Source organism: Cupressus sempervirens, chromosome 7 (assembly GCF_028749045.1).
Source record: "Cupressus sempervirens isolate cs-2001-9-10 chromosome 7, ASM2874904v1, whole genome shotgun sequence".
In the NCBI taxonomy this organism is placed as follows: domain Eukaryota; kingdom Viridiplantae; phylum Streptophyta; class Pinopsida; order Cupressales; family Cupressaceae; genus Cupressus; species Cupressus sempervirens.
This window is the reverse complement of record NC_143124.1, coordinates 246281471-246425649: the sequence shown is the minus strand read 5'-3', so window position 1 is coordinate 246425649 and position 144179 is coordinate 246281471. Positions and strand designations below refer to the sequence as shown.

Sequence of the window (144179 nt, the reverse complement as noted above, 5' to 3'; positions counted from 1 at the left end):
CCAAGACAAGTGACAAACAAAATGTCCAAAACCACTTAAGAACACACATGCCCAAAACAACATAAGACATGGAATGAAAGGTAATTCACACACTAAAAACCATCATTACTTATCTTTCATAATATCATTACTTAAACATAGCATGAGCACTAAAGCACAATGAAACTTAAAGGTTTTCAAAGGAAGGGTTCAAGAGTCACCATAAAACATGTACACATCTTTCAATTTCTTTCAAGAATAACATTATGTTTACTCATCTTTTAAACCATGCAATTACATTAACAAATTTAAATCTATCAAGGACACACTATCATGTTATCCATGATATTATCCCTTATACATACTACCAAAGGTTTAAGATGAACATGATAGAGTCATAGCACACAACTAGGTAGCAATTAAAACACATTCAAAATAGTCATCATGAACCAAAACAAAAATCCCAAATGGGGAATTGTGAATTCCAATAGTAAATATCAAAAAGTGCACATTTCAACAATAAGGAAAATGTGACAACTGTCACAAAGAGAGCGATGCATAAAATTTGATGACCATTCCAAGAGAGGAAAAATACTGAAAACCAATGCTAGCCCAACAACATGAGGAAAGCACCTCTAGCCAAATAAAATAAGGCATCAATCAAATCATCATACAAGAGGGTTAAATCACCACATAATGCTAAGGAATACATCATCCTAGCAGTATTAGAGAACACATTCACACACAAAAGGCAATATACCTTCAATAATCTCATGCATATGCAAACAACAATAATTTCCTAATTTTTTATTTTATTTTTTAATGGAATTCAATATTTAAATATTCATCAATTTGATGCAAATTCCCATAAGCCCAAGAAGTAATCATATTGGGGGCTTAAGTCATTAACCCAAAGGATCTAATAAAACACTTATTTGCAATGATTCACAATAAACACTCATTTTTCAATGAATGCAACTATTTCATTACTATAATGACAAAATACAAAATCACAAATAAGATTCATTTATTTACTTGCAATTAGGAGAAAACAAGGAAACAATGCACCTTTCTACACAAGGAGAAACAAGAAGAGGCCCACAAAACCAACACATGGAAACCAATCAATGGCTCCATCCAAAAAGGTCACACATGCAACCAACCAAAGAAAGGCACATCGATTCCATCCACAAAACAAGGGAAGACACACTTCCTTCTCCTCACACTGATCTAGTTGCATCTACTAAATAAGAAAGTCTATCCTTAGTAGACACTAAAGCAATAGAAGATCATGAGCTTTTCTCAAAGATACTTGAACTCAACCAACACAACAAAAACCATAAGGGCAACATATACATAGAGATCCCAATGTTTGAACATGGGCTCTAATACCAGATGTAATGCTCTGCCCAAAGATCCTTGGAACAAGGATTCAATTCAAGCCAAGATTTTTTTTTTTTTGCAAGTATGAATGCACATGACAACATTATACATGGATCACAAAGATCGCAATGAAAGACTTCACCATAATCTCTGCAGCTAATGAATCTTTGAACGTCACTAAAAAACTAACATGCACAAACATAGGCCAACAATGACCACACACATGATGAGGGCTCGAAGAATCCACTACTCATCAACAAAACACCAAGCTAGGGTATAAATGTAGAACCCTAAAATTTTTCCAAGTCTAAAATCCTAAAGCCCTAAAATTTGGCTAAGTCTAAATTTTTGAAGCCCTAAAATTTCCTAGAATCTTTATCTTATCTCGAAGAGGTCTGAAGCCTATCTCAAAAGATTAATCACATATATTAAAATATAACTTAAGTATAAGGAATTACTTAAATGATATATTTTAAATCCCTTAGAAAGACTATTTTGAATTGGAAAGGTGTGAAATCCAATAAGGTGTCCAAAACCAACTTTCAAAACTTCCTCAGCCAAGCCTAACTACCCCCTATTTCTCGCATGAGGAAGTGCACTGGTCTTGAGTTTTATGCAAGACTTTGCATCAATTTTCACAAGAAAGTGCATGGCTCTATGTGAGGATTCACTACACACCACACGAGGATTTTCATCCCTACATGAGAAAATACATTCTCATGCAAGGAACTACCTTTCCATGCAAGAAAACACATCAGTACGACAACAAAACAAGAATAAAAAGCATAAAAAATGAAAACCTCCACACTGGGGAGTACTAAATCTAGGTAAATTGAGGAATGAACACTCGAGTGCATAAACAACATGGAAAGAGGAACATCTCCATCTAAACCCAAGTAGTAAAGAACATACTAAAAGAAACATTGCAGCAAACATAAGCACATCACAATCTACAAAACAACTAACTAAGTACGCAATTCCTCCCAACCATCAATAGCATCATAAGACCATCATGGATCCTAGCCATTCCCCATGCGTAACATCCCAAGACACTATTTAGATTGTTGGTACTATTGTAATAGGGATGTCACTACTAAAACATGTTACAATATAAGCATAAGGAAATCTAACATGGTAGTAGTAAAGCATAAGATAGTCCTTCAAGTACATAACATCACCTATCACATGTTGAACATCATAATAAGCAATAGATAATCCAATACAACAATTCAAATCATCTAGTCATATGTTAAACATCATAATATGGGAATGCATCAAATAAACTATCATCTAAACATGATATCCAAGCATACCAATGAAAGCATAAATCACAAGAAAGCATACTTCAAAACTCGAAGCATCAAGTGAAAATATTTAGCAACAGTCACACTAGGATTAAAGACTATCTCTATACATCGGTCCTTAGTAGTGGTATAGGTAGCTATGCCCCCCAACCACATGGCACTCATAGGTCCACACCTACTATGTTGATGGAGATAATGATCCAACCAAAAATACACAAAAAAAACTTTCATGGCTGACACTCATGCCAAATAGTATTATGGCTATAACCAAGAACCTAAGACAATGCAAGGAGTACATGTCCTAGTTTGACACTCAATGGCTACAAAGTAGGGGCTGACATCATGGAGAGTCACTTGGCATTGACAAGCCCAAGCTTGAATTGCGTGTCCTCAAACTTATTAGTATCTTGAGTTTTATTGTCATTCACACATTTTATTTAGTTATCACTTATATAAAGATCCCTCTACCAAGCCATGGCACCATGATTGTTAGGCTGCAAGATAGAAGCCCCCTCCATATGCTACCCTACCCTACCCATTCTCATCCAATGGTGAGTACCCATAGGCATGCAAATTCTCAACCCAACCCCAATGATCATAACTTTTGAAAGTACCACAGAAGGTCGAGACCTGCATGTCCTCTGACTGATGTATGCATAGATACTTGTGTGTGGTACACCACCATCATGAAGATCATAAAACAAGGACTAGATGAGAACACAATGGAAACAATAACACCCAACTAAGAGCAATTCAAGAGGATAGATTCTACATGAATCCAAAGCCAATAAAACCATACATCATGAAATCACTCAACTAGCCTCAATCCAGGAGCATGCATTCTACATGAATCCCAATGATGCAACAAGACCAAACATCATTAACTCACTCAATCTAGGAGCATGGATTCTACATGAATCCTAGTGTCCACGAAACAAAACAAATCTCTAAAAGAAACCATAAGATCAGGTACAAAATCATTCAACTAAACACAAAGTTAGGAGTATGGACATGACATGCATCCCAATGCAATCACAAAAGTACAAAAAAGTTTTAACTAATATCCAAATAGATAATCTAAGTCCATGACCCAACTCATGCCAAGAAAACTTGATAAAACAGGGTGGCACACAAAATGAGGTAAAAATCCCAAATTTTGGAAAACTTCAAAATTAAAACCCATTTGGCTTTTGGATACAAAAACTCCAAAAATCCAAAAATAATTGAGTTCAGACACTATATGCAAAAATGGGCATCATAATGGCACAAAACCCCAAACCCTCATCTTGAAAAAATAAGGAAATGCTCATACTCGACCAATTGAGCAAAACCAACATACAGAATCAGAGGGGAACACTAGTTCTCTGCCTCCTAACAAATGACTACCAAAAATAGAAGCAAAAATGGAGCAAAAACAATAAAATGGGAGAGCCCTACCTTGCAACCAAAAGGGCAAAACAAAAATTTGAGTTGTAAAATAAAAAGCCCATAGAAGTGGCTAAAAATCACGGTAATCCAAGGTCTTCCTCAGCTGGATCCAATGAGCTCAACCTTATGATGATCCCACACTCATAGCTACCACAACGAAAAAAATAGTAAATCCTCATGAAGAGAATTTTGGATTTTACTCTCCAAATTTCTAATTCAAAAGTTAGCAGTGAGGAATTAAATTCCTTTTTGGATACTTATTTACTTTTCAAGTGAATAATTAATTACGGCAATTAACCAGCAAACCTAGTTAAACCCCGAATTGACCCAAATAAAAATAGGCTATTCCTATAAATAGGAATTCATCTATGGAAACGCTACTAGAATTTAAAATAAATCAATTAAAAAGACCAAAAACCCAAGAACATAGAAATCTCCTTAACAACTTTTGCAACAATGTGAACCTCTAGATGTATAGACATGCTCACTGGTCTAATCACATAATGAAATGAGTTCAGATTTAATAATCACAAAAAGGATTAATTTATCAATTAAAATAGGATACATCAACCATACAAGGAAGACATTGGTAAAATATGAATAGTTGAATCATTAACTCCATGTGCCACTACTAGGGATATAAATCCTGCACACTAAACAATACAATCAAGTAAAATTGCATGTAATGACATATTCAAAGAATAAATGCATTAAATCAAATAATTTAACCATTTATTTAATTATATTAAAATAATCTATTTACATCACTCATGTTTGCATAAAGCATAACAATGCAAGAATGAAGTAAATAACCATAGCATTAAATCCATCACATAACATAATCAGAGATTTGTCCAAATACTGAATAACTAGATATCATCATAAAACACACTATCATCTTGAAATGGTATCATCATGCAATATGATCAACTGAGTAGCATAGTAGTCTAAAATCTATGATACTGAAATCAAGGTAGGACATCCGACCCTCAGGTCATCTTAAAAGAAAAACATAACGTAAATAGATATCCACAATACATAACCAATGAATCCAACACAAAGAATCCATTTCTAACTATTTAAGCATTTAATAATGGTTTTTTAAACAACAAGAAAAGGCACTTAAAACACATACGCAAACACATTCATAAACATGACTAACCACTACTACAGGAACCTAGTCCAATGTAGCATGGTAATAGTACATAGTGAAATCTCTGTACACATCTCAGGGTAATCATAGAATAGCATCATGATACCACATCAATCCTAGTAACCACTGGCACAAACCTTAGTGAACCATAAATCACATATAGTCTCATAAATCAGCCATAAGCATAACCAAAGCAATTGATACATAAACATAAATCAAATCACCGCAATGGTGTAGACCACTGATGGTGAAAATCATGATCCATCACAAAAAAGATCAACAAGGTTGCATCCATCAGGATGACTTACAGAATTCAAATGGGAGAGGCACTACACATTCTCCTCTTTGGAGAAACCACCTTCACCCATTGTTTCAAGTTTCTAATGGTGAATCATTGTGTTAAACTTTGGAGGGGTTGTATATGTATTGTGATGTTATATTGTATGCAGTGTTAGCTACTTGAGTGTAACCGATTTGAGTCTTGATTCCCTAGCTCAGTGGGTGGTTTCTTAGAAGCCTACAATGGGAGGTGAGCCTCCATGGTTCTTGTGTTGTATACATATTAAAGGTTTTGTGCTCAATGGATCAATAGGAGCTGATTGGATTTGCTCATTATGGTTATGTAACATGGAATAGAAGCTTGTCTTTGTAGATTGACCTTGTAATAGAAGACATTCCATCATATTGACCTTGTTGTAATGTATGGTGATAGGTAGAAGTGAAGGATTTTGTGAGAATTTTATATATAGTGTCATTGCTATAAATTATATTTCATTTGTGTGCAAGTGAAATAAAATATTGATGTATCATTGATAGGTGTAGTTGCAATGCATCATATAATCACTCCAAGAGGATTTTTCCATTGTACTCATTTTTCATTTGAAGGCAAATAATTGGGTATTTAATGTTATTTCAATATAGATTCATGTAATGTCATGGAAAAATATATTCAAATATGCTTTACATTAAAGAAGATATTCATAATGTAATTCATTAAATATGTCCATAGTTACAAAGAACTTATAATGAAATGAGAAATTGGATTTCATATTTAGAACTGTTAATTGTCATAACATTGTAAAAGATCTCTTAACATTATATAGATCTAGAAATTTAAAAACACATCTCCTAAGCTAATTTTCTTTATATCAATGACCTCTCATAGCTAACTAAATAATATGTGTAACCACAACAACCTTAGTAGATGGTTAATTCTTATAACATTTAAAATCAAACCTCATTGTCCTAATAATTTACTAAAGGAAAATAACTAAGGTGATCCTACTTGAGAGAAACAATGGATGGGTCAAAGCATATAAACCTAAACAATGGGTTGGGAGAGTGCATCAAACTCTCTAGAAAATTAATGGGGAGTGAAAAGTATTCCACTTCCCAATTACAGAGCAATAAAAAACCTTCAAGTTTATTCCCTTTGATTTTCTCCACCAAATAGTAAATAAGTATATCATATAGATTTCCCCTATAGCCTAAGGCTATCATGAATTGTACAAGTTCAAAATGGTTCAACTCCATCTCCCATCGAAAATACTCTTATACTCCTTGAGAAAAAATAACATAATAAATAACAATTAAATAATAATAAATAGAAATTAAAAATTAAAGGTAGGAATTAATTAGCATATTAATATTTAAATCTTTTGGTAAAGTCTTTAAGAATTTCAAATGGCTTTGGGAGGGAGGGAGATCACGTGATCCTCACCTCCTCCTCCATGCACATATTTTTAGGCACCCATAAAGGTTACTCACCCTTGGTAAACCTTACATCCCTCATCTAGAAGCATGTGGTTCCCCCCACCTAGTACATTAGCAGATTTCCATGTGATTGGGATTGGAGTGCGTTGTGTATGGAGCAACATATATGTACCATTATTCAATGGAAGTACAGAAGACTTCCACTATTTAACACTTGTGAGGGGTGCATATATGTTGCCCCGTATCCACTGGTAGATTGGAGGACAAGCATAGTTCAAACCAGATAACATGAAAAGGGATTTTGGGTATTAAAGTAGCATGATAGTGATTGTACTTAGGAAAATTTTGAGGGATGTAAATAGGTAAGTTGGTAGTTAATGAGATTTTCTTGGGATTCAATGGTCTAAGTTAATTAGTAATTATATAATAGGTAGGCTTGGATATTTGATAGTTAATAGTAGAGTATGGGGCATATATGATATATAGTAGATATAAGTAGTTTACTATTAATAAGATGGAATAATAATATAATTCTATTGAAAGTTAGAGTAAGGGAAATTGTAAATAATTATTAGTAATTAAATTTCATAGGATTTTAGTATATAGGTTTGGCTATGTTATCTAGCAACAATATTGTTGGTAGATTAACTAGTTAGTTAATATAGTTTTGGTGGTAGTACAAGTAAGAGTGTATAAAGGATGCATATTGGATAAAGTAACATATATGATCAAAAGTAATGATATACATACATATATACACACCTATTACATTATTCCAATAGGTAATTTTATAAGATGTAGTACACAATAAAAGATAATCTATAATATAATATGAGTAGAACACATTAAAAATAATAGCAAGATGCAATGAATATCATTATATCATACAATATGTATAGAATGTATTACATAATTATGGTAAGAATGAGTGGGTAGATTTGAGTAAAGTGTAGAGCTTAATATTCTTTAAGAAAAATTAAAAAATAGAGGTAAGGGATAGTTAACACTTCATAGACTAAATATAATGTTGATTTAATTGAGTAAAATAATAACCTATTTGTGGTGCATAATTGTGAGACCACTTGTAGTGTTTACATAATTATGGCTAAAAAATTATTATGTGGTAAATGAGTTAAATTTAATGTTTAAAATAAAATATGTTTCAATGGCAATAGCAAAAACTACTTAGATGTAAGTTACAAAAAAGGAACAGTGTGTGGTGAGAGATTACAATTTGATAATATGCTTATGAGCTAATGTTAGATGTTATAACCATGAACACTAATCCTAATTCATAACATGAATTCATTTCATCTAAAAAAATAACCCTACCCTAATGGATAGTTCAAGCTCGTTCAAAGTTGGATGCCATGTTACAAGAACTAATAATCCTAATACATATTAACATAGAGGCCTTGAGGTTCAATTTTATTTTCACATAATTATGTTGCCAAACCAACCAAGCTACCACCCTAATTCCAATGATAAAGAAATGTGATGAAACCTCCACCACACTAATAAGGATCTATTAGATTAAAGAAATAAAAGTATGTTGCAACCCATAAAGAAACATAATCAATAGGTATCCCAAACTATTAGTTTTGCTATAACCTAGTATAGCAATGTATAGTTCCTTATGTAAAATTCTAATTGGTACTTAAAATTTTGAAGAAAAAAAAAATGTAGTTGTGTTTTTCCTTGGAATTTTGGGCATGACATTCTGGTATTAGAGATAGGTTTCACAACACTAGGCATTAATGGGTCCATGAACAAATGTACAATTTGGATATTACCTTAATAAAAGTGGAACTTCAATGAACCTATCTTTCAAGCTAGTGACCTCTATGAGTGATTTGAGTGAAAAACTAATATCCTTAGGTAAACAACTTAGGTCAAAGTGATCTTAAATGATTAATATAGAAAAAGACCTTGTAATAACAACACAAAAATATAATAATACAGTAAAGAAAAATAATATCTTAATGTAAAAAAGAGTATATTCTCCAAAGAGATTTGATCCATAATAGACATTGTTCTCTTGAAATGAGAATTGAGTTGTAGACCTTAATTGGGTAATATTATTCAATAATAATACTAAGTTTTGAAGGGTCAAAGTACAGAGTGAGAGAAGCATTAACGTAGAGTGTGTGGAACTACAATCCTTAAATAACATGAGAATGAGTAAATATGTATACACCCCTCAATAGCCATAGAATCTAAGTGGATCATGATCATGTCATGAATAAAGGAAGTTTTTAAAGATACCAAGATTTAGGAGGATTAGGTGAATTTATGACTTATTCCAATTATAGCATATCCTTATGTAAAATTGAGGAATCTTCATGAACTCGGTTTTGATTCCTTTGGAATGACACAATACTCTTAATTAAAATTCATAAGAATAAAAAATAGAAGATAATAATAAGTTTGTGGGTAGCTACCCTACTATGAAGTTTCTAGTGGAACAATGATTGAATATTATACATTAATGGTAACGTTTTATGATTTTACTATTATGACTTTGACTCTATATCTTAGTGTGATAATGGAAGCCACACCAAAAGATAGGGAGTAGGATATTTCCCTTAGAATGTGACATTTTAAAGGATGGTATCCCTAAAGTACCCCGTTATGTAATACCTATTACAAAATTGATTATGCAAACCCATGCCTTGAAGAATTCATCAATACACCTTGAGTGGTTCTTGTTAGGAAAGTGTGCTAGCTTAAAATAGAGGTACCTTGTGGGTCCTTCTATTTGTGACCCTTTAGTATCATATTCCAAGATGTGTGACACAAACCTTAATCCCTTTTGTATAGCCAAAGGGTTGTAAGTATAATTGGGGTAGAAGCTTTGCCTTTCGAAAACTCCTAGTAGTTCTTGATAATAATAGGTAGAAAGGTAAGAAACCATAGACAATTGAAGAATGAGCTCTTAGACTCAACAACCCCATTAACAATAAGAGTTTAGATACAATCCTATCTATTGCCAAGAAATATTGAAGGCCTAAGGGAGCTTTTGTTACAACTATAAGAAAACTTTGTTGGAATAATGATACATTTGTCATTAGTTACAACACTTATTTGATTTTGAATGCTTATCAAGTTTATCACTTAGTTTACAGTTCATACTGAGCATTCATTGGTTACCAAGTATGTTCAGCAGTGTTTACCGAGTCAGGAAGGTAAACGAAGGTTTTAGTGTTTACTGAGTCAGAAAGGTAAATGAAGGTTTTAGTGTTTACCGAGTCAAAAAGGTAAATGAAGGTTTTAATGTTTATCGAGTCAGAAAGGTAAACGAAGGTTTTAATGTTTACCAAGTCAGAAAGGTAAATGAAGGTTTTAATGTTTATTGAGTCAGGAAGGTAAACGAAGGATTTAGTGTTTACCGAGTCAGGAAGGTAAATGAAGGTTTTAGTGTTTACCGAGTCAGAAAGGTAAACGAAGGATTTAGTATTTATCGAGTCAGGAAGGTAAATGAAGGATTTAGTATTTACCGAGTCAGGAAGGTAAATGAAGGTTTCAGTAATTACCAAGACAGAAAGGTAAAAGAAGTATTCACTACTTACCAAGTGAATCGAAGGAGTTAGTTTCTACCAAGTGACACAATGTTTACTGAGTCACCAGTGGTTACCAAGTTCCAAGATACTCAGAGTGATTAGTATGGACCGAGCCCCTACCTCTACTGAGTGCATGATGATGCCGTGTAATGTAGTGGATGCTGAGTGTCAGAAGGTCCCCAAGTGAGTTTGAGGAACCTGAGTTTTCTACTATCTGGCTGACTCAGTAATGTTTTGTCCACTTGTGTTTGGCCGACCTTGTTGCTGAAAATATTGGAATGGTATATATGTAATGTGTTGTACCATTTTAAATAGAGCAATAATGAAGATAAGTAACAGTGAAGTAAGAGCGAATTGAAAGAGAATCAGCAGCGGAGTATTCAGCAAGGTTATCAAGGAGCAGCAAAGATATATCCATCACATCAAGTGATCAGTACATAAGATCTAATCAGCAAACCAGTTGCAAGTAGATCCACTGCTTCATCCTAACAGGTGAATCAATTTCGTAAATCCTTTAATAGGGTAGACTTAACAGTCTTTTGTAAATCTCCTAACAGAGTGCATACTTCATTGTATGTTTGTAAATCCTCTAACAAGGTGGATCTAGTAGTCCTACTTGCTCCTAACAGGGCAGATTACCAGAAGTGATCATTGTAAGCCTTAACCGGCCAACTTTATACTGCAGTATTGAAGTTTCGTGGGCATCATCCCCAACCCAATTTTACTTTCAAATTGAAAGGTTTCTGGGTCACCAAATTAGTGTGTTAATCTTTTCATGCATACAGTAAAGTAGATGAATGAATGGTGAATTTGTTATTATGCTGAATTGGTTTAAATTTTAAAGTTTACTGATTCACCCCTCCCCTCTCAGTAACCTTGTTAGTCCTAATATTTCCAACAAACTTTTCATCTTCTTTCCATTAGGAAAACCTTGGTACAACCACATCATTCTTGAAATCTCAATTTGATGTGAATTATTGTTGTTCTTGATTTTTGTATATTTTGCCAATCATGTGGAATATTTATTTCATTGATTTCTTATTATGGCCCCATTGCCTCAAGGAAATCCCTTGTTTTAAATTGAAGATTTACCATTGTGGCCACACTTGTCTTTGTTTTCCTTAATTGGTTATTTTTATCTTGGATTTAAGTTATTTATGAGGCATTTTCTTGTGAATAGTGTTGATAAGTGTGTTGTATTGTGCTTTATGAAATGGCCATACCAAGAGGTATTCTTGATGATATATGTAGGAAATTAGGACAAGATAAGAGTGTCTTGTTATAAGATACAAAGATTTTAGATAGGGTCACTAGAACACCACTCCTTCTTATATCGTAAATATGAACTCATTCAAACCACAAATAACATAGAAATAAATTGTCTTTTGACTTTTTATTGTGTGAATAGACACCATGTTAAGGGCCTTAAGTAAGGGTATTAAAAGTCATAAATTTATTTAATGAACACTTGAACAATTAGACCTAGGTAAGGTTTTTTACTCACTATAATAATAATAAAGAAGACAATTGTAATGGAAACTAGTAGAAACAATCAAAATAAGAATAAGGAACTTGGAGTAGAAGTTATGTGATGCCAATATTGACAAATATCTAATAAATATGTCAAAAAAAATAGTACATAGTGACCATGTTGTCTAACTATGAATCAATAAAAAAATAAATGAAATGACAACCAAGTGTTTGCAATTGAAAACCTATAAGTAAATCTTGATATTAAGCTAAAACAATTGAATTCTTGAAGTTCTGATAGAAAGGAAACAACCTTATCAAGGAAATATCATCGATAATTTAATTTTTGAACTGTAATCATAAAAATTTAGTTAGTACCAAGGAAAGTAAATAACTTAGGTCAGTAAAGAATAAAGTTAGTCGATGAGCACAGAAAAAAAGAATATGATAAAATTGGGAATGAATAATTATCAAGCATAGGAAAATGTATATAGAAATTAGAGTACCAATAAAATTAACTTTCAACATAAGTATATCTAAGAAAGAGGAAGAATTTTGAGTAAATGATACCATAGGTGAAATAAGTAGATTGGTCGTACTACTCCATAAATGAAAATGACATCAATTAAACAAAAATGGGGAAGCTAATAATAAGAATTAACAAACGTGAATGACTTGACCTAACAATATGGGACTGCATTATGTTAGATTGAACTTCAAATTCATTGTTAGCATTATTGTATTTGTAAACCCCAAGAGATCGGGTATATATTAGCAACCATTAAAGACTTTAAGAAATTCTTGCCCCAAGTATCAAATAATGTAAGAGATACTTATGTTAGATAGTTGAGGATTATGGTAAGTACACCAATGGTTGGATGATACCTAATCAATGGAATTGTGTAGTAAACAGTCTTAAAAAATTTATCCATACCATGAGTTGTGGCTCAAAGTTTATAGCCTCTTAAATTAAATCATGTATACACATAAAGTTGTATGAATTTTATGAGAAAGCCTCTAAAATTGACCATATATGCTATGACTAGGTAGTTCATATATACAAAGGCTATGTCCCTAATTCTAGATGACTTCCAAGATGAAGTCAAAATCAAGGGGGGAAAGATGTAAACCCCTTCCCTAATACCTTATTATAAATCTTAATAACACAAATATGGTCAGAGCTAGGAAGCATAAGGAGATGAGATGTCATGTTTCTATCTTTAGTGTATTAGAATATAAATTATATATTGTTACCATATATCTGATGATAGAATGATGGTAAGAAGGTTTTGAGATCTAAGTATATGATGGTTGACATTTTCCTTATACGTAATAAACCTGAGGTCTTATTGAGACTGATATATATTCTAGTTATTGTCATGCCAAGTATTTTATTTGAAATCACATTAGGTTGATAAGCTAAGACCTTATGAAATTAAGGCTCGATTGATGGTAACTTAGAAACTATGTCGATGGGTTCATGATATTTTGTGGCCTATTAGGATAATTGAATTAGATGGTTACTATAGAAAGTGTAATGCCTACCCCTACTTGACTTTTCTAATTTGTTTTGACTAGATTCTTTTAGTTCTGTTCTATCATTATGTTTTATGATTAGTGGTGTTGGATTACTGAAATTGATTAGTTGTATTTCATTTTCAGTTTATATATATATATATATACATATATATATATACATATATATATATACATACATATATATATATATATACATACATACATATGTATATATATATACATACATATGTATATATATACATATATATATGTATATATACATATGTATGTATATATATACATATGTATGTATATATATACATATGTATGTATATATATACATATGTATGTATATATATATGTATGTATATATATATATGTATATATATACATATATATGTATATATGTATGTATGTATGTATATATGTATGTATGTATGTATGTATGTATGTATGTATGTATGTATGTATGTATGTTGAGATACTTAGTGCTAGTTATTTTAGTTATTGAATGATGTTAGTTAGATAAATGATTTATATGTAGTTTCTAGGGATACTTACCTCATACTTGCATGTGTATGGTGTGCGTGTATGTTTTCTTTATGTTTGACATTTCAATGTGGTTGAGGAAGGGAGTCGTAGTCACCTACTACTCATGATCTACATGATGAACCACTTCCTACCATTACCTATTTAGTTTAGAATATTGTGTTTGTAGATGCATGGATTTTATGCAAATTACAAGTACTAGGTATCGACTTCCTTGAATTGCCAGTATTAGCATACCCTATCATAGTATTTCAATGATATAAGTGGGGAGATAACTGTTGAGTCCAAATCCTAAACCCTAAACCAATTTTTCTAGAAAATAAGAAAAGTATCTAAGTTAGTTTACCCATCCAAATTCATCAAGTGACGTGAATTCGTGATTTTGATCCTGGAGTTTGATTATTTTCTTTGCCTTCAGTTGAGTTCTCATTTTTGGTTTTGTGGGTATGTGATGACTTTCTATTATAATTAAATCACATTAAAAGATAATATAATGATTTAATTTAATGGAAATTTTATTTAAAAAATTGATATTTAATTATATTTAATTAATTGAGAAATTAATTAAATAAAAGAATTAAATTTAAATTTTTTATTAAAGTTCTATTTTTGACGTATTTATATTTAATGATAATTATTTAAGGAGTTTTATTTTAATAATAAACTCTAAATAATGTTATTAATTAAGTTAGTAAATATATTATTAAAAATAACTTGTGAATTACTTAAATAAATGAATAAAATTTAAAGATAAAGTTATAGCTCTAATTTTGGCATATTTATAATTATTTAATTTAATAATAATTTATTTAGAAGTTTTATTTTAACTAATAAACTCTAAATAATATTATTAGTTAAACTAATAAAATTGATATTAAAAACTTTTCATGATTAATTAAAGTGAGAAAGAAAATTAATTTAATAAAAATATTTTAATTTAAATTGCATAAAGTTGTTCCATAAAAATTTTATATAGAAAATTTGATATTTAATTATATTTAATTAATTGAAAAAAAATAGATAAAAGAATTAAATTTAAAAGATTAATTTTAAGTTCTAATTTTAGCATATTTATATTTATTTAATTTAATGATAATTATTGAAGAATTTTATTTTAATAATAAACTCTAAATAATATTATTAGTTGAGTAATAAATATTATTTGATTAAAAAGAAAATATTATAATATGTGAATATTTGATTATTTAAAACCTAATTAAATTTATGCTTTAAATAAAAAGCTCTAAATTTTAAAAAAAAATCTTAAAGAAAGATTAGAATATGATGTTATTTAATTAATTAGAAATTAATTAAATATGTAATTAAAATTAAAATATTTATTTTTAAAGTCTAATTTAAGAAATTGGATAAAAATAGAATTAAAAGATTAAAGATTTAATATTGTTTGATTATGATTATTTAAATTAGATTTGCATCTAAATAATGAGCTTTAATTATTCTTATTAAATTAAATAATAAACTATGCTTTAAATAGTGCTTACACTAATTAATAAGTGGATTAAAAGAAAATATAAAAGAATATTTTAATTAACAAGTTCTTTCAATGTGCCTGAAAGAACTAAATTTAAAAGGTTTGATTAAAGTTCTAGTTTAGGCATATTTATATTTATTTAATTTAATAATAATTTATATAGGAGTTTTATTTTTTATAAACTCTAAATAATATTATTATTTAAATTAATAAATATTATATTAAAAACATTGCATGATTTAATAATGGAGAGAACACTTTAATTTAATAAAGTTTATTTTAATTAAATTGCATAAAGTGTGTGCATGAAAAATAAAATATAATGATTAAAGACAAAGAGTTTTCGCATGATTGCATCATCAAAGCCTTGATTTTGGGGAAAAAAACTCTTTATTAAGGAAATTAGAGCTCATTCTATTTACATAGTTTTGGAGGAGCCAATTTTTGAAAAGAGGATTTTCAAAGGAAAAGGAAGATTCTTGCATGTTTGTGCATTCATTGATTTAGCATCAGATCTAGGTAGGATCTTGTGGGTTTGTACAATAGTTGCTCGTTCTTCAAATTCTCATCTTCTTCATGTCTATTGTGTTTTTGTTTTCAGAAGTTCTTTGGGTTGAAACTCTTGTTTGAGAAAATTGATTTCCATTATAGAATTTCCCATGATTTAATCTGAGAACTTTTAGTAAATATTGAATTTTAGGGTTTTCAAAACCTAATGAATTATGAAATTCACTGTTGTATGCACTTTATGTAACATGTAATTTACTAGTGTTGGGGTTTTCAGGTTTGACTTAGCTTTGGTCGGTCAAGTTGTTTACGAGAGGCTCAGGAGTTATTTTTAATGATGTCATGATGATGTTTTGATCTAGATCTTTTATACTCAACCATGATAATGTGTCTAGTATGCTCTATGAGATTTTTTGATTCATTGATTGTTATTGCTTTCCAATGTTCTTATGTGAAACTGAAGTGAATGGTGTGACTTATCTGATATAACCTTTGAGTCTTCAATCAGTTGTATTTAGATTGCTTACCAACCGCTTTTATAGGACTAATTTGTTTGTATGATTTGTTCTTAGTGATGTCATGTTATGACATGGATTGGTTTATGCATACTTGATTTTGGGATCATTCCTATTAGGATGATCATATTGGTGAAATCCATGATTTTGATCTTTTCTTTTTCAATACTTGTTAGTTCCTTTGCTATGAACTAATGTATGGTATGTAGTCTTTTGTGATCTTTTGATTTTATTGAGCTTAGTGTAGGTTATCTATATGTCATGTTGGGAAGTGGCTTGCAATGGAGGCTGGGGCCCAAAGTGGCTACCAACATAACCCATTGTAAGTTGTTTAATAAGTGAAAACATGTACACTAAATGGGAATAAAATGAACCTAATAAGAGTCTTTGTATTTCCTTGCCCATTTCTTGAGTGCTAGTACATATTAGGATGGGAGTAGAGAGGACACTTGGTTGTGACCATGCATCATTAGTATGCATTGTTAGTATGAAAGGATACTAGTGTTGTATAGAGTCACTAGTGGGCCAGGGTCAAGTTAGATTGCCAAGGTAACTCTAGCATTGATTCATGTGATGACACTTGCCTACTTGCATAGTAGATTTCCTACATGTTTGTGTTGCCTCTGGGGTTAGTTGATAGTTGTATCTTGGTACCTTTGAGTTAGATTGCTTTCAGGTGATTCCTTGAACCTAGATGTTGGATTTGATTATTGAGTTTTTTTTGGGACTTGAGACTATCTCCTTAGCATAGCGGGAGTGGGCCTTTTTGTCTTCATGAGGTCGGGTGGTAATGCTTTTTTTTATACCATTTAGATCTAACTGTCAGATGTCATTGTTGGATTTGTTTGTGCAAATGTTCCTTTCTATCTGTTCTTGTATTTCTATGATGGATGGTTGTACTATTGTATTGTATTTGATTTCATAATATCTTAAGAGATGATGGAATTTATTTCATGATGCATATTATTTCAGCCTTTCATACTCTGTGACCTATACAGTGGATGAGTGTGCATTTTGTTTATTGCCAAGTGACATCATATGTAATTTTATATTATTTAAATGGATTCATACTGGTATATTATCATTTGATGTGGATTTATTATATATTATGTTTATTATTAATTAAAATTAAATGTGATTCAACCTCATGGGAACCTTAAGAATTGTAATCTATTTTGCGGTATGTGTTTATGTGAATGCTAGTTGCTTCTAATATGTTATAACTATTGTTGTTAAGTTATTATCTTTAACTTTAAAAAAAAAATTTGACAAACTTAGTAAAACTTTAGGTTAACTTCTTTTGGGTCACATGGAAGGGCATTATAGAAAGATGAATCAACATCCACCCTTATGATATTACTAATTGTAATAGTTAAATATTTTATCAAAATTGGATAAAGGTCTACATAGTAGAACTTGATAAGATGTAATGTAATGAGTTAATTATTGTGCAAGTTGTATTAGGTAGATATGTTGATATTCACAAGGATAGATTTTATGGTCCAATAAAATATAATGAATTTTTTCCATGATTAATTTTGAAATATATGACTATGCAAACATTCTAGTTACATGACATAATTATACACCATATAATGTATTATCCCATTATGATAATGGGATGCTATTAGAAATTAAATAATATTTAATTAAATCAAAGGATACTAGTGGTGATGTTTACATCTTGGTGACTTTCACCTAAGATATGTATTCGGAACTAATTTTTATGTTGGCTGATTTAATAGTATAGATTTAGCATTTCATCATTATAATAAGAAATGGATTATGATGTATTTTAGAATGTTAGTTGGATCATTTAATTAGATATTAATGTTGATATGCAGATTCTGATATTTTAATGTTTTAAATAATTTCTATGAAAATTATTAGAAAATAAAAATTCATTATAATGTTAGGGTGAATTATTTAAAAATAAATTGTCATGCACCTTTGTACATGCATTTTATATGATTTTTCATTTGACTATTGATGTTTGAGTTTAGTGTGTAGGCAATTAAACCATGGAATTTAATTGGGGAAACAAGGCCCAAAGTTATGTGGACACAGTATAGCCAAGGTGAATCTTTGGAAGATTAAAAACCTCATTGTAATGTACCTAGTTTGTAAACGTGAGTTTGTATCTATGCATGTGTGTAATAAATTTAAATTCATGAGTAGAGACATGACATTGTGATGTCTAGTGTGTTTTAAAGTGTCACTTGACACTTGTAAATTTTTATGTGTTGATGACATGTCACCTAGGGTTTTGGTCATGGTTGCAGTTAACCTTAAACTAATCACCTTTCATAAGATTAAGTAAATCAACTTGGAAAAAGGATAGGATGGGTCACCATCAAGGGAAAATCAAATTTAAACTTGAAAAGGATTTTTAAGGGTCAATAAGTGGTCCGAGTATGTCATTAGCCACCCATATGTTAGCATAACATGTTAGGGGCCTAAATCTAACCATTCTAGTGCTTAGGTATCTTAGGGGACCTCTTAACTAATGCACTCCACCAATTTAAAATTTTGGGTTTTCCCATGACTACACCCTCACACTTTTACTTGATCAAAGTTTCATTTTTAGAAGGGACAACAATGTAAAGAAAAGTGGTCTTGATGTTTGTACCAAAAATGGGATATTAGAGAGTATTTTTAGGGGATTTGTGGCAAACTAGTGGGGTGTGTTAGAAATAGGAATTACTGAGAGGGAGCATGAATTAGTAATTTACAAACTTTAGTCACCAATTGAATATTATTTATTGCTTTGAACCACACATAAGAAAGTAAACAAGTAATGCAAAATAGTAATAGTAACCATGCACAAAGATAACTCATAACACCATATTTTTTTAACTAGGGAAACCCTTGCCAAGGAAAACCCTGGTGGGGATGATACCCTCTAGACAACATACTAATATATATGTTCCTTATTAGATGATGGACCTTGTTATGAGTCAATTAGAAAACCATTACAGAGAGTCCATGCTAGGAGACTTTGAATCCCTATTAAAATATTCCACCCCTGCTAGGAGTTGTAGTACACTAGATGCAAGAAGAGCTCACTACCCAAACATGCACTACCAATTACAAGAAGAGCTCACTACCCAAAAAAGTAATTAGACTTCTGGTATATAGGTGTTGTAACTTCTTTATTGACTAATCTATGATATTTAGCTTGATCTTGAATCACAAATATAGCTTCTCAATACTTTGCATATATCACTTTCACAAAAGTTTGCATACAATACAAAATATACACTACACCATATTTGAATTCACAAGATGTCCTTTGCATAAATACCATGCCTTTCACAAATTGTTGCTAGGTTGGCTAAGACCATAATTGCAACTTAGATTAAACATCTAGGATGTTGGCCCTAATTGGTCAAGAATTTTGTTTTAAAACAAAATAATTCTTTCCTTTAATTATGTTGTTCTATTTCACTGGTAAAAAATGAATATCTCTTTTTCATATATTTCTTATAATTTTTGAGGTTGTACACATCATAATCAACATTTATACTATCATTCTAACTTTGCTAATCATAATATGATGTTAGTAACAAGTTACATATAAAAAAATATACTGTTGTAAACTGATTTCATACTTAGACAATTTTTTGACTACCAAACGATAAGTATCTTTATTTGCAAGGTTCTCTATAACATGTACATCATGTGTTTCCATAAATGACAACAATTACATATCTACATTATCCAATTGTCAACAATCTCTCCCTTTGGCATTGATGGAAAAAAAATAGGGAGACTTTGCTAAGTAACAAAAACTTTTCCAAAATATTATAGTATCAATACATTAATTATCTTTTACAACTTATCCATCTTACATATCTACCCCTTTCAATATGATTATATACCTTACCTTATTTTCATCTTCTCCCTTACCTTATTTACAATTTTTTAGAACATATCCATCTTACATATGCTCCCCCTTGCAATATGATTATATACGTTACTTTATTTGCATCTTCTCCCTTACTTTATTTACAATTTTCCTATGCATCATCTCCCCCTTTTACATTAATGAAAAAAGTTAGAATGTTAAAATGTCTTCATCTGGTATAAAAAACTATAATCATATACCTTAAGCTAATAATATCTTCATGCAATCATCAAAACTTGCTTTGAGACTATTTAAACCTTTTACCCATGCATCCTTGGATGTTTTAGCAGAGGTAAGAATTGCAAATAGGGCATACAATAGAATCTCAATAGCACTCATATCATAGTATAAAAAGTTTGTATAGGTGTCCTTGGCTTTGACACACCCCTCCAACTATCTCTCAATAGAAGATTTCTTTAGAGCAATAGATTCTCTGAATTCTGATACTCTCTTCAAAATTTCTTCTTTCTAAAATTCTAGTTCACTGATATCACTGTGAACATTGGCCACTTGTCATTCAGAGTCATCAACTTTTCTTGAAGGTTGTTGTATCTAGCTTGATAGAGCTTCTAGCTTACTCAGCTTTCCTTCAATCTTACTATAAAAATCCTTGTTCAACTTAAGAGATAAGGTACACTTAATGTACAATAAAGAGATAAGGTACACTTAATGTACAATATCTTTCCATCTTGTTGACATTTCCAAAGTTCCTTGATACAAGTATCAAGACTTAGCAAATTATTCTTGATATTCTAACAAATGGTGCTAAATAAATTAGCATCATGTTAAATCTAGGCCTTAGATTATGCAACATTGAAAAAATTCATAAGTTCTTCATCAAAAGATTTTAATATTGCTTGTGCCCTCTATTTAGGATCTACCTATGTATTCTAAACTACCAGAGTACTATGTAATCTGTCAGTTACCTCCATTAAGATTCTTTTTAGGCTCTTTACTTTCCTATTCTTCTCAATAAGTTTAGTCAAAGATGAGATCAAATCACTCTGATCATCATCATCACTTGTTAGGCTAGCAAGTGAAAATGGAGTAGATGAACTAGATGGTTTAGATTCATCTTCCCTATGCTTCTTCTCTGCTACCTCTTTAACTCTTCTCTCTTCTCTCTCTTTCTCTTCCTTTTCCTTTCTTTCTTTCTCTTTCTTTTCTTCCTCCTCTATTCTTTTCTTTTCTTCTCTTTCTCAACTCTCCTTTTCATCTCTTCTTCAAGCAATTTCTATTTGGCTTCTTCTATTTTTCTCTTTTCTACTTCTAATAGCCTCTTTTTCTCTTCAATTTGTTTCAATTGATCTTGAATAACCTTGGCATGAGTTTTAGGATTTTTAAAACTCTCAAAAGGGTTAGCATCATCAATGTTAATATTAATATTGGTCTGATCAATTTGCATGGTATCACCACTTACTAACACTTTCGAAGTTCCAAGTGTTGGTGAATGTGTTTCCTTAGACTTTGTCAACATATGACTAATAGTTGTGGTTGTTTCATTCCTTATTTTATCCTTCTCACCCACCATAAATAGAAATGGTCTCATCTTATTCCTCAATTAAGGTGCCAGAATGTTCAACAATTTCTTAACTTCTTCCTCATGATCTATCTTTCATATGGTTCTTATCATAGACTTCCAAAGTTCTATGTCCTCTGCTCAAGCTGGTGCTTTCTCCTCTATAAGCCTATCATAGACATTCTAATTTACTATACCTTCAATATCCTTAAGATTTAGATTTTTAGCAATTATATATCTCATAGTAGAGATATCAATCTAATCTTTCTCAATATCATTATATAAATCATAAAATTTGTTCATATAAACAAAGTTTCCTTCATTAGCAATGGTTGAGTTTATCTTCTCAATCTTCGACTTCCAAGGTTGCCTTGCTTTTCCTGTTGTCTATTTAGAAATAGTTACTTTCTCTACCTATCTTTCTTCTTCTTCTTCTTCACTGGATTCCACAATTGTCAACAATGTCTTTTGTCTTTTTCCTAGTTTAGTAGCCTGTTGCTTGACTCTTTTAGTCTTTATAGTGATAGATTCCACTAATCTTTCTAATTTTCTCTTTGGCTCACTTGGTTTTCTAGCTAATACTACAGCATATGGAATTATTTTTTCTAAAGGTATCTTTGCAATAGATACACCAGATGGTTGTCCAACAGATTGTGGTTGCACATACATTATTCCTTGCTTCGTGGTCTATCTAACTACTTGTGACTCACTTTCTATCATCCTGGCCTCAATTAGAGCTTTCTTAATTATATTCTTAATCTTCTTGTGAGATGCTTTCTCAAAAGATTCTTGATGAGTTGATTGAGTAATTTCTTCATATGTCCCAAATCTATGCTTAGCTTGGTCCTTCTCGGGGTTCAACAATAGATTAATATATCCAATTTCTATATCATCACTTAACTCATAACCTAATGGATCAAGGAATGTTTTCCAAGGTTCTACTACTTGAATATGAGTTAAATATGTATCAACAATAACACATATATCATCTCTGAATATTTCTACAATTGCAGGTGCAATTTTGAATCTTTATCTCATCTCATTCTGAAATGTCTTCATGATCAAGTTTATGTTATCCAAGATTTTATCTATTGGATGTTTTCTACATAGATCTATAATCTTCTCCATGGTACATCTCTAACTACTCATAATCTCTATGGCTAATAAGTAAGGAAATATCTTAAGTACATGAAAGAATATATGATTGATCAATGACTAAAATCTAATCACATTGTTCTTGGTCCTCTTGATCTTCTCTAAGTTTTCAAGGAGTTGCACTCTCATTATTTCACTTAGATTGACTTATTCTTTCTCAACACAAATCCTATATGTTGCATAGATAAATCTTGCTAAAAATTCATCAATCTTAGAACTTGCACATATAGAGTAGGCAATGATTCTTCTTAATAATCTTACATCATATTTTTAATGGTGCTTATCACCATGGCCTTTCCATTATAAACTACCTTTGTATAGCTCTCAACCTTCTCCTTAACTAGTTTCTCACCTATAGGTGCATTATTTTTTTTGCTAAGACTAGTTACCTCATGAATAAGGTTGACTAAGATGTCAACTACATTATCTTCCATCTACAATTTCCCATCATGAATTCTACTTAGTGTGATATTTGTCCATTCCTTAGTATCAAGTTCATGGTAGAAATGATATTTGAAAAGGTCTAGTTCTTTCAAATGTTCAAATCCAGGCTTTACTAACATATCAAGGTTAAAGACAACATCCATATCTTTTTTCATATACTCTCTCCCAATAGTTTCAAGCTTGCTATTAAGATAATGTCCTACATCTTCCAAATATGCTACACTATTCAAAGTAATGAATAATTTTAAATCATGGTTTACTTCTATGGGCTTTAATAAAACAATCTTCAATTTCAATTTTTCCTCATTCTCAACTTTATGAACAACTGACATATCCATGATTCTATCAAATATAAATTTTACCAAAAAAATTCTTTGGAGAAATGATAAAATACCTCTTTTGAAAATAGGGTTTAATTTGAAATCACCTTGTCAAGTTGCTTCTAAGTGCTCTATGCTTCTGATGTGATTGCAATGAAGTGGTAATCAAATATATACTCCATTTTATTCATTCGATTCAAAATTTCATTAATTTCATACTTTGAAAACTTGAAAAAACTATCAATTTCATTTTGAAATCAAATATATGCTCAAAATCTTTGTTCAATCTTCAAATGCTACCAAAAGTTTTCCATAGCTTCGTTGCATCATGAAAATGCTCCATGAAACTCTCTACAAAAACATAGTTTTCATCTTTTATTATAGTCTTAACTTTCTCTGTCATAACAGTAACTCTTAATTCCTTTGTAAAAAGTGTCAATAAGCTCCAAATTACAAGCAAGATTAGCTACAATCTAAACTTATCTCAATGCACCTTTTCCCAACTTTGCTACCTCTAGTTTGATCTCTAGATGAAATTTCAAATTCTAGTGTTGTGCACAAGCTTAATTCAAATTAGTTGAATCAAACTTGATTATTGACTTTGATCTTCCTATCTCCACATCATCTAACTTGTCTTTAGAAATATTAAATCCCTTCACAAATGCTTCATTAAGTTCTTCTTGAAGTTCACTAACTACATTCATTTGTTCCTTATTGTCCTTCTTATTTCCAAAGTTCCTTTCATGGTTACTTTTATCATTTGTGACATTTCTTCCATCATTCCTTTTGTTTTTGAAGTTTCTTCCATTGTTCCTTCTATCTTCAATGTTTTTGTCCATTCTACAATACTTTGTTGTATGTCCAAAGTTGTTGCATAACTAACATACATGAGTTCTACTTCTCGGATTTTGTTGATTAGTAGATGCATGAAAATTAAGAGCTATATGTCAAATTTTTTTATATTTATAACACATAATCTGCCTTCTTTCTTCATAAGGTCTTCCTTCTCTCGATGTCCTCTCATTAGATCTTCTTCTATTTGCAGGGTTGGTATTTCCAAAAAAATCTACTATTCCTTCTATCATTATCATATTTACGTTTCCTACAATCATTTTCTATATGATCCATACCATGACAATTATGACAATAAAAATCTGTAACATAACTTAATGACTTATTTGTGCAATTTCTTTTTATATGACCTATTTCATTACAAGAAAAAAACTTACCTCTTAATTCATACCTAGTTTCCTTCGGAGATTCAACTTGCTTTGGTTCACCCAAAATCTCAACATCCTTTTCTTAACCAACTTCTTTATATTTATCAAAAGATTGAGTAGATTCAATCTTATCATCAGGTTTATCTTTTCCTTTCAGATCTAATCTAATTTTACATCTCTGTATTGACATTGAATCATCAAGATTTTCTCTACTAGAATAAAGCTTTTCAAGTTGTTTCTTGCACTGAGTTAGTTCACCTTTCACAATAGTGTTGTACTTCTAAAGTACTTCATGATCTTCTTTCAATGTTTCAAACTCAGATGTCTTCTTTGCCAAACTTTCTCTAAGATCTGAATTTCCATTCTTCAAATTAGATTCATCTTTGCTAGGATCACTCTTTAAACTCAACTTTAGATTTGTAATATTCAATTCATGCTTCAAGATCTTGTACTGTGTTTTTGATTTTGAATAATCATCATCACTAGTTTCAGATTTAGTAGATTTAGGATAAGATTTGAGATGTTCAATCTTGTCCTTCAATTGTCCAATATATACTTTGGAGTTTTTATATCTATCCTTTGGAATATCTCTTTCTTTAGTAAGGATATATTTTTATCCAAGTTCCTCTTCAAGATTCTTCATCAACTATTCCATATCCATAGGGATCTTACTCAACTTGTTAAGCCTCTTTTGAGTAACTATGCCAATTGTTAGAAATAGGAATTACTAATATGGGGGGGTGAATCAGTAATTTACAAACTTTAGTGACAAACTAAATATTATTTATTGCTTTGAACCACACATAAGAAAGTGAACAAGTAATGCATAATAGTAAAACTAACCATGCACAAAGATAACTCATAACACCATATTTTTGTTAACTAGGGAAACTTTGGCCAACGGAAAACCTTAGTGGGGATGATATCCACTAGATAATATACTGATATATATGTTCCTTGTTAGAGGATGGACCCTAGTAGGAGTCAATGAGAAAATTCAGTACAAAGAGTCCCTATTAGGATTTGTAGTACACACTAGATACAAGAAGAGCTCACTACCCATATAAGTAATTAGACTTCTGGTATATAGGTGTTGTAACTTCTTTCTTAATTGATCTCTGATCTTCAGATTGATCTCAAATCACAAAAATAGCTTCTCAAAACTTCACATATATCGCATTCACATACAATAAAAAATGTACACTACTTCACCACATTTGAATTCACAAGATGTCCTTTGCATAAATACCATGTCTTTTCACAAATTTTTTCTACGTTTTCTAAGACCATAATATACTTTTCCAATTTAGAGTAAACATCTAGGATGTCGGCCCTAATTGGCCAAGTAATTATTTTGTAAACAAAATAATTCCTTCCTTAAATTCCACTATTTAGTTTCACTAGTAAAATGTGAATATCTCTTTTCCATATAGTCCATACTCATTTTTGAGGTACATGACATCATCAACATGTATACTATCTCCATCTAACTTCATTAATCATAATATGATGTCAGTAACAAGTTACATACAAAACAATACACTGTTGTAAACCAATTCCTGCTTAGACAATTTTTTGAGTACCAAAAGTTAAGTATCTTTATTTTTGAGGTTTTCTACAACATGTATATCATGTATTTCAATTCATTACAAAAATTACATATCTGCACTTTGCATTTAGATTTCAAGAGCCAAAATTATTTGAGCAAGTTGTGAAGCGATTCTAAACGTGATAGAAAACAAATTTGTTGGTGAAGTGTGATCAAGTGTTGCATTTTAGAAGTGCCAAGTTATACAAGAATCAAATCCTAAATGAACAAATGATATCTAGATCAACATAAATGGTAAAGAAATTTGATGGCACTATGGTAAGTGTGAATGGTGGTTGAGGAGGCTCTCAAAATTTGAATTATAAAAAGGGCAGGATACCTCTGGTTTTTTAGGATCAGATCCCTTGACTGGAGCACAGATCGCAGAAGGAGGATGGTCTAGGTTTGTGTATAGGGGATCCATCAAAAAATGTTGATGGGGACCCAGTTGCTCCCCCCAAGGAAGTAGACAAGGTTCCTTTTGGTCCCAAAGGTGGTCAACAAGCTAAATGGTCTCCCCTTTTTGAAATCAAGCCCTTAGGTAAGTCTTCTTTCATGTCTGTTAAGATTCTTCCAAAATTAGAGAAAGGTCCTTACACCATTGTCATCCCAGATGAAATCATGGATCATAGCATTCAATCCATGGCTTCTACATTGATCAAAAAAAATTTGGGGCCTAGGGCGAATATTGATGTTGTGAGGAACTTTATTAAGAAGAAATGGGCTCTTAAAGGTTAGGTCTCAATCACGGCCATGGCCAAGGGATTTTTTTCTTTTGAGTTCACCTGCATGGAAGATCTTTCTTCCATTCTTAGTGAAGGTCAATGGGCTATTGGTCACTCCACTTTGGTCCTCTAGAAGTGGTCCTCCAAGCTGAATCTGAATGACTCCTTTTTTGTTCAAGCCCCTATTTAGGTTAGATTGCCTAAATTGCCTTTAGAATACTGGAACAAAGATGTGTTTGTGGGGCTAGAAAAATCTTTTGGAGAGCTTCTATCCATTGATCCTATCACCACCTCCAAAAGACACCTCAACAATGCACACATTTGCATAGGGGTTAGAGAAGGAATAGATATGCTAGATACTATGTCTTTCCACTCAAAACTTGGGGTGCATGCTCAAAAATTGATCTATGAAACTGTGCCTTTTGCTTGCTTCCTTTATTTGAAGGTAGGCCATAAAGCTAATTAGTACCCAAAAGCTATGAAGTAGAATAGTCAAAAAAGTTAGGATCCTGCTAACTTGGTCAAAGCAAAGTAGAATTCCAAATCCACTGGAACCTCTATTAAGGGAAAGAAGAAACTGATTTGGAGATGTAAATATGCTAATAAGCCTAAGAACCAGGATGGCAAGGAGGCTAAGAGTATCTCGGCTAGAAAGGAAGGAGTCCAAGGTGATAAGAGTAGTAACTACCCTTCCCACCCTCTCTTAGAGTCTTAGGTTAGTCTCCATGTTAAGGCTACTAATGAGACTTTGAAGGACAACCCAATTGTTGTGGCCATAGTTTTGGCAAAAGATAATGTGATACCTAAGAAAGAGCAGATTGCTAGAAGGCAAGAGATTTGCCGTATGGAGAATCCAAGGACCTCTAACCCAAATCCCCCAAGGGAAGCTGTTAGTAAAGAGTTTGATCAGGTGGAAAGTATTGGGACTTTGACAAATAGGGTTGTATCCAAAGACCTAGGGACTAAGATCATAGATTTTATAAACAACTCTTCCCCAAAGAAGATCTCCCAATGGGAGGAGTCGATTGACATATGTTCTCAAGATAGAAACAATGACTAGAGTTTGGTTAAGAGAAAGAAGAAAAACTATGAACATCATCCTCTATCACCAACGATAACCAGAAGTAGGGTTAAGGCTGATTTTGGGAGTTCAATCAAATCACCAAGAAGGAAAAAAAATGAACCAATTACTACAAGAAGAGGCTAGAAGGAACTTGGTAGATGGGAGCCAGAGAACCATCAAGGAATACTCTAGTAAGAAATCAAGATCATTTGTTGGAATATAAGGGGCCTAAATGGGGCTCACAAATAGGAGCTAGTTAGGAATATGATCAAAGACCAAAGACCTGACTTTTTACTAATTCAAGAAACTAAAATGAGAAAAGAAGTGGTAGGAAAGATTTCTTTCAACAAAAACATGAGTTGTGAGGCCATAGACTCAGAGGGAGCTACTAGTGGGGTGTTGATCCTCTACAATAGAAAGGCTTATTAGGTTTCCACTATATATAATGGTAGTAATGCCCTCCTTTGTAGGATATCCCACTTACATAGTAATGAATCCTAGTTTATTTTCAACCTATATGCTCCCAATTCCAAAAGGGAGAGAAAGGCTTTCTGAGCTAAGCTCATAGAGGTTATCAACTCAAAAAACATAAATAAAGAAATTATAATGGGGGATTTCAACTCCCCCCAACTGATGGTGACAAAATTTAAGGGATTTCCCTAGATTAGGAGAGTAAGCTAGACTTTTCAAACTTCATTAATAATTTGGCCTTAATGGATGTTGATCTAATGGGGGGTAGATTCACTTGGTCCAACAGAAGAGTTGGGAGGGATTGTATCCAAGTTAATCTTGATAGAGCCCTTATTTTTCCTATTTGGTTGCAAACTCACTCTTGTAGGCTTTCTCTTCTCCCTAGATTGGGATCGGACCACTCCTCCATCTCTCTCTCAATTTGTCCCCTTTCTTTCAAATGGTCCTTCCCTTTCCATTTTGAGAAAATGTGGATTTCTCATCTAGCACTAGAAGCTAAGATTTCTTTATAGTGGAACATTGAGGTGGAGGGTAATGCAATGTTCAGGGTGGCCCAAAAATTGAAGAATGTGAAAAGAAATATTAAGATATGGAAAAAAATAGACTTTGGCCACATTTTCCAAGAAAAGGATGAGAGGACTGATCAACTTCGCACAATCCAGGAAGTGATGTAGCAAGATGGATGTAATGATTAGAACTAGTTGGAGGAAAGGACTATTCTCTTTGACCTTCATAACATCATTACCAAGGAAGAACACTTCTAGAAGTAGAGATCAAGAGTTAATTGGTTTAAAGAAGGAGATTGGAACACTAGGTTTTTCCACTTAACCACTTTAAAACATAGGGTTGTTAACAGGATTTCCAGTATCAGGAAAGGGTAGGCTTTGTTATCTAAGGACAATGAGATAGCAGATGAAGTAGAGTAGTTTTTCTCTTCCCTCCTTTCTAAGGATCACAATCTCTCAAGGCCCAATTAGGAGAATATTTTGTCTCTCATTCCTACTATTCTGCAAGCCCACCATAACTCTATGCTGAAATCTATTCCTACCCTAGAGGAAATTTTTCAAGCTGTCACTTCTCTACCAGGTGACAAGGCCCCTAGCCTGGATGGTTTCCCAACATTTTTCTTCCAAGTCTACTGGGAAGTGGTCAAAAGAGACATTGTGAAGGCTGTGCAAGAATTTTTTAGGGCCAAAAACCTTCTGAAAGAACTCAATGCTACATTTTTTGTCCTCATTCTAAAATCCTTGGGGGAAAATTTGATGGACAAGTTTAGGCCCATCAGCCTTTGTAACTCCTTCTACAAAATCATTTAAGGTTCTAACTACTAGGCTACTTAGAGCTCTTCACCTAATCATCTCCCCTTAGAAAACTAGTTTTGTTCTAGGGAGATAGATTTTAGACTCTATCATCATGGTGCATGAGGTGATTCATGCTCTTGAAGCTAGAAAGAGGGAAGGTTTCCTACTTAAGGTTGATATGTCCAAAGCTTATGACAGGGTGGATTGGAATTACTTATTGGTGGTCCATCAAACTTTTTGTTTTGACTCCCAAGTTTGTAAACTCATCTCTCAGCTCATGCCTTCCCCTTCCTTATCTGTTCTGATTAATCGCTCACCTTCAAATTTCTTTTTCCCTTGCAGAGGGTTGAGATAGGGTGATCCTCTTTCCCTTGTTCTCTTCATCATTTTGGTTGATTGTTTGGGAAGACTTATTTTAAGAAAAAGACAAGACTGGAGCTTGCAAGGTCTTAAGCCTTCATCTTGTCATCTTTCTTTCACCCACTAGCAATTTATGGATGATACTATTCTGGAGGCCGAGGCCACAGTCCAAGAAGCTAGAGAGTTCAAGTGCTTGCTCAATACTTATACTAGGGGATCTAGCTAGGCTATTAATTGGGACAAGAGTTTTGTTTACTTCATTAACACTCTATTGGAGACACAAAGGAAAACAGCTCGTATATTAGGAAGTGGTATTGGCACCCTTCCTACAAGTTATCTTGGCATGCCTCTAGGTTCCAAACCCCAAAGTCTTTTTAGAATAGCATCATAGATAGATTCAATAAGAAACTTGTAGGTTGGAAAGGTGCATCTCTCAGCCAGGTAGGAAAATGCACTTTGGTGAAATCTATTTTCCAAAACTTCCCCACTTATGCCTAAAGTCTCTTTTGGATCCCAGCTAAGCATGCTGATAGAATGGAGAAGATTCAAAGGGATTTTCTCTGGACAAGGGTTGAAGAGAATAAAAGATATCATGTAGTTTCCTAGGACCATTTTTTCCTTCCCAAATGTTATGGAGGCCTTGGTATTAGAAAAATTAGACAACTTAACTATGCCCTTCTAGCCAAACAAATCTAGCATATTTTTTAGAGTACAGGAGAATGGAAGGAAATCCTAACTAAAATGTATTTGAGTAGGCAATCACTTAGCCTTTTTCTTCATGAGGTTGATATCCCTCAATGATCTTACATATAGAATGGGGTCCTAAAGGCTATGACTTTGGCTAAGTCCAAGGTGAAATGGAAAGTTAGAAAAGGTGAGAAATTTTTGTTTTGGCAAGATGACTGGACTAGCTAGGGACCTGTCATTGATCACCCTAATTATGGTAGATGGGAAGAGCAATGCATAAGAAGATATGGTCCAAAAGTCAGTGATTATAGAACATGTAATGGATAGCTGTACTTCTCTTTGATATCCTCAAATCTTAATCCCTTGATGATTACTCTGAATGTTATTCCAATAAATAATAAGGAGGATGAAGTCATTTGGGGAGGTAACTTGAATGGCCACTCCTCTGTCACCTCTGGATACTTCTCTTTGTGGGATAGAATGGAGAAACCCATATGGGAAAAAGCTTGGATCCTAATCTTACCCCTAAAATAAATATATTTTGTTGGCTTCTGCTTCAAGACAAGATCCTTACTCTGGATAATCTTTCTAAGCATGGTCGGATTATCCCTAACAGATCTAGTTTATGTAAGAAGAGTCTGGAAACGGTCAATAATTTATTTATCCATTATTTCTATTCCTCTAAATTTTGGTACCTCCTTACCAAGAACATAATGGCTTAATCTCTTAGTTAATTTGCTCTTGGTCCCTCTCACATTTTTGTTGAGGCATTTGGAAAGAGAGGAATAACTAAATCTTTAGAGATAGGGAAGCCCCTAAGTTTGTGATTGCCAAGAAAATTAAAGGTCTAATGAAGGAGAACTTCAACACCACCAAGGATGGTAACATTAAGGAAGGAGGGAATCGTAGACAGAGGAAAATGGATAGGAATAGGAAAAGATAGGAGGCTAGGTGGTCTCTTCCCCCTAAAAATTGGTTCAAGGCCAATTTCGATGGGGCTACTAAAGGGAACCTAGGACTTGTGGGAAATGGAGGCATCATCAAGAATAATCATGGGGGAGGAGTTGTGGCCTTTTCCTGCTCGCTCAAACATCAGATGAATCATTTTGCTGAAGCCAGTGCTGTTGGTCACATTGTCAAGATGGCCCTAGCTTCTATGATTAAGAACCTATGGCTGGAGGGGGACTCATTAAACATCATCAATTGTCTCAATGGTCATGCTAAGCCCTTGTGGACCATTGTGAATATAATTGAGGAATTAAAGTCTGACCTAAGCAAGTTTAGCAAGACCTATATCACTCACATATATAGGGAGGCTAATTCAGCTACTGACTGGTTTGCTAATGAAGCGATCACCAAAAATGTGGAGAGGACGTGGCACATCGGCAACATCTTTCTGGAAGCAATAAATAATTTCCTATTGCAAGATTGCATCCAAGGAAGTACTAGAAATATCCAAAATAAATGATGGAAAGATTTGCAAGATTTCACATAGGAGGGGGAGTTATTAAAAATCATGTGAAACTATTTTATCATAATAGTGTGTACATATGGCACACTTTATGGGCTATTTTGAATACTACCATTAATACTGGTATTTTCAAAAACATTTTAGAGTTTCACAATCTAAAGAAGGCTGAGGTCTAGAAGAAATTTGTGAGTAGGTGGGGGCTCTTAGTTATAGGAAAAACCATGGTGGGAGAGAGAAATAGAAGGGAGTCATCATGAAAGGTGGGGAATTGGAAGGAGAAACTGAAGGTTTGGTACAAACTGGAAAAGGGTAGGATTTCTTGATTCTTGGAAAAGCTCCATGGTTTTGATGTAGGCATAACCAAGGTTATGGTGGATTCCTAGAAAAATGGGAGAGTCAAAATTGATGGAGTCTCCCATCAAGTCAATGTGGAGTTGATAGCCCAAGTTGCTGAAATTCCTCTGGAAGGGACTAATTTTTTTAGAGACAAGAAAATGTCGAAAAACATTGTCAAAGTTTTTGTGAAGGATGAAAAGGAGCTGAATAAGCTCGTCAAGGTGGAGATGTACTATGACATGGAGTCAATAAAAAGGCTATGTAGGTATGTTCTCAAGATCATCATTGAGTATGTTTCCCTATACACTAGATTTAATAGGATAAGAACACATCATTTTGTCTTGCTTAATCACTTTAGGCATAAAATCAAAATTTCTTTTTCCTTCTATCTTTTTACCTCCATGAGCAAGGGCATCGAGGGTTTTAAGATAAAACCCACTGCTAATCTAGTCCTTCATGAGGGATTACTCCTCTTGGTTTATGAGCATATAAAGGCTCAAACCAGGGGAAAATACCTTGGTGATGTTGGGGGTAAATCCAAGGAAACTAGGAGCTCAAACTCCAAGGAAGTGCAAAGCATAAAATTGGAGGAAGAGAAGTCCAAATCCAAAGAAGATAGGAAATCCTCTACTCGCATCCCCTATAGAAAGAGCCCAAAAGGTTTACCCCTCATTCCCCCTAAGCTTGAGCCTCAAGAGGTGGAGGAGGATAGTGAGGACGAAGAGGAGACTGACTTGAAGGAAGAGGAGAAGGAAGAGGGTGATGAGGAGGAGGAGAAGAAGGGGAGGGATAGTGAAAAGGAGGGGGAGGATTCTATCGACGTGTTGAGGAATCCTAAGAAAAGGAAAGCTGAAGAGGCCTTTGACACTAAACACCAGATTCTTGAAATTCTTGGCCCTGGCCCCACTTCTTCCCTGACTATAGACATTCTAGGAAAAGAGAGTGGGGAGGCGATTACAAAAAATAGGAGGTCTTGGAGGAATTTTAATTCAAATAAAGCCAAATTAGGGATTTTTAGGGAGCCTTTGAACATCCAAGTGATGGAGGATATTGATGGAAAAACCCATTATGAGGACCTCATTGATCCTGGTCTAGTTGTGATTTTAGAAAATGCTAGGGAAATTGGGCTTAACCTTTTGAACAATGCTAGGAACAGCATGATAGACAATTTTTGGTCCATCAAGTGGTTGTTCTATGAAATTGAAGAATTCAAGGGGAGAAAAATCCAAGAAGGTGACCAAAACAAAGGCAGTGATCAAGGGAACACTAAATAGAACAAAAGCCAAGATGAAACTCAACCGCATATGTACATCCAAGATCACAAGGTTGACTAGGAGGATAGAATCACAAAGGTTGAAAAAAGAGTCCACGGCATGGAATTCTTCCACTACAACCTTGTAAATTAGGTGATCACCACCTTGACTACCCTGAATAAAAATATTAATAGCTTGGGTGAATCACTAATTAATGCTAGTTTTGGCAGAGAAATTCTAGAGAAGGACAACCAGGACAATGGGCAGATTGAGGATTATCTGAAAGAGACCAAGGACTAGGTGGATGCTCATAACCAGGACCAAGAGGATGCTCAGAACAAGGACTAGGAAGACATGGACAATAGGAAGACTATTGAAGCTATAGAATCCCTATAGGTTCTTGACAAATAGAATTGATGGTTAGGTTTTTGTTCTTTCCTAATGTTGTTGGTTCTTTTTTGATCTAATTTTACTGGCTTTTGTTACTAGTTGTGGGCTGATTTTATGGTTTTCTTTTGTTACGGTGTTTCATTTTTGTTGGAATTTACTATAAACTTTTATTTTTAATATGTTGTAATACTTTCAAGTTTCAGGATCACTATAAAACCTATTTTACTTAATCAAAAATAATTACATACCTACATTAGCCAATTGTCAACAGGGTGTTCACCCACTTTGTAGGTTTGGAAAGAGAAAGACTAAGGAGAAGGGAGATTTTCTTCAACTATCCTTTGCCTTTATCTTGGATCAAGGTCAGTATCCTTTCCATGGCCTTCATTGAACTTGCTTAATGGTGTTGAATTCTTGTTCATATGGTGATGGAAACATGTAATGTGTGTGGTGTTGAGTGGATTGTTTTGTGTTATTGTTGTGATGGATTTCTCTTGAAATTTTTATTTGGTTGTGGGAGTGTGAATGTTAATGGGTGTGAAGGCTTCACCCACCCTTCGGATGATAGAGAGCCTTGGGTGAAGGGATTAGTTGGGCTCAATATTGAAGTTGAGAGATTTTCCTCTTGGAGAGGGTTTTGTTTTTCATGGAGTATGGGCTCCATTGAATCCATATGCCTTGTTTGGAATTATGGGAGGTATTTGCATATTGATGTGATGAGGAGGATGTATTTTAATAGCCCTAAAGAGGCATTTTGCAATTTTAGATGTATATGTGTATATGGATACATCATTCTCCTCTTTCGAGAACCAACCTTCACCTATTATTTCATGATTCCAATGGTGAATCATTGAGTTAAACCCTAGAGGGGTTGTATATGTATTGTGATGCTATGTTCTATGCATTTTTAGCTTCTTGACTATAACCCATTTTAGTCTTGTTTCCCCAGCTCCGCGGGTGGATTCTTAGGAGTCTAGGATGGGAAATGAGCCTCCATGGTTCTTGTGTTGTATGTATTGCAAGTTTTGTGCTCAATCGATCAATAAGAGTTATTGGAGTTACTCATTCTATTGATGTAACATGAAGAAGAAGCTTGTCTTTGTACATTGTCCCTGTAATGGAAAACTCTTCATCATATTCACCTTGTTGTAATGTATGTTGCAAGGCAGAAGTGAAGGATTTTTTGAGAAGTTAGTATATAGTGTGTCATTTTGATATTAGATTTCATTTATGTGCAAGTGAAATAAAATATTGATGTATCATTGATAGGTGTAGTTGCAATGCATCATGAGATCACTCCAAGAGGATTTTTCAATTGTACTCATTTTTCATTTAAAGACAAATAATTGGGTATTTAATATTTTTTCAATATAGATTCATGTAATGTCATGGGAAAGTATATTCTAGTATGTTTTGCATTGAAGAAGATATTCATAATGTATTTCATTCAATATGTCCATAGTTATAAAGAACTTGTGATGAAATGAGAATGAGATTCCATAGTTAGAACTATTAATTGTCATAACATTGTATAAGATATCTTAACTTTATATAGATAGAAATTTAAAAACACATCTCCTAAGCTAATTTTCTTTATCTAGGTGGACTCTCATAGCTAACTAAATAATACACATAACCATGGTGCAACAACCTTAGTAGATGGTTAATTCTAACATTTAAACTCAAGGCTCATGGTCTTAGTAATTTACTAAAGGAAAATAACTAAGGTGATCCTATTTGAGAGAATCAATGGAAGGGTCAAAGCATATGAGCCTAAGCAACACGTTAGGAGAGTGCATTAATCTCTCTAGAAAATCTAAGGGGAGTGAAGAGTAGTCCACTCCATAATTACAAAGTAATAAAATAATTTTCAAGTATATTCCCTTTGGTTTTCCCCATTAAAAAATAAATAAATATATCCTATAGTTTTACCCCTATAGCCTAAGGTTATCATGAATTATAATAGTTCAGAATGGGTCAACTTCATGTCCCATTAAAAATCCTCTTATATTCCTTGCAACAAATAACATAACAAATAACAAATAAATAACAATTAAATAATAATAATAATAATAAAATTGTTTAAAGGTAGGAAGTAATCACCATATTAATATTTAAATCTTTTGGTAAAGTCTTTAAGACTTTTGAATGGGTTAGGGAGGGAGGGAGATCATGTGATCCTCACCTCCTCCTTCATGTGCATGTTTCTAGGAGCCCATAAATTTTGCACATGCTTGATAAACCTCACATCCCTCACCTAGAAGCATGTGGTTCCCCCCACCTAGTACATTTATAGATTTCCATGTGATTGGGGTTGGAGGACAAGAATGGTTCAAACTAGCTAAAGAGAAAAGGGATTTTTGGTATTAAAGTAGCATGATGGTGATTGTACTTAGGAAATTTTTGGGGCATGTAAATAGTTAAGTTGCTAGTTAATGAGATTATCTTGGGATTTGATGGTCCAAATTGATTAGTAATTAGATAATAGGTAGGCTTGGATATTGGATAGTTAATAGCAAAGTATGGTACATATATGGTATATAGTAGAGATAAGTAGTTTATTATTAATAAGATGGAATAATAATATAATTCTATTTAAATTTAGAGTAAGAGAAATTTGAAATAATTATTAGTAATCAAATTTCATAGGATTTTAGTATAAAGGTTTGACTATATTGTTTAGCAACAATATTGTTGGTAGATTAACTAGTTAGTTATTACAGTTTAGGTGGCAGTGCAAGTAAGAGTATATAAAGGATGAATATTGGATAATGTAACATACATGATCAAAAGTAATGATATACATGTACATATATACACACCTAAATTACATTATTGAACAAGAAAATTTTCTAAGATGCGGTACGCAATAAAGGATAATCTATAATATAATATGAGTAGAACACATTAAAAATAATAGTAAGATGTAACAAATATTATTATATCATACAATATATCTATATAGAATACATTATAGAATTATGTTACGAATGAGTAGGTAGATTTGAGTAAAGTGTAGATCTTAGTATTCTAAAATTTCATTAATTAGAGATAAGGGATAGTTAACACTTAGTAAACTAAATTCAATGTCGATGTAATTGAGTAAAATAATAACCTATTTTTTGTGCGTAATTGTAAGACTACTTGTAGTGTTTTCATAATTATGGTTATGAAATTACTATGTTATAAATGAGTTAAATGTAATGTTTCAAATGAAATACATTTCGAGGATAATAGAAAAAACTACTCAAATATAAGTTACGAGAAAAGAATGGTCCATAGTCAAATATTACAATTTGATAATACTATTATGAGCTAATGTTTGATTTTCTAACCATGAACCCTAATTGTAATGCATAACACAAATTTATTTCATCTAAATAAATAAAAAACCCTACCCTAATGCAAAGTTCATGTTCATTCAGAGTTGGATGCCATGTTACAACAACTAATAACCCTAATATATATTAACATAGAGGGCTTGAGGGTTGATTTTATTTTCATATAATTATGATGCCAAACCAACCAAGCTACCACCCTAATTCTAATGATAAAGAAATGTGATGAAATCTCAAACACACTAATAAGGATTTATTAGTTAAAAGAAATAAAATTATTTTGTAACCCATAAAGAAACATAAATGATGGGTATAGCAAACTATTAGTTTTTCTATAACCTAGTATAGCAACGTATAGTTCCTTGTGTAAAATTCTAATTGTTACTTTTAAAATAAAATAAAAATATTGTATTTTTGTTTTGCCCTAGAATTTTGGACATGACACTAATTGGAGGAACTACGCAATTATTCAAATCTTGTAATATTTGATTTTTGAGAAGCTATATACTTTTTGTGGATCTTAATATATCTAACCATGATTATGTTTAATATGTAAGATTCAACAAATCTTTCTAGTCTTATTGTTATTTTTTTAAAGAGGGGTAAACGCTTTGACCTAGAGCTATGATTCTAGTCTTATTGTTATGTTTGCATGTGGAACCTCAATTAAGTCTATGATGAAGCCAAGTAGAAAAATTTGGAATACATGATAATGTTGGATGTGGGTATTTTGGCTTAGAATTTGTTAAAAATAATGGCTTTGTTCCTCCTTCCAAACCTAAATGCTTGAGCTATGAGGAAACTTATATTCCATGTACCATAAATGGAATAAGAAAAATATTATCCTATTAAATAGTTGAATATTTTAATAAAATAAGTCATTGAAGAAAGGTAGAAAATATAGAATGTTAATTTTTTAGATTTTATGGCAAAGAAGAGGTATAGTGCAATAGTGGTGAATAATTACTTGTACATTATGTTTTGTTGTGTTCTTTATTCACCACCCAACACATTATATATATATATATATATATATATATATATATATATATATATATATATATATATATATATATATATATATATATATATATATATATATATATATATATATATATATATATATATATACGTATATATATATATATACGTATATATATATATACGTATATATATATATATATATATACGTATATATATATATATATACGTATATATATATATATACGTATACATATGTATGTATATATATATATATATACATATATATATATGTATACATATATATATATATATGTATACACGTATATATATATATATATGTATATACGTATATATACATATATATGTATATACGTATATATATATATATACGTATATACGTATATATATATATACGTATATACATATATATATATATATATATGTATACATATATATATATATGTACATACGTATATACATATATATGTACATACGTATATACATATATATGTACATACGTATATACATATATACATACGTATATACATATATACATACGTATATACATATATACATACGTATATATATATATATATATATATATATATAGAATTTGTTAAAAATAATGGCTTTGTTCCTCCTTCCAAACCTAAATGCTTTAGCTATGAGGAAACTTATATTCCATGTACCATAAATGGAATAAGAAAAATATTATCCTATTAAATAGTTGAATATTTTAATAAAATAAGTCATTGAAGAAAGGTAGAAAATATAGAATGTTAATTTTTTAGATTTTATGGCAAAGAAGAGGTATAGTGCAATAGTGGTGAATAATTACTTGTACATTATGTTTTTTTGTGTTCTTTATTCACCACCCAACACATTATATATATATATATATATATATTGATATAGATATAAAGATGAAGAGGTACATCTTCCAAAAAACATGACACTTCAAATGGGGCCAATTAAGCTTTGCCACTTAATTGAATTATCATATAATAAAATAATAAATTTCATATTATTATTATTATAATATTTCCATTAAATATGTAGCCATTCTTGGCTTACTTTTTCATATTCAATTATTTGTTCATGATCTTTGTCATAAAGGCCACAAACATTAACACTCCCTCTTGGACTTGAGAAGAAGATCGACCAATAAATCTTAAGTCTATAAAAGACATCAACTTCTCTATCTTCACAATTGGTAGATGTACCAAAAACATAACTTCAATAGAATTTAATTCTATTATATATCCCATAAATCATCTCATGATGTAAAACTCAAACAAATCTCAAAAGATCTCAAAGTTTAACTGACTCAACCGATATCAAATCCATGATATCAAAAGCATTGACTAAATATCAAGTCCATGATATTCACTAAATGTTCCAAGTAATGGATTCCTGACATCAAGTCCATGATGTCACCATGTACTCAACCTATGGATCCAAGATCAATGAGTCACAAGGACTCAATTAACATCAAATCCATGATGTCACATGTACTAGTATCTAGAGATTAAGTCCACCAAGTACTAAATCTGACATCAAATCCATGATGTCAATTGTACTGGTATCTAGACATTAAGTCCACCACGTACTAAATCTGACATCAAATCCATGATGTCACCTACATTGGTATCTAAATATCAAATACATGTTATTCACCAAGTGCTCTGAGTACTAGTATCTGGACATTAAGTTTACCAAGTACTCAATTCTTGAGTTGAGAAGACTCAAACAGTGGATTGCCACTATCCACAAATCATTAAAAAAAAATCACATAGATGAAATCAGCCACATATGCATACAAAAAATATAGTCTATCTAGTCTATGCTATATTCACATATCAAACAAATGATCACGAAAAATATCCAAATATCTCAATTATAGACACAACTATATAAAAGAGGTTCACTTTGCTATAACATGGCCAATGATCATAACAAACACAACCAATAATGTAGTCTAGGCTAAATATAGTCTTGGCTAAATACATAGCCCATAAATATATATAAAAGAATTGCTTATACATATGAATCCCCAAAGGAGGAGTTTGTGATGTAAAAGTAGGCCCATATATGAAGTCCCTCTTAAGTTCAAACATCTCTAAGGTGGATTCAATCCATGTATGCAAGTTCTCAATTTACCATGACTATTTTAAGTCAAACCAAATTGAAGTTACTAGGGTCCATGGCACTTAATGTGATCTACTCCCTTAGTGAAGAGTTTACAAGTTTCATATCTAGTCCCTCTGAAGGTTACATTTAACTACTTTTGGTAGGACTCCCTCTCAATGTGTACACTGTAAGCTCCCCTCCCACTATCTATCCAAATTTTATAGATAACTTCTTAAGGGGTTATGAGTCAATACTAAACCATGATATAAAAAATTGTTAATGGCACTTATCTCAGAATTAATGGTTTAACCAGTTTTAATTCTTTAACTCATACTCAAAAATGAATATAATTTAATATCCCTATTGACATTCAAACTTAAACAAAATAATATTTTTTTATGCTTATAATGCACCTAGAAATGTTTGAATGCTCTTGGAAATGATTCCCTTTGACATTTGGTGGCTTCCTTTGTGCACTTTGATATCAATCCTCCTTTCCCTACAAGAACATTCTTGGAGGAAAAGATCAAGGGACATAGCTCTTATGTATAGAAATACAATAAATACAAAAGAGGCTTATTACATTAGGAATACAATACTTAGAATGTTGATGTTATTAATTTAATAAAAAATATATGTATTTTCTCATATATATATATATATATATATATATATATATATCATAAGAAAACTCTTCATTTTACATGTATTCAATAATTCTCCATCTTATATACATAAATGTAATAAATCAAAATAATAATTTTGAACTAACCTCATTATGTCTTACTTTGAGTATGTTCCCCAATCTTAATAAGATATTAATAAATAATTGTTCATACCTTCTACATAAAATTCACAAGCAACCATGGAACCTGTAACTCCAGCTATTAATTAAATTTCAATAGGTGATCATGATTCAATTCTAATAACTCTATTTGCAATCTTTGTGGGTCTTCTCTAATTTTGTTGAATAGACAATAACATCCATTGTTCCAACACTAGCTTCCAGAATCAAGTTTGTAGGCACCAATTCTTGATCACAGCCCCCAAATGTGACTGTAGACTTTCAAACTAATAAACACGAGCCACAATAAATTCAAATGTAGGCCTATAGCATGTAACCATAGAATTCCAATTTTAATACAAACCCCCTATCAATAATCGCAAGCCCTTACTGATGATCATTGGGCATGTAGAAAGCCACTAACATCAAATTGTAGGCCTAGGGTTTTGTTCAAAGGTCTTGTGATGTAGGCCATCCATGATCATCCACAACCTTTCATAAGGAAAAACTAACAATTTCTAAGTCAATTACTTCCTTGAGAGGTGACAATAGCCCTTATAAATGTGCAATGAACTCTCCAAACCAAATGTTGATACAATTAGATCATAGCAAGTTAAGTTTTGGAATCATGTGCACAATGGAATCAAAGACACTACCTTTCACAAGCATTCCTAGAATTTATTTGATGTTTCCTTTCAAAAGTTTAATATTTGGGGCCATAAGAATATTGGGTAGCCATAAGAGAATTACTAAAGGTAGGGGAAAGAGGGTGCCTAGACATAAAATATATTGCAATAGCTTAACCTTTATAGAATCCATGAGAGACTAGGCATTATAAAATCTTCTATTAGCATATGTACACCCCAAAGAGAGAAAAACCAACCCCAAAAGCACCCTCCCCCCCCCCCACACACACACACAGAGTAGGAAAAGAACTACACCAACAATGCACAAGATAGAGAAAGCCACAATGTACCCACATGTGTCGGTAGAACTAGGCCCAAAACATACCTAACATCTTCACTAAACAATCAAAGTGAATGATGCCCAGATACACCATGGAGCCAAGATGGACATAACACCCAAAAAGATAACCTAGCTAAAAATCAAAGCAACAAAAACTACCAAATCCCTCAATTTTGTTACATCTTCATCGTTAGCCTCATCAAGGTTGTCTCCTTCTCCTAACTCTAAAAACCCTCTCGTTGCCTTCACATGTGCTTGTTCTCCCCCTCATTTAAGTTATATCCAAAGGCTTGTGTTTATTTGGCCATTTTATGATCATGTTAAATAATGAATTTTAAGATGTGGGTATTCTAATGAGTTCCACTTATTCCATGTTATTTATGCTTTCAAAGAAGAAATTAGAATCAAATAAGAAATAAAATAAACTCTTTCTCAAACTCTTAATAAAATTAAAAATTAAAAAGGAAAATGACCATTTATATTGAATGATGTCAAGCTCACACACACAATACATTTGAATGCAAAAATTTACAAAAACTCTAAAGAAAATATCCAACATAATGATTCAATTAGTAAATTCATATATTGTATTCACAATTTTTTATCATTAGTTTATTTATTTATTTAGCTTAATTTTCTATCTTTTTATTTTTACTTTATTATTATTGTTTGTAACTCTTTTATTATGTTTAATTTTGTGTTTCTTCTTTTTCCTTTTTGTTTCCTCGTTTCTTTTGGCCACCCTTAAACATCACACACTAAGGAATAAATTAAGATTGGAAAAATAAGTCAACTTTCACTATTTAACACTTATAGTCTAGGAATCAAGCCTTAGTGTGTGATTAAAAGCCACCCCTTCCTATTTGTATCATTCACTTATTGACTCTTTTAACTCCATTTATTAGGTTTTGGTATGTAAAACATTCACTTCTTCCTTATCAAGCTCACTATGTTTTGATGATGAAGTATAGAATATAATTTGAAATGTTGATATGAATTTATCAACAAAATTAAATATAGAAACATATGAATTCAATCAACATGAACTACAATAATCTAATCTCAAAAATGTTGATACAAAGAAAATTCTACATAAACATTTTACCTATTATTAAATATAGGTTCTATAATTTTCTATAAATTAAAAACTTAGTCCAAATAACTAATAAAAGTTATCTCCATAAATCAAATGATTTTATTTTCAAAATGGTGTACATAATACTAATTTGCAATAATTCTATACGATTGCTACTAATTACGTGTTTCTAATTAACCTCAAAGAGTTTCCTTCTTCCAAAATTCTCTAACTATATGATTCTATACATTGGTCTCAAGAAGTCTAAGTAGTAGATATGTACAAAATTTATTAAACGCATCCAACCATTTGGAATAAGGTGAAGTGTCATCATTTAAAAGCTTCCATTGTATATAAATCTTAGTATATGAACCATTGATGCAACTGCATTGATTGTAATAATATTTTGGTTTGTAAGTTGAATGAAATATCATCTAATGGAAACCATCTTGCAAGCGTCGTTTCTTGGAATTTAAGAAATTTTGTTAGCCAGTTGCATGGTGTATGATCCTAATTAAAATAGAAAAATAAATAAATAAACAACTTACAAAGTAAGATTATTCTTCCATCCATTCGTTTTGGCTTTTGTGAACTTCATCTGAGGTTGACAATTTTTGAATTGTTTTACTTTGAGCATGGCCATCAAATAATCTACAGTAATGACAGTAAAGTGGATTAAGTAATTATAATCCTGAGTTTGAAATTAATTTTATAATTAACTTTGGTATAGAACAAAAGTAAGTATCTATATTAAATATTATTAAATGCTTTAAATGTTTTGTTTTAAATCTTTTTGAAATATATTTAATATAATATAAAGGTATTAATATAAAAATCAGTTAGCAAACAATTATGCAAAAGCATACCGATCCCAAAAAGAAAAATATTAATGCATAAATAATATAAAAATTTATAGTTTTTAATTAAATAATTTGATTATATTTTATAAATTAGGAAAAATAAAGAAATCGATTCATATACTTATTCAAAGAAAGATAGATAAAAAAAATATTACATATTATATGTTTGATGCTAAATATAATTTTTTTTGGAAAGTACAAGCACGTTTATAACTAATGGAGATGATCAAAAGTTATGATATTTGGAAAAAATAAAAATTAATTAATTTAGATGAATTTTTCCTAGTTCTATTATAAAATTAATGGAATTGAAATATTATGATAAAAGATATTTTAAAATAAATACGAAAAAAATTATATTTCTTTTGTTTGTCTTTTTCTTATAAAGTTGGATAAGATACATTACAATATCAAAATAGGGAGCATGGAATTGATTTATTACAACAAAGTTTTTTTATGACAGGGATAAGTAATATGGTATATTTAGATTGAGAGTTATTTGTGTACTTAAATGCTTGTTTAGGATAATATTTAATTCATAAATTGTGATTATATTTTAATAGTTTCATATTAAGATTATTGAGATAGAAATTGTGTAGTAAATTTAATATGTTCTACTATTCTAATAGTGTTATTTCAAGTCTGAAGGATAGTAGTACCTTCAATTTAGATAATCTATATAACATTAGAACTATATTATTATTCAGAAATATAAATGTTTGAATTTAAAAACAGATTTGAATCTAAAAATATTTTCTTGAGATGTCTAAGTGTAACTCTAATAATAGATTGCATATTTAATCAAAAAATATTTAATATCATTTTCCATGTTCATTTCTCCTCATAGATTATAATGTAGGAAATGTGTTTTCAACTTGACATTCTTTCATTTGGCTTTAGAGTATAATTAGATGAGGTTTGAAAACTTTGAATTATAAAGCGAAAATAGGTAGTTGTAGTAAGAAAGTGGGCAAAGGCCAAAAGAAAAGACTCATATGAAGGAGGATAAAAGAAAATGTTGCATAGACAAGCAAATAAGTATGGATTGAAAAAAAGAAAAGTAAAGGTTTTATAGTCTATATTAAAAGTAGGGACTACTTTCCATATTCTAATCTTTTGTGGAACTTGAACTTGTAACTCTCTTTCAAGAATACAACAATTTCTTCACCACTAAATCAATTGAATTTTCATTTATGAATGAAAACAATGAGAGAAATAGAAATCTCATAAAAATTGTCCACTTTTTATATATGCATAGTAGCACACAAATAACTTTTAATTTTCATTTTTGTAACTAAAATAGCAAGCCTTGTAAAAAATTGCAGTAAAACTTCTAAGTGCTAGTATATAGAAGATGGAACTTGTAGTAAGAGACGGAAGGATTATTGAAAAGGAGGCATGATATCATATGTGGGGGGCATATTCTATTTTTGTAACTAAAATAGCAAGCCTTGTAAAAAATTGCAGTAAAATTTCTAAGTGCTAGTATATAGAAGATGGAACTTGTAGTAAGAGAGGGATGGATTATTGCAAAGGAGGCATGAGATCATATGTGGGGGAAATATTCTGTTTTAAAGTCATCAAAAGGCTCCCATAAATTTGGGGAACGTCCATTGCTGGGAAAGGATGTAAAAGTTCTGGCTTGCATTTCTAGCCAAGTGAGATAAATCTTTTTTCAACCCTATTTTTAATCTTGATCTCCTCACTTTTAATTAGTGTTGATTAAGTTTAAATAGATTAATATTGTCAAACTTTACATTTATTAACTTCAATAATAGTTAAAATATAGTGTTGCTAGTGAAGTGTGAGCTAGATAGGGGTATGGATCCGGTTGATCTTGCTATATGCAATCGCCTCAATTTTCATCTTCAGGATGGGCCTATAGCTCAAAGGTTTCCTTCTATGACTAGGCAGCTTTAGCATCAGAGGAAAGGTCAAGTAAATCGGGATGGGCATTGGACTCCTCCTCCCTGTGGAGTTCTAAAAATTAACATTGATGGTTCTTCCCGAGGGAATCCAGGCCCTGCTGGTATTGAGGGAGTGGCTTGTTGTAGTTCTGGGGATGTTAAATTCTTTTTCTCAGTTCATAAGGGTGATTACACTAACAATCTCATGGAAGCTCAGGCTATTTTATATGCTATGGAACAGTGTTGCTTGCAGGGATAGAGTAAGATTATCTGTGAGTCTAATTCCCAAGTGGTGGTGAACTTGCTTTCCTCGCATGAGCTAGAGGATGTTAGTTGGCAGCTGGCCACTATTGTTAATCATATTATTCTCTTCTCTACCTCGTTTCAGTTCATTAAGTTCACTTATATTCCTCCTGAATGGAACAGAGCTACTGATTGTTTAGCCAAATGGGCTTCTAGTCATGACCCGGGTTGGAATATTATGGATAGGGGGCAACTTTCCTTTGAGATGGTGCAAGAATTTGATGATCTTGTTGCTCAGGATCGAGCTTCTTGTTGAGCTCTCCTTGTTGTATTCCTTTCTATCTTAATAAATTTTTACCCCTCTTTTTCCTAAAATATAGTGTTGCTCTTCTTTTCATTAATTTGAAGCTCCACTGAAATGATTAAATATAAGATGAAGTCTTTCAGACAAAAAAAAGTTTACTCCTGTTTTGAAAAAGCTGTAGACTATGTTCTTTTCAAAGATTTTGCTTGCAAAATTCATATGATAGGATTTTGTTCACTTTATAAAGAGTTGTTGGAAATGATCTACATTGTCTTGAGTTCCATCTTAGTTTGTATTGCTGCAAGTGTCTTGCAATATTATTCATCTGGAACTTCCTGAGGTAAAAGACGTTTACACTTCTGATTGCAACAAAACAAAATAGAAAAAGATTAAAATGAATAGGGTATTAAGAATTAAGTCATTACCCTAAATGCAATGATGTCTGTGAAGTTTCTGATTCCTCACTGCTAGAATTATGAGCTGCCAAGGGTCTAGCAAGGACCGGTGGTGGAGAATCTCTTGTTTGTAATGGACGAAACTCAAGATAATTTGTAGGCCGTTGTTCAATCATCAAAGGATTCTTGCGTGCCTCTTCTAACTGTTCTAATGCCCAAGTTTACAATGTAAGATTAGGAAATATATGCTTAGCACAATAACCAACAATATTCAAACATTTTAGATATAAAAGTGTTGTAAGGAAAAAGCCTTACTTGTCTGCGCAAATTTTGATTCTCCTGCTCCTGCTTTTTCTCCGAAAAATATTAAGGTCAGATGGTCAGTGAATTAATTTGACAAAACAAAATAGGTTAAATGTTCTGCTATGCACGTCAGCAGATACTGCATCCTCCTAATATTTAACTCCATATCAATGTCTATTTTGATTTGCAGATATGAAAGACTGGTGCGTTTAGTATAAAGGTAATGCATGTTTCAAGCTACAGGAAAAATTCTGGAGATTTCTGACCATACATTGTAGAAAAACAACAGAAGAGAATAATTACTGAAGATTCAAAGAAATCCAGATACCGTCATTTCAATTTCTTCCAAGTGCTTCATTTCAATTTCATCTATGCGCTCCAACAAAAGCTGATCCTGAAAGCAATATGTAATCTATTGTGAAGAAACAAATATTTTAATATGAAGAATGATTTGCACTTTAGGCTAAAAATTGGTTAGTAGTTCAGTTGTAAATCATCTTAGAAATGTTTTGATTTGTTTAGACGGTTCGATCTGAAATCACACTAATATGTGAGTTCTAATGAAAAAGCTACTGTGATTTCATAATAACTACTTAAATAAGTCAAAGCTTCGTGTATGTTGTTTAAACTTGCCTTCTTAGAAGTTCCAAGCAAATGATTATAGAATGACAAGACTGCCATTAAAACGGTTCATCACATTTCAAATTTGAAAAAGGAACAGTTTTGCATGTTCATATTTTGGAGCATTAGATTTGAACCCGAGTTAGTTCATTGAAAGTAACAAATGTGATATTAGTTTTGTATAATTAATAATAGCTATTGTTGTTGCATGTCGATTTAAATTGACAAATTTTCATCAACATTTGAATCAAACTTTATGATCTACCAAGATGTTAGAGAGTTCAGGAGTAGAAAATTATTTCTGCTCACAACCTTTCTAACATCATATGTTTTCTATTTTAAAAAATAAATATCTATTCACTCTTGAACTCTCTGAACTCTTGAACTCTATATTTATTTTCTAATTCTTCATACCTTTCTTGCCCTAATCCGACTCATTCCAACTTCGATTTGTCGTTCAAGTTGTTGCAGATCTTTCATAGCCAGATTTGAAATCTGCTCTCCCATCATGTTCCTGCACAGAATTTCGAACAAATCATTCATATTGATAATTGTGAACATTTCTGATAAAAGAAACTGGCATAAGCTTAAGTTCATTACACACTTTTGCCATAACTGTAACTGCTCGACTTGATGTTTCAGTCTTGCTAGCTCGTGGAATTGGTTCTGCCATGCAATTTGGTATGAGTTCAATGACCAAGAAATACAACAAAACTTTAATATGGGGAAAAACCAGCTCAAATATTAATAGCCAATTCATTGGATAAGTATGAAACGAAATGTCTCTTTAAAATATGTTAAAGCATTCAACACGTTTTCCCTACATTAAGATGTTGTAACTGTTGAATGCACAAACTTCACATGTATCTATCTTATGAGCACATTACACACGAGTATCCTTTAAGGTATTGAAAACAGTACAGAAGAAATGAAGAAAATGTACTATTTTGAAAAGGTATCACATAAATCATTCCAGATTCATTAGCTGGTCATAAAACTAATTTAGCAGAAAGAGCAAGATATGGTAAATATGTTGAAATATATGTCCAATATACATTCAGAATCTGTATCCATTTAAAATGCATCTATATACCTAATTCATCATACATTTTCGGAATGAATGTGTTTTTCAACTAAAGAGGAAAAAAATCTTAGGGTAGAACATAAAGAAGCTTAAAGCTTGCATGGCATGATCAAAAAAATCTTATGGTCTTGACTCCATGGGAGTCTTACAAGATAGGAATAATAAGATTTTGATTTTATGATGAGTTACATCAACTGAATAAAAATATTTAAATATATTAATAGGTATTGGGGATAGTAGATATAATATATGAAAAATTTATCATTCAACAAATAAGTTAATAAGAATCAATTTTTTGTTTATCAAGTTTAATTCAATGAGTAATCAATATGAAACTTTCATATGATATTGATTAATAGTAAATTTTATTATTATTCAAGTCAAAAGTTTATCATTTGCAATATGTCATTTTCATATGATTTATGATTCTTTTTAATGTTCAAGGACTATTTTCTATGTTATGCATCCAAACATTTTATTATGAGGTAATTGGTAAATACTTTCTTGTTATTAACAGAGAGCAAAAGGTCAATTTATACAAAAGAATGAGATGATGTTTCCTTAATAAACGATTTTAAAAAATAGAAATATTCTATTCTAGAGAAAGCAAAAAATGAAAGAAAAGTAAAGTTTAAGATATTTACAAGATAACCATTAACTAATAATAGATGACTTATCTATTATTGTAATACCCTCCTTAATGGTTAATCTATCGAACACACCAAGTTGTCTTCTAAATTTGACAAACTTATCAGGACCAAGAGGCTTGGTGAGAATATTTGTAGTTTGACCTATGGTAGGAACATACTATAGATCTATAGTCTCGTCTTCGACCAGCTATCGTATGTAATGACAATAAACATCCACATGCTTGGCTCATTCATGGAAGACTAGATTTTGTGCTAACTTGATAATGCCTTTGTTATCAACAAACAAAGTAGTCAGTCCTATTGGTGACATCTGCATATCCCCAAGCATCTAACAAAGTCAAACAACTTCATGTCCTACCTTTGCAGTCCCTCTATATTCAGCCTCTATAGAAGAGAGAGAGAAATTTCCTATTGCTTCTTGATGGTCCATGTGATTGCACCAAATTCCAAACTGAACACATATCCAAATGTTGACTTTTTATCATCAACAAAGCCCACCTAATCTAAATTTGTGAATCCACTGAGTTTAAGATTAGAACTCTGAGAGTACAAAAGTCCACAATCTGAAGTGCCCTTCACATAATGAAGCACACGCTTTGCTACCATCTAATGATCAACCTTAGGAGTTGTCATAAAATGTGAAATATAGCTGACTATGAAGCTGATATCAAGCCTAGTAGCAGAAAGGTAGATGAGGCTACCTACTAGTTGCCTATATTTAGTATCATCAATGGAAGGAGAATCTGACTTTACTGATAACTTGAGACCTTTCTCCATAGGTCTAGATGTAGGTTTGCAATCCTACATTCAAAATTTGTCTAATAGGGCCTTGGCATATTTGGACCAAGAGATGAATATACCAAAAGACTGTTGCCAAACTTCAACACTTAGGAAATAATGCATGAGGCCAAGGTCAATCATATCAAAAGACTAGCATAAGTTCTATTTGATTCCTTAAATCAAAGACGCCAAACTGCTAGTGATGATTAGATCATCCACATAGATAACTAGAAGGATGATGTTACTGTCAGTAGTTTTGATGTATAAATTTGAGTTTAAGGAACTCCTCTTCAAGCCTTGATTACTGAGGTACTTATCAATCTTGATGTACCATGCCCAAGGGGCCTACTTCAAGCAATAGAGAGATTTTACCAATCTGAGAACCTAGTGATCTTTACCTACAACCTTGATTAATAGTAAATTTTATCATTAATCAAGTCAAAAGTTTATCACTTGCAATACGTCATTTTCATATGATTTATGATTCTTTTTCATGTTCAAGGACTATTTTCTATGTTATGCATCCAAACGTTTTATTACAAGGTAATTGGTAAATACTTGTTTGTTATTAATAGAGAGAAAAAGGTCAATTTATACAAAAGAATGAGATGATATTTCCTTACAAAACAATCGTAAAAAATAGAAACATTCTCTTCTAGAGAAAGCAAAAAATGAAAGCAAACTAAAGCTTAAGATATTTACAAGATAACCATTAACTAATAATAGATGACTTATCTATTATTGTAATACCCTCCCTTGATGGTTAATCTATCGAACACACCAAGCTTTCCTCTAAATTTGACAAACTTATCAGGACCAAGAGGCTTGGTTAGAATGTCTGTAGTCTAACCTATGGTAGGAACATACTACAGATCTATAGTCTCATCTTCAACCAGTTGTCGTATGTAATGAAAATAAACATCCACATGCTTGGTTCATTCATGGAAGACTAGATTTTGTGCTAACTTGATAATGCCTTCATTGTTAACAAACAAAGTAGTCAGTCTTGTTGGTGACATATGCATATCCACAAGCATCTAACAAAGCCAAACAGCTTCATGTCCTACCTTTATAGTCCCTCGATATTTAGCCTCTATAGAAGAGAGAGAGAAACTTCCTACTGCTTCTTGCTAGTCCATGTGATTGCACCAAATCCCAAACTGAACACATATCCAGATGTTGACTTTTTATCATTAACAAAGCTTGCCCAATCTAAATCTATGAATCCACTGGGTTTAGGATTAGAACTCTAAGAGTACAAAAGTCCACAATCTGAAGTGCCCTTCACATAATGAAGCACACACTTTGCTACCATCCAATGATCAATCTTAGGAACTGTCATAGAGTGTGAAATATAGCTGACTGTGAAGCTAATATCAGGCCTAGTAGTAGAGAGGTAGATGAGGCTACCTACTAGTTTCCTATATGTAGTATCATCAATGGAAGGAGAATCAAAATTTACTGATAACTTGAGACCTTTCTCTATAGGTGTAGATGCAGGTTTGCAATCCTGCATTCAAAATTTGTCTAATAGGGCCCTGGCATATTTGGACCAAGAGATGAATATACCAAAAGACTATTGCCAAACTTCAACACCTAGGAAATAATGAATGAGGCCAAGGTCAATCATATCAAAAGACTAGCATAAGTTTTGTTTGTTTCCCTGAATCAAAGATGCCAAACTGCTAGTGATGATTAGATCATTCACATAGATAATCAGAGTGATGATGTCACTGTAAGTAGTTTTGATGTACAAATTTGAGTCTAAAGAGCTCCTCTTGAAGCCTTGATTACTGGAGTACTTATCAATCTTGATGTACCATTCCCAAGGGGCTTGCTTCAAGCCATAAAGAGATTTTACCAATCTAAGAACCTAGTGGTCTTTACCAACAACCTTGAAACCAAGAGGTTGCATCATGTAGACCTCTTCATGGAGATCACCATTCAGGAAAGCACTCTTTACATCCATCTGATGGACCTTCTAGCCAAATTGTACTACAATGGCTAGGACTAATCTAATGATGCTCATCTTTGTAGTATGAGAAAAGGTCTCCTCATAATCAATGCCCTAATGCTAAGAAAAGCTCTTCTCCACTCAACAAGCTTTGTACTTATCTAAAGTACCATCTAATTTGTATTTGATTTTGTAGAGCCATTTGTAGCCAATGGGTTTCTTCCCTAGTAGAAGATCAGAAAGGACCCAGGTGTTGTTCTTCAGCAAGCTTTGGTGTTTAGATGTCATGGCCTATTCCCACTCTGGAATTCCTTTAGCCTCGAAATATGTTTGAGGTTCAAACACACTATGAATGTTGGCCATAAGAGAAACGTTAACAGAATCTATAGTTTTGCTCTTTTTTTTGAGTAGTTCTCCCATCAATGAGCTTATCATTACAAAGATCAGCAAGTGTCTTAGCCCACCACTTAGGCCAGATAGTAGAATGACCAACAGTATTACCAAGAGATGCTTGATTAGTAGAATCCTTATTAGAAGATGTTGGATCAAACTTAGTTGAAGCATCTATAAAGCGAGGTGATCCTGCCAGAGAAGTCAAAGGAGTCTGTATAGGTATCATTGGAAGAACTAGACCTACAGGAGCTACTAGAGCCCTCCCATTAGGTGGACCTAATGGAAGTCAAACTCCCAAATCATAAGCCTGCATAGGATGGTCTGCTGGATCAGGAACAAGAGAAACAAACATGAATGGTCCTCACTACTCATAAAAGACTACATCATGGCTATATATGAGACGAGATGTCTCAACATCAATCAGGCGGTAGGCTTTGTGAAGATTGCTATATCCAACAATCATCAATTTCTGACTCTTAGCATCCAACTTGGTGCGTGAAGCATCAAGGATCCCAACAAAAGCAAGAGAGCCAAACCTTTAGGTGACTGATTCTGGGCTTGCAACCTGACTAGGCCTCTTCCAAAGTTTTACCTTTGACTACCGCTATGGGTAACTGGTTCAATAGATAAACTATAGTGTTAACTACTTCTACCCAAAATTTATTTGGAACATGTCTATGTTCGAGCATGGAATGAGTCATCTCAGTGATTGTCCTGTTCCAACATTCAACTACACTATTCTGTTGTGGTGTGTGGGGTGTGGTTAACTAGCATTTGATGCCTTATGTATCCAAGAAGTTGGAGAAAACATTAGAAAAAAAATTTCCCCCATTGTCTGATCTAACAGTAATAATAGATTTCCCATATTCCTTTTCAACTAAGGGTTTAAACTTCTAAAATATAGTAAATGCATCTGATTTATTTTAAAGGAAATACACCCACATTTTTCTACTGAAACCATCTACAAACAATAGAAAATACCTGTACCCAAGAACAAAAGGAGTGGCCATAGGGCTACAGATATCGGCATGAACAAGCTAAAGTACTTGAGAAGATTGCTAAGAATCACCACTGGTGAAAGGTGTGTGATGTTGCTTCCCAGCCTAACATGCATCACAAACTCCAAGGTGTTGAGTCTAAATCTCTAGCAAACCAAGAATAGCATCATGAGCAAGTTGTGATAGATAATGCACATTTAAGTGCTCATATCATTGATGCCAAAGTGTGCTGACAAAAGATTGCCAAATAGCCATAACTAAGTCCTGAGAATCACTAGAATCAGTAATTTTGAAAAGACCATGATCCTCAAAACCTACTGCAACAATAGACTTAGTCACCCGATCAGTAATGGTGCACTGATGTGAACTGAAGGTGATTGCCAAGTGTGGAGAATGTCACAGCAGCTAACTAATTGAGACTAGATTTAGTTCCATCCCTGGAATGTAGTACACATCAAGAAATATTGGATTCCTCCCAACAAATGGAATCTAAATGTTGCCTTTATCGATAACCATGTACTCTTCCCCACCACCAAAAATAATGAAATCTGAATAAGGTTGGTATTCAATAAACCAGTCTCTGCAGTGAGTGAAATGTCAAGAGGCACATGAATCAATGTACCATGCATAGGACTTCACATGATCCACAGATCTTTTAGCCATAAAGACATAAAAGGAAAATTTCACTTGCTTAGTGTCCTTTGCACTATTTTCTTTGGGTTGCAAACCTAATTGCTTAGACTGGACAGCCAAGCATTTTCGACATTCAACCTTCATGTGACCAAACTTGTGGTAGTAGTTGGATTGAATGTTCTTTTTTTTGGTACCATCAGATGCTAGAGTAGAAGGCTTCTACTAAGATGGTTTCTAAAACTTTCTCTTATCCTTTTGAAAGGATTTCACAACAAAGGCTTGTTCAATAGAGGTGGAACTAGAGTTGCTATCAAACTCTTGTTTCCACCTATCTTGCTAAAGTAGCAGGGTTCAGAGATTAGTGAACTTCATATCAACACTAGTAGATGTGATGTCGAGAGTCTTGATAAAATGCTCATAGGATTTTGGTAAACTTAGAAGAGTGATTACCACAATATCCTCTTCCTCCATCTTGCAACCGATGGCAAATAGCTGATCACAGATTTCCTAAATCTAATTCATGTGTGCCTGGAGCACAGTGCACTCATCCATGACAATAGAAAATAGAGCATTTTTTAGAAAGAAGGCTCTACTCTTGTTGAAATTCTCATGAAGACCTTTGAGATGTGTCCAAATTTTGGCGGCTATCTTGCCAGATAGAATCTAAGAAAGCTGATCATCAGCCATAGATAATTTTAGAAGCATTACTAGCTCTTGATTATTTAGATCCCATGTATCTTGATCAGGACCTGGAGAAGTTAGATGCTTTGTAACACCCAAAACAAGTTGATCCATGTTTTGATATTCAAAGATTGTGATGATACATTGCTTCCAGGTTCCATAGTTGTAACCATTGAATTTGGAGTTATGCTTGAGTAGAATATTTGTCAAAGATGCCATGGCACATTTTTCAATAAAATTGTGAAAAATTGTAAAGGTATATTCTTCAAGGTAAATATATAGAAGACCTAGAAGAATCAAAGATTGGCTTAGTAGAAAGCTCAAAAAACCCAAAAGGAATATGCTATTATTTTTTGGATTTGCTAGCTCAAAAATCAAGGCACAAAAATTGAGGCACCTAGAAAAAATGGACAACAACCCAATTGAGCTCTCAAAAAACCCACCAAGAATCTACAATCAAAAAAAAAATTGACCCCAAAAATTAAGGTTTCAGGAAAAACCCTAGTCAATAGCTTGGAAGGTCAAATTTGCAGAAAAAATTGCAAGTTTGGATAAATGAACACCCGAATGCTGGCAAAGATAGTCAAGAGGGCTAGATAGACAAAAATGACCCTTCAACAGACGAAAAAAACTTGTTTTGTGGCAGAAAAACCAGTTTTGTTTCAAACATTTTTTGGCTTCACAAATTTTGTTAGTTTTGTAAACTATTATTGACAAATCCAACCAAAAAACATAGAGTCAATAGTCACAAATCTATCTGTCAAAAAATGTTAGAAAAAAAATGTGACCTTTGAAGTTTTCTTAGTAAATCGTGGGTTTAGACAACAGTAACTTGAGAGTTTTCTCTACACAATCATGAGTATTTTCTTCAACAAATCACGATAGTAGCAAACCTATGTTTTTCATAAATGGGATGCCAAAACTAAAACCCTAGTTATGTGTATGAATAAAAACCCTAGCCAGGTTATTTGTAAAAAAATAAAAGTAATTTCAAAAAAACTTAACAAATAATTTCAATAGAAATTATAATTTTTTTTTTAAAATTTGAAATTCATGATCTGATATAATATTATGAGGTAATTGGTAAATACTTGTTTGTTATTAATAGAGACTAAAAGGTCAATTTATACAAAAGAATGAGAATGTTTCTTTAGGAAATGATTGTAAAGAATAGAAACATTCTATTCTAGAGAAAACAAAAAACAAAATAAAACTAAAGCTTAATATATTTACAAGATAACCATTAACTAATAATAGATTACTTATTTATTATTGTAATACATTTATCATATATTATTATTACAAACATATAAGAAATCTGAAACTGAAAATTATACATTACATTTGCAAACTTTATCACTATTCTTTTTTAAAAAACCATTGTTATGACTCATAATTTAAATTTTTTTATAAATATTACAAATATGTTTGACATGCCCAAATACCTCCATCCCTTAATTTGAAAAATATTACCTATATCCTAAGTACCCAAGTACATGTACCCTAAGAACCCAAGAATCCATGGAACCTTGATTTTTGTATTATATATAATTATTTTACCTAGTCTTCTTGTGATCTAAGGTTTTAGAAGATCTAAAGAGTTCAAAAGCATAATTCAAAACAAACATTTTATATGACCTAAAATGTGTACATTATCATTTGATTAAATTTTATATTTAATAGCATATTATTTGTATTGATGAATATGAATCTTTATAGCTCTTTTGATACCAAATAATCAATTTAAGGATTTTATAAGTATAATAATTAATATACAAAATGTGATTAAGAAAATGGGTAATTGCATGTATTATTATTCAAGAAGATATTTTTATTCTTATTCTAAATTAATATATAATTTTGGAATAATTAGTTAAGTGATTGAATTTAAATTAGGAATAGTGAGTTTAAACTTTATCCACTTAAGTGAATCCTTAATATTATTTACCTTTTTTATTGGTTATGATTGTGGGAAAATCCCATTACATAAATAACCAATAAACCAAGTATACATAATAAGTTTATTAGTGTCTCCCCTAGTAAAAATTGTAGAATATGTATTATATTCTTATTTAATTCCTTTTCTATATTAGATTTACCTTATAAAATGAAATAGTTATAGTTTAATTTCATCTCCTACATTTCTATATATCTTTCAAATGCATCTTAAGTATTTATTGAATTTCATTGTAGTGTAAGACATTAGACAACAACATCTAACATAAATGTAACTAGTATTGTGCTAATTGGTAAGGATATCACTCTTTATCATCACCTTGAAGTTTTCTATTGCTAAAGATTTATATGCTAAGGAAAACAAAGGGTTTATTACGCACTACATGGGATTTCATAACTTAGATAACCTAAGTGACACCTTGGAGGAATGTGATGGCAAGGTAAAAAAGGAAAGCATAGCCATAAGGAAAGAAAAAGAGAAACAATGGACAACTCTTCCTCAATAGGAGTGGAAAGAACTTTTGAATTCACAAGAAGTGAAAAAATTTGAGGCTCTATTTCTTCTTGGACTAGGCTCTAACTTGGAAACTAATCCTAATTGCATATGGAGATTAATTATTTTTCCTACAATGTTGGGGGTTTAGAAAACCTAGACAGTAAATATGTTGTTAGAAGGTTCCTCAATGAACAAAAGGTAGTAGATGTTGTTCTATTTCAAGAATTAAAAGGCATTTCACATTAGAGATTGGTCTTAGGTGAATTTGAAGGTATGTTAACATTTTTTACCACCAAAAATAGTAAATAGAAATGTGGAAAATCTATTTTACTATACCATAAATGAACTAAGCATATTGTAAGGTGGGGCTACTCCTATTGCAATAGGCTTGTATGGGTGGTCATTGTGTGTTAAAAAGGAGTGTGAGACATTTTCCTTATATTCCTCTAATGACTATAATGAAAGAATTCATCTATGGAACTAGTTCGCCCAACTGGAAAATATTCCTAGGATTATTTGGGTACATTCAATATAATTTCCATTCTAGAGGTTTGAATGGAGGATAGATAATACTTTCTAGTAGAATAGAATATTAAACAAGTTGAGACCCTTTAACCCCTTATCTAGAGATAAGAATGAATCTAAGCCCATATGGTGGTCATTGTCTAATTTTCAAAAAAGGTGGTAAGAGAGTTTGCAATAGACTTGATCAATTTAATATTTAAGAAAAACATTTTATTAAGGATTGTAAGAATAATTGTGTTAAATTTATCCTATATACTCTATCAAATAATCATTTGATACAAGTTATTTTTACATGTTATGACTCCTTCTTGGTGACAAGTGGTAAGAAAGATTCATTTATCTTGAATTCTATACATTTAATGTGTGGGGATCTAAAAGAAGTTATTAAGACTATTAGGACATTAAACATGGAAAACATGAACCTAAAAGATGAAAGGAGATGGAAGCTAATTGTTGACAGTTTGAGAGTGTTTCTTAAAATAGTAGGTGGGAAGAGAGTCAAAGTTATAGACTTTATTATATGATGATTTGTACATGCCTAAGTAAATCTTACGACAAGACCCTAATAATCTTGAATCTCAAGAATCTCTTGGACAAGTAAAACATGCTTTTAGGGAAGTGCATAATATAAAGATTATGGGTCTTGAAATTAGGGTTAGATTGAACTAGCTTAAACATGAGGATAAAGGATCTACAAGTTGTCATCTACAATAGTCAAAGATAAGGAGGAAAAGAATAAGATATAATGTATTTCAAAAGAAGATAGAAATATCAGTGGCCTAATCGACATAGTGAATGCATTTCAATAATTTATAGTTAATTTCTTTCATTAGAAGATGATGAATTTGACAACAAATGTGCTAGAGGCAATACTAAAATGTATGTACCCAAAAAAATCAAGGAGGACAATTATATTAAATGATAATTTACTATAAATGAGGAAATAAAAAACCTTAGCAATAAAGAGCCTCTAAGGCCTAATGTCTCCTAGTGGAATTTTATAAAAATGCCTAAACTAGGTAGGACAAGATTCTAGAGTTCTCAATTTATATTAAAGGCTACAAAAAATGGCTCATTGAGTAAAGACATCAATAGTGGTCTTATCAAGTTAATTCCAAAGAAGGGATATATTACCCTTATTAACAATCAAAGGCTTATAGCCCTTTGTGTTGTTTCATTCAATATCCTTGCCAAATTTTTGGCTATGCAATTAAGGGCTAGCCTTGCAAAGGTGGTCGATTTGACACAAACTAGGTCTTTGAAGAGAAGGCAGATATTGGAGAATGTTTTGACCTAATAGAAGGTCATGCAATGGGATACAAACTATAAGAAATGAGCCTTTATGTTTCCTTTTTACTTTAAAGAAACATGTGATAGAATTGAATGGAGCTTCATTTTCATGGTGCTTGAAAGATTGGTGTTCCCTGGAAATTTTTCAATATGGTTGGCCCTATGATACAAGATATTAGTTATTGAACAAAGGTAACTAGTAATAGATTAGGATATCTTGATCTATCTTAGATCCATTTGATATGGATGCCTAAATTCTCTAGCCATCTATTTCATTCTTGCTAATGCAATGTGTAACCTTTTGAGGGTAACCACTTGTCTCCTAGAGTTCATGGCATTGGTCTTCCTAATAAGGAGGATTTAGCTAATGTCCAATTTGTTAATAACACAAAAGTACTTGTTAAATTGATCCCTGATCCTCGATGGGTAAAATTTAATTTTAATGGTTGATTTTTTGGCAACCTAGGTCTAGTAAGTGGGTGTGGCCATATGAGTGGTATGACAGGCACAATGTTACTTTCTTATGCAATCAGTTTATGGATCTAAGTGGCCTAGAAGGTAGAAGTTTTGGCTTTACTGTGGTGTCATGATGGTGAGAAATATAAGATTTCAAAAGGTTATAATAGAGGGATATACAAAGAATTTTATTAACATTCTTAATAATAGGGAAAAGATGGGTTGGGAGATGGAGTACAACATCAAAAAAGTTAAAGGTGACCTTTCCATGGTGGAGGTTCATACATTCCAAAACATTCTATAAGAAGGAAATCATGTCACTAACATGTTGGCAATGGAGGGTCATTTTATGGCCAAATTAGAAGTTTAGATAGAGGGTTACTCTATCTTTATGATGTTTATGTCGAGATCAAGCATGATTTTGACACCTATGAAGATCATGGTGTACATATTTAATTTATTAATAAATAATAATTTCTTGTTCCTTGTATCAAAATAGGAGCCCTAGGCTTTTTTCTACTCTTAATATGGTAGGATTGCTAATTTTTAAAATCACTTGACATAATTTTCTATACAAGTATTTTCCTTCTTCCCTTTATTTGCATACCTCAACTTTGGTCTTAGGGATTTTATTCAAATTTGGCACTCATTTTTGTATCTTATATAGTTGGAATGGATGGGGGGCTACAATAGATAGAGACTAATAATTATGATGATTATAAGAATAATACTAAGTTCTAGGAAAACATTTCTCATGGTCACATGGAAAAGTATGTGAAGGGTATAGTGGATCATCACCTAGGTTTGTCTCATAAATTTTCTACATCATGGGATGACGGGAAGGTTAGCATTAGTAGTGTGGCCTTTGTGGTGATGATAGAAACTATTGTGATGCTTGGAAATTTCATAACAAAAAGGTCATGGATGCCCATAAACCCCAAGGCTTCTTGCAAAGAAGACCTTCACCCCCTCCTTGACCCTAGTGAAAGGATCCCTAGATTACAAAGTGGGTTCAAAAAAGAGCATCTCATGGGAGGCTAGAAGGTATTCGTGATAGTGCTAATAAACTTTCTAATTCTATAAGGAAGGTACAAATGGTATCATTCCTATTTATTCCTTATGTCAAATCACATTTGTAGGGATATTAAGTTCTATATTCCCTATTGGAATTTTTCTTCTTTTTCTCTATTGGAAGGTAAAGATTAAGTCAAAGGGGGGTCCCTTAAGGCCAAGGTTTAATCCTTGGGCTATAATTTTCATTTGAACCACACCTCATTTTTAAAATCTTCCCTTACTCTATATATCAAGTGAAATACTCCTACTTTCACCCCCATTTTTTCAAGTTCTAAGACTCGGGTAATTTACACTTCTAAACATTAGGTCATTTCATCTACCATAGGCTCCATTGGAGTTAGTAGGCCTACTAGGGAAAAAATTAAAAATTCCTTGAGGGCCCTATTGACTTGTTTGAGGACTTGGATTTTTCTTGGTCCATAGAATCTAGCTAAAGCATTGATAACCCTATTCCCAATTTTCCCTTCGCCCAAATTATCTTACATTTTTCTCCCAATTTTCCCTCCAACTCATTTATCTTTCCTTCTCCTAAAACCCATCTTAGTTACTTAGGAACTCCTTTACCCTCATAAAAGGGAATAATTTGGAGGCTTTGGCTGAAAAAGTGGAAGATTTGTGTATTTTCCATAGTAGGCTAAAAGTTGTATATCATCTTGAACTAGCAAAAACAAAACAAAAAGTAAGAAAGAGGTGATTATGGAAGTTGATCATAGAGGGGGAGACTTTATTAAGGATAAGGGGGATAACATCCTATGAAAGGTTGGTAAAGACTTCGGAAAAAATTTACACAATTGGGAGATTATTAAGGATAAAATTGTGGAGATAAAAATCTAAATGTCCTTTGAAGAGGATAAAATGGAGGTCATTAATGCCTTTGTGGCCATGATGGAGTCCCAAACTTTTTTGGGAGAGTACATAGATGATTAACACTCAAAATAGATATATTTAGGAGAAGACTAACAAGGCTATCATTGGTATCTAGATAGCATTGGAGGAATGGAGGCCAAAAAAGAAGAGAAGGGAGGAAAATGTCCATCCAATCATAAGGGAGGCAACTGCTATTAGTGAGGATAACATTGTGATGCCTTTAGATGCAAGAAATTTTTATCCTTGTTTATTATGTGTTGTAGACTAAATATTCTTGGAGATTTGACAAATGTTTTGTTGTATGGGGTGTGTTAGAGCTCCAAGTGAGGTAACTAGGAATTAAAAAATCTATTTTCTCTAATCTCCAAGAAATGTGGAATTAGGTCAAGAAATAACTTAACAAGTTTTTTTTTGAAGAAATGGAACATGCAATTTTTGTCCTTAGTTGGAAGAGTGAAAGTGTGTCAAAATATATATTCTTCATATAATGTCTATCATACATTTGCATGGATGTTTAATAATTTTTAGTTCATCCACATATATAAAAAATATTAGAACCTTTTTGTACTCAGGCTATAAGGGGAATAAAAATAAGTAAGTTGTCATTGGGCCTCAGTGTACCATGAGAAAACATAAAGGGGGATTAGCCTTAAAGATTTAATTGTACAAGCCTTATCTCTAATAGTAATGTGGATTTTTAAATTCTTACAACATAATGAGCCATAAAAAACCTTGATCAACCATAAGATTTCTAGGTCTATTCCTAAATGGAAATCCAACTAGAAGGTCTTTCCATATTTTAGAAACAAATCTTTTAGTGAATCCAATAGGTTATTTGGTGTCCAAGACCATATGAATGCATGAGAATGTGCACATGGAATATGAGTTTCCATAATTAGATTATCATCAATGACAGTATTCTATCTTGTGATAAATGCATCTATTGGAACCTAAAACATAGGCCTAAACTAGTAAAATAATGATATAAATTTTTTATTGAAATTATTGTTGAAGGACCTTTCATCTCATGGAGCGATATTTTTTCTAAGTATGTTGTTCCTCAATCTTAGTGGAGGACATTTTGTATGCTTAAGGATGAAATCATAGCCCTGTCTCTCCCCAAGACATGTACAATCTTTGTAGTTGTTGTTTCTCAAGTTCCTTACACATGCATTATTGATTAGTACCAACATCTATTATATCTCTATAACCTCAAATACTATCACACATGTTTTTATTTTCCTATTTCCAAGTAGGAATGAAAGATATTTGGAATCACTACTAATGACAACATTAGTTGTTGGAATATATCTTAAATGGTTTTGTCTTAGTGCTCAAAAAATATACTAATCTTTCTGGTCTATTATTTCTTATAAAATTTTTTTTTTATGGAACTTTGCAATAGTGACTTCTTTAGTGGTAGAAAAAGATTTCTTACTAATCTTCTAAGGAGGTTCATGACCTATGACATTTCTTTGCAAGTAATCATCTCAATGAGACTTACCAAGGATAAATTTTAAAGTCTTATAAAATATCATACCACTCAAGTGCGAAACATCTAATGGATACATCTACACAAAGAAAATAGAGGAATAGGCACCATTTTTAGTTGCAATGGCCAATTTTGTGATGATTTGGAGGAAAAATGAAATGAGTAAATAAAGAACAAAATAGTGAGTTGGTAAATGTATCAACAAGATAACACAATAAGGAGTAGGTACTTGTAGTTACACTTATACCTATTAATGTAGTCCCTTTAGGGGTGGATGTCTAATATTTCTTCAGAATAGTAGCACCCAATGAAAGGAGACATGTTTCAATGAAAGGAACCATATGGTGGACTAAGTAGATTGAGGGAGAAGTAGATAATACGTGATTTCCATAGTTGAATTAATACAATTACTTTAATCAAAGATGTGTAATAGTAATAATTAGTCTCCATAAAGAAATATACTTTAAATTATACTATTCTTCTATGTAATATTTGGTTTTTAGTACTATGGTAATTCACTTGTACCTCTTGGAAATCATATAATATATGTGTATATTTTTATAGTGCTTCACATGAATATATATCAAAACTTAATAATGTTTATTTAAAAAATTACAAATCAACACTAATAAAAATTAATAATTTGTTTGTCAAATGTTTCTTTCAAGATCTCTATTTGACGAGTCATATACTTATACAATAACACATGTTATATAAAAAATGTCATTGTAGAACAAGTGTTCAAAAATATTATTGCTAGACTCATCATTAATACTCAAACTAATTGGAGAAGTATGTCATTTATCTTCTAATTCTATTACATATGTAGATGTAATACATTCATTTCACTAAATAAAAATTATTGACTTTTATATAAGAGAGAAAGAAAACTTACTTCATTATCATACTCAATCAATCCTGATTGGGATCCTTCTGGGCATTTGTTGTACCGCTCCAATATATTTTTCATGCTGAAAGAGAAAAAAAATATTTGAAAATATAATTTTTAATAGGATTTATAACATTATAAGAAAAAATACATATATATCAAATTTATTGTTGTTTGATAAGACAATCTTCTAATGCAATATATTTCAAACATTTCATAAATCAAGCTCTCTAAACCTATTTGTATTAGAAGTAAAGTTAAATATAAATTTTACTTATGTGTACCAATTTTTTATAATGAGTGTAACCAATATCACAAATGTTATTTACTCTACCAAGAATAGTTGATAACTTTGAAGCCTATGTTCAATCTGCTACTAATATTACATGGGGAGATGTACCTCAAAATAAATAATTAGTTACCATGGAGTGGGATATAGGAAGAATAGATAGATATTGCTAACAATAGTGATAACCCAAAAAGCTCAAATAAGGAGATAGCTAAAAAATGAGACATGATTATAGTAATGAAATGTGTGTGTGTCTCAAGTTGACTATCCATTCTTCCTATATCCCACTCCTCTCCCTCCAAGTGAGATTACCATCAAGTACTCACCAAATCCAAAAATGTGCCTCACCATGCACGCCTAGTAGAATGATAAATAGGTCGGGGTACCTTGAACCTCGCCAAAGACCCTACCTATAATTATATGGGCTATGAACCCCTAACATGCCTAAAATTCTATGGGCACAATTGAACCAGTTCTTTGCAGGTAGGTTCACCACCAGAGAAAGAGACAAAGGCATAGGTTGGGACAACAAGTAGATTTAGTTGCTTAAGCCATGTCCTATTATTAGAGATCAAGATACAATTTTGACTTCCCTTCCTGACTTGAAGAGAAAGACCCATCTAAGGTGGTTAGAGATAAGTAGAGCATGCATTACTCATATAGACATAGGTGTAGATTGGGACAAAGGTAGTTATAGAGGATGAAAAAAGGGTAGGAGCCTAAAGAAACTATGGGCCTGTCCAAGATTTAGTTGTACCCATGCATGTCAAAGCAAGTATCACCAATAATTTCATTAGCCATTTATTCAATTCATAAATGAGAGACAATAAATGATTTCAACAAAGGACATTAAATACTTTGAGTCTGTAGTTACATTAAACTAGAAGAAATAGGAAAACCCTAGAAAAGAGGAAAGCTACAAAATGATAAAGCTTTTTCCTAAGAAAGGATAGCAAAATAGTGTATACTTTATTCTAGAAAATTAAGAAAAATGACTTTAGAGGCCATCTCTAGTTTAGGGTAGGAAAAATGATAATGTATAAGAAATATAAGAGCAAACTTTGTTAGGATTTTATTTTCAAATGGTATATCAAGATACCATTTTCAAAATTTCCACCATAGTTTGTGAGATCAAGTTCTAATTTTGTAAACCATGCTTGAAAAATGACATCAATTATGCTTTCAAATAATCCTAATTGGATTGATGAAAATTTTGCATGAATTTAGCTTAGGGTAACTTTTTTTGTAATGATCTTGGCAAGGCAAAGGAATACCATTTTGGTTGTAGGAGGAAATGTCTCCTTATAGTCTATGACTTCTATTTGTGCATATCCTTTGGAAACTAGATCTTTGAACATTTCGATGGGCCCAATCAATTTGTATTTCACCTTTCATGTACCTATTTGAAACCACTTTGCTTCTTTTAATGAGGTATTCACACAATTTCCATGTCTTGGTCTTTGTCAAACTAGAAATTTATGCTTTTATGGCATCTTCTCCTTATGGTTTACAAAGCCTCCTCAAATAATATCAATTCAAGCTTTGTGAGACCAAAGAAGACTTGACAACCCTATACTGTTGGCTTTCCATCTTATATCCTATCTCATTCAAATATTTTTCCATGCATCTTCTTTTACATCATTAATGGTCTTAAGAAACCATTTTGGATGAGATCTAGGTATCTATTGTTAATTTTAAAAAGTTGACTTTCAAAATTACTCACTAGATTCTAAAGGACATAATGCATCCACCAATGTGATCTATCTGCCTTGTCATTTTAGAATTTGAATGTCACCAAGTTGATGACCCATCTAGTGAACTTATAGTTTTATAACTCTTTCACATTAATAAATTAATAATTTGGATTTTACATTCATAACATTCTTGTTGTTGATAATGTATTATAGGAAGATGATAGATCATATCATTTTTGGTTTACTTACCTAGATAGTGATAGTTTAAATGACCATATTGCTTCTGTGAATATACATAAATAAGCTATTACTGTATCTTTAGTGGTCATCAGTATTGGTTTAGTGTTGCAAGCCTTCTTTTAATGATATGAGTGAAAACATTAGTTCATGCTCATCAAGGTCTACTATAGCACCACTAGCTAGTTTTCTAGGTCGATTATTGTGAAGATTTTACTGACAAACATCACCATGTGTCCATCTTTTCTTACAAATGTAACAAACAACACCAGACTTGGTTTAGATAATTTACCTATTGTATTTGAGGGTTTACAAGTGCCAGACTTTTAATGAAAATATTTGGTGAAATTTGGCCTCCTCTAGTAGTTCTTGGATTGTTTTCCCTTGGATTTTCTCGCAAAAGCACTTTCTTCCTTAATCTTCCTACATTTTTCTTCTCTTCTTTTTAAAAAAACAATGCAGACAATTTATCGACTCAAGAATTTGTGTTTCAATTATCAAGTACAAGGATTCCAAAAATCCTCTATAGGGGAGGGGTGAACCATGCAGCACCACATTGACCATGTAGCTTACTGATAGAGGCTAACTGGTCCCGCGAATCTTTAACTCGCATGAGGTAGTCTACAATTAAACTTCCTTCCTACAATTGATATTTATACAACTGATTCTTTAAGAATATGAAGCTTCTTTCCTCTGTAGTCGAGTTCTTGTTGTGTAACTTTGACCATAATTCTACACTAGATTCTTCATTGCAAACTTTGGGAATCAGTTTGTCTCCAACAAATAACTTCATTATTAACAAGACTTCAAAGCATCACCATGATATCTATCACAATTTGAGTAAAAATTTATTAATAACATTGTGACTCGAGTACTAGCATTTGAATGTTACTGATATAGTGAGTTACATTATTCCAATGCTTCTAATCAAAGCATCAAATCTACGAAATCACTCTAGGGGCATGTAATTGCACCATGAAAGAATCTATAAGAATGATAATTTCGTCTGGCTACTCTAAATCATACGATAATCTTTTGATCGCACTATTGTGAAACAATCTCTTTACAACATTTTTAATGGCATCGATGGAAACAGCAGTGTATTTCAGCTCCAGTAGAACACAGTGTCACAAAAAAAATGCCAAATCTACCTGTCAATGAGAAAACAGATCACACCGAAGACTTCAAAGAAAACATTGTCTACTTGAGAAAATTCAGAATTCTGATCGGCTTCAGGTTATGAAGACTTCATTTTCAATATGTGAGAAGCTAGATCTTGTTCCCAAAGAAGAACCAGAGTCTCTTGTTGAAGAAAGTTTTGATAACAGAGACAAAAGAAACCAGATGTTGCTCAGTTCAAAAGGGAAAAAATTGCAGAGTCAAGGCTTCAGGATAAAATAAAAAGGAAATAAATCACACTCAGCCAATGAAGAGAGTAATTGAGTTTGGCCAGCACAATGGTTTGATATGTAGAGATGACACAGCACAGTTTATGGTGCAACTTATATGCACCTCTTTTGAGTCTATTTCACTTGCATATAAAGGACTTAAGACTATTTAACACTAGTCTGGGTCCATAAATGTTGCATGGTAGTTTGATCTGAGATGACACACCCTACACCACTTTATTTCAAAGTTTAATAGTTAGAAATGTTAAATAGTAATAATTGATTAACTTATTATAAATTAAATTTATTTTTTTAATGTGTGCTGTTTAAGAGTTGTTGAGGTCAAATGATATAAAAGAAATCTGAGAATGTAGAAGAAAGATAAGGAAATTACATATTAAGGGAAAATTTTATGTTTTAAAAAAGTAAGTCAATTTTGACTATTTACAATTTTTAGTCTACAAAACTTTAATGTGTAATATTTAAGATGTTCCTAGTACTTATAAAAATAAGAGAATCCAACATTAAACCAATCAAATTCTCAATTTCCATATCAGTATACTCAAAACAAGTCATATTGGTTAGTAGAAATAGAGCAACTTGTTAGCAACCCATGCAAACACCACAATGACAAAAAGTGTTACAATGCAGTGATAAAGAACAAGTGAATAGTAATAGAGATAGTGCAATTCCATCCCTAACTCAGGTGGAGGAGGCCCTATGCCATCAAGAGATTAAAAAAATGTTGTACCAACACATCTAACCTCATATTTCAGAGGTTAAGTCAATGCCTGTGTGCACAACTTGTCTCAGCTAAACACACAAATTGAAAGTTGTCATGCAATAATAACTCATGCAACACAAAATAAAACATACATTCTAATTCACTCAATTGAATTATACATTTATAGGATCTTGAAGCACACCATAAAATGTATTTTACAGAGAAATTAGTTTTCTTTTTATTCTAATGAATTCCTTTTATCATGTGATTTCACCTATGTTACCCGAGGATGCATTTCCAGCCCTAAGCCAATTTCAAAAACTATCCTTGTTTTGGAGACTTGGGGACAGCCAAAAAAGTTTCCAAGTTGTCCCCACCCAACAAAGAAAATTGAAAACCCGTCCCTAAACCTTCAAATTGTCCCCACCCAAGCAAGAAAATTGAAAACCCATCCCTGAAACTTCAAAAATAGTCAACTCATTTCTAGATGGTGTTGACCGTCTCGAGGACTACATAACCATTTCCCATCTATCCTGGGGATTGGTTGAATTTTCTGATTTTTAAATAAAATTCAACTTTACAAAAACATTAATAAATGGTGATTGTCTGCCCATTCACTGGTCCTACTTTAAAATAATAAAATATGTTAACATAACCCATGTTGAAAGATTTTTTTTTGGAAGCCATTACAAACTTAGCATCCAACTATGATTGAAAATTAAAACTTCAACTTTTGTTCAACAAACCAAACCTAAAAATGATTGTAAATTAGAATTCTATTTGATATTCATATTGCAGACCTAGAAATAATTGGTATTGGGTTGAGGAATACTCAGATTGTTTTCAACTTTGATAATGCTCTAATAGCAGCAATAATTGCTCAGAAATAAATTGTTATAGCTAATTACTGCCCAAACAAGATGGTTGCTACTCGTCTAGGAAGATTTGGCACAAAAAATTTGGTTTTCCTCCAAAACCCACAAGAAAGGGCTCTAAACTCTAATCTATGGCAAATTGATTCTCTCGTGTGATTTCATCCTATGTTCCAATTCTTAGATGATGATTTGATTTGATGCTATGTTTTGTACTAATTTGATGAATGAAAATGAATTTTTTTTAACTATGTTGCTATGATGAATGTGACAATGTTATGTAATTCTAAAATTCATGAATATATATATATATATATACATACATATAGCCATCCCCTACCATCCCCTATTTTAGCCAAAAAAAACTATCTCAGAAACTCGTTTCCTCCTCCCCCCATCCCCCTATCCTAGAAACTTAGGGTAACATAGGATTTCACAGACACATATATTCGTATAATTGTTTTCTTTTAAACTAGTTTAAAGTGCATTTGAATCTTGACAATTTATCTCTATTCAAATACTTTAAACTTCTCAAATTAAGTCAATTATAATAATTTTTCCACATTTTTTAAAACAACTCTTTAAAATATTTTTGAACTCTTAGGTTTTATTCCTTTTAAAAATTTATATTTCATCATTTAAAAGGACTTCCATTTCATGTAGTTATTTTTCATTCATTTCAAATGTCACAATTAAAATTCACAGCATTAATTATTTATAGTGTAATTTCCATGTTTGTTTTCCTATTATGCAATTTATTGGGTTTGTTCTCCTTAGTCCTTGAAGAATGGTAGGCAAGTAACTGTTTTTCAACCACTATTTTTAATTTTTGTCTTGGATTTGTTTTCAGGTGTTCTTGTAGACCAGTGTTATTTATAGTCAATGTATGTTATGACATCAGCCATCATCTTTTGACATCAATTATTTTCTAGCACAACTAATTTGATTTCACCATTCTCCATAAGTTAGTCGATAAATTTTTGATATTTTCACTAAGTACTAAAGTGATGTTTTATTCACTCTGAATCAGTTTATTCCTTAATTGTTTAAATATTAAAAGAGTGACTTTTCTTCCCCAATTTTGCATGCCTAGGAGATGCGAGACTATCAATACTTGGGATAATGATTTTTAATCTAATTAGATTTTTCCCCAGTCAATTTTGTGTTGTTTCAATATATACATGTTTTTTGTGTTTTATTCCTCTTTCATAGTTGAAAAATATACTTAAATAATTGTCATATGATCATATTGCTAGTACGTACATTGTTGAGTGAATTGAATACAAGCAAATGATCTATTAGAAAAAAGGTACATATCACTAAATTTTAGTATTAACATATTTTAATGGAAATACCTATTATAGTTTTCAATGATCACATTAAGTATTGAATAGAATAGCACAATGATGAGAATTCAAAGTATTTTAACAGAAGTTGTTTGTATAGTTTTTCAACAATCACATGAAGTATTGAATATAATAGCACAATGATGAGAATTCAAAGGACTTTATGACTATATGAATATGCCAATTAGGTTAGTCTTAAAGGGATTACCCAATTTACTAACTAAAAGTGGCTGCCAAGTAGAGTAATGGGTGGAATGTGATATTTTACCACCACTACCTGCTTATGGAGTTTGGAAAGAAAATTTATCATGTGCACATAAGCGACCAAAAGTTTTAGTTGTTGAATTGACACATTTTCAAAAGGATTAAGAATAAACCTATCAATATTTTTCTTCAAACTTCTGTGTATTGGTTCTCAAGTAGGAGGTCATTTATCTTCACTTAAATTTGAAGAGAAGAGCACTATATATTTTCAACTCTAACAACTTACATAGCCTTTCTCGCAGATCGTGTGTCAACTTATTGAAGAAACACTTATCAAGAAATATATCAAGCCTTCTTATATAATGAAAAGCTAGATTTTCAAGCCTAGAGGATACAATAAATTGATATTTAAGCTTCAATAATGTTTGTAAATTCCTCCCACCAAAGTCAAACTTGTTGCTCAATTTTCTTGTAATAATAAACTCCCACTTCGATAATCTCTAGGATACCTTTATGCAAATGGCTAATAGAAAGACACCTAGCTTTAATTGATTTCCCATGTGAATAATAAAATAAATTTATATTTTCATGATCCTTGAACTCCTTTAAGTGAATAATAAATCCATTCACAACTTTTCTAGGCTAGCTTTGTTAGTAAGAATGGAGGCATTGAGTTTGTTCCTAGAGTTAGTAAACTAAAACTCATCATTAGATGGAAACCTATGAATCTATTGATGTCCAACATAATATTATTTCCAAGGATCTCTTTCTCCACAACTACATTATTTTTCTCCTCCATCTCCTAATGAGATCAATTTCATCATGACATTTTATTATTAACAATATCATTATTATCATAGTGAAGGGAAATATTGGACCTATTGAATGTGGGGGAATGGCTTGTAATCACAATGATAGGCTTGTCTCAGTGGTGGCCCTCTAATTGGGTACTCAGACAAACCACTATGCTTAAGCTTATGTCGCCTATATGTTGGGTGGGTAGTAGGAAAAATAACAAAAACATAGAAGAACACAATGTGTTGCTACACAATAAAATATATTATATTTCATTCAAAATATCTACAAACTTCTGAAAAATATTACAGCTAACTCAAACTTTTGGAAAATACTTTAACCAACACACCCTAAACTTAAACCTAATAATCTAGAAGCATCGGACAATTAGTATAAATTAATATTTCTAACACTCCCCTCTAATTTTTACTGTCAAAATTTGTAGCACACAAATTCGAATGTGCCATTTAATCTTCATATCTGTTACTGCATGAGCAGTGTCTTCCAAGGCTATGGCCTTTAATTTCTACAAACATTTTGTCAACAATTGGCTGCCAACAAATTCCTCTCTTCACTAAATCCACTAATAATCTTGCCTCTTTTTTCACAAATGTCGATAGCCTTTTGCCTCTTTGATACCTTGCTCTAATTCATCTCCCAATGCTATTGCATTCCTTCTTACACTTGAACATTTGTACCTAAATAAACCTTTGATCATTCTTGCAATTCTTTGCCAACTCAATCCATAGCTCCATCCACAATCCATTTTTATACAACCTACCATAGAATCATTTTTCCAATCTCTATTCCAACATGTCTTATAACAATGGTTTTTTAAGCCACAAATATTACAAGGATTTATATCCCAACATCTATCATTTGTATGCCCTTTCCTATTACAATGTGAACATTGCATAATCTTTATGCCTTAATTGATTCTCTTGAACTTTTATTCATCTTTCCACTACCTGCATCATATCCAAGACTTGCATATTTTGGCCTGACTATAGTCTCAATTGGATTCCTTAATTCCTATTCATCTTTTCCTAGACCTTTACCTTTGAAACCCATTCTTTCTATAATCTTCAAACCAATATTATTATTATCATAACAAACAAAATCTGCAAACTTCTTGTCAGTTACTTTCTTACACTTTTCATCACAAACACTTCCAACTTCAGCAAAATCACATTTCTCAATCCCATAATCACTTAAATCATTTGTGTCACAAGATACATTTCATACAAATGGTTTCACATTCAAGCATTTTTTCTCTTGTTTCAAAGTAGATTATTTCTTCTTTAACATATTTTTTTTCTCTTCCAATTTCTTCACATTTTCTTCTAAAACTTTGTTCTTTTTCTTAACATCATCAAACAAATTTAACTTTTCTTCTAATTCTTTATTTTCTTCTCTAAGCTTGCATATTTTCTTCCCGTGCCAATTATGTACTTCTTCCACAAATTTTAGCCTATCCTCTAGCTCTTCAATTGCCTCTACATGGACACTAATTCCATTTAACAAGTTAGACTTTTCTTCTCCCATTTCATTTCTTACTTTTTCCAATTCCTTTTGCAAAATATCTTTTTCACACAAAAATCTTGTATTTTCTTTCTTCGCCATCACTAATTCTTCTTCTAATTTATTTGTCTTCTCTTTTTGAACTCTACCAATTTTTTTCATTGAAATAAAAGAGATTAAACACAATTTATCCTTTTTCAACAACTCACTATTATATCCTTTCAAAATTTCTTTATGAACTTCTTCAAAGCTTTTGTCACAAATAAATATTTACCCCTTTCAGCAATTAGCACATGAAACTTCATTCATTCATTTTCTGCAAACTAGTATAATAACACATCTGAAACAAAATGAGTCACGCATTTTCCTCTTCATAAAATTATAATTTTAAACAACCATTCATTTCTAGCCTTATCTACATTTCCTTAACTTCTTAACACAAAATATTAACAAAGCTTCACACTAGCTCAAATCTTACTAGCATTTTTCAGTGATTGACTTTGTAGTCTTCAACTCTCTAGGATTTTGATCTTTGTGCTCTGAAATCTTTATCTTTCCATGATCTTTAACCTTGGGCTTTGATACCAATCAATTGGGTGGGTAGCAAGAAAAATAACAAAAACACAGAACAACACAATGTGCTGCTGCACAATAAAATATATTATATTTCATTCACTATGATCTCAAATGAGTACATAGTGCCTTTTTATAGGCAAGCATACAATATTCTAGAGAAATCTAGCATTAGCCGAGAAAACAAAATATCTACAAACTTCTAGAAAATACTTTAACCGACACACCCTATACCTAAACCTAATAATCTAGAAGCATCAGACAATTAGTAGAAATTAATATTTCTAACACTATATTGGTATCAAAATGTCTAGAGACAAGGAAATGAAAATTTGGCTATTAAGTGATTCTCCTTACATCGGTAATTGCCTAACTGGAGAGGACCCCCCATACTGGACTGATATATATATATATATATATATATATATATATATATATATATATATATATATATATATATATATATATATTACTCGGGATTGAAACTATGGGTCTAACAGGTAGGCTAATATTCTAGAGTTCTAGAAAAGAAATGAAGATGGCCTATCAAGGACCTCCTTGTGTTGCGGGTTGAGCACTAATCATGCTTAGACATTAGTATAAGCCTTACTATCTTTAGTCTCACAGACATTGAAACTAATGTCTTTCTTTGTTTCTTTGTAATTGTGATTAGGATACAATATACAATTCAGCCTAAGAGATCAGCCTGTACAATTAATTGGGTTTAGATTACATAAAAATTTAAAGATAGTCAAAGACTTGGAGGATGATTCTCTAGACTCGCATATCATTAGTTATGCTCTCCATGACTTCTAGTGTCTTAGATTTGTCTGACTGAATGGAATGTTTTTATGACTCTTCAGAGCTGTTGGCTTGTAAGTTCAGTGAAGAATTCATAACTTTACATACACGTGACTATTTGTGTGGGTATATACATATAAATAAGTGTGGCACTAACAGTAGGCTCACACTTACAAATGTACATTTTCAACATTCAAAAAAAAAGAGTACCCATGTTCAGGTCAGCGTACCGTCCCAGGGAGATTTATCCTTGAGCCCCTTTCGTTATTAATTGGATAACTCATTAAACCAGTTTATGCCAATAATTTTGAAACATGGAAGTGGTTTTAGTTTTGTTTGCACAACTTTGTGATATTTTTATGTAAATTCTTGGAAAGTGATTTCTTCAGTAAAGTGCTAGTTGGCAAGTTGAACATAGTATAATTGTGTGCAAAAATAACTAATTGCCAGTAAACTTCCACCCGAAAGTATTCAGAAAGGTCATTTCCTTTTCCTTAACGCCATTTTGGTTTTGTTTATTTTCTTGGGTTGTAATAAATTTCAAATTTGTTTTAACATGGTCGATTCTGAGCGTTGACCCTTTGTATTATCTGATTATTTGATTAGAAATTTTGCTCGGTAGCTTTAGACAGGATGCAGTGAATAGATAATATCATTAAGAGAAAATGACTAGAGAACTGGTCCCATAATTTGCCATCATCCCTGACTCGATATATATTCATTTCAGGCATTGTACTTTTTCTGAGTGAATTTCACTTGTTGGGGTTTCAAGAAGCCACTAAAGATGAAATGATTCTGTTAAAAATCAGTCCACATTCTGATGTAGTTCTTCTGTGTATACTCTTCTATTGTTTTCTCCAATGCTTACATATCAATCACATAATAGTATTATGGTGGTCATTGTTATTGTTGTTGTTCATAGTTCAGACAGTATTATTGAGAAAGTTGGTTGTCACTTAAAAAAAGTTTCATAGCAACTTTATAATCTTAATGTTTCCTTTGACAAACATTCTTCTATCACATACGAGCTAGCTGGCATGTCCCTATGAATAGATATTTTTTTCCTTAATCACCCAAAACTTGTTCAAGTCATTACACACTAACAAAAATATACCCATCTTAAAATATAGATCTGAAACGCATTAATAGGTGCAGTGATCATGTTTTTGTGTTTAGAGTGAGTTGTATTGTGTTGGATTGGTGGACAAGAGCATTGGCGATGTACCTGTTGGTGAATTTCAGACCTCTGTAAATATCAGTCCGAGTTTTTCTCGTCTCTTGGCAGTTGAATTTAAAGGAGCATTTGCAAGATAATAAATTGCTTACTGAACTGTAATCCTCAGCATTTACATTGCAATCTATAAAGGTTTGTTCGATAACTGGGTACAAAATGATGATTGGATATTCTTTCTTGGAAATCAGAGATTAGATATTCTTTCTTGGAATGGGCTTTATTTTGCTTCCATCCATGTGTTTAAGTCAAGGCTATGGTTCATGATAACAAGGTACAAAACAATGATTCCAGTGACGACCGGCCATTTCAATTGATGTTACACTCAAACTTATTTATCGCTACCCAAAGTTGAATTGATACAGATACGGTATTGGGTACGTATACAGCTGATTTTTAACACCCCCAATATGGATACAGCTAGACATGACATTAATAAATAAAACATACACATATATTTAACACAGTTTTCGAAGTTATTATAGGAGATTTTCATTATTTCAAAAACAATATTGACACATAAATGCCACACAAGTTAATATAACACATAAGAATACATAAACATACTAGAGTTGCATTAAAAGATAACCCCAAAATGGGTCATTGAAATAGAAAAACATTTTATTTGTCTTTCTCATTAGGTGCAGGTTTTGTTTGTATCTTTTTTTTTTAATTCACTTAAATAAAGTTTTTTTTAAATTATATTTGGAAAGATTTATGTCAAATTTTTTAGAAAAACAAATCCAATAGTATTTGGCATAGTTGGAAAATCAAGTTTTTTTAGATGGACATGAATACAATAACTTGATTTTCCATATTGGATATGTTTCCAAATTGGATACATGGATACATGCGCCCAAAGAGGGACAAAGGAGTTTCTAGAAACTCTGTTGCTACCTAATGCTTCATGCAATGCAGTAATTTGTTACAGATATTTGATTCTATTTCATTTAACAAACTTTACGAGGACTTATAGAAAGCAAAAAAAGAAGGTTAACAAAATTATAGATTAGGTTAGAGAAAATCTTCTTTCTAAGAACACAAAAGTTGATGATGAGATGTTGGCAGGATAAAGGTTAATAGCTATAACTGGTCTCACAATGAAGTCTAGTAGTAAGTTCAATAGAACGTCAATGTAGTCATGGATGTCGATGGGTATTTTCTATTCATATCATTCTATCTACTATATTTCTAGGTTATTGAGTTTGGACCATGTTGGTTGGGTTCGGGTCTAGGTCCTTCTCAGGTCTAGATCCATGTTGGGTGCATAGTGGGTCTAAGTATGGTCCACATCACAGATTGTGGGTCCTCCTGTAGACCCACAAGGACCCATAGCATGTAACATGGACTTTGGGTGGACCAACCATGGACACGTAGGGATTTGGGAGGACAATTAAGGACCCCACATGGACCCTCAAGGACTCATGAGGACCCATGGCCCACAAGGCCTAAAAGTTTATTAGAAACACAAAAAACCTATATTTTATTATTATTTTATGATGGTACAACTCATACAAACTCAAACACACATATATCTCTACAAGTTGTAATGTTTAATTTTAAAAAATATAAAAAATGCAGTTTACTAATGGTCCTATTATGTAATGCCTACCCCTACTTGACTTTTCTAATTGTATTGTCGAATTCTTTTAGGTCAGTTTTTTTATTTTGTTTTATGATTATCAGTGCTTAGTTACTGAATTTGATTAAATGTTATTTTATACTCAATTGGCTTATGTGATGAGTTGTTCAGTTATTTCATGTGTTTATGTTTATCCTTTCAATGGTGATATATGTATGTTTAGTTAGTGATTTCAGATATCCCTTGATGGTTAGATAGATGAATGATTTTTATGTGGTTTCTATGTATACTTACCCCATACTTGCATGTGTATGGTGTACGTGTATGTTTTCTTTATGTTTGACATTTTTGATGTGGTTGAGGAATAAAGTCATAGTCACCTACTAGTCATGATCTACAAGATGCACCACTTCCAGTCATTTCCTATTTAGTTTAGAATATATGTGTTTGTACATACATAAATTTTATGTAGATTGTACATACTGAGTATTGACTTTCCTGAATTGTCAGGATGAGCGTACCCTATCGCAATGTTTTAATGGTATAAGTGGAGAGATAACTCTTGATTCCAAATCCTAAACCCTAAGCCAATTATCCTAGAAAGTAGGACAAGTATCTGAGTTAGTTCACCTTTCTGAATTCATTAAATGACATGAATTCATGACTTTTACCTTGGAGTTTGACTTTGTTCTTTGATTTTCAGTTGGGTTGTCATATTTGGTTTTGTGAGTTTGTGATGATTTTTTGTTTTAATTAAATCAAATTAAAAGATAATTTAATAAAAAAATTATAAAGAAATTTGATATTTAATTTTATCTAATTAATTAAGAAACTAATTAAATAAAAGAACTAAATTAAAAATATTATATTAAAGTTTCATTTTTGACTTATTTATATTTATTTGATTTAATGATAATTATTTAAAAATTTTATTTTAATAATAATCTCAAAATAACATTATTAGTTAAATTAATAAATATTATATTAAAAATGTCTTATGAATTAATTAAATAAAAGAATGAAACTTAAAGATAAAGTTATAGTTCTAATTTAGGTGTAATTATATTTATTTGATTTAATAATTATTATTTAGGAGTTTTATTTTAAATAATAAACTCTAAATAATATTTTTAGTTGAATTAATAAATATAGTATTAAAACATATTGCAATTAACTAGAGAGAGAAAACAAAAATTTAATAACATTTTTTTAATTATATTGTATAAAGCTTATGCATGAAATTGAAATATAATAAATTAAATAAAAAGAGAGAGCTAATTATTTAAATTAAGATATTTTGTAATTAAATATCTAAAAGAGTTGTGCATGAAAAGGTAAAATGGTAATAAAGTAATAAATAGCAATTGATCAACGAGTGCTCTTTCCTGATTGCACAATTAGAGCCCCAAATTTAGGGGAGAACTCTTTATCAGAGATCATGTGATTGCATAATTAGAGCCCCAAATTAAATGAGAACTCATTATCAAAGATCTAGAGCTCATTTTGTTATTACACAAATTTTGGAGGAGCAATTTTAGAAAGGGGGGTTTTTAGAAAGAAAGGAAAATTCTTTCATGCTTCATGTGTTGTCGAATTAGTAGCAAATTCAGTAGAATCTTATGGTTAATTTGTGTAGTAGATTTACATTCTTCAATTTTTTGTCTTCTTCATGTTTGGTTAAATCTATTTTCAAAACTTTTAGAATTTTTTGAAACCCTTGTGATTAAAATTTACTATCTTATATTCTTGATTATGTCTATGAAAAAATTAATGAAATTAAAACCCTCATCATATATTTTAATTGTTCTTCATGCGATTATTTGTATATGAGAAGTAGAGATTTGAAACCCTCATATTAAAATTTATTGTTCTCTACTCTTCAATACATCTGAGAAAGAGTTAAATTGAAAACCCTTGTTTGATTATTTCAGTATTTCGTAATTTGACGTTGAAATCAAGATTTGGGTTTTGAAAAGAAAATTAATTTTGATTTATAGATTTTAACTATTTGATCTAGGTTTATCTACTAGATTCCTATGGGATAGTTTTTATTTTTTTAGTAAGTTTCCATTTTGGGTAGTTTCAATTTTTAGAAAGTTTCTATTTTAGTAGGTTTCCATTTTTGAAAACCTTTTATTTTTAGCAAATTTCTATCTTTTGAAGTTTATAATTTTAGTAAGTTTCCTTTTTGGGAAAAATTTTATAAAGTTTAATAAATTTAAAATGATTATGGTAATAATTGATAATTATTATTATTAATAACTTTAATAAGTATTGTCAAAATTTAAAATTTAATTATTTAAAAATTTGATTTATTACTTTATTATTTAAATATAATTCTAAAGTATATTAAAAATCAAAGAAATTAATTGGGAAAATTAATATTTTCTTTTATAAACTTGGATGTGTTTATATGGTTCAAATATATGAAAATGATTTTTAATACTAGAGAAATTTTTATTATTCAAAAACCTTAGTAATTATAATACTTTGAGAAAATGAAAACTAAAACCCTATTTGAGATCACAAACATTATGAACTAATATACTTATAACGAAACTAAAAACTTGAAAACCTATAAGTGAAAATGGAACTGGTGTGTTTTCAAAACCTAATATATTGTGAAAGTAACTTTTGTATGCACTCTTTTTATAACATGTAATTTTGTTGTTGAATGTTGAGTTGACCTAGCTTTGACCAAATCAGGATGTTTAATAGAGGCTTGAGAGTTTTGTCTATGATGTCATAATGATGTGTTGTATACGATCTTTTATACTCAACCATGGTAATGTGTCATGAATGCTCTATGAGGTGTTTTGATCTATTGATTTTTATTATTTTTTAGTGTTTTTGTGTGAAACTAAGGTGAATGGTGTTACCTATTTGATATAACCTTTGAGCCTTCGATCAATTGTATTATGATTGCTTTACAATTACTTGTATAGGATTGAGGTGTTTGTATGATTTGTTCTTGGTGATGTCATGTTGTGACATGGAATTGGTTTATGTGTACTTGATTTTGGGATCAGTCCTATTAGGATGATCATTTTGGTGGATTCCATGATTATAATTAGTGATTTTCTATGCTTTTCAGTTGCTTGTTTAAGAACTAATGTATGGTATGTGGTCTTTTATGATCTTTTGAATTTATTAAGCTTAGCATAGGTTATCTGTATGTCATATTGACAAGTGGCTTGCAATGGAGGTGAAGGCCCTAAAGAGGCTAACGGGTAACCCATTGTAGGTTATTTAATAAGGTATAACATTTCATTAAATGGGTTTAAAATAAATTAATAAGAGTCATTATTTTCCTTGCCCATGCCTTGAGTGCTAGTATAGGCTAGGATGGGAGTAGAGAGGACAATTGGTTGCAACCATGCTTCATTAGTATGCCTTGTCAGTATGAAAGGATACTAATGCCACATAGAGTCACTAGGGGGCCAAAGGATTAAAAGACTAGCTGAGTAACCTTAGAGTTGGTTCATGTGATGACACTTGTCCACATGCATAATAGATGTCCTATGTGTCTATGTTGCCTCTAGGATTAGTTGATACTTGTGTCTTGATACCCTTTGAGATAGTTTGTGTTTAGGTGATTCCTTGAACCTAGATGTTGGTTTTGACTTTGAGTTTGTTATCCTATTCAGGATTTTAGTTTATCTCCTTAGCATAGTGGGAGTGGACATTTTTGGGTTCTTTGAGGTTGGGTGGTAGTTCTTTTTCTTAAACCATTGAGATCCGACCATTAGATGTCGTTGCTAGATGTGTTTGTGTAGATGTTCATTTCTATCTATTCATGTATTTTTATGATGGATGGTTATACCTAGTGTATTGTATTTGATTTCATAGATTTTACGAGATGATGTTATCTATTTCATGATGTATATTATTTCAACCCTACATACCCTATGACCTATACAGTGGATGATGTTGGATTATGATTATTATCAAATGGCATTTGAGATGACTATATATTATTTAAATGAATTCATACTTCTAAATTATTACTTGACATGGATTTAGTGTTAATTAAAATTAAATGTGATTCAATGTCATGGGACCCTTAGGAGATATAATTTGTTTCATGGTATGTTCTTATGTGCATGTGATTGCTTCCGCTATATTTATATCTATTGTTGTTAAGTTATGTATATTTATCTTTTAAAAAAACAATTTACAAACTTAGTGAAATTTTAGGTTAATTTCTTTTGGGCCACATGGCGGGGCATTACATATTACACCATTTTGGTTGATTTCATCTTATATTATTTTCATGTAGAATTGTTGTTATATTTCACTATATGTTGGCCCCTTTGAGAAAACCTACAACCCAAACACTTGATATGGATTTAAATACAAAGGTATGGGAAGATTTAGTTACTTTTTAAAAAGACATACTTTCTTTATGAAATGGAATGGAGAGTGGCCTACAATAGAAAAGGTTAAAAGTTGGTATGATAAACAACTAGGGTGGGTTAAAGGATTTAAAACACTAGAAAATGGTTTCTACATGGTGATTGTCGATCATGCACATGATAGAGAATGGATCTTAAATAGTGGTTCTTATATCTTGGAAGGGAAAGGTTTTTATATGAAACCATGGATGGAAAACTTTGATCCCACAAAGGAAGGCATTCAAACATTCCTTATATGGATAGGCTTATGTAACTTCCTATTAGTCTCAGAATGGTTTTGACATTTGAGTGTCAATACACTTAACCAATTCTCAAGTCAATGCCAAGTATAATACAGATGTCAAGCTAGAGAATTTAATAGGTGTCGAGTGAAGTTCAAGTGCCAAGAAAAGTATAGATGTCGAGTCACTATAGATGCCAAGTAAACAGTTAATGCTGAGTGAAGTTCAAGTGTTGAGCCAGACAAAACTACAACAAGTGCCAAGTAATAGGATTATCAAGTGCTGAGCATTAGAGGTAACAAGTGCTGAGTAACACAGATTGGACATAGTTGTTTGTAATTGCAAAAACACCTATGTAAACCATTTTTGAGCCAACATAGAAGAATCTTGAAGGATCTTGATGATAAGATTGAATCTTTCACATTACCTATACAATCAACATGCATCAGATAAGAAAAAAGGAGAAGGCATGCAACCAATAAGAAAAGTGCAAGAGTTGAGTGGAAAATGAAGAATGGATATGGATTGTAGATTCATACCTAACCCTAAGTCTTTGAAATCTTTAAAAGGAGGATGAAACCCCATTGTATGCATGGATGAATGAAGTGTATGGGTGAACTATAGTGAAATTTGGAGGGAAGTGTGAAAAGACTTAGAAGATCAAAGTTGTATAGCAGAATCGAATTATTGAAGAACAAAGTATTAGAATATCATAGAGTGACACATCAAATCAAGCAAGAATCAGATCAGCAAGAGTAGAACAAGGATCTAGAATTAGCAATTGAAGATTTCAAAGCTATCAGGTCAAAGACTTTTTAATACTCTCTAGAAATTGCATTAGATAATGGAAATCCTATGGACTTAGGTTCACCTATCAGCCATTTGTAAATCCTTTAATAGGGTGGCATTCCCAATGAATGTATAGAAGTCCTTTAACCAGGCCTACTTTTAGTAGGGTAGTAAAATCCTTTAACCAGGTCACTTTTGACAGAGTGTAAAGTCTTTAACAAGATAGGCCTTTCACAGGGTAGAGCATTGGAAGTGGTCAAACATTGTAACCTTGAATAGTTACACATTGCTATAGTGATATTTTGTGGGTGTCATCTCCAGCCCAGATTTACCTTCTCATTTTTGGAGGGTTTCTAGGTTACCAAATTTTGTGTTATATGTTTTCATGTATGTCTTTACTTAAATCATATTTATTAGATAGATTAGATGCATGTGAATGTTTTGATCTAGAAAGGTTTTAAAGGTTAAATTTAGATACTTCTGATTCCCCCCCCCCCCCTCTCAGAAGTGTATCTTCCCACTTGCAAATTCCAACAATTGGTATCAAAGCTTAGTTCTCTCAAAAAGGAGCCTTGCAGCTTGGAGAAAAGACCTAGAAATGGAAGTCTACAAACTTGAGAAGATCATAGAGAATTAGGCAATTGGCATACAGCTTGCTCTACATGCACTGGAAGAAGCTAGAGAGGAATTGAGAAAATCTTTAAAGAGAAGAAGAGACATTGCCATAGCTGAAAATGATACACAATACAAGGTGATTGACACCTCAAAACTATTTTCAAATGGAGATTCCAAAGAGTTTGATGCAACAATAGCAGATCTGATGGAAAAGAATAGAGCTCAAGTAGAAGAAATCAAAACTCACAAGCCATAATGCTTTGTGAAGTGACTAAACAGAAGAAAAGAGTCATTGAAGAAAAAGCCATGGTAGAAGATGACAAGAGAAACATTAACAATAGACTGGAAGAAAAGATAATTGAGTTTGAAAGAATTTCCAACATGTAGCTAGACACCTTAAGCTAGATGATGAATGCACATCATGAGCTAAATATTAAAGGCATTGCGATCTCTACACTGAAAATGCAAAATGAACAACTACAAAATGACTTGAAAAGAGAAAAGGAAATTGCAGAGAGCTTCAACAAACCTAATGAGGCAATCAAGTACTTTGAACAGCTATTGAAATCACCAAGATCCAACAATGACACTTTAGGACTAGGATACACTAGCACTGAAGAAAGAGAGTTATCTAAGATTGCTAAAGAAAGAAGTAACAAAGGTAAGAACACTAAACCTACTTGTCATTTCTATGGTAAAAAGGGACGTACCTCTAATGTATGCATAAGTAAGAATGCCCATTAGCATGACAAACCTAAGAATGTAAGTTATTGTCATAAGTGCAAAAAACAATGACATCAAGCACATAACTGCAGGACTAGGACTATCAGAACACCAACATTTGAAGGTCACTACTACAATTGCAATAAGTATGGACATAGAGCTTTTGAGTGCAGATCAAAGCCTAAGTGGACACCTAATCATCTTGCAAAGGGAAATAACCATGGACATCACTACAATTAGGATTACAACACCAAATATAACTATCATTATTGTGAAGAATATGGACACATTCCTAAAAATTGCATAGAACACATTTTAGAGGAAACTACAGTAGATGGTTAAATCAAACCACATGTTTCAATTGCTTGAAAACTGGCCATATCAGTAGGAATTTCCCAACAAGGTCAAAGGCACCCAAGTCAGAAGTCAACAAATGAAAAGAGAAGGTAGATGTTGAACACATCAAAGGAGAAATGAATGAGACATGGAAGAAGAAAGATGGATGTAGCACATCAAATGAAGGAATCACTTCACCTAATAGGTCTACTGATCACACTTCAGCAAACTAAGCAAGAGAAGGCATGAGGGACTAATTTACTAAGCTTTATCATACATTAGTTCCTAAATAAGATAGTATTGAATAGAAGAGATCAACATGATTAGAGATGTAAAATTAAAATTCAAGTTTTCACCAATGTTTTCGAGTTGTCCTTAGATGTTGAGTGAATGTCAGTATATGTCGAACTGCTAGTAGGAGCTAAGTGATTGATCATAGCCAAGTTGGAAATGGAAGTTGAGTGAAGAGGAAATCTAGTTGGAGCCAAGTGATTGAAAGCAAATGGAAGTCAAGTTATGCTAAAATCTTTAAGGAGCCAAGTGTACAATTGTATATGCACTAAGCATTTAATGCTATGTTTTGAACAGTATAAGGTCATTTTTTTAATTATTTCTCATCATTCGAATGCAGAGCAAGAATGAGAAGAGCATAAAAGTGATTGATGAACAACAATTGAATCTTTTGCATAGATTTTGACAAAGATCAAGCACCATTTTTATCGATCTAAGGTATTCCTCAAGTGCTAAGTTGCGTAGTTATAAAGTTTAATATATTTTCAAACCCTAGATTTGCAATATGGCTTCCAGTTCTAAAAACCCTAAGGAAAAGGAAGGTTTCAAGGTTTAGTTAGTCAACAATCAGGTTAAACAACCATATTTTAGGCCAATTCCAGAAGTTGCATATAAGAACGACCCTATCAGCGCACTATCCATTATTTCACCCAAAGTCATGATGGTGCACAATGTTAGGAAATGTTACAATTGCAAGGTAGGAGCAATAGGAGACATGGAGATTCATCAAGCATATGATAAAGTGTGTGAAAAGGGAGTGGTAAAGGAATAATTTCAAATAGTTGAAAGAAAGGGCTTAATCAGTGCCCTAGTTTTCCCCATAGTTTTCAAAACCAAATGGATAAGAATTGTCCTAAGTAGAATACATAATGGTTATTTATGGTTAGAAGGAGGACCTATCAAGATAACAAAGAGAATCATGCATAGGGTTACAGGTTTTCCAACCCTAGATCGATACAAGACCCAACAAAGTGATTCTAAAGAAGCTATTGAAAAGAACACCAGGGAAAAATGGAACAAAAGGGGCATGATTATTGATACAATCACAGATCGCCTTCTAGACTTTGTAGTAAGAGTTATATCTCACAAGTTCTATCAATCAAGTATATTGAATAGTGTTCCATGCATTATTATGGATGTGGCCTACAAAATTGTCAAGAAGGATCATACATATGATCTAGCAAAATTGCTATTATAATAGATCATGGAGAATCTGGGAGCAATAAGAAGATCAAAAGGTGCTCAGTGTAAGTTTGGATCAATTATGATCTATATATTTTTCTATGTTCTAGAAGAATTTCTCTCTTTTGGCAAAGTAGATTGGAAATCAGATAAGTCAACTATTACTCAAATCAATTAGTACATTGAGAAAATGGGAGACAACTTTGAATCTATAATGACCAGTTACTTTGAGGAATTCAAGAAATCCATGAAGCAAAGACTAAGGATACTAATTTCCCTAGTGGAACAACACATCAATGATACTTGTTTCTTAGTTGATATTGGTCATACTTATATCCAAGCAGCAGTTCCAAGGGCTAGATGGCTAAGCCCATTAGGATATGAGCTAAAAATTAATGAAGCATCAGGATCAATCACAACATTTCTTGCAGAAAAAATTGATAAGAGTGCCAAACCTTTTGGAGCATATGATGTTGTAAGATCTAAAGTGGAAATGGAGTTGAAGATTTCCTCCACATTAAAGAAAAAGGATAAACTAGTAAAAAAACTTACGAAAAGATTTGAAGAAGGTGTTGATGTTGAGGAAGAGGAAGATGATGATGAGGAGGAGGAGGAGGAGGAACATCAACCTCTTGCATTGGCACAAGGCTTAGGCGAGGATGAAGAAAAGGAAGTAGGTGTCGAGGAAGAAGAAGTTGAGGAAGCACCAGCTTAAGCCGAGCCCAAGAAGAGAAAGGCGAAAGCTTAGCCTATAGCCCAACCTCAAGCAAAGAAGGTTGCAAAGCCAACCCAACCCAAGCTAACTATACTAGTGACAAGAGCCACCATAAGAGCCTCAACTCAAAGGGCCAAGGAGCAAGACAAAGAGAAGAAGAAGGCTCTAAGTTGACTAGTCTTGTGCAAAAGAAACCAAAGAGAAGATATGTTGCACAACCAGACTCAGATGATGAGGAAAGGATAGAATCTAAAGATATCAACCAATTTAGAGTGGTAAGCCATGCTCCTAAGTCAAATATTGATAAAATTTGTGATAATGTTAAGAAGAATGTAGATTTTAGTGAATTGAAAAATATTGATTTTAATAAATTGAGTAGAGAAGATCAGAATAAGGTTGAAGAATTAGCATATTCCATGATGGAAGAATTCAAGAACACTCCTCTTGAATTAGACAATACAATGCCCAAGGAGTTATATGAAATTGTTGAAAACAAGTGGCATTATTGTCTAAAAATGGAAAAAGAAATAAGAGAATCTACATTAGCACAAGTAATGCTAGAATTGACTAAAGGTCAAATAACTAAGGCAAATAAGAAACATGGGAGCACGTTTGCACCAAAATATAGAGCCTTCAGCATCTTGCAGAATAAAATTGAAGAAGTTGTCAATAAATCAACAAGATTGTGGAAGCTGATATATGGCTTGAATACTATCAAGGATGGAGAAGAAGAGCCCTTTGAGGGACAGAACACTGAAGAGGATGAAGATGTAAATAAGGCTGAGGCCAATAAGAAAGAGAAGGAAGATAAAATAGTAGAGAAGGAAATAGAAAAAAAAGATGAAATGGCAATAGTTGAAGAGTAGAAAATAGATTAGAGTGTGCAAGACACAAAATTGCCACCTCCTAGCCCTCCACATGTCATCTCTACACCTCCAAATACCATAGCTGTGAAGGATGTTCCTAACAAATCTTGTCAAAACATCAATCCATTGACTATAGAGGATCTCACAAAGATCCTTGACCAATCCACTCAACAAACAAAGTTATGTACTAATCCAGTATTGGTCAATGTGGATGAGTTGCAGAAAGCAGTAGTTGACTCATCTAGAGATAAGTTGAATCCAAAAGAACCACCTTCTATCATCTCTATAGCTACTAGTGTTCAACTTCTAGTGCCCACATCACTAGTTCCATCAACCAAAGTTGACACATCTGGAACAATTGATACCATGCTATAGAGGACAACTATAGAAGAAGATAAAGACACATCAACAAGGCAAACATGACAAATTGCTACATCTATTCCTAAAATACCAAAAAAAGGTACACCTCAGATAATTATAACTGATCCAGGGAGATCAAATGAGGAAAAGGACACTCCAAAGAAGAAGGAGCAAGCCATCATATAGACATTTGTAAATCTACCAACTACCGACACTCCACAAAAATCCTCCAGCAACTGAGCACTAATGCAATACCATTGCAAATTTCTACACTAGGCTCAAGCTCCACCAAGGTTGCAAGGGTACTTCACTATGGAGACCCTGCTCTTGATGAAAAAATATTCATACCAACTTATGACTCAAGAGCCATGAACCTGCAACAGATAAATGAAGTGCAAGAGGCACTAGAAAGGAGGAAAAGTGAAGAGATACTCAAAAATGAGTATAAGAAAAAGCAAGCACTAGTAGAAATAAAAGAATATTTCTTGATGCATTTAGCTTGTAGACACCTAATGGAACCAAGCCTATATTGGAACAACTGATAGATATTGTAGAATGGGTGACTAATGAAGACTAGGAAACCAATGCGAAACTCATGGAATGGTCTGAGAAGAAATTTCAAGGAAAAGTAAATGAGAAAATATCAAGTGAAATAGCACTTTTACAAGTTGAATTGGCAAAGAAGATTGAAAAAGTAAAGAAAGTACTTGAGAATGTATTCTCATTGTACAAAAAGTTGTGTGATTTCTCATATTTCACATAGGAAACAAGCCAAAGGATACTGAGCTTGGAGCAAAATCTAAAGATTTCTAGCACTCAACTACCAAAAGATCCAACTCAGAGTGAGAACCATTTTTCCCAAATGCTTCACACATAGAAAGAGTTAGCTATGTTGACAGTAGAAGAGGCCAATATCAAGGTCAAAATGATGCAAATTCAATCTTCCATTACCCCACATCTGGAAGTACTCCATAAGGAACAAGCCTATGTAGAAATTGTTCTAAAGAGAGATCCTCTTCTTTCTACCATAGAAGGCATTGTTCATCTTGCAACAGAGACAACCATCCAACACAAGTCATTGGAAATTGCTTTAGACAATTGGGATGCATCTCTCAAGATGATTATGGAGGTCAATAAAACATTTTTGGCAAAATATGGTCTTAATCCTTAGCAACCCTTGACATAAGTGTCAAAAAGGGGAAGATATAGTTAAGGGGGAGAAATAATTAAGAGGGAGATATAATGTTTTGGGGGAGTTGTACATAAGAATGGAAGGTAACCCAGATACATAGTACAGGAAGCAGAAACAAGGCACACAGATACAGAAACAAAGGAAAAGCCTATTAGATACATTAGCATGAGACACATATAGCACAAGAATTTTGGTTACAGGAATGGAAATGGCACATCAACTCAGGGGGAGTTACAGAATTTTGAGGTATACAAAAATTTTGAATAAGTTTTTTTAGTCTTGTAGATATGCTGAACAGAATGTGTAGTATACTTATAGAGATCAGATGCATAATGGTCAGTCAAGTGTTTTTGCCACTCATGTCAAAGGGGGAGATTGTTAGTCTCAGAATGGTTTTGACATTTGAGTGTCAATACACTTAACCAATTCTCAAGTCAATGTTGAGTATAATACAGATGCTGAGCTACAATGTATGTTGAGCCAAAAAATTCAACAGGTGCTAAGTGAACCTCAGGAGCCAAGTAATCTTCAAGTGCCAAGTGAAGTTCAAGTATCGAGAAAAGAATAGATTTCGAGTAAATAGTTGATGCCAAGTGAAGTTCAAGTGCCGAGCTAGACAGAACTATAACAAGTGCTGAGTAAAAAGATTATCAAGTGTCAAGCATCAGAGGTAACAAGTGTCGAGTAACATAGATTGGACATAGTTGTTTGTAATTGCATAGACACATATGTAAACTATTTTTGAGCTGACATAGAAGAATCTCGAAGGATCTTGATGATAAGATCAAATCTTTTGCATTACCTATACGATCAACATGTAGCCAATAAGAAAAAAGGAGAAGGCATGCAACCAATAAGAAAAGTGCAAGAGTTGAGTAGGAAATGAAGAATGGATATGGATCGTAGATTCATACCTAACCCTAAGTCTTCAAAATCTTTAAAAGGAGGAAAAAACCCAATTGTATGCATGGATGAATGAAGTGTATGGGTAAAGTATAGTGAAATTCAAAGGGAAGTGTGAAAAGACTTAGAAGAACAAAGCAGGATAGTAGAATCTAGTTATTGAAGAACAGAGTATCAGAATATGGCAGAGTGACACATCAAATCAAGCAAGGATCAGATCAACAAGAGTAGAACAATGAAACAATGATCTAGAATTAGAAATTGAAGATTGCAAAGCTATCAGGTCAAAGACTTTCTAATACTCTCTAGCAATTGTATTAGATAATGGAAATCCTATGGACTTAGGTTGGCCTAGCAGCCATTTGTAAATCCTTTAATAGGGTGGCATTCCCAGTGAATGTATTGAAGTCATTTAACTAGGCCTTCTTTTAGTAGGGTAGTGAAATCCTTTAACCAAGTCACTTTTGACAGAATGTAAAGTCTTTAATAGGACAGGCCTTTCACAGGGCAGACCATTAGAAGTGGTCAAACATTTTAACCTTGAACAGTTACACATTGCTACAGTGATATTTTGTGGGTGTCATCCCCACCCCAGTTTTATCTTCTCATTTTGGAGGGTTTCTGGGTTACCAAATTTTATGTTAACTTTTTTCATGTATTTCTTTACTTTAATGTTTATTAGATGGATTAGATGCATGTGAATGTTTTTAGCTAAAAAGGTTTTAAAGGTTAAATTTAGATACTTCTGATTCACCCCCCCCCCCCCCCCCCCTCCCCCCCCCCCCCCCTCTTAGAAGTGTATATTCCCACTTGCAAATTCTAACACTTCTGACATGAATACTAGAATGGGGCTTCTTATAAATTGATAGGGGATAAGTTGGCTAGATATTTTAGGTTAGTAGAGATGGTGGACAAAATGACCTTGCAAATGTTTCCTCGAATATGCATCTAATGGAATGCATGTCACCCACTACTAGAGCTTATTAAGCTTCAAACCATAGAAGGGGAATGTCGACAACCACTTTCTATTGACGATAACTTAATGGTTTGCATGACATGTCTTAGTGAATACCATGAGAAGGATGTATATGTGATCTTTTGGATTGGGAAAAGCCCCAAAGAGGAGAAATTGCTATAAAGAGTGGTCATTGTATTAACCTCTCAAAAGCCTCTAGAAGATTCATGCACAAAGAATCTAGAAATGGTAGCAAAATGGGAATGTGAGATCCTTTCCAAAGATGAAGATAGGATGGGAACTAATAGAGGGGCTTCTAGATGGGAAGGAATTGTGTTGGATAAGCAGGCCATAATGCCTATGATGGAGGATGCAGTCTCTACAAAAGACAAATGGGGGGAGGAGTCAAGATAGAGACAATAAAAAGTGAGTTTGACATTTCCAAAGATGAAGAAAAGTAGGTTTCTACAGAGGACATGGTGCAAATGAAAAGAGAGGTAGATGGTTTTGACTCTAAGTGGCTTCCTGAAAAAATTGTATATCCCCACAACCTGAGGAGAATCATGTGTTCTTTAAGGATGCTCAATTGAAAGACTTCTCAAGTAGACTAAAATACCCTGATGAAGCATTTGAAAAGATAAGATACAAAGAGAATGAAGAACTTGGTTGTGATGGTATAGTAGAGGCAGGTCAGGAGGATGAAGGATTTAAAGATATCCAGATCTCACCTATGAGGAACTTGGAATGCTATTTTGAGTCTGTAAAGCACTTAGGTGGTTAGATGATGGAATTAGAATTAGAGGAAAGAACTGATGGGATGAAGAAGATGTTTTGGGTTTAGAGGATATTTGTATCTTAACTGATAAAATATCCTTATCCAAATAGATGAAAAGGATCTTCAATTAGAGTTGGGGAGAAAAAAAATGAGGCTAAAAAAGAAAAAAAAGGCTTTGCTCCAAGAAGCTAGCAGTGTAGGGAGACAAAGCAAATTAAGATTAGGAAAAGGTTATCCCTCTTCCCAGAGGCAATGAGGATCCTTTCTCGGAATCTCAGGAGCTGTAATGCCCTTGACAAACTCTGCCTAATCAAGAGACGTCTTGATCAAGTGCAATTGGAAGTTATTTTATTACAAGAAAAAAACATAGAAAAGGAGAATGTTTCTTTCATAAGTTGATGATTTTTAGGGTGGAAGAGTTGTTGGTCTGAAGCCCATGGGGCTTCTAGAGGCCTAGGGATCTTATGGAGAGAGGAATTTGTGCAAGTGGAGGTGGTTCAATGTGCCCAACATTGGAAATGGGTTAAACTTTGTTCTAAACAACTTCATGGTGGTTTCAATCTTATTAATGTTTATGGCCCCACGTAGGATAGATAGAAAAGGGATCTGTGGCGAACCCTAACAGGAATTCTTAAGATGATAGGGGATAAAATTGCTCTCCTTGGGGGAGACCTTAATACCATTTTAAGTCACCTAGAGAAGTGGCATGGGCGAGTGGTGCAAGAGCACCCTAACCATCTCCTTGGATTTTGGAGTCATAATTATTAGGTTGTTGAGTCATTTTAAATTAGGGAATAGTTATTTCATTTCATATTATTAAGTGTTCAATTAAGGTCATGTTGACCAAGTTCATATGTTAAGCAATATGGGTCAAAGAGAGTCAAAAATTTGGAAAATGTCATGCAAGGGCATAAATGGGGTGCAATGAAGTGTTAAAATGCCATGTTGAGATTTTGGACCTATTTAGGATACCTAGAAAGCATATTAGAACGTAAAATGCAAACTGTGAAAAAAATGTAAAATTGTCAAAAAAGTTGGTGTCAACGATTTTTGCAAAATGACAAGTTTTGGAAGATGGGTTATCATCCATCTTGGACGACCTCTTAGAGGAGGTGAAAGGTCATGTTTGTGTGTAAAACAATGTAATATCATTCGGAGTGATAGAGGAGGATATGTGCAAAAGAGAAATGAAGGTCTTTGTATGAGTTTGTATGCCAAATCATTCATTTTGTGAAATATTGCTGATATACTAGTTTTTGGAGCTTAGTCCTTAATTCTTCTTTCATATCTCAAGGTTATGGTGATTCTTGAGCTCCATGTATATCGTAATTAATTTTAGAGTGATTATTGGTGTTGTAAGTTTGTATACCATCATTGGTTATTACTAAAAATCCCACTGCTCATTATTTATATAGTAAAGTTTGTTCATTTCTAGAGAAAGGTATCATAGAGAATGCATGTTTTCATTTCATGGAGATAGGGAAGATTGTGGAAGGTTTATTGTGTTGTTGAGATTGTACTAGCAGGAGTCTACACCATAGCTCAATTCCCCATAAAGGTATGAATTAGGAATCAACAAGTAACTATTGTTGTAAATAGAAATAGTGAATCAACATTTTGAGAAACCATGATAGAGGATTTGTGAGAGTTTGCATAGTATTATAAGGTTGGCATGTATCCATGGGATGTTAAGAAACATTTTTTTGAAGAATGGAATATCTAAGATATTGGAGCTTGGAGTCAGCCTCTAGATTCAATAGTGAAATCCTCTTAATGGAAAGGGTTTGATGGATATGCCATATAATCAATCACTAGGAGCCAAAAAATTAGTAATTTGAAGGGCTTTAGTAAGGTAATGGTGTATTGAGGTTCATTTGTTATTGTACTTTGGAGAGTTAGTGAGTTTGGAGTTAATAGGTGTGTTTTAGGCCTATTTGTTTAGACACGGGCCTATAGGTTATATACCTTAGTGAGTAGTTGGGAATCTACATTTTTGGAGTTTATTCAATCTATGTATTGGTATCTAAATCACTCTTTAGTTTTGTTAATTTCTTGGAAATATTGTGAGTTCCTACCTTAAAACCCCTAAGGTAGGGCTAAAAGGAAGAGCCTCATTATATTTGTTTGTGAGAATTGGTGTTTTAATCCCACCAAAGTATGTAGAACCTATTGAATGGTTGAAATCACTCTATTGGAATTGAGTTAAGCCTTTTTGTAGTTTGCGGTATGGTGTTGTGAAAGATCTTAGAGGGTGTAAGGTAGTGGAGGTGTTGTGAGGTGTAAGGGATAGTTGTTTGGGTATTGTAGAGATTGAGGTAGAGATATTTGGTAGAGGTGAGTGTGGCATGAGGAAAAGGCCGACCACCTAGTCTCTATCCTTGGAAGAGTCCTAAGGGACTAGATGTGACATGTTTGATAGGCTTGGAAAAAGCCTTATGATAGAGTTTGGTAATAAGAACAAGTATCACCACCTCCTCCTTGCATCAATGAGGATGGTATTCGATGAGCCAAAATCATTTTAATAATTTTGTGATGGATAATGGGCTCTACAATATTCCTTTTAAGAAATGGGATTTTATTTGGACAAACTACACATAAGCTTTTGTGAATATAGCTGAGAAACTCAATCGCTTCATCCTATTTGGAAATTGGTCAGGATGTAATTGGACTTGTGATGCTAAGATCATGCCAATTCATGGGTTTGATCACTTTCTTGTAGGCTTAAGACCTCACGAGGAGTCTTCCCCAAATAGATGCCCTTTCAAATTTGAAGCTATGTGGCTGAGAGCGAATGGTCTCATAGATTTAGTGAAAGGTTAGTAATCACATGCTCCCTTGTAGGAAGGTAATAAAGCTTTTCTTTTCTTTGAAAAATTACAATACTTGAAAGAGAAATTATAAGTTTGGAATAGGGAACATTACTAGAATATATTTGATAGAAAGCTTTCTTTAAGTCTTGAATGAAAAGGTGATTGGCTTAGGGATGCAAGAGGATTATTTTGTTAAGGAAAAAATTTGAAGGAAGGAATATGATGAGGTTTTAGCAAGGGAAGAGGGTTTTTGTAGACAAAAATCTTGAGAGACCTGGCTCAATGAAGGCGATCGAAATACAAAGTTTTTTCATAACTTGGTGAGAATAAGAAGGGCTTTAATAAGATTTTTTCAATAAATTCGGTAGAAGGACAGATGCTATGATCACAAGAAGAGATTTATAGGGAAGCAATGACCCTTTTTTAGAACCAAGGGCATAAAAATGTGGTGGATCGACTGGAGGTAATGAAGGTTTTAGATGTTATCCCTTGATATATTTTGATAGTCAAAATGATGAATAGGGTCTCGAAAAGGGAGGTAAGAAAGGATTTATGGGGCTTGGGAAGGGACAAAGCCTTAAGCCTTGATGGGTTTTCTACACACTTCTCTCATGAATTTTGGGATGTTATAGGGAAGGAAGTATGGGAGGTTGTGGAAGAGTCTTGACAAGAACATTTTGTCTTAAAATATCTAAATAATACTTTTATTACTTTGATCCCAAAGAAGGAGATAGTAGAAAAAATTGAGGATTTTCAAGAAATTGACTTATGTAACACAATTTATACAATTATTTCTAAGGTAATGGCAAATAGGGTTTAAAAGGTCTTAGATTTGTTAGCCTCTATTGAACAAAGTGGTTTCTCTCCAAGAAGGTCTATTTATGAAGATGTAATTATAGCCCATGGAAGATTCATTCTATTAGGCTAAGGAAGTTGGAGAAGATGATGGTTAAATTGGATATAAAAAAAGATTATGATGAGTTGGATAGGGGCTTTCTAGATAATGTTCTTCAGAGGTTTGGTTTTAATAAAAGGTGGGTGAAATGGGTGAATAGTTATATTTCTAAGTCTGGCTTCTTATTATTGGTAAATGGAAGCCCTCAAGGTTTCTTTGAAATGGATAAAGGGATATATCAATAGGACCCTCTTTCTCCTTTACTTTTTTTTATTATGGAAGAGGTTTTAGGAAGACTGATTACTAGGAAGAGACGAGTGTCAAGCTCTAGGATAGGAGTGAAGGTTGTTGATGGTGTTGAGGTTGTTTCTCATTTGCAAGTTATGGATGATAATTTCTTGGTTAGGGATGCCTCTGAAAGGGAGGTTAGAGTGATGAAAAATACACTCGATCTTTATGGTCAGGTTTCTAGTCAAAAGATCAATTGGAATAAGTCAAAGATATTCGTTTTAATGTCCTAGTTAAAAGGCAGAGATCTATAGGAAGAATCCTCAACATAAAGTGTAGCTCTCTTCTAGGTAAATATTAGGGTATTCCCCTAATTCAAAGGTGCAACAAGATATATTTTTGGAAATATTTGGTGGATAAAGGTGTCAGGAAGATGGAGGGATGGAAGCATTGATTGGTTACATTAGTGGATGCATTTTAATGTTAAAGTCTATAGTGTCAAATGTACTGATTTTCTCAATGATGTGTCTGAATATCCCTAAAAGGTTATTAATATTCTAAGATAGAAAATGAGGAAGTTCTCTTGGAATGGTGTGGGGGAGGAAGAGAAGCAACATTTATTGGCTTGGGGTAGAATTTTTCAATCAAAAAGATTTGGGGGAGTTGGTTTATGAGAATGGCATCTTATGAATGCATCCTTAGGTGCTAAGTTAGTTTGGAGTACTTATAAATGCTCAAACCAACTGTGGGTAAGAATTCTTCAAGAAAAATATCTAGACTCACCTAAACCAAAAAGAATCTTAACCATAAGAAACCCTCCTACAAGTTCAACTATATGAAATTTTGTGATTTCATGTAGATTGGTTATAATGGATCATATCTCATGGTTGGTGGGTAATGAGGAGATGTCAAACTTTTGGGAGGACTCATGGAATGGTTACCCTGTACTTGCTAACAACCCAAGGTTTGAACAAATAAGAAGAGTTATGTATCAATTGTCAGGGGTGAAAGTTGTAGACTATTTGACTCAAGTAGAGGGGCCTAATTGGAGTGAGTGGAAGTGGAAGAGTTTTGAAGGAGATGAATTATCTGATCAAAAAAATGAACTCTTGAAAAATATTTTTTTAGAAAGGGAAGTGTATAAAATAGATGGGGAGGAAAAAATAATTTGGTGTGCATCTTCAAATGGAGATTGCTAAGTTAAATTGGGTTATGGTTTACTCTCTTTAGAACAAGTTAATGACTTCATAGGGGGTGATTTATGTTGGAATTAGGATTTCCTACCTAAGGCTGAAACATTTGCTTGGTAACCAATGCAAGGGCACATACTTACAGATGATCAAAGAGGAAATTTGGGTTTCTTTGGCCTAGCAGATGTGTTATGTACAAACACTAAGTTGAAATGGTGGATTATCTCCTCCTGAGATGCCCCTTTTCTCAAGAAATGTATAGTGGAGTGATAAGGAAGCTAAATTGGCAAGGTCCATCGTTAAATTTGGTGAGAGATTTCTTTGTAAGTTGGCCATGGCCAACCTCTAGATCTATGTTGTCAAACATTTGGTTTGTGACTCCCTCAATTTTCATTTTAGAAATTTGGAAGGAGAGAAATAGATGCATTTTTCAAGGGAGGGAAGAGTATGTTGATCTCATCAAAGGGAAGGTTGATAAGTCAATTGAAGAGATTGTTTATGCAGCCATGTTTAGAAGTAAGATGAAACAAATATGCTTCACTAAAAGTGACTAAAATATAGAGATTGTGGCTAGGGATTAGGATTAAAAAAGAGGGAAGATTCACTCAAGAGAGTGAGAAGGTTTATGTGGAAACGATCAGTTGGTCAGCTCTATAGAAGGGATGGTTTAAACTTAGTTTTGATGCGATGGCCAAGGCCAATGCGAGACCTTTAGCGGCAGGAGTGATTGTTTTAGATTGGAATGGAGATACTTTAGCTTTGGCAACAAAGAAGATTGAGATTGACACTAACAATATGGAAGAATTTAGGGTGGCTCTATTAGCAATCAAATGTGTAAAAACTTTGGGGATTCAAAAGTTGCACCTAGAAGGTGATTTGATGGTTGTGATAGAAGCTATCCATCTGAATTAGATTCATGCTTGACACTTAGTAAACTTTTTGCAGAAAATGTTGCATCCCAAATTTTGACTTTATTTAAAATATAGTCATTGAGGTTCACATGAGGTCAATTAGCAGTTTAATTTGTTATAATCTTGTGAAATGGTAAGGTGGTCAGTCATTATAATTTCAAATGAAGATAACAAGTCAGTTGATCATTTACCATGAATTCATGGAATTGAGAAGATGGTTATTTGTTATGATTAATTATGATTAAATAATTTATTATGATAATATAATTTAACTATGGAAATTTCCTTGTAGGAAACATGTTGAAGGGGTGGAAGCATTGTCAAAAAAAAATTTGGCATAAGAGCATCACCATCACTGGGTAGATGGGTTGAGGACCTAGCAACTTGAAACAATATACATCTATGGGACCCGCATGAGCTATGTAAATAAATAATTTGAGAAACATAAGTAATTAGGTTAAAATATAAAATTGTACCTCAAAGGATTTAATATGATCTTTTACCATATTATTATAATAGATATATTTATATGCGTATATATAGATATAAAAATGAAATGACACCATTATATTATAATAATTTAATAAAATGATGAAATTAATATATTCACATATAAATTTATATAAATATAAATTATAATAATATTTAAGATATAATAATATATTCAAACTATAATCTTCCAGCTCTATTCTCTCCATTTTAATATTCTTTGCTTTTAACCAATTAACACTTGACAATAATCTTTCTAAATTTATCTTCCAACCATTTGATTTTTCTTTTCCTCTTATTTGTTTAATTGAATTTAAAACACTTGGAAATCAAATGGTTTATAATCTTGAAAACCGATGGAAGCTAAGAAGGCATGCCTCTCCTTTTAACTGAAGCCATGTATGAAGTCCAACACTTTATTTTATTTTTACCGCCTGCCTTGTTGTGGAGAAATAATAATTGACCTTTACTATTATTGTGTTCTTCTTCCTTCTTTTTTTCATCACCAACACCTGAATTTAAAACATGTCGTGAACCTAAGTTCATTCTTCTAGTCTAAGCATCCACTTCAAGAAATAACCCTATTGTACAAACTCAGCATTGAAGTATTTAGTAATTTTGTCCATGTCGATACCCTACCATTAATGATTTATAACTTTGAAAAAATAGAACTATATCTTCCTTTTTTGTGCAAGTAATCTAACTAAGAATCAGAGGTGGTATGCAATGAAGGTGACGTCTCTAGCAACTGGAGAGAGTCAAGTAGATTTCAAGAACAACAAAACATTCCAAATCCTTGTCAGGTCATGAGTTACCATTCTGTTATGTTTGTTTTCAATAGTAGCTGGTAAGGCATGGAAATCTCTTACACTTTTCTTGTGATCATGTTATTTCCTTTACTAGCTGAGTAATCCCTATAAATTATGATGAACGATCTTCTTATCTCTCATGGTTTCTAGAATCATAATAAAGGGTGTTGAATATTAGCTCTTAAAGAAGGTTTCCTAAGGGTAATAAAATTTGAAATAAAAAGTACAATAACTTCGAATTTCATAGCGGCTAGCTTTAGAATTTATCATGATGATATCTTCTTTGATATCTTGTTTGAATTTACAGAATGAACATCTTTTAATTTAGCCTTGTTAATGGCAAGTAATAACCAAGTATCCATAGAATGGATCCATAAATTATTATGCCAATAAATACTAGAATTAAACAATCAATTTTGCAATCTTAAAAGAATATAATCTCTCAAATCACAAATTGTGATAAGCTAGAATATATGTTAATTATGAGACACTTGAGAATCAATAGAAAGAACTGATTGTTCTGAGAGTTTCAAACACCTGGGATTCACCCGATTGTGAAGCCAAGGAAAAGGGTGAAGAGGTGAGAAAAAGGAATTTGTAATAATATGAAACAGAATTAGATAGAACATAACAATTTTTATTATCATTTTTAATACGAATTATTTAATAGCTCATGTATAATCCTATTATTGTAATCTCCTATTGTCAAGTCAAATGGTGTGATTAAATACCAGGATGCTCAGTAGATGACAGATGTTCCAAGTCCAATTCCTAGTAGGGAGGGCCTTTCTTTGTTGGAGATTGTGTGAGGAATAAGTTAAGGTCTAAGGTTAGGTGGTTAAGCCCATAACAATGTTTCACCTCTCCCCAAGTTGTTGGAAGTGCAATAGATAAAGATAAGTTATACATTCAATTGTTTGTCAATAATAGGTATTATCACTTTTATGATGTATATGCAAGAAGGTAAGATTAATTGAGTTATTTCATCGTTACAATTATTTTACACCTAGATGTGAGAGATAGATTTATGGATTGTTGTTCATTTATATGAATATTGAATATGAGTATAGCTTCTAAGCTTGACTTGTTGCCACAATAAAGCAATTGGAAGGAAAGGAATGATACAGTGATATCTGGAGCCCTAAATGATACAATGGTATCTGAAACCCTAATTGATTTAGTGGTATCTAAAGCCTTAATTAATACAGTGGTATCTGATGCCCTAAATGATCTAGTGGTAATTGAAGCCCTAAGTGATATAGTGATATCTGAAGCCCTAAATGATCTAATGGTAATCGATGCCCTAATTGATACAATGGTTTGTGATGCCCTAATTTTATATAATGGTATTTAATAGTAATCCTAATTTGATTTTGGTATAGTGGTATTGAATGGTAGTCCTTATATGACTTTGTTATAGTGGTACTTATGGACTAATCTGGGTGATTGTAGAAGCATTCTTACAATCATTTATCAGTTCAAATTTTATGGTATATGGATTTTAATTTCTATAGTAAATTCATTGATGGTATTTTAAGTTCTTAGTTAAGAAATTTTGTCTAACTATTTTTAACAATACATCTCATTCACATGAACATGACTGATTTAACTGTCTTCCTATAAAAATGAAGTAATAATTGTATTTCTTTGAGTATGTTAGCTATTAATTAAAACTCAGGAAAACTGGTTGTTACAGAAAATGAAAAGTGTTTTAGATTGTTTAGAAGATTTTAGACTTAGCCATATAAGAAGGGAAGGCAATCATGAGGTGGGTATGTTGTCAAAATGGGCAACAAATTTTGAATCTATAGGAAGTTGTGAATTTGAAAGATTTGACAATGTAGGATAGGAGATTTAAAAAGGAACCATGCACTCACATGTGCGAAATTTATTCCTTTAAAATTTCAAATACAAGAATTTTTTATGATGACAGGGAAATGATTTTATTGTATGGTTGGCGGCGAGCTTTTAAGGGATTAAATAAGGCTTTAAAATGATCTGAAGGAAAGATTGGGTGTGAGTGATGTCATTAAATAGTGATTTCTTGGAAGAAATAGTAAAGTTGGTTCTAGTTTGAAGGTTTGAAGGTTTTGTTTGGAAGAAGTGATGTAAGAAGTAATGGAGCCTACTTTCACATTTCAAACTAAAAAAAAACAAAAAGCTCTATTTGGGCCAATGACGGATTATCGGCTTAAATTTCTCTTGAAATGCCCATCACTAGGGGTTATGGCAGCTACTAAGGAGAATCTAGGGCCACACTTCCAAGAGGCAAAACACCACTAGAAGGTGAATGTTGACATAGAGGCAATGATTATGGCATGGGGAGTGAAATTAAATGAGGAGGCCATAGTGCTATGGGTGATGAACTCGCCTTTTCCCCATGATATGATTGTAGGCATGGAATCTTTGATAGAATAGGAAGGAGCGGAGAAGGGATATTAATCTTTCCTTTGGTGGCCTATGTACTATGATCAAAAATCTTACAAGGATGGCATAGTGGTGGTTTGGGCTAAATTCAAGCTTGAGATAAGGTGGTTTCAAGAAGCTTAGGAAAAGCGGGTCTTATGCTTTTTGGTGGATATTCCTCTTCATCGACGCTCTATGATTTTGCAACACCAAAGGATATGGGTTAAGGTGTTTTACCCAGAGGTCTAAATGGCGCAGTGTTGGAGTGGTTTTCTTTGGGAGATGTTTTGATGTTGAGGAAGATGTGGAGAGTGTAATTTTTTGTAAATTTATGGCTCTCAAACTTGAATAAAAAATGCAAGAAAATTATACATTTGCAAGCTAATTGAATGGGTTTTTGTGCTCACTTGTTACAAAGAGAGGGTTGGTTGGGAGCATTTTTGAAACCAAGGAGTAGTGACAGAAGTAGCCTAATGAAGAAGTAAAGAATGAAGACATGGATGTTTTTGGGGACGAGGAAAGCTCAAGTTTTGAACTAGTGCAAGGTTGGATGGTGATGTCAACACCAAATAGTGCAAGTATCAATATGGCTAAGTCTTTTTTGACCCATTTTCACCTTTGAAATTAAGGGGAAATAGTTGTTTATGTGTTATTTTTAGGATAGATGTTGTAGTAAGATTATATGGCCCAAGATATGAGGTCACTTTCCTTATGTATTTGGTTTTTTAGATATTAATAAAATATTATAAATGTTACCGACCAAAAAAAAATTGTACTTGAAAATAATATAAGTTACAATCAACCAAAATCATATAACACTACCATTAGTAAACTACAATTTGATATAATTTAAAATTAAATGGTAAAGCTCATATATATATATATATATATATATATATATATTAAGATAATATCTTATACTTTCTATAATAGTCAACTACTTGTCTGTAGTCCGTCTTTCAGTCTAGATAGGAATGTTTCCTATCCTGTCTCTTTTTTTCTTCAGTCCAGATAGGAATGTTTCCTATCCTGTCTCTAATTTTTTTTCTAATTCCGTCTTCAGTCTATGTTGTTTCTTTTAGAAACAATGTCCTTGTAATTCTTTATAAGGAACACATTTGCTCCTCTGTTAATCAATGAATCATTTGGAAATCCGTTAATCTGCCAACTCTTCTTGAATCTTGTAACATGGTATCAGAGCTATTACTTAAATTTTTTCGAAAAAATTTATAATTTCTTTGTGAAATTATTTGTTTAAATTTTTTCAAAATTATTTTTGTTGAATTTCTCTAAAACCCAGTTAGGGTTTTCGGCCTAGAGAAATTTTCAAACTCGGGTTTGCCTGTGTTTGTTCAGCACACTCTAGCCCCATTCGTCCATGCACATCGATCCTTGAAGAAAAATCTGCCATTTTTTATCAAGAAATCTGAAGTTTTTTCAAGCCTTTTTCAGCTAGGGCCGTTTTTTTTCGAAACCCTAATTTTTGGGGTCAAAAAGAATATTTTTTTTGCAGATTCTTGGTGGGTTTTTTGAGAACTCAACTGGGTTGTCGTCCGTTTTTTCTGGGTGCCTAGATTTTTGTGCCTCAATTTTCGAGCCAGTAGATCTAAAAAGCGACAGCAAATTCCTTCTGAGTTTTTCGAGCTCTCTTTTGGGTCATTCTCTGATTCTTCTGGGTCTTTCGTATTTTTGCCTCGAAGAACGTGTCTTCATAGATTTTCACAATTTTTCATTGAAAAACGTGCCATGGCATCTCTGACAAATATTTTGCTCGAGCATAATTCCAAATCAATGGTCGCAATTATGGAACCTAGAAGCAACGCATCATCGCAATCTTCGAATATCGAAACACCGATCAACTTGTTCTGGGTGTTACGCAGCGTCCAACTTCTCCGGGTCCTGATCAAGGCGAAGCTGCATTTTTCGCCTTCTGAATTTGTTTCTGAGATTTTGGGTTTGTTGATTTTCTCCTCAAAAATCATTTCAAGTTGTCTGTAATACGCAAAGTTGCGTGAGATTATGGGTTTGTTGATTTTCTCCTCAAAAATCATTTCAAGTTGTCTGTAATACGCAAGGTTGCGTGAGATTCTGGGTTTTACCGTTTTTTCCACAAAAACGAAGTTTTGTAATCTATTTTGAGTCATAGCACTTTTCTGGCAAAGCTTCTTGGTTTCAGCATTCTATAGATCCAGGGAGGGTCTCAATTATCACAGAATGTTCCGACATCCGTACGTTGACCATTAAGGGAGGGTATTAAGATAATATCTTATACTTTCTATAATAGTCAACTACTTGTCTGTAGTTTGTCTTTCAGTCTAGATAGGAATGTTTCCTATCCTGTCTCTTTTTTCTTTAGTCCAGATAAGAATGTTTCCTATCCTGTCTCTAGTTTTGTTTCTAATTCCGTCTTCAGTCTACGTTGTTTCTTTTAGAAACAACGTCCTTGTAATTCTTTATAAGGAACACATTTGTTCCTCTGTTAATCAATGAATCATTTGAAAATCCGTTAATCTGCCAACTCTTCTTGAATCTTGTAACAATTCAAGCCCACCATTATTAAAATAAAATGTATGACACTCAATATCAATAGCAATCAAATTAATCCAAATCCAGCACAAGAGATGATTTAAAATATCACACCAAATTGTAATATTTATTGAAAATTTGGAAACCATATTGGCAGTTTGGCCTAGTCCTAAATAGTTTTCTCTTTTTTCTATATATATAATGCATACACACATACTCATGAGCCCCCACGAACCCAAATGGAATTTTTTCGGGTCGAACTCATGAAATCGTAACCAAATCTGAACCCATCCCCGAATCCGAACTAGCAACTTTGGTATAGCCTATATTCTTAAACTAAGTTATTACCTTGATTGCTTGAGATTTATTCACCATTGTTTTGACAGGCAACAAGGAAATTTTGATGGCAGATATTTAGTTTTCTAGTTTTTGTCTTTTTTCGGGGATAACACAAATATTAAATTATTAAAGTTTTGAATTGTAATTGGTTTAAATTATTTCAAAGAAATTACGAAAAGGATTGATCCGGTGAGCAGATGCCATATTCAAGTCATTAAGTAAATTGAAGAGAAGAATAAACCAAATCTTCTGTTTAAACTAGTAGTTCAATTCTGGATGATATTGAATGTTAACATTGGTTTCAAGAGACCAATTCATAAACAAAGAATGTGTCCGAGAGTATATTAAAATTGGATAGGAGAATAATAACAGCAAATTGAGTTTGAAGAAGGTGAATTCATTTTACTATTTCTCTGTTGGTTAAAATTTTTGGTAATAAGTGATGAAGCAAGAAGCAATGCCATTGTTGAGAGAGAATTGATGGAGGAAAAAAACAGTTTAGGCTTTATGCGAAAGGTAGAAGTTATTTTAATTTTATCTTATGATTGGGTAAAATGGTGGCTATATTCAGTTGAGGTGTACAAGAGAGTTTGATAAATCCACCAAAAAGCGGAATTCTATCATGGAAAATGGTAATGGCTAAGCATGGTGCCAGATTTGATTAGTATAAAAGCAGGTGTACTTGAATAAATAATGGAAAGAATAGTTTGGGTAAAAACCCGTCTCATCACATTCTTTGCAAAGAAGGAAGCTCCTTTTTTGTGGGGAAATTTTGTCATGTTTCTAAAGGAAACAATCTTTCAATGGAGTGTTTTCATCCTCATTATAATACTTGCTCCAACTAGAATATCTTAATACAATTTCCATATTTCCATATTACTTCTGTCCACATTATGGGCAAGTAGATGCAATATTAATGGAAAAAGAAGACTACTCTTTTAGTCTCAACTGGTAAGGAACGCAATTTAAGAAAATGAGTTCCTTTGAGAAAATTGTGAATATTTCAAAATTTATAAGATTGTCATAATTTCATTAAGAGGCTTGGTACACATTATAACTGGGTCCATAGGCCATTTCTTGAAGAACCACCACCAAATCGTTTATTTTGCCCACATAATTACTTATGGCTGTCCAAGTAGCCTATTGGGACAATAAAGAGGACTCTTACCTTAAGAAATTCTAGAGTATAGAACTGTTATCTCAAACTGAAAAATAATGACTTGTTGCATATGTCAAGTCCAAATATGTAGTTATTCTTGATCCTATAGAAACATATGTATCCATCATGAATGGAATATCAAGGGCCTTGGGGAGACTTTACAACATTTGGCACAAGAAAAGATACTTCATATAGACACTGTAGGATAAGAAAATTTTAAGGTTGGTTACCCCTGTGGGAAAAGACAAAGATGAAAACAAGATGCTAATCTGCAAAAGTATGTAAAGGAGAAACACCCACAATAAGAGTAGTTGAAACTAATGGATTGAAGGGTATTATCTAGGGTGAGGCTTTAACTTTTTATTGACGAACCTCTACTGGAGATATGTCAAGATCAAATTCCCTACACCTCTAAATGTGCAGAAGTGCTGGAGGGAGTAAAAACAACTCTGGTCACAACCTTGATGATTGGGAAATGAATAAAATTTTACAATTAAAATTTATGTTAACCTTCTGATCACCAACACTTCCAGGTTTCATGCATAGACATTTGCCAATAACTGATCAAAGCACACGTTAACTATAACGTAGATTTCCTTTCCAACTTGTGCAAACAAATAGGGTAGTTGCAAAATTAAAACGTATTTATTATGATTATCATCATTTTAGTTGGCTATTTTATCCACTGAGATTCTGAGTTGATCAATCATTTGTCTTCTTAAGGTTTGCACCACATGTTTATTCAGTACTTCAACCTTTGCTAATGTGAATATCAATATTTGCAATTTCACTCTCTGTTGGATATCAATGGGCAACAATTATATATGCTATTCATTCACCTTCTGCGCTTACCATCCTTACTCTCATTGTTGCATTTCATTCAGTAAATATTGTATCTGCCTATTCTCATGGTTCAGCATCTAATGTCAATATTTTTCAGAGAACTATTTCCTTTGAGAGGGATGAATATCACCAACTATTTTTGTTGCCTTATTGGAATGGAAATAATTATCTTAGTGTTTTAAAATGGAACAAAATAAAAGCTGGAGGACTCTTTTTGAATCATGCTCTATTTTTTTCCAAGATCCTCTGTTGGGTGTGCCTCGGTTATTTCAGTTCATAATATACACTTTCCCACTTAATATAAAAAACATATAACATGCAAGAAATCAAATATTTGCCTCTCTTTCATCTTTGATCTCTTCAACTGAAACCGCCAACCTTGGCAATAAACACTGTGAACTGTGAAAAATAGATCATAGAGAGTTTTGATCCTTCATGTTCTTTGTCAGTTATTTACATTGTAGTAACTCGTCATCTTTGGCAGTGTTTTACTGTGCGTGCAGTAACTATATTATATCCTTAAATATGCCACTTGAAGGAATAGCAATATCACATACATGATAAGTCAAATATAGTGCTATTGTGTACTTTCAACAGGAGGATCATACAGCTAGGAAAAACTGAAAAACCTGGACTGATATGTGCTAATGTAAACCACTTCCTCAATGATGTGCTTGGATGGACCCACTGGCCTTTCTTTTGATTCTTACCACAGTGGATTGTATGTTTCTTTTAAGTTAATAGGAATGTCAATGTGCTAATTGGGAAAATAAATAGATATTAGAGCCATGCAATAATATCACAGATGAGAATATCAGGAGTGTCTGAATACAAGTAGTGGCAAGTCTAATAAAAACAATGGATAAGATTTAAGGCAGATTTGAGGACATTCAGAACATTGAAGGTGTTAAATAACTGTTTGAAACAGAAATCTATAAGTTTGCAATTTTAACATCAAGAAGCAACTGAGAAAGTTTGCTAGACTATTTAATACTGCAGTTAGCATGCATGCATAAACAGGGAATAATAGGGTGTTCCAGCGATGGAGAGAACACAGATTCAAAACCTGTACCATCAGGCTTGTAATTAAGATGTCATTGAGTTGAGAAAACACAACAAAGATATTCTGCCTTTTATAAATCCAGTTTTTGATATCATATCTATTGGTATCTGTATGCTGCTTTTGTATTTGATTGTGTAAGAAATTTTGCATCAATGTTTTGGATGGATCTCTAAGTGTGATCCAAAAGGTTGATGCAAAAACTGCTCATGCAATAGAATCTAGAAGCAGCATACAGATAGATTTTCATGCATTTTATCAAAACTAATATCAAACAACCAAGCTTACAATAATAAAATTATTTATGCATGGCCCTCACACACAATTCTTCAACCTCATGAATTTACCACGCCTCTAATGATTGATCTGCCTCATGATTACTGAATGGCTATTTTACTAATGCAACAGCTTTTAAGTTGGAATAAATCTGTGCTCACATCATATTATGCTTCTAGGTGTTATCCAGTTGAGGGAAGGTGTGTCTTTTAAAATCTCCAATGTTCCTTTCTCTTTCATGATATTACTGATGTAAACTTACCATCCCTTCAAAATATAGAAAGAATGATTTCTGTTCAAACTTCAAATGGATTCTCTAACAAACCAACCATCTTTAGGAAAGATGTTAAAATGAGAAGATGATCATCCTTCTCCTCAAAAAGCTGTTGCTGACATAAAATTATATGCAAAAAGAAGTTAGATTTTGAGGCAAGAATCTTGCACAACTGTCAACTACTTTTAACAGGCTCCAACTGACCATTCTTCTTAAAGACTCAGTGATATGCCATTGTTTGGTCCTCTAACCTTCTATCCACCCAATGCTACACAAATTGATGCAATGTTTGCTAGAAAGTAATTATTTAATGTTTTTATACAACTCCGTATGCGTGTTCAGGTGGGGCAGGGGAAAAGATTGTTTAGAGATGGGGAGTAACAACTGCAACATCCTTTTGTGTTTTTGTGAACTACTTTCCTGACTATTGAATAATAGATCTTGAATAGATGGACAATCCAAGGGCAATCTTTTTTAATACGGCATTTAGTAGTATGATTTTCTCTATTTTGGAATTAGATTGTTTCAATGACACAAGAAGGCCAATTGGTGATTTACTAAAATTCTAGCCATTTCATATTCTCCTTCATGAACAAGCATTGTTCAAAATTCTGTAAATATGTTTTAGTGAATATTGATTCTATGAATTTGCATTCATTAATATATTTTTTTCCTTGGCAATATAGAAAGCTTAGAGGATCACATGCTATTTACAGAGCACTGAAAATTGAGAACATTTAGTGCAAGTAGTAAATGGATATCTGCATGAGATGAGCTCAAGTGGAAAAGTGTTGGAGATCTCAAAGTGGAAGCTTACGTCAAACACACATAACAAATGAAGAAATGTTGAAGATGGCTAAGATTACTACCACCAACAACTTTAGAATGTCCCAATGCATGAGGTTGGATGCATATCCAATCTGACATTGACTGACGAGATAACCGTCCCCTCATACACAGAATCTAAGCCAAGAGCTACTCTGCATTAAGAATCTAGGAAAACATTACAAAAATTGTTTGAAATCAGCTCTGTGTGGATGGAGATAAGCTCTCTATCTAGTTTTTGATAATAGAGAAGCAGTATTATCAAGAACAAATTCATGAAACTGATCAATGGATCTTATGTGTACATATATGCAATTCATTTTTTATACACTTCCAGTACAGTGATAGTTTAAAAATATAGAGGAAGAATAGTCATCTTCGAGTGCTATAAAAATGGCAAATGTACTAAGGAAACATCACATGTGAAGGGTCATAGTGAAAATAATTACAAGCAGAATCTCACATATCTTGAATTGTATCAACTTATCTATGTAGTTTTATATGAATTATGATAATAATGGGAAGTCTGATAGCTGAAAAATGTTTGTCTCTGTTAGAAAGGTTAATCTTCCTTTGGATGTATTTAATTGGAATATTCCAAGGATCCCTAAATGTAGTTTGTCCTATTGTACACGTGGAGGACATGTCATTGTTTGTCCTTTATTCCACATGTGAGGACAACTCATTTTTTATAATTCCTTTATTAAGGAATTTAGTTTATCCTCCTTAAGAGGATTGTGACACTTTGCACACACCTATTATGAATGTGGCATTCATAGAAATGGGAGTTACATATGCAACTCCTTTCTCATCTCTTTAAAAGAGATGCTCCTCCTTCTTTCTTCTTTACTCTCATCAATTTGATGTTATTGTATTGAGCTATTTTGCTCCAACATTCTCTCTCTCTCTCTTCTCTAGGCATTTGTCTTCATTCATAATACTCACAAGGGGTTTTCTTTGCTTTCCCCTTATAAATCTTTGTCTCCATTATTGAACCATCTTGGTGTATGCTCTTGGATTTTGCTTATCTCATGGTAACATTGTTTCACACTTAACTTACTTGGATTATTTCTCGTTCCTTGCTCTATCTTTTCGTTTCTTACATGGTATCAGAGCTTGGCTACTAATCCTCGTTTTAAGTTTTGTGTTGAAGGTTGCCATTCATTGGAGCACACCTTATTTGGAGACGTTATTGAGAGAAGAAGTTTGTGTGATGGTTGTTTGCTCATTCTAACATCTTTTGTGTGCATGTTTTATTATATCATTTTCTATCATTATTTACTAACCCTCTTTAGAAGGCTTGCCGCCAAAGAGTTTTCCTTTCAAAATTTCAATTTTTTTTTGCTCTTGTTTTGGAAGGCGAGCCACCAAAACAAGGAGCATTATTTCATTAACTCTCATTTTTAATTATTTGTGCAATTATATATATATATATATTTTTTTTTAAATTTCTCTTATTAGTTCTCCTTAACATTCTTGAAGGAAATTATAATTCTAAGTGTGTTAATAAACAAACCTTAGTACTCAAATAAATTAGTTTAAAAAAATTTAAATTTAAATCATTCCTTATATTTCTATTTTTAATTTTTTTTCAATATATATATATTGAGATATTTTAAACCTTTCATATTCATATTTGATAAAATAAATAAATATCTATTTTGAGTAATAAATTATTTTTTTTTAAAAAATCTATGAGATCTTAGATATCTCATTTCTTTCAAACCTTTGTTAAAGTTTTTAAAGTAACTTTCTTTTCGTTTTTTAAAGTAACTTTCTTTCTTTCCTGTCGATTCTTTCTTTCTATTCCGAATAAATCTATAGCAATTTTTTGGTAAGAAATTTGCTCACAGCCAATGCCTAAATTTGGAAGGTCTGGCTGCCTTCTGCCAAAAACTAGACAAATAAGTTTTCGGTGGTTTCAGAGTCCTACCTCTTACGATACAATCTGCATCGGAGGCATCAAGCTAGATGGCTCTTTCGCCTTCTTTCTAACAATTGTTGGACACCGCCCTAGGATGTGAGTGTTCCTCCCTTCATGATTTACTTTCAGTACATTCTCAAATCGTGAAGAGTTCCCCGTAAATCAGTGCTGCAACATTTTTTTTTCTTGAGCCTCCTCTCTTCTCCACCGTTTCATTATTGCAATCTGGTTATGAACCTTGAGCGAAATAGAAGCTCTGCCTTCACCTGGCTGCGAAAAAGACAAGGTGACCTGCACCGTGCGAGGAGGGAGGCGAACAATTCGTCGTTGTACTGGGAAGAGGTTTTGAGAATTTTTTTTGTTGGTTTTGTAGGAGTGTCTGGTTGAAAAATCCGCAAGTTTTATTTACTATTTTTTGTGTGCAACTTGTCCTTATGCCTAAGTCATTATCTGTTTCATAACTTTTTCATCTTTATTTATTCGCATTTTTCATTTTGCCGCCTTGGACCTCTGCATGTCAGTGGTTTCAGTTATTTAGCAGCTTTTTCATTCTTTTGACAGTTACTTTCTCTTATGTTTTCTTTCTTCAATCATTTTGTATCATCTTAATTATAGCAAATTAAATTCCTCTATCTTTTTTCAATAAAAAAACACTTAAATGTTGTATTACGTTTTTTAATCATTAGAAATCATTAATATAGCCATCCTAAATATAGAAAGTTGGATTCATTGTTTTAGGCTATAATCATTTAATTATTCTAAAAACGCTTCTGCAAGATTCTTTTTTATTTCAAATTAATCCTTGTGCTAATGTTTCGTTGCAGAGTTATATCATTTTTTTCAGAAACTTATTCATAGTTCCATCATCACGTTTTGTTTTAATTCAAGTTAATGTATAAGTCATATTTCTATTGGGAGGACATTTTTTTTTTCATAAAGATGTCAACCTTAATTCTAGAAGTAAAACTTAGTCATTCTAATTATCATTTCTAGAAAACTCATATTTCATTCATTTTTCATTTTAAACACCTCATCGAGATAGCCACTGATCCTTCTGTTGAACCTGGTTCAACGGCTACCCAAGATGAAAAAGATACTTGAAAAACTAAAAATGAAGAAGCTTTAGGTTTAATTGGTATTTCCATTATTCCAGATTTATATGTGTTAATTGCACAGTGTTCTAAAGCTCATGATGCTTGGTCAATCTTGCAAACCAAGTATGACAGTGGAGATGAATACCGCAAAATACAGTTGCAGGATCAACTTGAAGATCTTAGGTATACAGATTTTAAGACTATGGATAAATTTCTGTTAAAATTTGATTCTCTTAAAAGCCAAATTATTGCTTTAGGTGTTCAGTTAGAGGATATTCATTTAATTCATCTTATTCTTAAAAAGTGTCTTCCTAGATAGTTTCAATAGTTTATAACTAATGTTCATGCATAGCTTGCTATTCCTACTTTAACTATTCAGTTAACTTATGTTATTTTTCAAACTTTATTAAGACAGGAAGAAGCTAAGCTAATTCAGTTTGGTACCCTTAAATCAACTGAACATGCATTTATGTCTCGAAATTCAAATAATAATAATTTTCGTTCAAATAATAATAATAATAACAACAAACAATATAATAATAATTCTAATAATTCCAACAATAAATTCCACGCGAAATATAACAATAATAACAATCACCATAACAATCATCATAATAACAATCGTAATACTAATAATCAAAGGAATCATTCCAATTCCAAACCTCATTGTTCTTATTGTGGCAAAGATGGTCATGTTGTCAATAACTGTTTTAAAAAGCAAAATGATAAAAAACCTATGAACATCAGTAACCATAATCAAAAATCAAATCATAAAAAAGGTAACTCTAATAGTTCTAATTCTCATCATGCTTTTACTTGTAGCTTTAATCTTTGCAGACCTTTAGAATGGATTATTGACAGTGGTGCATCACAACATGTAACTTCTCATAAAGAAATTTTTGATTCTCTGCAACCTGATGTTGCTAACATTCCTATTCAGTTAGCTAATAATCAAACTTGTAAAGTTGAAGGTTCAGGTGATGTAACTATTCCTAATGGTAAATTGCATGATGTATTGTATGTACCTGATCTGAAAACTAATTTGCTTTCTGTTTCATAGTTATGTCAGGACTATAAAGTTGAATTCTATAAAGATACATGTTATGTCATAGATCCTCAAACTAAACAAGTGATTGCTCATGCTAAAATGGATAATGACAATTTATTTAAATTCCATGAATTTGCTAGCTCATGATATTCTTTACATACTTCTATTGATTTCAATATATGGCATGAAAGACTTGGCCATTTAAATTCGGATTATATTACTTTAATGCAAAAAAACAATATGGTTGATGGCTTGCCTCACATTATTCCTTCTAAGATTGCTTGTACAGGTTGTATGAGTGGTAAGATGCATAGGGAGCCCTTTCCAAATGGAAAATCATGACGGGCAACTAATAAGTTGCATCTTGTCCACAGTGACCTTTTGTGCCCCATGGAGAATAACTCCATCCAAGGTTCTCGGTATGCACTTATCTTTGTTGATGATTTTTCTAGATGAACTTGGATCTATTTTTTGCATAGCAAGGATCAAGTTCTTGATATATTCATTGAATTTCAGTTATATGTTGAAAGGCAATCTGGTTTTAAACTTAAAATTCTCAGAACTGATAATGGAAAGGAATATGTGAATAATGCTTTCCACTCTTATTTGAAATCATGTGGAATTAAATATGAGCTTACTATTCCTTATACACCACAGCAAAATGGTGTGGCGGAAAGAAAGCATCGGACCATTGTTGAAATGGCTAGAAGCATGTTGCATGCTAAGAATCTGCATTATAAATTTTGGGTTGAAGCCATGTTTTGTGCAACTTATATTCTTAATAGGACTCCTACCAAAACTCTCAAAGATATTACTCCAAAAGAGGCTTGGTCTAGTAGGAAACCTAATTTACATCATTTGCGAATTTTTGGATCTGTTACTTATGTTCATACTTCTAAACAGAAAAGGCATAAATTAGATGCTAAGTCATCTCCTTATATGTTTCTTGGTTATGATAAAAACACTAAGGGTTATCGTGTTTATGATTCCACTACTAACAAAGTTCAAGTTGCTAGAGATGTTTGTATTGCAGAAAATGGAGTCCATGACTATTCTACTACACATGATGTAGAATTCAGTGGCCCTAAAATTGTGCTGGTGGAGGACCAACCTCCTTCTCTTAACCCTACTCCTCTTAACTCTTCAAACCAAGCACCACCTATTATTTCTGCTTCTACAAGTAATGATATTCAAGTAGCTACTAATGATGCTTTTATTGATAATGATTCTTCCTCTAGTGATGATTCCATTGCAACTAAACGTAAACCTAAATGGGCTCAAAACTTAATCAATGAAAGTGATGACTACATTTCTACATTTGGTGGAATTAAACATAGAAGGATTAATTATTGTAATTATGCTTTGATGACTACTATTATGAATTCTAACGATCCTAAGTCTTTTGATCAAGTTAACTATCAACCTCATTGGCAAAAAGCCATGCAAGAGGAATATGACTCTTTAATTGCTAATCAAACTTGGGACTTAGTCAAGTTACCTCATGGCAAGAATATAGTTTCATGTAAATGGTTATACAAAACAAAATTGAATGCTAATAATGAAATTAGTAAATTGAAGGCTAGATTAGTTGCTAGAGGTTTTTCACAAATTGAAGGATTAGACTATAATGAAACTTTTGGTCCTGTTGCTAAAATGCCTACTATCAAATTAGTTCTTGCTTTAGCATCTAAAATGAATTGGCCCATTCATCAAATGGATGTTAAAAGTTCCTTCTTAAATGGTGATTTACATGAAGAAATCTATATGGCTCAACCTCCTGGATTTTTTAAGAAAAGTAGTGAAAATCTGGTTTGCAAATTGAAAAAATCTATTTATGGTCTTAAACAATCACCTAGAGAATGGTATTCTAAAATTAATTCTTTCTTTATTTCTCAAGGCTTTTCTAGAAGTAAGAATGATCCTAATTTGTATATTAAACATACTAACGATGATATTATTATTGTTATTGTTTATGTAGATGATATAATTCTCACTTCTAGTTCAGATGCTTTGATTTTTGATATTAAGTTTCAACTTAAACAGAAATATCAGATGACTGATTTAGGTATTTTACATTACTTCTTAGGTATGCAAATTTGCCAAACTCCTAAGGGTATCTTTCTTTCTCAAAGCAAGTATGCTCATGATCTTTTAGAAAAATTTAAGATGAATGATTCTAACCATGTTTCAATTCCATGTGAATTAGGAACTAAATTAATGGTTGATATGAATACTCCTTCTGTTGAAGAAACTTTGTATAGGTAATTGGTAGGAAGTTTAAATTATTTAACTCTTACTAGACCTGATATTGCTTATAGTGTTGGTTTAGTTTCTCGATTCATGTCTAAACCTCAACAAACTCATTTTAAAGTTGCTAAACGAATCTTAAGGTATATTAAAGGAACTATTAATATGGGATTATTCTATGATGCCAATTCTGAATTTATTTTACATGGCTATACTGATTCCAATCTAGGTGGAGATACCAATGATGGGAAATCCACTTGTGGCTATTGTTTCTTTGTTGGTTCAGGTGCAATTTCTTGGAAAAGTAAGAATGAACACTCTATTTCCCTTTGCTCAACTGAAGTTGAATACAAAGGTTGTACCAATGCAGCTAAGGAAGCTTTATGGATTAGAAGACTTCTTGACGATTTGGGTCTACCTCAACAAGCACCTACCCCTCTACATTGTGACAATCAAAGTGCTATTGCCTTGGCAAAGAATCCAATTTTTCTTGCAAGAACCAAACATATTTCACTTCAACATCACTTCATTCGAGAACAAGTTGAAGAAAAGCAAATTACTCTTCTTTATTGTAAAGGTGAAGATCAAGTGGCTGATATTTTAACAAAACCACTTTCTAAAGAGAGATTTCAATTCCATTGTAAAAATTTGGGTTTACAACCCGTTGATGTAAACTCCCCAAGTAAAGATTAAGGGGGGGTGTTAGAAAGGTTAATCTTCCCTTGGATGTATTTACTTGAGATATTCTAAGGATCCCTAAATGTAGTTTGTCCTATTGTACACATGTGGAGGACACGTCATTGTTTGTCCTTTATTCCACATGTGAGGACAACTCATTTTTTATAATTCCTTTATTAAGAAATTTAGTTTATCCTCCTTAAGAGGATTGTGACATTTTGCACACACCTATTATGAATGTGGCATTCATAGAAATGGGAGTTACACATGCAACTCCTTTCTCATCTCTTTAAAAGAGATGCTCCTCCTTCTTTCTTCTTTACTCTCATCAATTTGATGTTATTGTATTGAGCTATTTTGCTCCAACATTCTCTCTCTCTCTTCTCTAGGCATTTGCCTTCATTCATAATACTCACAAGGGGTTTTCTTTGCTTTCCCCTTATAAATCCTTGTCTCCATTGTTGAACCATCTTGGTGTATGCTCTTGGATTTTTCTTATCTCATGGTAACATTGTTTCACACTTAACTTACTTGGATTATTTCTCGTTCCTTGCTCTATCTTTTCGTTTCTTACAGTCTCAATGGAATTTGTGCAACTGTCATGGAACCTATGAATGATCTTCATTGTCAGAATGATCTGTTGTCAGAAGTGCTTACGTTTATTTAGTGTTTACAGTAAGATGATTCACACGGTATATTGAGTATTTTTCCATGGCCTGTTTGATCATATGCATTGCTCAGATATACTATCATATTTCAATCACAAAGTTTAACTTTACAAATCGTGAAAAAGATATTATTACAGTTTGGAGCAATTGAACTTTCTTAAGATTACATATGACCATAGAATTATCATGATTAGAGATTGCTTTGGGAATTTTGTTTGAGACATTTTTTCCTATTTTCATGTCTGAATATTTTGTGAGAATAAAATAGGATAACTCTAGACTTTCAAGGATTCATGTATTCATTCATATGCTGGATGTAAAGGTTTATTTCAGATGCCATCACAATAATGTGAACAAATGAAATGCAGATAGAAATTCAACAGCTCTTAGAGAAGTACAGAAATTTTTGTGGGCTTTGTTTAGAAAATACAGAAAGCTTATGTTTAGAGCAGCATTGTTGTTGGGAATTGTTGCATTTGGGGCCATTGCCACCAATTATCAACAAGAGGGCAACTATGAATTTTCCATTTTTTGGTTCTCTGATATCTCTACAGATTTTTTGAAATGCATCAGTGGTATTTCTTCTCAGTTTGTTTCAGCCTCAGGTTATGAAGCGTGATAAGCTTGGTCTTCAAACGATGTGGACACACTGAACTTCTGCAATGACCTCCTACTTGTTACTGTTCACAAACAGTAAATTATTGTGTGATTTAAATATTGATACATTTATTGTATTTAGATATGTTATGCCCATCTTTGCAGTTACTGGTGAATCTCTCTAATTGAAGCAACCTTTCCGCACACCAAATTGTGGTGTGCTCTATGTATTGAAGATGATTTTCATTTACTTAATGCAGTAGCCAATTATCATCTTCCTATAACAATCTATGGCCGGTCAACTTGATAAATATGTCAACAGATTTTGTATATATCAAGAATGTGGCCACGACAATTGAACTACATACTGGACATTTGGTGCTGTAGAATAATTTAAAGGGATTGCTTCTTTTCCAAGTGTGTTAATTCACCAAGTTCAAGAATCTATTCTGTAGGAGTTTTACTACCAATTAGACTATCCCACTTATTATCAACAACAATTTTTGTATTTTCGTGTGACATGAGTAAATCTGCAACAAAATTGATCATCCTCGGGGTTGTGGACAAACTGCTTATAGCAGCCTTATTTTCATTTCACTACAGTCACAATAACAATAGATATGCCTTGAAAAATATGATGAACACCAAAGCAGGAGAAGTGAAGGAAGCGGTGAAAGAGATGCAAACTAGCAGCAAATTCCTCTTCTGCTGCTAAGGGTTTGCAGAATTTGGGTAAAGATGATGGTGATAGTAGCTTTGAAGATTTCTCCATAGAAGATGATTGGAGCAAAAAATGGTTTAGGAGGAGGACGAGCCACTCCTTGATATCTTTCTCAAATCTTATCAGAGGTGTGTAGGTTTGTGGATGTCAGGAAGCCTACAGTCAGTGCTGGAGCTTCTGCTTGGGGGCTGCATAAAGGCCTTCTCTCCCAGGCAGTGTCTTCCCCTCCCCATTTGGTCCCTCAACCTGTGGTTTCTCCTCATGGGGCAAGTCATGGTCGGATTTTCATGAATAATGAACATATAGTGCCCATGGCTCTTTTCCTAGCGGTGAAGGGTTTCAATAACTCTGCTGATTCTGTTGTTAAAGATTTGCCTGAATTTGTTTGTAGAAGTGATATAGAGTTTTCTTTCATTGCTTCTCTTGTTAGATATGACAGGAGGAGTTGTTCTTAGGGGTCTATGACTGAGAATGATTTCTCCTAGAAGTTTTGTGCAGGGCTGTGTTTGTGTTGTTCCTCTCTAGCATCATCACCCCGTTCTAGTTCTAGGAAGCTTGGGCTTCCTTATCCGCTATCTTCTCTGCAGGCTTCTATGCCCAAGGCCCCAATATGACTAGGGAAATTGCTTAAAACAGCATTGTGGCTACTAGGCATGCTGGTGTGAGTGTTCACCATAAGGTTTCTGAGAAGCTGAATGTGCCAGTCAGTGTGGATAGTTCAGATGTTATCACTTCATTTCAAACTGAGGTTGAAGGGCAGATACAAATTATCCTTGACAACCTCATTTTCAGGTCAACAACTTGACTTAAGAATGCACTGGTTAGGAGATTCTGTGGCGCTCATCCCAGCTTTGATGCTAGCAGAAGATGGTCATTTCCATTTCAATTATCCTGACATCGATGGTATCAGAAGATGAGCATTTCAAAATGGAATTTAAGACGTTGGAGTATTTGCTTTGTTGAATAACCTTTTCTAATTTTGAAATTTTCTTTATCCATCTGAATGATTGCTCTTGGACTCTACAGAAATATCTTTGGTTTATGGGACAAAATGGCCTTTGTCATACAAACTGGTTTCCACGTTCTCAACCATTGAATGATGACTAAATTAAATACCCTGATTTAATTAGTTTGACAGGATTCCCTTCTGAGTATGGGATGAAGAGGACTTCATGCTTATTGCCAATTCCTTTTGACAGTACTTTGCTACTAACTCAATCACCAAATTCAGAAGGTGTTTACTATCTGCTACATTCTATGTGCTTTTAAATAAAAATAAGGAGATGATTAACTTATCATCCAAACTTGGCGAGTGGGCAAAACAGTTTGAATTCGAAGCCTCTCCAATAGTTGACTTCGTTGTTGTAAAGAGAGCCATGATAATCCTGGCTGCTCAAGTAAGAATTAAATATCATTTCGTTTTAAGGAAAAAGAAACAAATGCATGTTTTTATTCAAGGTACTACCATGGGTAAACCATGGAAGGAAGAATCTGGAAGTAAGCTCGTGTTGAAAGTGCAGTAGCAGATACCTCCCTCAAGACCCAGTTTTCGATGATGGATCTACCAGTGGTCTTCGGCATTGTTCCAAAAAAGGAAAGTTAGGGCAGATAGATCATTGCTCTATGGTGAGGCAAAAATCATTGGAACATTTTGGCTTCAAACCATCCTGAACTTGGGTTGGTGGTTTGTAAATGTTAATTGTCTTTGGCTTTTTGTATTGTCATAGATGTGCCTCTTGGCTGTTTCTTCCTATCTTGTAGTCATTAATTCTTATCTTTCTAACTGTACAAGTGTCAGGGCCCTTTCAAAATCCCTTCTTTTTTTTCCAAAAACAAACTGCTTATAGTAATAGACCACTCAGTAATTTGGAATATGCATGCAACTCTTGTAGGAGCAGTGGGCAAATCAGCATCCTTGGAGGAGTATTTTACCAGCACCGAGCTACAAATGCTCGATGCATCCCTTCCGACCATGTTCCTGAAGATGAGTAAAAAGGTAGTTACAAAGGAAATTCAATTAACATTTTATCATATACAAGTGTTCAGATTATGATCAGAATTTATTTGATGACTTTTCTAGAAAATCTCTCAGCTCGGCGATTCTCGTTTGCAAACGAATTCTCAACAGATCTGTATCAGAATTCTCCCACTGGAGTCCCATGGGCTCTGTATTTTTCAAATTCAGCATGTCGTGCAATTTTAGATTTCAAAATGTAAACGATTAAGCACTTGTGTAAAGATTAAGCATCTGTTTCAAATTGATTCATCATAGAGGGATTGTTATGGCGTCATATCTTGACGATAAACCAAATACGTCTTCAACACATCTTGTTTTGATCGGTGAAATGAAAAGGTGATGCCATGCTAGCTAGCCCTGTAAAGGATTTTTTGTATTTACATGGAAAAGGCTGCCAAATTCATGCACAGGCCGGCTAATGTACTCCTTTTGAGAGATTTTTAAGAAAATTTAAGAAACACAAGGCTAACAAAATATCCTATGACAATAACGAACATTTTGAAGAAAATCTAAGGCTAAAAAATAAAGTTTAAACATAGGCATACCTAGAACTGGCGAATTCAAACAATTTTCCAGTGCTGGAAAAGATGATGAGTGCAATATCTGCATCGCATAGTATGGCCAATTCTTGAGCTTTTTTCAGCAATCCTCCTCTTCTCTTTGAAAATGTGACTTGCCTGCTTGTTGCATTCTCTATCCTCTTGATCTCTATCTTTCCCCGACCCATGACTTCTTGAGATTTATTCTCCTCTGCCGATTTTACTTTTTTTCATAAAAAAGAAAAATCTCAGAGTGACTAAACAGGGGATGTGAAGAAGACCATAATAAAGTGGCCCGGCATGGTCTTAGACTGCAAAGGGCTACCGAATTAGTAAACCAACTAGCAAGAAAATCTACTGCTCATAAATTGGAGTAAAAGTATTCTTATTTTAGGAAGAAAAATCCAATCTCGCCCAACAACCAACCGCACAGGTTCACAGCCTTCTCAATAAAGAAAAATATGCTGCCCAAAATGGAAAGGCCATCGAATCAAGAAGAATTCCATAAAACTCTTGGTCTTTCAGTCTTGAAATGGAAAATTGCTATTGAAAATTAGAAAATCCAAACCCCATGATTCGGATTCTGTGATTTCCGTTTCAGGCAGTTCACTTAACAGGATTTTCTTTTCTTGGCATGCCCACAACCTTAAAATAGGATTTGTTAATGACAAGTGGTGGCAGATTTAGGTATTTTAGAATTGGGAATTAATGCAACGTGTATATTGCAATCTACAGCAACTTGTTTTTATAGAAACAGCAGAGAGATACTCTCGATGGATTGAGTCTGATTAGCCCGTTCTCTGTCTAAATAAGGCATTCTTAACTCCTTCCACCATTCTGCCCCTGCCCAAAACATATAACTGAATTCTACTCCTCCGGAAATGATGCCTACTTACAATATTTCTATTTCTATTTCTATTTCTACTATATAATAGAGCGGATTAAGTGACTTTATTTTTGGAAATGTGAGCTTTATTTTTTATATAATACATCAATTTTTATTTTTATTAAAAAAATTAATTACTTTTTCTTATTTTTTAATTACAAAGTTGTTTTTCATTTAATCAAGAGTTATTTAATTGTTTTTTATCCTTAAATTATAGGTTTGGACATGCTCCCGTTTATGTTACAGTTATTTAATTTATTTAATAATTAATTTGTTTAATTTTAAAAAAAGTTCAAAATAAATAGAGTCCATGCATTTCATATAGTTCATAAATTTAATGATTCTTTACAATAAATTTTATTTTTATAAAGTTGTGATCTATATTTTAAAATAAAGTATGTTTTTTTAATAATATAATATTTGTCTATAAATAAAAATGCTAAACTATTTTTAAAATTTTAAAAGCTTGTGTTGTTATTTTAATATAAATAATATTTCATTATGCTAATTAATTTTAAGATGATTGTTATTATAATTTATATGTTTCAAAAATAATTTGATTTTTTATAAAGTTAAGATTTAAAATTTAAAATTTAATATATTATAGAAGTTATGTCTAATTTATGATTGATTTAAAAAGTAAATATGATAATAATTTTTTTAGGAATAGTATCTTTTTAATTTTTAAAGATTTTTTTATATTTGAAAATATTATTTTAAATAATTTTATTTATTTTTATTAAATAAAATATAAAATAAATTATTTCATAAAAGTATTCTTTATTCTTAATAAAAAATAAATCATTTTATTTATTTTTTGGAAAGTTTAATTTTTTAATCATTTAAAACATACAAAATAATATAAATATATATAATATAATAACTTTTAACTATAAATTGAACTATTTTTCACTCAGTCATTAAAAGCATATATTTTCTACCTAATCTTTATCTTATAAAATTATTGATGGTTATTTTAGCATGATAGGTTATAATTATACATATGACTAAAGTAATATAATTTTAAAGTTTTAAAGCAATAATGATTTTATATTAAATGGGAGAGTAGGAGCTAAACCCATTGGATTAGGTCCAAACCTTCACAAAACAAAAACCATGTAATATCTTAATATCTATAGTATTGTTATTGTGACATATCCAATCAAGCCTTCGCCATGCACTTTAGGTTGAAATATAAATAGTCTTTCTCAATATTGACCATCTTTGTTGTGTCCCAAAATAAATGGCACTTGTCTATATTCCATCTAAAATTCCTCCTCCTCCTCCTCATAGTCCATCAACCTTTCCTTCAAATGTGGTTGCAACTAGCCAACATGATCATCTAACACCGAATCTAACATTTGTTCTAGAAATTACACATTTCTCTCCTACCCAACATTATCATATTGCTAATACATTTCATTTATCACATTCAGTTAAAAAGAAATGGAGAGAGCAACGAGGAGCAAAATTTTGAATCAGGCTCTGGGCAGGAACCTGAAGAACACGGGGGATGGGGTCCTCTCTACTAGTTATGAGTTGGATTCAAGGGGGCAAGATGCTAATGCTCTATTGGATGGGGACCCACGGGAGTTGCTGCCTCATCTAGGCGAGATGCCTTCCCTTGCTTTAGATAAAGGGCCCTCTATGGCACGAGGATGGTGGACGAATCTTTTCGAGATCAAGCTGACAGGTAAGTCGACCTTCCCAAAAATTATTGATAAATCTGATAAGAAAAAGGCATCTTTGCTGTGGAAGTGCCCAGAGAAATCATCGACCATAATATCCTCAGCATGGCGTCTATTTTGGTTGGAAAATTCATAGGCCCAAGGCCTAACATTGACCTGGTGAGGGTTTTCACCAGGAATAAATGAGAGCTGAAGGGGAGCATGGAGGTTACGGCTATGGCCAAAGGGTTTATGACCTTTGAGTTCTCTTGTTCTGAAGACTTTGCTAGAATATTGTGTGCAGGAAATTGGTCTATGGGGAGATCTAGTTTGATTCTCCAAAAATGGACCTCTAGCTTAGATCTGAACAATGCTTTCCTCACCCAAGCCTCTGTTTGGATCAAATTACCTGAGCTTCCTCTAGAATACTAGCATGAAGACATCTTTGAGAGTGTTGCTAGATCTTTTGGAGAACTACTTTCCATTGATCCTGTCACTACAGCAAAGAAAAGAATTACTTTCTCTAGAATCTGTGTCAGGGTTCTGGAAGGATAGGATATGCCCCAAGTCATTGAACTTCAATCCCGTTTGGGATGCAGGATCCAACAAATCAACTATGAAAGTGTTCCTTTTGTGTGTTTCCATTGCAAAAAGGCAAGCCACAAAGCTAGTGTTTGTCCAATTTTTAAAGAAAATGGAAAGGCTGGCAAAGCCCAGAACAAGGATAGCAAGCAATAGTCCAATGCTCCTAGAAAGGAATGGAAGAAGAAAAATGTTACATCTGAGGAGGCCGAGAGGGTGGATGAGACTGCTCAAATTGCTAAGACCACTGTTTCCCCTGCGTTGGTCCCATCCATTTAGGACCCTTTGAATCCTTCAGTACCAAATATGGTTGATGGGGCTACCATTATGGTGTCTTTGGCCCCAGCTGAGCAGGATGTTCCAATTGTGGTTGAGCCCCAACCCTTGGCTTCAGGGGATGCTACTAGAAGGGAGATCCATAGCCTAGTGAAACAGGGACCACTTGCGAACTCTAAGGATCCTATTCCTTCCTTTATCCTAGATTCCTTGGCAGAACCATTGGCGGCTCTACCCCTTTCCTAGGAGTCCATCTCTAGCCCATTCTTTAGGGCTACTCCAGAGACTGTGAATAGAATTCTCGAGCGGCTCTCAACCACTACCCCTAGGCATTTGGCCAGACTGGAGGCTCTGTTTGATAACTGTAAGGAGGAAGATGGTGATCCCTGGTCAGTAGTGTGTAGGAAGAAAAAGAATAGTTGGGACCCATCCCTTACCTCCCCAGCAACCACTAGGAGCAGGGTGAAAGTGGATACTGGCCTCTTACCCAACTAGTTGGGTAGGAAAAGCAAGAACCAACTTAGAATGGAGGAATCAAGGAGAAACATTATGGATGGGATGCAGTGAACCATCCAGGAATCATGTTCATCAATCAAATCATGAAGATTATAGCATGGAACATTTGTGGACTCAATGGAATCCACAAACAGGAGATTGTTAAGAATGTGATTAGGGACCAAAGGCTAGATGTTTTTTTAATTCAAGAAACTAAAATGAGGAAGGAAAAAATAGAGCTGATTTCTTATGGAAAAATACTCAGATGTAAGGCCACGAACTCGAAGGGGGCTTTTGGTGGTCTTCTCACTATCTGGAAGGATTCTTTGGAGGCAACTGCTATTTATAATGAAGGTAATATTCTACTCACCAATTTTTTTAACCCAACAGACCAAAATAGCTGGTTTTTATTGAATCTATATGCTCCCAATACCCAAAATGATAGAAGATTATTCTAGACCAAAATCTGTGACCTAGTCTCTAATCTAGAGGGATCTAAATGTATCATCATGGGTGATTTCTGTTGAGATAATGGGTGTTGCACACATTGCATAATATTGTTATTTTATTATTTTATTTTATTATGTAATGTTGTACCAAGATGGACTGCAACATGTAAAGATTCCCATGGAATATTCTTGATGAGTTGTATTGTAACATTGTAAAAATATTTCATGTAATTATTTAATATTGGGGAAAAGAATTAAATGGCCAATATTAAATGTGGGGTCAGTGGGTTAGGTAGCACATGGTTTTAGCACATGGTTTATGTAATACCACTTAGTGGTTTTGTAGGACTTGCTACTATATAAGCAGCCACAAGGGTAGTTGTTGTAGAGAGTGAGTGAGAGTGACAAGGAGAAGAGAAAGGCAAGAGTCGAGCAGGACAAGGCTTGACAGGTTAGCCAAGGGAGCATTCGTGAAGGTTGAAAGCATGGCATGGGATGTGTGGATTCATGCTTGATTACATAGTTTGCTTAGTTGTGGCTATGGCCATGAAGGCTTCCATGGTTGTATGGAAATGGTATTTTTTGCTGAATAATACATGGTGATGGATGCTTTTGGAGGCTGGGTTTTTCCCTCAATGAGGGTTTCCCAGGGTATATCTTGTGTCACAATTTTGTGGGTATGTTGTCTATTCTCTTGCATGTGGATTTTTTAATTCCGTGTTTATTTCAGATCTATTATGGGTTATGTGGAAACGGTTATATTCTTTATTGCCAAGTTCCCTTACAATTGGTATCAGAGCCTGGTTTTGGCTTGGTCATGGGTTCAAATCTCCCCGGTGCCTTCCCGACCCGCGTAAGCACCTGGTATGCACGTCGAGGGGGAGATTGTTGGGTGATGTGACGTGCTCCCCTACCCACAGGTGGTTAATTATTTGGTGTTCCATGTTCACTAACAGTCATGGCTTTTGGTGCAACGGCAAATGGGCCCTACAAATAGGGCCCATTTGCCGTTGCACCAAAAGCCATGACTGTTAGTGAACATGGAACACCACATAATTAACCACCTGTGGGCAGGGGAGCGTGTCGCATCACCCAAAAATTTCAACACTCTTCTTCTTATTTCAGACAAGTTAGGTGGGCTCCCACCAGATGGGGAAAGCAAACAAAACTTGGCGGATTTGATTCGGGACTTAGCTCTTATGGATGTGGACCTAGGGGGTTGCAAGTTTACCTGGTCTAATAGAAGAGTGGGTTAGGACTGCATTCAGGTTAGATTGGATAGGGCTCTCATCTCCTTGGATTGGTTGGGTGGTTTTTGTTGCTCATTTTGCGCCCCACCAATATTCAAATTTTAAATGCTTAACTGCCAATGGCTAGTTCCTAGAGTTAATGTTATTTTAAATGCCTGAGAAACATCGCAAAATTTTTATTTTTTTTTAAATCAAACTTATGTTATGTTTCGGCTGGCCTGCATCCTATCCCGTCGTTGGATCTTCTCAGGATCTACGACCCTCGCTATATTGCCAAGAAAAGCTACTCGATAGATATGCATAGCGACTTAGCGAGTGTTTGCCACATGGATCGGTGGGCCCAGTTTAGCAGTGGTGGTTTTTTGTTTTTTCGATGTCGAGTTTAGATAAAGTCACCAGTGCTCGCTACCTTACTACTAGAAAATTCAAACAGCTCATCGTTAGTGACATAGCGAGTCACCGTGAAATGAGTGTTTGGTGGGACCTCATGCAACGTGGATGCTCAAGAGGGATTTTGACTATCGGATCAATGCAAAATCAACAGTCCTTGCTAACTCACTATGGAAAGTTGTAAGTTGTTTACTCACAGTGACTTAGCAAGTATGGGACCCACCAATCTTCAGAATGCCTAATGTAGTTTCTTCACCCTTGGACTGACCTCAGATCGATGGCTCTTGTTAACTTGCTATGGAAAGATGCTCAGAAGATATATATAGTGAGATAGTGATTCGCTGCCACGTGTCTTGTGGGGCCAAGTTTTTTCCATAAGCCATAGGGTGGACCTCGAACCAATGATGCACTAAGAATGAGTGTACAGATTAATGACACGTTGGTGGTTGGTCGATTTCTCATTGGCTAGGGTGATGATAGTGCAAAAGTGGGCCAATCCCTTCAGTGCGTGTTTCACTATCGTCAGATTAGCATGGATCAAGGGTACTCATTAACTTGTTATGGGAAGATGCACACTATTTAGGTATAGCTAGTTAACGACCTAGCGACACGTGGATTGTGGGTCCTATTTTCCTTGGCAGGCTGCAAAAGCAAGAACTTACTAGACAAGTTGGAGAAAGGCCAGGTTTCTATTGGTCAGCACACTGACAGAGTGGGTGTATCTTCAAGACCATCGGATGGTGGAAGATCGATGTTTCTCGTTAGGTCGTTATGGAAAGATGCTTGATCTTTAGCTATAGAGACATAGCGAGGATTTTCCATGTATCCTCAGAGTTCTGCGGGTCTAGTTGAGGTAGTAATGGTTAGATGCAGCTAGCGGTTAGTGTAACGTCATGGTCAGGATTCTTTGAGAAAAGTTGGCACAGTCAGTGAAGGAAGGAATGGTCAACCATGTAAGACCCGCAAGGTGGCAGAATGGAATGAACTAATTGGCCCACGTGGCTCATCCTAGTGCCAAGATAGATTGACTAATTAACTTGCTGATTCACGAACCAGGAACAGAGGAAATCAAGGTTTTTTGTGAATTCGATCTTCATGATCAATCCCAAACACCAGGAAATGAATGCTAAATGTGGGAGAGCACTCCACCGCCTCCAATAATCCATCTACCTAGTCAAAGCACAGTTATGACACCATTTTTTTCTTCTCGAGACATTATTTGACACATAAGATGAGATATCATTTCCCTAGATCTGTATCCATGATTAGATTTTCCCCATGGTTGTTCTCTACAGGACTTCAATGCAATGGTTGAGGAGTAACTACAATTAGAGGACATCTCACTTATGCCTGCATTATAAAGGCAAATTTTGTAAATTTTGAAAGGGTAGAAACATTCTCTATTGTTCTCTGCTATTGATTTGCAATTCCAGTGTAAAATTCCCCTTGCCTCTGAACTGTATGATTCTCTACCTTATCTCCTTCAGCCATTGGTATGAAAGTGCAAGAACTCTTTGCCTTCGCCATTGTTTTGTGAAAGTATGTAATCTACCTGATTGTATCTCTTTTAGCCTGTGAATGACATATAAGTGAGTCTTCTCTCTCCTTGTGTCATTCATTCAACTTTTTTGGTCTGCATGTGGTTATTAGATTAAAAGCAAGTCTGAATGTGTATATCCTTAGTTTCAATCTGGTTCAATAGTGCATATATGGGCAGAGATTGGTCTGAACACTCTATTTTGGTGCATCGCCTCTTTAGATTAGCTTAGGTAGATTTTCTTTCATGCTCTCCTCCCTTGTCCTCTCCAAGAGTAGTTAGGTGCATCCTGATAGTAAGAGGAAGTCGACCTTCTCTGGAGACTCAACCTCATAGTTCAAGTCCCACAGCTTGGAGGTTGTTTCCACGTTTCACTAGGTTGTCCTCACGCATAGGCTTTGGACAAGGGTGCAAACCTAAGTGACAAAAATTTTTGGCACGCCTGGTGGGACTACAACAATCTTAAAATTTCAAGCCTATTGGTGTCAAAGGGAAGATTTCAAGACCAATACCAAGGAGATAGTACTAGCTTCGGTGTTCAAGCCTTCAAGAGGCTCATTCTTCAAAGTACTTGGCAACTCTAAGCTTCAATACATATCTAGTTCCAGACCAAAGGTGCAGTGATTCATGCCTAGAGCTGAAACAAGGGCATCTTCTAGAGGTAAGTTTCATTACCAAGAGCTTTCACTTTCAAATCCTAGAAGGAAGACTAGAATATCTTTATCACCAGTTAGGAGTGAAATAGTAACAAATACCCCTGCAAGATCTATCTCTACTCCTCCCGCTGTTAGATCTTAGCCTAGATTGCCATCAATACATATCAATAGATCACTTGTCTATATGGCGTTGCCTAGAGCTCATACTTTTTCCACCTTTAATGGTGGGAGCCCTCTCCTATTAGCCCAAAGACATGATATACCAGTAGCTGCTCTCAAAAGTATACCAGAGTTTACTGGTGAAACTTCTATCTCTCCCTCAGAACACATTCAAGAGGTTGCAAATGTTTGTAATGTCCATGGTATTACAGATGATGATGTTGTAGTTAGGCTCCTAGCCTCATCCTTGAAAGGAAGAGTACTACAATGGTATAGAGGTTTAGCTCATGGTTCTATAACAGATTGGGATGGATTAGGAGCAGGATTGTGCAAACATTTTGAGGATAAAAGTGACTATTTGTCGCTTTTAGAGTAGTTGACTACTATAAAAAGAGCCCCCCCATGAATGTATGACTGATTTTAATTATAGATTTCAAAAGACATGGGATAGAATACCTACTTCAGTGAAGCCTACCCCTAGTAATGCCTTCTTGCATTATCTTAGAGCTTTTAACAGTGATATTGCCACCACAATCCAAACTATGGGAGGAGATACCTTACCTAATGCTTATGAAATAGAAATAAAATTAGAGAACTCCTAATACAAGGAGGTAAGTTAGCTCCAAGGCCTCCTATGCCCCTCTTCCCTGATGTTCCAAATCATCAACCAATAGTGGCTCCTCTTCCCATAACTTCTACATCACAATCCCTTGTCCCAGTCCCTCAAGCTTCTACATCTTCAAATGGGATAGATGAACTTAAAGAAATGATGCAATCTCTGATGCAGAACATGGAAAAAATAGAGAAGAATCTAGAGAAAAGATTGCAAGATCAAGGAAAGAGGCTGGAGGATAATTTCTCTATGATGTAGAAAGTGAGCAACAAGGTGGTGACTTTAGAAAGATAGCAAGCTCAAGGTAGTAAACCTCATCAATTGAAATATCAAACCCCAAGTAGTGGTAGGCCTCCAAATCCTAATCATTGGGATAATTCTTTTGATCAGAGTAGGTAGGGTGGCCATGCTTCAACCTTGAATGTAAATCAAAGTAGGGCCATAGTCCCTCAAAACAATATGGCTCAAGATCAAGATTTTTGTCCATCCTGCAACTACTCCTATGCCTATTGTATGTGTCAAAAGGCTGAATCTTTTATGGCTTTGACAGTCCAAGAGCCTACAACAAAACAATCATACAAAGAGGACCAACATAAGGATGCCTCAGATATGCAAAGATAGGGTGATTGCTCTTTTATGAATCATCAAATGGAGGAGCATTGTAATGTAAACTAGGATTCCATTGCTCATAACACTAGAAGCAAAAGAAGAGCTATGGAAGATGTTATCCCTCCCCCCCCTAATCAAGCCTCAACTTCAAGTGCAATATCTTATGAACAAGAAGCAAATAATCAATCGAATACCTTTCAGCAGCAAAGGCAAAATCATGGCAGAAAGGAAACAAGTGATCCTCAGGCTATTCCACCTCAACCTCATACAATTGCAACTCCAAAAGTTTCTATCAAGACACCTACTATGTCATTCAGTGTGGTAGAGAAAATGAAATAGAAAAATGTGAATATCTCCATGTGGGATGCTGTTGCTACTATACCCGTGCAAAAGAGGTTGTTACAACAAGAATTGGAAAAGATTGAACCAAAAGATCAAACACCTAGTATGGAAAGTGCCACAAGTCTAGTAGAACCATCAAGGGAAGTAGAAACAAGCAAAAAGGTTAGACCTCCTGCATTCTATGTTTCTCTAATTATAGGGGGTAAGCTAGTCCATAATTGCATGATTGATTCAGGAGCTAGCAATTCAGTGATGCTTAGGTGTGTTGCTGATGCTTTGGGAATGAAATATGCGCCCATTGTTAGGGATGTATTACAGTTGGATGGTAGTACTGTCAAGACTGTAACGATCCTTAAGAATGTGGAGATGGCCTTACATGGATGCCCTGGTTGTACTGTAACCCAAGATATCTCTGTTGCTAAGGTCAAGCCATATTTTGCCATCTATCTGTCAAGAGACTTTAGTACCCAAATAGGTGGTTTCATATCTTTTGACTAGTCATATATGTCTTTCAAGATGAGATATGGAGAAAATGCTTCAATTAGAGCAGAGCCTCAAGCCCTCCATCATACTAAACCCTACATCCCCAACTCCATCAACATGAATTGCCCTATCCTAGAGATGGATGAGAGTGACATAGTGAATGAGCCCACTACTTCCCTAGCAGAGATACCTAATTTTTTCTTGGATGAGTCGGCTAATGCATATCAATTTGACCCTATGTTAGAAACCCTTGAGACAGGCCTCAGTACATATTGTATAGTGGAAAAAGATGCTCTAATTCCCAATCTTGTGAGTACTAAAGAAGATATGAGTGGAATATGGAGTATGTACTTTGATGGATTATGATAGAGTGAACTGGAGATTCTTGGACTGGATTCTTGAGGCTTTTGGATTCAATTCTAAGGTGAGAGAGATCTTTTGTTAGTTGATCAACACTCCTTTTGCTGTCCTGGTGAACGGTGCACCTTTCAACTTCTTTAAACCCTCTAGGGGCTTTAGACAGGGTGACCCTTTGTCCCCCATCTTGTTCACTATCCTGGCTGAAGGTCTGGGGAGGCTCATATCCACCAAAAGAATTGAAGGGGTCCTAATGGGATTGAAACCCTCCTCTGGCCCTTCAATGTTCACTCATCAACAATTTGTTGATGATACTATCATGGGGGGAGAGTCCTCTATTAAGGAAGCCAAGTCTATTAAAAGTATTTTGAACACCTACTCCCAAGCCTCTGGTTAGCTGATCAATTGGGATAAAAGTTATATGTTCTTCTTTAACACCCCGAGCAGGAGGGAGAAGAAGATTGCTAATATTCTGGGATGCAAGGTTGGCATTTTCCCTTCCACTTACTTAGGTCTCCCTCTTGGAGCTAAACCCCCAAAATCCTTTTAGGATACACTGGTGGATTGGTTCAACAAAAAATTGGCTGGATGGAAAGAGATCACTCTAACTCATGTGGGCAAGGTTGTTTTGATCAAGTCTACCCTCCAAAACCTTCCTACTTATGCCCTTAGCCTGTTTACCATCCCCTCTAAGGTAGCAACCCATTTGGAAAGAATCCAAAGGAAATTTATGTGGTCTGGGCTTGATGACAACAAAAAATACCCCCCTAGTGGCCCGGGACTCCATATGTAAGCCAAAAAATCATGGAGGGCTGGGCATTAGAAAGATGAAGCAGTTCAACTCTTCCCTCCAAGCTAAATAGATCTGGAGAATCTTCAATAATATTGGAGAGTGGAGAGATATTTTGATTTCAAAGTATGCTAACAACCTCAATCTTCTTTAGTTCATCAATGAAGAGGTCCACCCCAGTGGCTCTTTCATTTGGAATGGGCTCTTGTGATCCAAGGTCTTGGCCTTTGGCAAAGCCAAATGGTCAGTAGGCAATGGTGTTGATATCAATTTCTAGAGGGATGATTGGCTAAGCCAAGGCCCACTCATGGCAAGTGAGACCCTCAATTCCTAGGCTAATGCTTGCACTGAGAGATTTCACAACAAGGTTAGGGACTACAGAATCAATGACAGTTGTATAGACCTCACTGAGGTCTCTGAGGACCTTAGACCACTTATGGACCAGCTGAGGCTCATCCCTTTATCCAATAATAAGGATTCTATTGTATGGGGGACACTACTAATGGCCTCTATATGGTGGCCTCTAGATATGCGTCTCTCCTTCCCTAGATCTAGGCCCCAGCATGGGGAAAAGCCTAGCTTCATGGCCTTACTCTGAAGATTAACTTCTTTTTTTGGACTCTCTTGCAAGATCACATTCTCGCAGTTGACAATCTCACCAAATGTAGCAACATGTTACCTAATAGATGGGTCATTTGCAAAAGGCATTGTGAAAGTTTGGATCATCTATTTTTACATTGCCCCTTCACTATTGTTGTCTAGTCTCACTTCTTATCCTTTTTCAAAGTTTCCTAGTGCTTTCCCTTATACACCCTCGAGCTCTTCATTCAATGGCAGTTTGGTCTAGAAGGAACCCACCCTAATTCTTTATGGATTTGGGCTCTACCCCATCTCTGTTGGGGGGTGTGAAAGGAGAGGAAAAACCACATCTTTAGGGACAAAGAGGTGAATGAGCTAGTTTTTTTCCAAAAATGCTTCCATGCCCTTACAAAAAACCACACCATTTCCAAGGGCCCCTCCCCTCCCCATCTTAAGATCAAGAATAACAGAGAGAATTGTTGCTAGTCCTTCCCCCCTGTTGGTTGGCTCAAGGCCAACTTTGATGGGGCTGCCAAAGGCAACCTGAGTAGGGCTGGAGTGGGGGAATTATTAGGTATGAACATGGCAAAGGCATTGTGACTCTCACTGCTCCCATCAGGCAACAAAATAATAACTTTTCTGAGGCCTTGGCTACTCACCAAATTATCAAGTTGGCCAAAGATGTGGTAGTCAAATGTCTCTGGTTAGAGGGAGACTCTAAAAACATTATCGACTGCCTTAAGGGGAAAACTAAACCAACCTAGACTATGGCAAATATTATCAGGGAGAGTATTGAAGACCTTCAAACCTTCAATAAAATTCACATGGCACACGAATTCTGTGAAGCCAGCAAGGTAGCAGATAGGCTAGCGAACTAGGGGATAAAAAATGGTGAGGTGGCTAGATGGACGGATGGAAGTGACATTCTATTAGAAATTAATGAAACCATAGATATGGATCGAATCCCAGGAAGATTGGGTATTATTAATGATAATAATGAATATTAGTTACCCTTAGGCTGATTTTAGTACACACATGTGTGTTCTCAAAAGGGTAATTACTTTCTTTTTGAGAAGGCACAGATCTATGAAGTGAAAGTACAATCTCATGGGTACTCCCCACATCATGAAAATCTTTCACCACAAGCCGAGCATCCGTTATGACAAGGAAAGTGCTAGAAACACAAAAAATAGAGGAGTCTATAGTTGGAAAATTTTCCAAGTTTTAGCTCTCAAAGGTAAAGGCAAGAAGAGAGTCATGGTGGGCAAACGACATAGATGGGAGCCAGAGGAAGAGGCCTTGAAATTGAAGAGAAGAACTAAAGTATGGAAGATCCTGAAGAAAGGGGAGATCACCAATTACATTCAGCATCTCTATGGTTGGATACCTTCGGTCACCAAAGTTATGGTGAAACACTGGAATGAGGGCAATGTGGAGATTGATGGGATGGACTTCACTATCACAAAGGAAATTATTTCTCATGTAACTGGCATCCCCATTACTGGGAAAAAATTTTATAGAGACAACAAAATCTCAAGGCAAGCAGTGACAGAGTTCGCCAAATACTTGGAGGAGAAGAAAAGGCTGGCAAAAAGTGGAACCCACTATCTTCCGAGGTCTATCAAGCCCATTTGGAGGTTTGTGCTGAGAGCCATTATCAAATACATAACTCTAGACACCAGGTTCGATTGCATATGCACCTACCACTTCATGTTGCTAAACCACTTCAAGTACGGAGCTAAAATCTACATTCCTTTTTACCTCTATTCGTCGATGAATGATAATATCCAAGAATTTCAAGATAAGAAAATGAGGAACCTTGCTTTCCACGAAGGGCTGCTCTTACTGTTATATGAATATTTCAACTCTAAAACAATAAGCAAGCAAATTAAGGGAAAGAAAGAGGGAAAAATGGTTAAAAGGGATTCGGGTGATACTAATGAAATTTATTCCCCCTTTGAGACTAAGGAGGTGGAGTTGTACATGGATTCGAAAGATTATGAATTCCCTCAACACAGTTTGGACATGTCTCCCGATTTCAATAAGGAGGTTGCCACTCCCCTTGAGACTGGGAGAGATACCTCTTTAGACAAAGGGTATAATGCATAGGATGATGGCATTAAGACTGGGGGTGACAGTGTTGATGGCGAGGAGACGACCAAGGCTAAAAAAGGAAAAGATAGCAGGAAGAGAAAGTGAAAGATTATTATCAAAGTGCCTTCCAGTAGAGACAAGGAAGCCATGGAGATTTCCAAAAATAAGAGGAAGAAGGAAGAAGTCAATAAGGAGAAGTAGGGTGAGGAAAGTATGATGATGGAGGAGAGCCCAATGGACAAGCCTGAGCAGTAGCCCAACTTGGAACTCGACCAGGGTTACAATGATGTGGGCACTTCTACCTATAGGTGTTCCATCACTGGCAAGGATAGGAAGGTGGTTTGGAGAAATTTTGACCACTCCACTTCCAATTTGGGGATCAAGAGAGAGATAATCCATACCCAGGTCTGTGAGAATCAAGAGGGCAGGATCCAAATTGAAGAACTTATAGACCCTTCCTTGATCAGCCTCAACGACATTGCTAGGGACAAACTGGAGATGGATGTGCTAAATAATGCTAAGAATAGCATTGTCGACAGTTACATGACAACTAAATGGATCTACCATGAGATCCTCGATCTCAAATGTAGACTCAGTGAGTTGGAAAGGGAGACCTATAGCCTTAGGAACAAGGTTAACGAGGATAAACTCAACATGGACAAGAAGTTGGAGGCTTTCAACACTACATCCCTGGATATGGTGAAGACCTTGTAGGGCATATCTGAGAAAAACCTTAACATCCTCAAGGACCATGATAACATAAAAAGGCTCATCCACTGTGGCGAGGTTCAAAGTGGCAAGGAGAAGGAATAAGGTATAAATTAGAAAGACAAGCCCCTGAAGGAAGGTGTTCAAAAAAGAACTAGGACCAGCACTAGAAAGAAAGACACCACCACCCCTAAGCAGGACACTATGGAAAAGAAGGAGGAGATGGGAAAAATGTTTGAGCTTGAGATCAATGTTGCAAAGATGCTTAGAGACATTGGTTGATCTGCCCTAGCCTTTTGCGGCCTGCCCTGGTTTTTGGTGCTCTTCCTTGGCTTTTTCTTGCTTTATGTTTTAGAGAATTGCTATTTTTCTTTCTGGCTCTTGGTGGCCTTTTTCGTTTAAACTATTGACTTTCTTTTCTATGTTTAGGGTTTGAGGGCCCTTTCAAAGCTTTTTTTCCTTAATCAAAAATATTATCATATTGTTGGCTAGGCTAATACATGGTGTAGTTTAAAATCTTCAAACAAACTAATTGTTTCCCATGATATCAAATCAATCCACTTCCTTAGCTTCTAATTGGTTTTTTTCTACCATATATTGCTTTGATAATTATGAGAGAATCTCCTTTGAGATGCATCATCTTAGCTTTTAATTTAATTACATAATTTAAGTCAAGGTAGAATTGAGCATCATAATTCATGATCACTCCTACATACTTAGTCTTCACACAAGATACCTTACCACTATGATCATAAGAAACATTAATCAACTCCACTCTCCCTAGGGTTACCCTTAGATGAATTGTTTAAGTTGAATTTTCACCTAGCCCTCTTCTAGCACAAACCAAGTTACTCCAAATATCAAGTTTGGAAGAGGATCCACCCCTCTAAGCTCATTAATGGAAAATAATCTAAAACTAATAGTTAATTAAAAAAATTATTTTAAATATTAAGAATGTCACATTATATTAAATATAGAGAATGACATCTAGCAAATTTGGAAGCATGTAACTCTTTATTAATAGAATAATTTTATTGACTTACAAAAATATATACACACTTGAGCTAAAATAGAACATTAACAATACATATCAAATTTCTACCATAGCTAGGAATGAAACATTGTGATGAGAGGAAAATGAATAGGTTGGAAGATGTTTTCACTAACTTCAAAGGGAAAACTCAGACATTAAGGCATGTATTTCCAATCATCATGTTAGGAAGGAGAAAAGTACCTATTATTCTCAAGACAACTCAAGTATTGAATGGGCATAAGCATCCTCCTTCACATATGTGTAAATTGTAGGATGTGTAAGTGGAATGATGGTATGCAAGATCTGGGATGAAAAGAGGATAAATATGATTATTTAGATAAAAAAACAAACATATATGACAATTTTGTAACCAAATTTGAGAAATAGACTAAGCCACTAACTAGTCCTTAAAGTTACAACCAAATCTATGTGACAAAGGTAACCTAGATAGATATGTGTGCTTAGCCTTGTTATTGTAGGTGAAATTCTTCAACATCAAATGCATTCAATATAAGTGAATCAACATCTACAAAAAAAATTAACTTCTTCAAACAAATCAAATGCATTCACCATTCATCCATCTCATATCTAGATCACTAATCATATAACTATTGTGTTGCAATCAATCTAAGTATGCATCGCATTAATAAACGTGAAGGTAAATGTACATACATAACGTAATATATTTGGTTACTTATAAACCCTCCAAGGTGAAGATAAAATTGGGTGAGGATGACACCCACAAATCTTCACTACAACTCCAATAAAGTGTGGTTGTTAAGGCTACAATATTTGATCACTTATGGTGATCTACCATGTTAGGAGCTTACAAGACTTATTCAGTCTACCTTGATTAAAGGATTTAAACTTAAAATTAGGAAAACACTTTGTTAGGAAATTTGAAGAGGCCTATTACGACCACTCTATTAAGAAATGTACCTTGAACCTTTGATTAGCACTCTATTGCTAGTTTATAGATCTTTTCTTTCCAATCTTGATATGATCTCCTTATTAGATATATTTTGTTCTTTCCTTCACTAATTTTTTCAGCTTCTATGTCTAATCTCTTTGATTCTAACAAACATAACCTCCTTCTCTATCACGTCATCTTTACTCACATCCTTATGATATAGGGTTTGGGTCCCTCTTGTAAAAAAAAATTGATGAATCTTCTAGATCAAGATCAACAATCTAGATTCATCTATTTTTATTGTTTAGTCCTTCCATTTTCTAATTGGTTACACTACCTTCATAGGGATTGATGTCCTTTGAAACAAATGTGTAATTACCTTGTTAGATGTTTCTACAATCTGTAAATTAAGTGTAGAAGTTGGCCAAAAATGGTTTACATAAGTATTTCTACCTTCACAAACACATATGTCAAAACTAGCTTACCCGACACTTTAATATCCTAACACTTTGTCCATACTAATATACATGTTTTTCCTTGGCTTCAGAATGCTCAGCAGTAACTATCTCACTCAACATAAACTCTCTTCTTCACTTGGTGTTTATAGACTTCTAACATACTCGACATAGACTATCACTGGGTCCAAACTGAAGTACTTGGTAAGCGAAGACCTACTCATCTCAAACTAAAATGTCAAAAAGTCTTTCATACATTTCTTAGCCTTTACTAGATGGATCAGTTATAGTGAAGACCAACCAACTCTACCTAGAAAATGACTAAGTGTTTAACAGTAATAGGCAACATGGCTTAGAGATCAACAATCTCCCCCTTTGACATTAGCGGAAAAAATAATTTGTCATCACTTATCATTCCATTCAAAATTACAAAATAAGTAATCTCCTTATGACTGTGACTTGGTCTATATGCATCATATATACATAACTCTCAAAAATGTTTAGTATCATGTCTACACTTTATTTCCCCCTTTATTCTAATCTATGATTTGTATCTATTTCTCCCTTTAGCTAATCTATTTATCTCCCCCTTGTTTTTGACACTTATGGTTGTAGGGGTGCTAGGGTTAGATTATATTTGTCCAAAAATGTCATATGAATCTACACAGTCATTGCAAATGCATGCTTCCAACTAGATTTAACTAATTCCAAAACTTGTATCTTTATTTCTAGTTGAGTAGCTAGATCAACTAGATTGTCTACTATAGAGAGATGATGATCTCTCTTAACCAATACTTCTGTAGCTAAAAGTTCCTTTTTCATTACCTCTACATGAGGTAGCAACATGGACTAAATGGAGAGGAATTTGGCTCTCATGTTATAATCTTTAGTGTATAAATCAATTAACCTTCTTTGAGCAAAAGTGAGTCTATTAAAGTGAATACAACTTGAACTTGTGTCCATGCTCAAAGAATGTGCTGATGACTTCAAGTTTTTTTGAATTTTATCAATAGACTATTAATTCTCCAATGTGAAGAACTCAACATTACAAAGCTTGTTATACAAAGAATAAAGACTCTGCAAAAACTCCTTAAACAATATTTACAAGATTTGAAAGTTTGACCTATTTTATTGCTATCTCTATTGAAACTCTATCCAAAACTTTGTGCTCAAAATTCTTTTTAGACCACCTCATCAATTTATCATTAGCCTAAATGTCCTCATTATTGATTTTCTCAACAATATGAATTAATTGATCAATTATTGGTTTTTGTTCGTTTATGGTATGAATGTCAAATGCATCAACACAAATGTATTTTATTTCATGTAATACCTATTTTTTTGTCTCTCCCTTCATAGTTCCTCTTGTTTGGTCTTCCTTTATAAGAGTTCTTGAAAATTTTGCATTTATTTAAAAGTAATTACATTTGGGTCATACTTTGGAATAATAATAACCTCATCCAATGTTACTAGCTTCCCAGGTGACTTAACCTTTCTCTTCATCTTCATAGACCTTGGTGTGTTGATACTCAGCAATGTAATTTGGAATGGTGTAGCTTCAACACTCGGTCCTTGTATCTATTTTCCTATTAGTAGCACTTTCTTTAAAAGTAGGTATGACATTTAGCTTTTACTATGTTTCATCATGAATATCTTCAATGGTAACAACATCTTGTTCTTTACTCTTCTTTTCCTTTCTTCTTATCTTCTCTTGTAGATTTCTTAGCTCTTCAGAATCTTCTTTATTGTCCTTGACTCAACTATTTTTTGTTTCATTTTCCTCTTGTTCTCCTATTATTGGACTCAACATTCCAAATGCCCTTTTCCACAATAATTTTCTTTCTTGCACAATCTCTTCTATCTAATTTTTCAAAATCTTATAGACCCTTGTCTTGGGGACAAATTTCTTTGTAGAATCTTTTAGGAAAATAGACATTTGAGTCTTCCCTAAATCTGGCATTGTTTGGGATAGATTTTTCTCGCTTATTAGTGTTTTTGGAGATAATGCCCATTTCCATTTTGCATCTAATTTATTATATAATTATTTTGGTATATCATTTCCTAGCTCTAATATAGGTATGTACTTTAACTTTTCCATCATATCGAGCATTACTTGTTCAATATTTTCTTTATCTAAAGAATTATCATAATCAATATCTTTAAAACCTAAAATTCATCTAAATTTTTGATACTTTCACATACTTGGTCAACATTCTTAGGAAGTATTTTGGGAACAATTTGCAATTTTCTCAAATCATCAGACTCTATTTTCTCTCCTCTATCTTCTTCAATTAGGCATGACAACTAATTTCCTCAGTGGTTTCTTTTGTTGACCCTACTTGGTCTCTTTGGTAACTTGTTTTCTCTTTGGTGTGCTTTTTCCCTTAATTGGCTTGGTTATCTATATTGTGACTTTCTTTGGTGTAGTTGTAGGAGATGTTTCTTTAGACCCTTGTCTTGTTATCCTTCTTTGAGGTGAAAAGGTAGGAGGTGTAATATTTTTCTTCAGATCCCTCTTGACCTTAAGATCTATTATCACAATTATCTTCTATTCTGTTGCCTTGGGCTTGACAACTGCTATTTTTTTCCCTTTTGATTTTTCTTCTTCTTCTTCTTCTTAAAATTCAAATTCTTCATCTTCTCCTTTTCCTTCAGTGATTTGCAAGGGTCCTTCACCAAGGTTTCACTCAAGATCAACAATCATCTTCTTCCACTTTTTTTCCATCTTTAGTACTTTGGTTTGCATCTTTATTTTTATCTTTTTTGTCTCGTACATGTGAAATAACTCAACATTCTTGTCAATCTCTTTAGACAACAAGGTTGTCACAACTGCAATTATTTCATCTACATTTACCTTATATTTCATAGGCCTTAGCCATGCAAACCTTGGTAGTACAACTTGTGTGTATGTATACTTAGTGTCCACCATGAAGAAAATATCATCAAAATAGTGATCAATGACTGACTGGGGAATTCTCAATCTATTCCTCATTTTTCCTTTGAACTTCTCAAAATATTCATAAAAAATTATCTCAAAATTTTTCTCCTAATTGTTCAATGTAATAACTAATTTTCTTGGTCACAAGTCTTGCCTTATCCCACACTAAAATACCTATAGTTGGGCATGAATTTTACATAGAAAAATATGCAAATCAAGAGTGATCCAAACTTACACAATGTATTATTTTCTTTCTTGATAACTCCAAGATTCTTAGATACTTATTGTAGTTGCGGTCTAGCAAGATCATAGCTATTATCTTTCTTTACAATTTTGTGCCCTAAGTCTACTACAATGCATGGCATGTTATTTAGTTGACTCATCTAATAGAACTTATGTATAATCACATGTACTTTGAATTCAATAATGGGATCTTCAATGCCATCTATAAACATGTCTTAGTTGTTCCACTTGGCATTTATTTGTTCTTCAATAACATTCCATCTAGAGCAACATAAGATCTTCACTCGATCTAGGGTAGGATACCCTGTCACATGATGAATTATCACCTCGTTAATTTTGATTGGCCCACTTTTGAGCCACAATTTCATATCATGAACCCTAATTAATTTTTTTTTTATCCATTCAACTTTAAAAACCTTGGGGAAAAGCTAGGGCATGAGTAAGCCCTTTTTTGGAAAAATACTTGTTCTCATCCTTCAACATTGCATTTCACATAATCTATCATATGCATCTCTAAGTTCAAATCCTCCTATCTACCCTATCTTACACATGTAGCATGAATGAACATCATGCAACATTATAACTCTGGGAGGAATCGATGATAAAGTGCCTAATGTATACCCAAAATTTTGGTGGAGGCATTAATCATCCCTTACAATTTGTGATTTGTTATCTTTTAACATTTCCTTGCCAGTACCAAATATAGGTGAATACATTTTTGAGCTAGAGTTTTATAAAAAATTCAATGGTTTCACAAAACAACTCAGCTCAGTTCAAAATCCTTACTTCACTTTGTAATTTGCTGACAACACACTATAGAATCACACAATCTTTCACATAAATCACTCTTGAATTCTGAATCACTTGGGGAATGCAAATAAACTTCAAAATTTTAGGTATACCTTCAATCAATCAAGTTAGGTTTGTAAATAAATTCTTCATACCATGGTGTGTGCATTACAACTAGCCTTCAGTTTCAACACCATATCTTTCATTTCTTAGTTAAGACCATCATTTTGTCAATATTGTCATTTCCTTGTTTGGCTTGGTCTCCAACTTAGTTTCTATAGAACCTCGGTTCATATACTGATACAAGGTCACTATAGACATTATACTAATACTCAGTATCTATTAAGAATGTGATTTATTTTGCTCAATTCTTTCCTCAAGTCCATCATAATGCATCTTGACTCATGTAGATATGGACTTTAACATAGCTTATGTTAGGAATTGGTGTATGATACAACATTTAACAATATAGTTCCTTACATACCTATTAGAAATTTGTTCAATGCTCCCCTAAGGATTCCTAACAAGGGCCTAACTGCCTCCTATGTACTATAAGTTGAGTGGTTTAATCAAACATTGATAGATTAGTATTTTGGTGCAATGGCAACCCCACTCTAACAAGTGGTATCAAAGCTTGGTCATAGGTTTGAATCCTAAGACCATCAGGTAATGCTAAGGGGGAGATTGTTAGAAAAAAATTTAGTGCTCCCCTTGGGATTTGTGACAAAGGCTTAATTATCTCCTATGTATTATAAGTTGAGTGGTTTTATCAGGCATTAATAGATTAGTCTTTTAGTGTAATGATAACCCCACTCTAACAATACCTTCTTATCTTAGTTTGAGGTAGTGTGATAACCTGATCCATTGGATTAGGTGATCTCAACTTCATTGGTTCTATTGCTTCAAGATTATACCTTCTTTCTCTAGGTTTGATTCATCTTATTCCTTTTCTTCTCTATATCAATTTTCTCTTTTCCTTTGTTGTGTTCATTTCTTGGTGTCGGTGCTCAAGTCTTACAGTTCTTTCTTACATGTCCAATCTTGTAACAACTAAAACAAACTAGATTTCCATTCAACCAACTCTTGTATTTGCCTCTAAAATGTGTCTTGATACACTTTTTTGGAATATGACCATATTCACCACAATAATGAAAATCATACCACGTGTTATAATTCTAGTTATAGAAGTGACCTTACTTGGATGCATTAGTTTTCCATTTGGTTGTCCAATTGGATTTTTCTTTGGATTTACATTCCTAAGCTCTATGTCCATATGTCTAATAGTTGTAGCAATGACCTTCAAACCTTGGTGAAACTTGTGTATTGCTAGCCTTTTACTTGCATTCATGTTCTTGTTGTCCTTGTTTCTTACAGTTAAAAAATATTGTCCATTAAATTTAGGCTTAGGATTTTTCTTTTTATTCTTACTTCTACAAATATTGGTTGTATGTCTAGGTTTCCCTCAGTGATGACATGTAGGTTTGTTGTACTTTGGCTTTTTAGTCCCCTATTCTCCACTTTTTGATGACTCTCCCTCTTTAGTGAATGATAGGTTCTTGGAATATTCTAGTCTAGAGGAGTCACTAGGTGTTCTTGATTATTGCATTAGTTCTTCAAAGTATTTTGTAGCCTTACTAGGTTTATTCATCCTTTCCACTAGTTCCGTTTCAAATCTTAACTCATTCCTTAGTTTATCAATTTGTGATCTCATATTTTCAATCTCCATGTCTTTTATATTCAATTCTTGATTTGAGGGTAGAGGTTGATTCATCATGTCTAGCTGAATGTTTGTGAGCTTTTGCATGTCAAATG

At 33.4% G+C, this 144179-nt stretch overlaps 1 protein-coding gene across 1 annotated transcript; it reads right to left on the bottom strand.

Moving 5' to 3' along the window:
* Positions 1 to 44615: 44615 nt before the first annotated feature.
* LOC149546414 (MADS-box transcription factor 23-like) lies at positions 44616 to 121265 on the bottom strand. The gene is made up of 8 exons (XM_089794578.1): positions 121084 to 121265; positions 64916 to 64991; positions 49296 to 49357; positions 49106 to 49205; positions 48399 to 48464; positions 48083 to 48121; positions 47798 to 47970; positions 44616 to 44709 (listed from the first exon to the last, which is right to left on the bottom strand). Exons 1-8 carry the CDS (start codon positions 121263 to 121265, stop codon positions 44616 to 44618), a joined length of 792 nt encoding a protein of 263 aa, XP_089650704.1.
* Between the last annotated feature and the right edge of the window lie 22914 nt (positions 121266 to 144179).

Coding starts and splice junctions, on each gene's coding strand:
- LOC149546414 (XM_089794578.1), bottom strand. CDS start 121,265: ATGGGTCGGGGAAAGATAGAGATCAAGAGGATAGAGAATGCAACAAGC. Junction 49,206..49,295: donor CAGTTACAGTTATGGCAAAA/GTGTGTAATGAA, acceptor AATTCTGTGCAG/GAACATGATGGGAGAGCAGA. Junction 48,465..49,105: donor GTCGGATTAGGGCAAGAAAG/GTATGAAGAATT, acceptor TATTGCTTTCAG/GATCAGCTTTTGTTGGAGCG.